The 144179-nt window shown below is 47.4% G+C and overlaps 1 protein-coding gene and 1 long non-coding RNA gene across 2 annotated transcripts; both read left to right on the plus strand.

Annotated features, from left to right (window-relative positions):
- Positions 1 to 43025: 43025 nt before the first annotated feature.
- LOC144109797 (uncharacterized) lies at positions 43026 to 74959 on the plus strand. Its single transcript, XM_077642587.1, has 9 exons — positions 43026 to 43293; positions 49583 to 49683; positions 55061 to 55138; positions 70377 to 70501; positions 70602 to 70808; positions 70873 to 70957; positions 72388 to 72534; positions 74642 to 74863; positions 74945 to 74959. Exons 1-9 carry the CDS (start codon positions 43026 to 43028, stop codon positions 74957 to 74959), a joined length of 1248 nt encoding a protein of 415 aa, XP_077498713.1.
- A 7224-nt stretch (positions 74960 to 82183) lies between these two features.
- Positions 82184 to 84640, plus strand: LOC144110203 (uncharacterized). Its single transcript, XR_013309766.1, has 5 exons — positions 82184 to 82559; positions 83162 to 83323; positions 83548 to 83816; positions 83985 to 84095; positions 84378 to 84640. It is a non-coding gene; the product is annotated as an uncharacterized LOC144110203 (long non-coding RNA).
- The last annotated feature ends 59539 nt before the right edge of the window (positions 84641 to 144179 follow it).

Genomic DNA, 144179 nt, shown 5'->3' on the forward strand with positions numbered 1-144179 from the left:
ATATTGTCTCCGAGGTGCCTAAACATGATACTTGGTGCGAGCTATCATCATGTCATCATTGGGAATGTGTTGTTTTCCACACCACCATCTTTGTGCACTCTTTTATTTTTTCTGCAGGATTTCATGAGGTGAACAATTTACAACTAGGGTAATTCTTTTCCACTCTGATTTGATTTACCATAAGTCCTTTGCAAGGCCAATTACTGCGTATTAATTGCCGTGTTTCGTGTTCCGGCTGACAGTGAATCCATATCGTCGTCGAGGGATAAAAAATGGTAATTGGTGGGCCGTATCATCACGAGTAATCTACAACCATGTCCTCTTATTGGGATTGTGTAAGTTGTGCACTCCACGAGCTTTGTGCACGCTTCTATTTTTTTCTGCCGGGTTTCATGAGATGCACAGTTTATAGCTATTGCATTTCCATTCCACTGTGACTTGATTCACCATCAATCCTTTGCAGACCCCATTACAGCGTATTAAGTGCCGTGTTTGGGTGTCAGGCTGACAGTGAATGCGGATTGTCACCGGGGACCTAAACATGGTACTTGGTCCGCCAAATCACCAGGAAACAACCACTAGGTCATCTCTTTGGGAATATGTCAGTTTTGCACACCAGGAGCTTTGGGCGTTCTTACATTTATTTAGGCAGGATCTCATAAATCGCACAGTTTATTGCTAATGCAATTCCGTTCCACATTGACTTTATTTGCCATCAATCCTTTGCACGGCTTATTACAGCGTATAAATTGTCGTGTTTAGGGTTCTGGGTGACAGTGGATGCATATAGCCTCCGAGGTCCCTAACCATGGTACTTGGTGCGCGCTATCATCATGTCATCACTGGGAATGTGTTGTTTTCCACACCACCATCTTTGTGCACTCTTCTATTTTTTCTGCCGTATTTCATGAGGTGAACCGCTAACAACTAGTGTAATTCTTTTCCACTCTGATTTGATTTACCATAAGTCCTTTGCAGGGCCAATTACTGCGTATTAATTGCCGCGTTTAGGGTTCCGGTTGACACTGAATGCATATTGTCACCGGGGCCCTAAACATTGTTCTTGGTGCGCCCTATCGCCGCCAGGAAAACTAACACTTTGTACTCTGATTGGTAATGTGTAGGTGTTGCACACCACCAGTCTTGTGCGTTCTTCCATTTCTTGTGCAGGGTTTCGTGCAATGCTCAGTTTACAGCTAATGCAATTCCGTTCCACTGTGATTTGATTTACCATCAATCTTTAGCAGGGTCAACTAGAGCGTGTTTAGCATTCTGACTGACAGTAAATGCATTTTGTCTCCGCAGTCCCTAAACACGATCGTATGTGTGCCCTATCATCGCGAGGAACATACCACGTTGCCCTTTCACTGGGAAGGAGTAAGTTTTGCACACCACGAGCTATGGGCGCTCTTACATTTATTTCGGCAGGATTTCATAAAACGCAGTTTACTGGTAATGCAATTCTGATCCACATTGACTTTATTTGCCATCAATCCTTTGCACGGCTGATTACAACGTATTAAGTGTCGTGTTTAGGGTTCTGGGTGACAGTGGATGCATATTGTCTCCGAGGTCCCTAAACATGGTACTTGGTGCGCGCTATCATCATGTCATGATTGGGAATGTGTTGTTTTCCACACCACCATCTTTGTGCACTCTTCTATTTTTTCTGCAGGATTTCATGAGGTGAACAGCTAACAACTAGTGTAATTGTGTTCTACTCTGATTTGATTTACCATAAATCCTTTGCAGGGCCAATTACTGCGTACTAATTGCCGTGTTTAGGGTTCCGGTTGACACTGAATGCATATTGTCACCGGGGCCCTAAACATTGTTCTTGGTGCACCCTATTGCCGCCAGGAAAACTAACACTATGTACTCTGATTGGTAATGTGTAGGTGTTGCACACCACCAGTCTTGTGCGTTCTTCCATTTTTTGTGCAGGGTTTCGTGCAATGCTCAGTTTACAGCTAATGCAATTCCGCTCCACTGTGATTTGATTTACCATCAATCTTTAGCAGGGTCCACTAGAGCGTGTTTAGCATTCTGACTGACAGTGAATGCATTTTGTCTCCGCAGACCCTAAACAGGATCCTATGTGTGCCCTATCATCGCGAGGAACATACCACGTTGCCCTTTCACTGGGAAGGAGTAAGTTTTGCACACCACGAGCTATGGGCGCTCTTACATTTATTTCGGCAGGATTTCATAAAACGCAGTTTACTGGTAATTCAATTCTGATCCACATTGACTTTATTTGCCATCAATCCTTTGCACGGCTGATTATAACGTATTAAGTGTCGTGTTTAGGGTTCTGGGTGACAGTGGATGCATATTGTCTCCGAGGTCCCTAAACATGGTACTTGGTGCGCGCTATCATCATGTCATCATTGGGAATCTGTTGTTTTCCACACCACCATCTTTGTGCACTCTTCCATTTTTTCTGCAGGATTTCATGAGGTGAACAGCTAAAAACTAGTGTAATTGTGTTCTACTCTGATTTGATTTACCATAAGTCCTTTGCAGGGCCAATTACTGCGTACTAATTGCCGTGTTTAGGGTTCCGGTTGACACTGAATGCATATTGTCACCGGGGCCCTAAACATTGTTCTTGGTGCGCCCTATCGCCGCCAGGAAAACTAACACTATGTACTCTGATTGGTAATGTGGAGGTGTTGCACACCACCAGTCTTGTGTGTTCTTCCATTTTTTGTGCAGGGTTTCGTGCAATGCTCAGTTTACAGCTAATGCAATTCCGCTCCACTGTGATTTGATTTACCATCAATCTTTAGCAGGGTCCACTAGAGCGTGTTTAGCATTCTGACTCACAGTGAATGCATTTTGTCTCCGCAGTCCCTAAACACGATCCTATGTGTGCCCTATCATCGCAAGGAACATACCACGTTGCCCTTTCACTGGGAAGGAGTAAGTTTTGCACACCACGAGCTATGGGCGCTCTTACATGTATTTCGGCAGGATTTCATTAAACGCAGTTTACTGGTAATGCAATTCTGATCCACATTGACTTTATTTGCCATCAATCCTTTGCACGGCTGATTATAACGTATTAAGTGTCGTGTTTAGGGTTCTGGGTGACAGTGGATGCATATTGTCTCCGAGGTCCCTAAACATTGTACTTGGTGCGCGCTATCATCATGTCATCATTGGGAATGTGTTGTTTTCCACACCACCATTTTTGTGCACTCTTCCATTTTTTCTGCAGGATTTCATGAGGTGAACAGCTAACAACAAGTGTAATTGTGTTCTACTCTGATTTGATTTACCATAAGTCCTTTGCAGGGCCAATTACTGCGTACTAATTGCCGTGTTTAGGGTTCCGGTTGACACTGAATGCATATTGTCACCGGGGCCCTAAACATTGTTCTTGGTGCGCCCTATCGCCGCCAGGAAAACTAACACTATGTACTCTGATTTGTAATGTGTAGGTGTTGCACACCACCAGTCTTGTGCGTTCTTCCACTTTTTGTGCAGGGTTTCGTGCAATGCTCAGTTTACAGCTAATGCAATTCCGTTCCACTGTGATTTGATTTACCATCAATCTTTAGCAGGGTCCACTAGAGCGTGTTTAGCATTCTGACTGACAGTGAATGCATTTTGTCTCCGCAGTCCCTAAACACGATCCTATGTGTGCCCTATCATCGCGAGGAACATACCACGTTGCCCTTTCACTGGGAGGGAGTAAGTTTTGCACACCAAGAGCTATGGGCGCTCTTACATTTATTTCGGCAGGATTTCATAAAACGCAGTTTACTGCTAAGCTAATGCAATTCTGATCCACATTGACTTTATTTGCCATCAATCCTTTGCACGGCTGATTACAACGTATTAAGTGTCGTGTTTAGGGTTCTGAGTGACAGTGGATGCATATTGTCTCCGAGGTTCCTAACCATGGTACTTGGTGCGCGCTATCATCATGTCATCATTGGGAATGTGTTGTTTTCCACACCACCATCTTTGTGCACTCTTCCATTTTTTCTGCAGGATTTCATGAGGTGAACAGCTAACAACTAGTGTATTATGTTCCACTCTGATTTCATTTACCACAAGTCCTTTGCAGGGCCAATTACTGAGTACTAATTGCCGTGTTTAGGGTTCCGGCTGACAGTGAATGCATTTTGTCGTCGGGGTCCCTAAACACGGTTCTATGTGCGCCCTATCATCGCGAGGAACATACCACGTTGCCTTTTCACTGGGAATGAGTAAGTGTTGCACACCACGAGCTGTGGGCACTCTTACATTTATTTCGGAAGGATTTCATAAAACGCAGTTTACTGCTAATGCAATTCTGTTCCACATTGACTTTATTTGCCATCAATCCTTTGCACGGCTGATTACAACGTATTAAGTGTCGTGTTTAGGGTTCTGGGTGACATTGGATGCATATTGTCTCCGAGGTCCCTAAACATGGTACTTGGTGCGCGCTATCATCATGTCATCATTGGGAATGTGTTGTTTTCCACACCACCATCTTTGTGCACTCTTCCATTTTTTCTGCAGGATTTCATGAGGTGAACAGCTAACAACTAGCGTAATTGTGTTCTGCTCGGATTTTATTTACCATAAGTCCTTTGCAGGGCCAATTACTGAGTACTAATTGCCGTGTTTAGAGTTCCGGCAGACAGTGAATGAATATTGTCGTCGGGGGCCCTAAACATGACAATTGGTGGGCCCTATCATCACGAGGAATCTACCACCATGTCCTCTGATTGGGATTGCGTAAGTTTTGCACTTCACGAGCTTTGTGCATGCTTCTATATTTTCTGCCGGGCTTCATGAGATGCACAGTTTACAGCTATTGCATTCCCATTCCACTGTGACATGATTTACCATCAATCCTTTGCAGGCCCAATTACAGCGTATTAAGTGCCGTGTTTAGGTGTCCGGCTGACAGTGAATGCGGATTGTCACCTGGGTCCTAAACACGGTACTTGGTGCGCCCAATCACCAGGCAACTATCACTATGCCTTCTCGCTGGGAATATGTCAGATCTGTATGTCTTCTCATTGCGAATATGTCACTTTTGCACACCAGGAGCTTTGCGCGCTCTTCGATTTTTTTCTTCAGTTTCGTAAGGTAAGGCAATTATTTTCCACGGTGACTTGGTTTACCATCAATCCTTTGCAGGCCCCATTACAGCGTATTAAGTGCCGTGTTTAGGTGTCCGGCTGACAGTGAATGCGGATTGTCACCGGGGACCTAAACATGGTACTTGGTCCGCCAAATCACCAGGAAACAACCACTAGGTCATCTCTTTGGGAATATGTCAGTTTTGCACACCAGGAGCTTTGGGCGTTCTTACATTTATTTAGGCAGGATCTCATAAATCGCACAGTTTATTGCTAATGCAATTCCGTTCCACATTGACTATTTGCCATCAATCCTTTGCACGGCTTATTACAGCGTATAAATTGTCGTGTTTAGGGTTCTGGGTGACAGTGGATGCATATAGCCTCCGAGGTCCCTAACCATGGTACTTGGTGCGCGCTATTATCATGTCATCACTAGGAATGTGTTGTTTTCCACACCACCATCTTTGTGCACTCTTCTATTTTTTCTGCCGGATTTCATGAAGTGAACCGCTAACAACTAGTGTAATTCTTTTCCACTCTGATTTGATTTACCATAAGTCCTTTGCAGGGCCAATTACTGCGTATTAATTGCCGTGTTTAGGGTTCCGGTTGACACTGAATGCATATTGTCACCGGGGCCCTAAACATTGTTCTTGGTGCGCCCTATCGCCGCCAGGAAACCTAACACTTTGTACTCTGATTGGTAATGTGTAGGTGTTGCACACCACCAGTCTTGTGCGTTCTTCCATTTCTTGTGCAGGGTTTCGTGCAATGCTCAGTTTACAGCTAATGCAATTCCGCTCCACTGTGATTTGATTTACCATCAATCTTTAGCAGTGTCCACTAGAGCGTGTTTAGCATTCTGACTCACAGTGAATGCATTTTGTCTCCGCAGTCCCTAAACACGATCCTATGTGTGCCCTATCATCGCGAGGAACATACCACGTTGCCCTTTCACTGGGAAGGAGTAAGTTTTGCACACCACGAGCTATGGGCGCTCTTACATTTATTTCGGCAGGATTTCATTAAACGCAGTTTACTGGTAATGCAATTCTGATCCACATTGACTTTATTTGCCATCAATCCTTTGCACGGCTGATTATAACGTATTAAGTGTCGTGTTTAGGGTTCTGGGTGACAGTGGATGCATATTGTCTCCGAGGTCCCTAAACATGGTACTTGGTGCGCGCTATCATCATGTCATCATTGGGAATGTGTTGTTTTCCACACCACCATTTTTGTGCACTCTTCCATTTTTTCTGCAGGATTTCATGAGGTGAACAGCTAACAACTAGTGTAATTGTGTTCTACTCTGATTTGATTTACCATAGGTCCTTTGCAGGGCCAATTACTGCGTACTAATTGCCGTGTTTAGGGTTCCGGTTGACACTGAATGCATATTGTCACCGGGGCCCTAAACATTGTTCTTGGTGCGCCCTATCGCCTCCAGGAAAACTAACACCATGTACTCTGATTGGTAATGTGTAGGTGTTGCACACCACCAGTCTTGTGCGTTCTTCCATTTTTTGTGCAGGGTTTCGTGTAATGCTCAGTTTACAGCTAATGCAATTCCGTTCCACTGTGATTTGATTTACCATCAATCTTTAGCAGGGTCCACTAGAGCGTGTTTAGCATTCTGACTGACAGTGAATGCATTTTGTCTCCGCAGTCCCTAAACACGATCCTATGTGTGCCCTATCATCGCGAGGAACATACCACGTTGCCCTTTCACTGGGAAGGAGTATGTTTTGCACACCAAGAGCTATGGGCGCTCTTACATTTATTTCGGCAGGATTTCATAAAACGCAGTTTACTGCTAAGGTAATGCAATTCTGATCCACATTGACTTTATTTGCCATCAATCCTTTGCACGGCTGATTACAACGTATTAAGTGTCGTGTTTAGGGTTCTGGGTGACTGTGGATGCATATTGTCTCCGAGGTCCCTAAACATGGTACTTGGTGCGCGCTATCATCATGTCATCATTGGGAATGTGTTGTTTTCCACACCACCATCTTTGTGCACTCTTCCATTTTTTCTGCAGGATTTCATGAGGTGAACAGCTAACTAGTGTAAATCTGTTCCACTCTGATTTGATTTACCATAAGTCCTTTGCAGGGCCAATTACTGCGTGCTAATTGCCGTGTTTAGGGTTCCGGCTGACAGTGAATGCATATTGTCGTGGGGGCCCTAAACATGACAATTGGTGGGCCCTATCATCACGAGGAATCTACCACCATGTCCTCTGTTTGGGATTGCGTAAGTTTTGCACTTCACGAGCTTTGTGCATGCTTCTATATTTTCTACCAGGCTTCATGAGATGCACAGTTTACAGCTATTGCATTCCCATTCCACTGTGACTTGATTTACCATCAATCCTTTGCAGGCCCCATTACAGCGTATTAAGTGCCGTGTTTAGGTGTCCGGCTAACAGTGAATGCAGATTGTCACCTGGGCCCTAAACACGGTACTTGGTGCGCCCAATCACCAGGAAACTACCACTATGTTTTCTCGCTGGGAATATGTCAGTTTTGCAAGTCTTCTCATTGCGAATATGTCACTTTTGCATACCAGGAGCTTTGCGCGCTCTTCGATTTTTTCTTCAGTTTCGTAAGGTAAGGCAAATATTTTCCACTGTGACTTGATTTACCATCAATGTTTTGCAGGCCCCATTACAGCGTATTAATTGCCGTGTTTAGGTGTCCGGCTGACAGTGATTGCGGATTGTCACCGGGGACATAAACACGGTACTTGGTGCGCGAAATCACCAGGAAACAACCACTATGTCTTCTAATTGGGATAATGTGAGTTTTGCACACCAGGAGTTTTGCGCGCTCTTCGATTTTTTCAGCAGAGTTTCATGAAATGCAAAGTCTACAGGTAATGCAATTCTTTTCCACTGTGACTTGATTTACCACCAATCCTTCGCAGGGCTCATTACAGCGTATTAAGTGTCGTGTTTAGGGTTCTGACTGACAGTGAATGCATTTTGTCTCCGCGGTCCCTAAACACGGTCCTATGTGTGCCCTATCATGGCGAGGAACATACCACGTTGCTCTTTCACTGAGAACGAGTAAGTTTTGCACACCACGAGCCTTGGGCTCTCCTACATTTATTTCGTCAGGATTTCATAAAACGCGCAGTTTACTGCTATAGCAATTCCGTTCCACATTGACTTTATTTGCCATCAATCATTTGCACGGCTGATTACAGCGTATTAAGTGTCGTGTTTAGGGTTCTGGGTGACAGTGGATGCATATTGTCTCCGAGGTTCCTAACCATGGTACTTGGTGCGCGCTATCATCATGTCATCATTGGGAATGTGTTGTTTTCCACACCACCATCTTTGTGCACTCTTCCATTTTTTCTGCAGGATTTCATGAGGTGAACAGCTAACAACTAGTGTAATTATGTTCCACTCTGATTTCATTTACCACAAGTCCTTTGCAGTGCCAATTACTGCGTACTAATTGCCGTGTTTAGGGCTCCGGCTGACAGTGAATGCATATTGTCGTCGGGGGCCCTAAACATGACAATTGTTGGGCCCTATCATCACCAGGAATCTACCACCATGTCCTCTGATTGGGATTGCGTAAGTTTTGCACTTCAAGAGCTTTGTGCACGCTTCTATTTTTCTTCCGGGCTTCATGAGATGTACAGTTTACAGCTATTGCATTTCCGTTCCACTGTGGCTTTATTTACCATCAATCCTTTGCAGGCCCCATTACAGCGTATTAAGTGCCGTGTTTAGGTGTCCGGCTGACAGTGAGTGCCGATTGTCACCTGGGACCTAAACACGGTACTTGGTGCGCCCAATCACCAGGAAACAACCACTATGTATTCTCATTAGGAATATGTCAGCTTTGCGCGCTCTTCGATTTTTTCTGCAGTTTCATAAAACGCAAAGTCTACAGGTAATGCAATTCTTTTCCACAGTGACTTGATTTACCATCAATCCTTCGCAGGGCTCATTACAGCGTATTAAGTGTCGTGTTTAGCGTTCTGACTGAGAGTGAATGCATTTTGTCTCCGCGGTCTCTAAACACGGTCCTATGTGTGCCCTATTATGGCGAGGAACATACCACGTTGCTCTTTCACTGGGAACGAGTAAGTTTTGCACACCACGAGCCTTGGGCTCTCCTACATTTATTTCGTCAGGATTTCATAAAACGCGCAGTTTACTGCTATAGCAATTCCGTTCAACATCGACTTTATTTGCCATCAATCCTTTGCACGGCTTTTTACAGCGTATAAATTGTCGTGTTTAGAGTTCTGGGTGACAGTGGATGCATATTGTCTCCGAGGTCCCTAAACATTATACTTGGTGCGCGCTGTCATCATGTCACCATTGGGAATGTGTTGTTTTCCACACCACCCTCTTTGTGCACTCTTTCATTTTTTCTGCAGGATTTCTTGAGGTGAACAGCTAACAACTAGTGTAATTCTGTTCCACTCTGATTTGATTTATCATAAGTCGTTTGCAGGGCCAATTACTGCTTATTCATTGCCGTGTTTAGCGTTCTGGCTGACAGTGAATGCATATTGTCGTCGGGGCCCCTAAACACGGTTCTATGTGCGCCCTATCATCGCGAGGAACATACCACGTTGCCCTTTCACTGGGAACGAGTAAGTTTTGCACACCACGAGCTGTGGGCACTCTTACATTTATTTCGGCAGGATTTCATAAAACGCAGTTTACTGCTAATGCAATTCTGTTCCACAATGACTTTATTTGCCATCAATCCTTTGCACGGCTGATTACAACGTATTAAGTGTCGTGTTTAGGGTTCTGGGTGACATTGGATGCATATTGTCTCCGAGGTCCCTAAACATGGTACTTGGTGCGCGCTATCATCATGTCATCATTGGGAATGTGTTGTTTTCCACACCGCCATCTTTGTGCACTCTTCCATTTTTTCTGCAGGATTTCATGAGGTGAACAGCTAACAACTAGCGTAATTGTGTTCTACTCTGATTTTATTTACCATAAGTCCTTTGCAGGGCCAATTACTGAGTACTAATTGCCGTGTTTAGGGTTCCGGCTGACAGTGAATGAATATTGTCGTCGGGGGCCCTAAACATGACAATTGGTGGGCCCTATCATCACGAAGAATCTACCACCATGTCCTCTGATTGGGATTGCGTAAGTTTTGCACTTCACGAGCTTTGTGCATGCTTCTATATTTTCTGCCGGGCTTCATGAGATGCACAGTTTACAGCTATTGCATTCCCATTCCACTGTGACATGATTTACCATCAATCCTTTGCAGGCCCCATTACAGCGTATTAAGTGCCGTGTTTAGGTGTCCGGCTGACAGTGAATGCGGATTGTCACCTGGGCCCTAAACACGGAACTTGGTGCGCCCAATCACCAGGCAACTACCACTATGTCTTCTCGCTGGGAATATGTCAGATCTGTATGTCTTCTCATTGCGAATATGTCACTTTTGCACACCAGGAGCTTTGCGCGCTCTTCGATTTTTTTCTTCAGTTTCGTAAGGTAAGGCAATTATTTTCCACGGTGACTTGGTTTACCATCAATCCTTTGCAGGCCCCATTACAGCGTATTAAGTGCCGTGTTTAGGTGTCCGGCTGACAGTGAATGCGGATTGTCACCTGGGCCCTAAACACGGTACTTGGTGCGCCCAATCACCAGGCAACTACCACTATGTCTTCTCGCTGGGAATATGTCAGATCTGTATGTCTTCTTATTGCGAATATGTCACTTTTGCATACCAGGAGCTTTTCGCGCTCTTCGATTTTTTCCTCAGTTTCATAAGGTAAGGCAATTATTTTCCACTGTGACTTGGTTTACCATCAATCCTTTGCAGGCCCCATTACAGCGTATTAAGTGCCGTGTTTAGGTGTCTGGCTGACAGTGAATGCGGATTGTCACCGGGGACCTAAACACGGTATTGGTGCGCCAAATAACCAGGAAACAACCACTGTCTTCTCATTGGAAATACGTCAGTTTTGCACACCAGGAGCTTTCCGCGATCTTCGATTTTTCTGCAGAGTTTCACGAAGCGCAAAATCTACAGGTAAGGCAATTATTTTCCACTTTGACTTGATTTACCATCAATGCTTTGCAGGCCCCATTACAGCGTATTAATTGCCGTGTTTAGGTGTCCGGCTGACAGTGATTGCGGATTGTCACCGGGGACCTAAACGCGGTACTTGGTGCGCCAAATCACCAGGAAACAGCCACTATGTCTTCTCATTGGGACAATGTCAGTTTTGCACGCCAGGAGCTTTGCGCGCTCTTCGATTTTTTCTGCAGCTTCATGAAACGCAAAGTCTACAGGTAATGCAATTCTTTTTTACTGTGACTTGATTTACCACCTACCTTCGCAGGGCTCATTAGAGCGTATTAAGTGTCGTGTTTAGCGTTCTGATTGAGGGTGAATGCATTTTGTCTCCGCGGTCTCTTAACACGGTCGTATGTGTGCCCCATCATGGCGAGGAACATACCGCTTTGCTCTTTCACTGGGAACGAGTAAGTTTTGCACGCCACGAGCTTTGGGCGCTCTTACATTTATTTCGGCAGGATTTCATAAAACGCAGTTTGCTGCTAATGCAATTCCGTTCCACATTGACTTATTTGCCATTAATCCTTTGCAGGGCTGATTACAGCGTATTAAGTGTCGTGTTTAGCGTTCTGACTGAGAGTGAATGCATTTTGTCTCCGCGGTCTCTAAACACGGTCCTATGTGTGCCCTATTATGGCGAGGAACATACCACGTTGCTCTTTCACTGGGAACGAGTAAGTTTTGCACACCACGAGCCTTGGGCTCTCCTACATTTATTTCGTCAGGATTTCATAAAACGCGCAGTTTACTGCTATAGCAATTCCGTTCAACATCGACTTTATTTGCCATCAATCCTTTGCACGGCTTATTACAGCGTATTAATTGTCGTGTTTAGAGTTCTGGGTGACAGTGGATGCATATTGTCTCCGAGGTCCCTAAACATGATACTTGGTGCGAGCTATCATCATCATGTCATCATTGGGAATGTGTTGTTTTCCACACCACCATCTTTGTGCACTCTTTTATTTTTTCTGCAGGATTTCATGAGGTGAACAATTTACAACTAGGGTAATTCTTTTCCACTCTGATTTGATTTACCATAAGTCGTTTGCAAGGCCAATTACTGCGTATTAATTGCCGTGTTTCGTGTTCCGGCTGACAGTGAATCCATATCGTCGTCGAGGGATAAAAAATGGTAATTGGTGGGCCGTATCATCACGAGTAATCTACAACCATGTCCTCTTATTGGGATTGTGTAAGTTGTGCACTCCACGAGCTTTGTGCACGCTTCTATTTTTTTCTGCCGGGTTTCATGAGATGCACAGTTTATAGCTGTTGCATTTCCATTCCACTGTGACTTGATTCACCATCAATCCTTTGCAGACCCCATTACAGCGTATTAAGTGCCGTGTTTGGGTGTCAGGCTGACAGTGAATGCGGATTGTCACCGGGGACCTAAACATGGTACTTGGTCCGCCAAATCACCAGGAAACAACCACTAGGTCATCTCTTTGGGAATATGTCAGTTTTGCACACCAGGAGCTTTGGGCGTTCTTACATTTATTTAGGCAGGATCTCATAAATCGCACAGTTTATTGCTAATGCAATTCCGTTCCACATTGACTTTATTTGCCATCAATCCTTTGCACGGCTTATTACAGCGTATAATTTGTCGTGTTTAGGGTTCTGGGTGACAGTGGATGCATATTGTCTCCGAGGTTCCTAACCATGGTACTTGGTGCGCGCTATCATCATGTCATCATTGGGAATGTGTTGTTTTCCACACCACCATCTTTGTGCACTCTTCCATTTTTTCTGCAGGATTTCATGAGGTGAACAGCTAACAACTAGTGTAATTGTGTTCTACTCTGATTTGATTTACCATAAATCCTTTGCAGGGCCAATTACTGCGTACTAATTGCCGTGTTTAGGGTTCCGGTTGACACTGAATGCATATTGTCACCGGGGCCCTAAACATTGTTCTTGGTGCGCCCTATTGCCGCCAGGAAAACTAACACTAAGTACTCTGATTGGTAATGTGTAGGTGTTGCACACCACCAGTCTTGTGCGTTCTTCCATTTTTGTGCAGGGTTTCGTGCAATGCTCAGTTTACAGCTAACGCAATTCCGCTCCACTGTGATTTGATTTACCATCAATCTTTAGCAGGGTCCACTAGAGCGTGTTTAGCATTCTGACTCACAGTGAATGCATTTTGTCTCCGCAGTCCCTAAACACGATCCTATGTGTGCCCTATCATCGCGAGGAACATACCACGTTGCCCTTTCACTGGGAAGGAGTAAGTTTTGCACACCACGAGCTATGGGCGCTCTTACATTTATTTCGGCAGGATTTCATTAAACGCAGTTTACTGGTAATGCAATTCTGATCCACATTAACTTTATTTGCCATCAATCCTTTGCACGGCTGATTATAACGTATTAAGTGTCGTGTTTAGGGTTCTGGGTGACAGTGGATGCATATTGTCTCCGAGGTCCCTAAACATGGTACTTGGTGCGCGCTATCATCATGTCATCATTGGGAATGTGTTGTTTTCCACACCACCATTTTTGTCCACACTTCCATTTTTTCTGCAGGATTTCATGAGGTGAACCGCTAACAACTAGTGTAATTGTGTTCTACTCTGATTTGATTTACCATAAGTCCTTTGCAGGGCCAATTACTGCGTACTAATTGCCGTGTTTAGGGTTCCGGTTGACACTGAATGCATATTGTCACCGGGGCCCTAAACATTGTTCTTGGTGCGCCCTATCGCCGCCAGGAAAACTAACACTATGTACTCTGATTGGTAATGTGTAGGTGTTGCACACCACCAGTCTTGTGCGTTCTTCCACTTTTTGTGCAGGGTTTCGTGCAATGCTCAGTTTACAGCTAATGCAATTCCGTTCCACTGTGATTTGATTTACCATCAATCTTTAGCAGGGTCCACTAGAGCGTGTTTAGCATTCTGACTGACAGTGAATGCATTTTGTCTCCGCAGTCCCTAAACACGATCCTATGTGTGCCCTATCATCGCGAGGAACATACCACGTTGCCCTTTCACTGGGAAGGAGTAAGTTTTGCACACCAAGAGCTATGGGCGCTCTTACATTTATTTCGGCAGGATTTCATAAAACGCAGTTTACTGCTAAGCTAATGCAATTCTGATCCACATTGACTTTATTTGCCATCAATCCTTTGCACGGCTGATTACAACGTATTAAGTGTCGTGTTTAGGGTTCTGGGTGACAGTGGATGCATATTGTCTCCGAGGTTCCTAACCATGGTACTTGGTGCGCGCTATCATCATGTCATCATTGGGAATGTGTTGTTTTCCACACCACCATCTTTGTGCACTCTTCCATTTTTTCTGCAGGATTTCATGAGGTGAACAGCTAACAACTAGCGTAATTGTGTTCTGCTCTGATTTTATTTACCAAAAGTCCTTTGCAGGGCCAATTACTGCGTACTAATTGCCGTGTTTAGGGTTCCGGCTGACAGTGAATGCATTTTGACGTCGGGGTCCCTAAACACGGTTCTATGTGCGCCCTATCATCGCGAGGAACATACCACGTTGCCCTTTCACTGGGAATGAGTAAGTGTTGCACACCACGAGCTGTGGGCACTCTTACATTTATTTCGGAAGGATTTCATAAAACGCAGTTTACTGCTAATGCAATTCTGTTCCACATTGACTTTATTTGCCATCAATCCTTTGCACGGCTGATTACAACGTATTAAGTGTCGTGTTTAGGGTTCTGGGTGACAGTGGATGCATATTGTCTCCGAGGTTCCTAACCATGGTACTTGGTGCGCGCTATCATCATGTCATCATTGGGAATGTGTTGTTTTCCACACCACCATCTTTGTGCACTCTTCCATTTTTTCTGCAGGATTCCATGAGGTGAACAGCTAACAACTAGTGTAATTATGTTCCACTCTGATTTCATTTACCACAAGTCCTTTGCAGTGCCAATTACTGCGTACTAATTGCCGTGTTTAGGGTTCCGGCTGACAGTGAATGCATTTTGTCGTCGGGGTCCCTAAACACGGTTCTATGTGCGCCCTATCATCGCGAGGAACATACCACGTTGCCCTTTCACTGGGAATGAGTAAGTGTTGCACACCACGAGCTGTGGGCACTCTTACATTTATTTCGGAAGGATTTCATAAAACGCAGTTTACTGCTAATGCAATTCTGTTCCACATTGACTTTATTTGCCATCAATCCTTTGCACGGCTGATTACAACGTATTAAGTGTCGTGTTTAGGGTTCTGGGTGACAGTGGATGCATATTGTCTCCGAGGTTCCTAACCATGGTACTTGGGGCGCGCTATCATCATGTCATCATTGGGAATGTGTTGTTTTCCACACCACCATCTTTGTGCACTCTTCCCTTTTTTCTGCAGGATTTCATGAGGTGAACAGCTAACAAGTAGCGTAATTGTGTTCTGCTCTGATTTTATTTACCATAAGTCCTTTGCAGGGCCAATTACTGAGTACTAAATGCCGTGTTTAGGGTTCCGGCAGACAGTGAATGAATATTGTCGTCGGGGGCCCTAAACATGACAATTGGTGGGCCCTATCATCACGAGGAATCTACCACCATGTCCTCTGATTGGGATTGCGTAAGTTTTGCACTTCACGAGCTTTGTGCATGCTTCTATATTTTCTGCCGGGCTTCATGAGATGCACAGTTTACAGCTATTGCATTCCCATTCCACTGTGACATGATTTACCATCAATCCTTTGCAGGCCCCATTACAGCGTATTAAGTGCCGTGTTTAGGTGTCCGGCTGACAGTGAATGCGGATTGTCACCTGGGCCCTAAACACGGTACTTGGTGCGCCCAATCACCAGGCAACTACCACTATGTCTTCTCGCTGGGAATATGTCAGATCTGTATGTCTTCTCATTGCGAATATGTCACTTTTGCACACCAGGAGCTTTGCGCGCTCTTCGATTTTTTTCTTCAGTTTCGTAAGATAAGGCAATTATTTTCCACGGTGACTTGGTTTACCATCAATCCTTTGCAGGCCCCATTACAGCGTATTAAGTGCCGTGTTTAGGTGTCCGGCTGACAGTGAATGCGGATTGTCACCTGGGCCCTAAACACGGTACTTGGTGCGCCCAATCACCAGGCAACTACCAGTATGTCTTCTCGCTGGGAATATGTCAGATCTGTATGTCTTCTCATTGCGAATATGTCACTTTTGCACACCAGGAGCTTTGCGCGCTTTTCGATTTTTTTCTTCAGTTTCGTAAGGTAAGGCAATTATTTTCCACGGTGACTTGGTTTACCATCAATCCTTTGCAGGCCCCATTACAGCGTATTAAGTGCCGTGTTCAGGTGTCCGGTTGACAGTGAATGCGGATTGTCACCGGGGACCTAAACACAGTACTTGGTGCGCCATATCACCAGGAAACAACCACTGTCTTCTCATTGGAAATATGTCCGTTTTACACACCAGGTGCTTTGCGCGCTCTTCTATTTTTCTGCAGAGTTTCATGAAACGCAAAGTCTACAGGTAATGTAATTCTTTTCCACTGTGACTTGATTTACCATCAATCCTTCGCAGGGCTCATTACAGCGTATTAAGTGTCGTGTTTCGGGTTCTGGGTGACAGTGGATGCATATAGCCTCCGAGGTCCCTAACCATGGTACTTGGTGCGAGCTATCATCATGTCATCATTGGGAATGTGTTGTTTTCCACACCACCATCTTTGTGCACTCTTTTATTTTTTCTGCAGGATTTCATGAGGTGAACAATTTACAACTAGGGTAATTCTTTTCCACTCTGATTTGATTTACCATAAGTCCTTTGCAAGGCCAATTACTGCGTATTAATTGCCGTGTTTCGTGTTCCGGCTGACAGTGAATCCATATCGTCGTCGAGGGATAAAAAATGGTAATTGGTGGGCCGTATCATCACGAGTAATCTACAACCATGTCCTCTTATTGGGATTGTGTAAGTTGTGCACTCCACGAGCTTTGTGCACGCTTCTATTTTTTCTGCCGGGTTTCATGAGATGCACAGTTTATAGCTGTTGCATTTCCATTCCACTGTGACTTGATTCACCATCAATCCTTTGCAGACCCCATTACAGCGTATTAAGTGCCGTGTTTGGGTGTCAGGCTGAGAGTGAATGCGGATTGTCACCGGGGACCTAAACATGGTACTTGGTCCGCCAAATCACCAGGAAACAACCACTAGGTCATCTCTTTGGGAATATGTCAGTTTTGCACACCAGGAGCTTTGGGCGTTCTTACATTTATTTAGGCAGGATCTCATAAATCGCACAGTTTATTGCTAATGCAATTCCGTTCCACATTGACTATTTGCCATCAATCCTTTGCACGGCTTATTACAGCGTATAAATTGTCGTGTTTAGGGTTCTGGGTGACAGTGGATGCATATAGCCTCCGAGGTCCCTAACCATGGTACTTGGTGCGCGCTATTATCATGTCATCACTGGGAATGTGTTGTTTTCCACACCACCATCTTTGTGCACTCTTCTATTTTTTCTGCCGGATTTCATGAGGTGAACCGCTAACAACTAGTGTAATTCTTTTCCACTCTGATTTGATTTACCATAAGTCCTTTGCAGGGCCAATTACTGCGTATTAATTGCCGTGTTTAGGGTTCCGGTTGACACTGAATGCATATTGTCACCGGGGCCCTAAACATTGTTCTTGGTGCGCCCTATCGCCGCCAGGAAACCTAACACTTTGTACTCTGATTGGTAATGTGTAGGTGTTGCACACCACCAGTCTTGTGCGTTCTTCCATTTCTTGTGCAGGGTTTCGTGCAATGCTCAGTTTACAGCTAATGCAATTCCGTTCCACTGTGATTTGATTTACCGTCAATCTTTAGCAGGGTCAACTAGAGCGTGTTTAGCATTCTGACTGACAGTGAATGCATTTTGTCTCTGCAGTCCCTAAACACGATCGTATGTGTGCCCTATCATCGCGAGGAACATACCACGTTGCCCTTTCACTGGGAAGGAGTAAGTTTTGCACACCACGAGCTATGGGCGCTCTTACATTTATTTCGGCAGGATTTCATAAAACGCAGTTTACTGGTAATGCAATTCTGATCCACATTGACTTTATTTGCCATCAATCGTTTGCACGGCTGATTACAACGTATTAAGTGTCGTGTTTAGGGTTCTGGGTGACAGTGGATGCATATTGTCTCCGAGGTCCCTAAACATGGTACTTGGTGCGCGCTATCATCATGTCATCATTGGGAATGTGTTGTTTTCCACACCACCATCTTTGTGCACTCTTCCATTTTTTCTGCAGGATTTCATGAGGTGAACAGCTAACAACTAGTGTAATTGTGTTCTACTCTGATTTGATTTACCATAAGTCCTTTGCGGGCTAATTACTGCGTACTAATTGCCGTGTTTAGGGTTCCGGTTGACACTGAATGCATATTGTCACCGGGACCCTAAACATTGTTCTTGGTGCGCCCTATCGCCGCCAGGAAAACTAACACCATGTACTCTGATTGGTAATGTGTAGGTGTTGCACACCACCAGTCTTGTGCGTTCTTCCATTTTTTGTGCAGGGTTTCGTGCAATGCTCAGTTTACAGCTAATGCAATTCCGTTCCACTGTGATTTGATTTACCATCAATCTTTAGCAGGGTCAACTAGAGCGTGTTTAGCATTCTGACTGACAGTGAATGCATTTTGTCTCTGCAGTCCCTAAACACGATCGTATGTGTGCCCTATCATCGCGAGGAACATACCACGTTGCCCTTTCACTGGGAAGGAGTAAGTTTTGCACACCACGAGCTATGGGCGCTCTTACATTTATTTCGGCAGGATTTCATAAAACGCAGTTTACTGGTAATGCAATTCTGATCCACATTGACTTTATTTGCCATCAATCCTTTGCACGGCTGATTACAACGTATTAAGTGTCGTGTTTAGGGTTCTGGGTGACAGTGGATGCATATTGTCTCCGAGGTCCCTAAACATGGTACTTGGTGCGCGCTATCATCATGTCATCATTGGGAATGTGTTGTTTTCCACACCACCATCTTTGTGCACTCTTCCATTTTTTCTGCAGGATTTCATGAGGTGAACAGCTAACAACTAGTGTAATTGTGTTCTACTCTGATTTGATTTACCATAAGTCCTTTGCGGGCTAATTACTGCGTACTAATTGCCGTGTTTAGGGTTCCGGTTGACACTGAATGCATATTGTCACCGGGACCCTAAACATTGTTCTTGGTGCGCCCTATCGCCGCCAGGAAAACTAACACCATGTACTCTGATTGGTAATGTGTAGGTGTTGCACACCACCAGTCTTGTGCGTTCTTCCATTTTTTGTGCAGGGTTTCGTGCAATGCTCAGTTTACAGCTAATGCAATTCCGTTCCACTGTGATTTGATTTACCATCAATCTTTAGCAGGGTCAACTAGAGCGTGTTTAGCATTCTGACTGACAGTGAATGCATTTTGTCTCTGCAGTCCCTAAACACGATCGTATGTGTGCCCTATCATCGCGAGGAACATACCACGTTGCCCTTTCACTGGGAAGGAGTAAGTTTTGCACACCACGAGCTATGGGCGCTCTTACATTTATTTCGGCAGGATTTCATAAAACGCAGTTTACTGGTAATGCAATTCTGATCCACATTGACTTTATTTGCCATCAATCCTTTGCACGGCTGATTACAACGTATTAAGTGTCGTGTTTAGGGTTCTGGGTGACAGTGGATGCATATTGTCTCCGAGGTCCCTAAACATGGTACTTGGTGCGCGCTATCATCATGTCATCATTGGGAATGTGTTGTTTTCCACACCACCATCTTTGTGCACTCTTCCATTTTTTCTGCAGGATTTCATGAGGTGAACAGCTAACTAGTGTAAATCTGTTCCACTCTGATTTGATTTACCATAAGTCCTTTGCAGGGCCAATTACTGCGTACTAATTGCCGTGTTTAGGGTTCCGGCTGACAGTGAATGCATATTGTCGTGGGGGCCCTAAACATGACAATTGGTGGGCCCTATCATCAAGAGGAATCTACCACCATGTCCTCTGTTTGGGATTGCGTAAGTTTTGCACTTCACGAGCTTTGTGCATGCTTCTATATTTTCTACCAGGCTTCATGAGATGCACAGTTTACAGCTATTGCATTCCCATTCCACTGTGACTTGATTTACCATCAATCCTTTGCAGGCCCCATTACAGCGTATTAAGTGCCGTGTTTAGGTGTCCGGCTGACAGTGAGTGCCGATTGTCACCTGGGACCTAAACACGATACTTGGTGCGCCCAATCACCAGGAAACAACCACTATGTATTCTCATTAGGAATATGTCAGCTTTGCGCGCTCTTCGATTTTTTCTGCAGTTTCATAAAACACAAAGTCTACAGGTAATGCAATTCTTTTCCACTGTGACTTGATTTACCATCAATCCTTTGCAGGGCTCATTACAGCGTATTAAGTGTCGTGTTTAGCGTTCTGACTGAGAGTGAATGCATTTTGTCTCCGCGGTCTCTAAACACGGTCCTATGTGTGCCCTATTATGGCGCGGAACATACCACGTTGCTCTTTCACTGGGAACGAGTAAGTTTTGCACACCACGAGCCTTGGGCTCTCCTACATTTATTTCGTCAGGATTTCATAAAACGCGCAGTTTACTGCTATAGCAATTCCGTTCAACATCGACTTTATTTGCCATCAATCCTTTGCACGGCTTTTTACAGCGTATAAATTGTCGTGTTTAGAGTTCTTGGTGACAGTGGATGCATATTGTCTCCGAGGTCCCTAAACATTATACTTGGTGCGCGCTGTCATCATGTCACCATTGGGAATGTGTTGTTTTCCACACCGCCCTCTTTGTGCACTCTTTCATTTTTTCTGCAGGATTTCTTGAGGTGAACAGCTAACAACTAGTGTAATTCTGTTCCACTCTGATTTGATTTATCATAAGTCGTTTGCAGGGCCAATTACTGCTTATTCATTGCCGTGTTTAGCGTTCTGGCTGACAGTGAATGCATATTGTCGTCGGGGCCCCTAAACACGGTTCTATGTGCGCCCTATCATCGCGAGGAACATACCACGTTGCCCTTTCACTGGGAACGAGTAAGTTTTGCACACCACGAGCTGTGGGCACTCTTACATTTATTTCGGCAGGACTTCATAAAACGCAGTTTACTGCTAATGCAATTCTGTTCCACAATGACTTTATTTGCAATCAATCCTTTGCACGGCTGATTACAACGTATTAAGTGTCGTGTTTAGGGTTCTGGGTGACATTGGATGCATATTGTCTCCGAGGTCCCTAAACATAGTACTTGGTGCGCGCTATCATCATGTCATCATTGGGAATGTGCTGTTATTCACACCGCCATCTTTGTGCACTCTTCCATTTTTTCTGCAGGATTTCATGAGGTGAACAGCTAACAACTAGCGTAATTGTGTTCTACTCTGATTTTATTTACAATAAGTCCTTTGCAGGGCCAATTACTGAGTACTAATTGCCGTGTTTAGGGTTCCGGCTGACAGTGAATGAATATTGTCGTCGGGGGCCCTAAACATGACAATTGGTGGGCCCTATCATCACGAGGAGTCTACCACCATGTCCTCTGATTGGGATTGCGTAAGTTTTGCACTTCACGAGCTTTGTGCATGCTTCTATATTTTCTGCCGGGCTTCATGAGATGCACAGTTTACAGCTATTGCATTCCCATTCCACTGTGACATGATTTACCATCAATCCTTTGCAGGCCCCATTACAGCGTATTAAGTGCCGTGTTTAGGTGTCCGGCTGACAGTGAATGCGGATTGTCACCTGGGCCCTAAACACGGTACTTGGTGCGCCCAATCACCAGGCAACTACCACTATGTCTTCTCGCTGGGGATATGTCAGATCTGTATGTCTTCTCATTGCGAATATGTCACTTTTGCACACCAGGAGCTTTTCACGCTCTTCGATTTTTTCCTCAGTTTCATAAGGTAAGGCAATTATTTTCCACTGTGACTTGGTTTACCATCAATCCTTTGCAGGCCCCATTACAGCGTATTAAGTGCCGTGTTTAGGTGTCTGGCTGACAGTGAATGCGGATTGTCACCGGGGACCTAAACACGGTATTGGTGCGCCAAATAACCAGGAAACAACCACTGTCTTCTCATTGGAAATACGTCAGTTTTGCACACCAGGAGCTTTCCGCGATCTTCGATTTTTCTGCAGAGTTTCACGAAGCGCAAAGTCTACAGGTAAGGCAATTATTTTCCACTTTGACTAGATTTACCATCAATGCTTTGCAGGCCCCATTACAGCGTATTAATTGCCGTGTTTAGGTGTCCGGCTGACAGTGATTGCGGATTGTCACCGGGGACCTAAACGCGGTACTTGGTGCGCCAAATCACCAGGAAACAGCCACTATGTCTTCTCATTGGGACAATGTCAGTTTTGCACGCCAGGAGCTTTGCGCGCTCTTCGATTTTTTCTGCAGCTTCATGAAACGCAATGTCTACAGGTAATGCAATTCTTTTTTACTGTGACTTGATTTGCCACCAATCCTTCGCAGGGCTCATTAGAGCGTATTAAGTGTCGTGTTTAGCGTTCTGATTGAGGGTGAATGCATTTTGTCTCCGCGGTCTCTTAACACGGTCGTATGTGTGCCCCATCATGGCGAGGAACATACCGCTTTGCTCTTTCACTGGGAACGAGTAAGTTTTGCACGCCACGAGCTTTGGGCGCTCTTACATTTATTTCGGCAGGATTTCATAAAACGCAGTTTACTGGTAATGCAATTCTGATCCACATTGACTTTATTTGCCATCAATCCTTTGCACGGCTGATTACAACGTATTAAGTGTCGTGTTTAGGGTTCTGGGTGACAGTGGATGCATATTGTCTCCGAGGTCCCTAAACATGGTACTTGGTGCGCGCTATCATCATGTCATCATTGGGAATGTGTTGTTTTCCACACCACCATCTTTGTGCACTCTTCCATTTTTTCTGCAGGATTTCATGAGGTGAACAGCTAACAACTAGTGTAATTGTGTTCTACTCTGATTTGATTTACCATAAGTCCTTTGCGGGCTAATTACTGCGTACTAATTGCCGTGTTTAGGGTTCCGGTTGACACTGAATGCATATTGTCACCGGGACCCTAAACATTGTTCTTGGTGCGCCCTATCGCCGCCAGGAAAACTAACACCATGTACTCTGATTGGTAATGTGTAGGTGTTGCACACCACCAGTCTTGTGCGTTCTTCCATTTTTTGTGCAGGGTTTCGTGCAATGCTCAGTTTACAGCTAATGCAATTCCGTTCCACTGTGATTTGATTTACCATCAATCTTTAGCAGGGTCAACTAGAGCGTGTTTAGCATTCTGACTGACAGTGAATGCATTTTGTCTCTGCAGTCCCTAAACACGATCGTATGTGTGCCCTATCATCGCGAGGAACATACCACGTTGCCCTTTCACTGGGAAGGAGTAAGTTTTGCACACCACGAGCTATGGGCGCTCTTACATTTATTTCGGCAGGATTTCATAAAACGCAGTTTACTGGTAATGCAATTCTAATCCACATTGACTTTATTTGCCATCAATCCTTTGCACGGCTGATTACAACGTATTAAGTGTCGTGTTTAGGGTTCTGGGTGACAGTGGATGCATATTGTCTCCGAGGTCCCTAAACATGGTACTTGGTGCGCGCTATCATCATGTCATCATTGGGAATGTGTTGTTTTCCACACCACCATCTTTGTGCACTCTTCCATTTTTTCTGCAGGATTTCATGAGGTGAACAGCTAACTAGTGTAAATCTGTTCCACTCTGATTTGATTTACCATAAGTCCTTTGCAGGGCCAATTACTGCGTACTAATTGCCGTGTTTAGGGTTCCGGCTGACAGTGAATGCATATTGTCGTGGGGGCCCTAAACATGACAATTGGTGGGCCCTATCATCAAGAGGAATCTACCACCATGTCCTCTGTTTGGGATTGCGTAAGTTTTGCACTTCACGAGCTTTGTGCATGCTTCTATATTTTCTACCAGGCTTCATGAGATGCACAGTTTACAGCTATTGCATTCCCATTCCACTGTGACTTGATTTACCATCAATCCTTTGCAGGCCCCATTACAGCGTATTAAGTGCCGTGTTTAGGTGTCCGGCTGACAGTGAGTGCCGATTGTCACCTGGGACCTAAACACGATACTTGGTGCGCCCAATCACCAGGAAACAACCACTATGTATTCTCATTAGGAATATGTCAGCTTTGCGCGCTCTTCGATTTTTTCTGCAGTTTCATAAAACGCAAAGTCTACAGGTAATGCAATTCTTTTCCACTGTGACTTGATTTACCATCAATCCTTTGCAGGGCTCATTACAGCGTATTAAGTGTCGTGTTTAGCGTTCTGACTGAGAGTGAATGCATTTTGTCTCCGCGGTCTCTAAACACGGTCCTATGTGTGCCCTATTATGGCGCGGAACATACCACGTTGCTCTTTCACTGGGAACGAGTAAGTTTTGCACACCACGAGCCTTGGGCTCTCCTACATTTATTTCGTCAGGATTTCATAAAACGCGCAGTTTACTGCTATAGCAATTCCGTTCAACATCGACTTTATTTGCCATCAATCCTTTGCACGGCTTTTTACAGCGTATAAATTGTCGTGTTTAGAGTTCTTGGTGACAGTGGATGCATATTGTCTCCGAGGTCCCTAAACATTATACTTGGTGCGCGCTGTCATCATGTCACCATTGGGAATGTGTTGTTTTCCACACCGCCCTCTTTGTGCACTCTTTCATTTTTTCTGCAGGATTTCTTGAGGTGAACAGCTAACAACTAGTGTAATTCTGTTCCACTCTGATTTGATTTATCATAAGTCGTTTGCAGGGCCAATTACTGCTTATTCATTGCCGTGTTTAGCGTTCTGGCTGACAGTGAATGCATATTGTCGTCGGGGCCCCTAAACACGGTTCTATGTGCGCCCTATCATCGCGAGGAACATACCACGTTGCCCTTTCACTGGGAACGAGTAAGTTTTGCACACCACGAGCTGTGGGCACTCTTACATTTATTTCGGCAGGACTTCATAAAACGCAGTTTACTGCTAATGCAATTCTGTTCCACAATGACTTTATTTGCAATCAATCCTTTGCACGGCTGATTACAACGTATTAAGTGTCGTGTTTAGGGTTCTGGGTGACATTGGATGCATATTGTCTCCGAGGTCCCTAAACATAGTACTTGGTGCGCGCTATCATCATGTCATCATTGGGAATGTGCTGTTATCCACACCGCCATCTTTGTGCACTCTTCCATTTTTTCTGCAGGATTTCATGAGGTGAACAGCTAACAACTAGCGTAATTGTGTTCTACTCTGATTTTATTTACAATAAGTCCTTTGCAGGGCCAATTACTGAGTACTAATTGCCGTGTTTAGGGTTCCGGCTGACAGTGAATGAATATTGTCGTCGGGGGCCCTAAACATGACAATTGGTGGGCCCTATCATCACGAGGAGTCTACCACCATGTCCTCTGATTGGGATTGCGTAAGTTTTGCACTTCACGAGCTTTGTGCATGCTTCTATATTTTCTGCCGGGCTTCATGAGATGCACAGTTTACAGCTATTGCATTCCCATTCCACTGTGACATGATTTACCATCAATCCTTTGCAGGCCCCATTACAGCGTATTAAGTGCCGTGTTTAGGTGTCCGGCTGACAGTGAATGCGGATTGTCACCTGGGCCCTAAACACGGTACTTGGTGCGCCCAATCACCAGGCAACTACCACTATGTCTTCTCGCTGGGGATATGTCAGATCTGTATGTCTTCTCATTGCGAATATGTCACTTTTGCACACCAGGAGCTTTTCACGCTCTTCGATTTTTTCCTCAGTTTCATAAGGTAAGGCAATTATTTTCCACTGTGACTTGGTTTACCATCAATCTATTGCAGGCCCCATTACAGCGTATTAAGTGCCGTGTTTAGGTGTCTGGCTGACAGTGAATGCGGATTGTCACCGGGGACCTAAACACGGTATTGGTGCGCCAAATAACCAGGAAACAACCACTGTCTTCTCATTGGAAATACGTCAGTTTTGCACACCAGGAGCTTTCCGCGATCTTCGATTTTTCTGCAGAGTTTCACGAAGCGCAAAGTCTACAGGTAAGGCAATTATTTTCCACTTTGACTAGATTTACCATCAATGCTTTGCAGGCCCCATTACAGCGTATTAATTGCCGTGTTTAGGTGTCCGGCTGACAGTGATTGCGGATTGTCACCGGGGACCTAAACGCGGTACTTGGTGCGCCAAATCACCAGGAAACAGCCACTATGTCTTCTCATTGGGACAATGTCAGTTTTGCACGCCAGGAGCTTTGCGCGCTCTTCGATTTTTTCTGCAGCTTCATGAAACGCAAAGTCTACAGGTAATGCAATTCTTTTTTACTGTGACTTGATTTGCCACCAATCCTTCGCAGGGCTCATTAGAGCGTATTAAGTGTCGTGTTTAGCGTTCTGATTGAGGGTGAATGCATTTTGTCTCCGCGGTCTCTTAACACGGTCGTATGTGTGCCCCATCATGGCGAGGAACATACCGCTTTGCTCTTTCACTGGGAACGAGTAAGTTTTGCACGCCACGAGCTTTGGGCGCTCTTACATTTATTTCGGCAGGATTTCATAAAACGCAGTTTGCTGCTAATGCAATTCCGTTCCACGTTGACTTATTTGCCATTAATCCTTTGCAGGGCTGATTACAGCGTATTAAGTGTCGTGTTTAGGGTTCTGGGTGACAGTGGATGCATATTGTCTCCGAGGTTCCTAACCATGGTACTTGGTGCGCGCATCATCATGTCATCATTGGGAATGTGTTGTTTTCCACACCACCATCTTTGTGCACTTTTCCATTTTTTCTGCAGGATTTCATGAGGCGAACAGCTAACAACAAGTGTAATTATGTTCCACTCTGATTTGCTTTACCATAAGTCCTTTGCAGGGCCAATTACTGCGTACTAATTGCCGTGTTTAGGGTTCCGGCTGACAGTGAACGCATATTGTCGTCGGGGGCCCTAAACATGGCAATTGGTAGGCTCTATCATCACGAGTAATGTACCACCATGTGCTCTCATTGCGATTGTGTAAGTTTTGCACTCAACGAGCTTTGCGCGCAGTTCAATTTTTTTTGCCGGGTTACATGAGACGCACAGTTTACAGCTATTGCTTATCCGTTCCACTGTGGCTTGATTTACCATAAATCCTTTGCAGGCACCATTACAGCGTAATAAGTGCCGTGTTTAGGTGTCCGGCTGTCAGTGAATGCGAATTGTCACTGGGGACCTAAACACGGTAATTGGTGCGCCCAATCACCAGAAAACAACCACTGTCTTCTCATTGGGAATATGTCAGTTTTGCACACCAGCTCTGCGCGCTCTTCGTTTTTTTCTGCAGAGTTTCATGAAACGCAAAGTTTTCAGGTAATGCAATTCTTTTCCACTGGAACTTGATTTACCATCAATCCTTCGCATTGCTCATTACAGCGTATTAAGTGTCGTGTTTAGGGTTCTGGGTGACTGTGGATGCATATTGTCTCCGAGGTACCTAACCATCGTACTTGGTGCGCGCTATCATCATGCCACCATTGGGAATGTGTTGTTTTCCACACCACCATCTTTGTGCACTCTTCCATTTTTTTCTGCAGGATTTCATGAGGCGAACAGCTAACAACAAGTGTAATTCTGTTCCACTCTGATTTGATTTACCATAAGTCCTTTGCAGGGCCAATTACTGCGTATTAATTGCCGTGTTTAGGGTTCCGGTTGACAGTAATGCATATTGTCACCGGGGCCCTAAACATGACAATTGGTGGGCCCTATCATCACGAGGAATCTACCACCATGTATTCTGATTGGGATAGCGTAAGTTTTGCACTTCACGAGCTTTGTGCACGCTTCTATTTTTTCTGCCGGGCTTCACGAGATACACTGTTTACAGCTATTGCATTCCTTTTCCACTGTGACTTGATTTACCATCAATCCTTTGTAGGCCCCGTTACAGCGTATTAATTGCCGTGTTTAGGTGTCCGGCTGTCAGTGAATGCGAATTGTCACTGGGGACCTAAACACGGTAATTGGTGCGCCCAATCACCAGGAAACAACCACTGTCTTCTCATTGGGAATATGTCAGTTTTGCACACCAGCTGTGCGTGCTCTTCGATTTTTCTGCAGTTTCATAAAACGCAAAGTCTACAGGTAATGCAATTCTTTTCCACTGTGACTTGATTTACCATCAATCCTTCGCATGGCTCATTACAGCGTATTATGTGTCGTGTTTAGGGTTCTGGGTGACAGTGGATGCATATTGTTTCCGAGGTTCCTAACCATGGTACTTGGTGCGCGCATCATCATGTCATCATTGGGAATGTGTTGTTTTCCACACCATCATCTTTGTGCACTGTTCTATTTTTTCTATAGGATTTCATTTGGTGAACAGTTTACAAATAGTGTAATTGTAGTCCACTCTGATTTGCTTTACCATAAGTCCTGTGCAGGGCCATTTACTGCATACTAATTGCCGTGTTTATGGTTCCGGCTGACAGTGAATGCATATTGTCGTCGGAGGCCCTAAACATGGCAAATGGTGGGCCCTATCATCACGAGGAATCTACCACCATGTCCTCTCATTAGGATTGCGTAAGTTTTGCACTCCAGTAGCATTGCGCGCTCTTCGATTTTTTCTGCCGGGTTTCATGAGATGCACAGTTTACAGCTATTGCATTTCCGTTCCATTGTGGCTTTATTTACCATCAATCCTATGCAGGCCCCATTACAGCATATTAAGTGCCGTGTTTAGGTGTCCGGATGTCGGTGAACGCGGATGCCACCGGAGACCTAAACTCGAAATTTAGCGCGCCAAATCACCAGGAAACAACCACTATGTATTCTCATTGGGAATATGTCACTTTTGCATAGCAGGAGCTTCGCGCGCTCTTCGATTTTTTCTGCAGAGTTTTATGAAACGCAATGTCTACAGGTAAGGCAAATATTTTCCACTGTGACTTGGTTTACGATCAAATTTTTGCTTGGCTTAATACAGCGTATTAAGCGTCGTGTTTAGGGTTCTGGGTGACAGTGGATGCATATTGTCTCCGAGGTCCCTAAATATGATACTTGGTGCCCCTATCATCGCGAGTAATGTACCACCATGTCCTCTTATTGGTAATATGACAGTTTTGCACACCAGGAGTTTTGTTGCCCGCTGTTCCATTTCTTCCGCAGAGATAAATAAACCGCGAAGTCTACAGGTAATGCAATTGTTTTCCACTGTGACTTGATTTACCATCAATCCTTCGCAGGGCTCATTACAGCGTATTATGTTTCGTGTTAAGGGTTCTTGGTGACAATGGATGCATATTGTCTCCGAGGTCCCCAACCACGGTACTTGGTGCGCGCTATCATCATGTCACCATTGGTGAATGTGTTGTTTTCCACACCACCATCATTCTGCACTCTTCCATTTTTTCTGCAGGATTTCATGAGTTGAACATTTTACAACTAGTGTATTTCTGCTCCACTCTGATTTGATTTAAAATAAGTCCTTTGTAGGGCCTATTACTGTGTACTAATTGCCGTGTTAACGGTTCCGGCTGACAGTGAATGCATATTGTCGTCGGGGGCCCTAAACATGACAATTGTTGGGCCCTATCATCACCAGGAATCTACCACCATGTCCTTTGATTGGGATTGCGTAAGTTTTGCACTTCAAGAGCTTTGTGCACGCTTCTATTTTTCTTCCGGGCTTCATGAGATGTACAGTTTACAGCTATTGCATTTCCGTTCCACTGTGGCTTTATTTACCATCAATCCTTTGCAGGCCCCATTACAGCGTATTAAGTGCCGTGTTTAGGTGTCCGGCTGACAGTGAGTGCCGATTGTCACCTGGGACCTAAACATGGTACTTGGTGCGCCCAATCACCAGGAAACAACCACTATGTCTTCTCATTGGGAATATGTCAGTTTTGCACACCATGAGTTTTGTGGCGCGCTATTTCATTTCTTCTGTAGGCTTTCGTGAAACGCAGTTTACCGCTAAAGGAATTTTGCTCCACTCTTACTTGATTAACCATCAATCCTTTGCAGGCCCCATTACAGCATATTAAGTGCCGTGTTTTGGTGTCCGGATGACAGTGAACGCGGATGCCACCGGGGACCTAAACACGGTATTTGGTGCTCCCAATCACCAGGAATTAACCACTATGTGTTCTCAATGGAAGTATGTCAGTTTTGCACAACAGGAGCTTTGCGCGCTCTTCGATTTTTTCTGCAGAGTTTCATGAAACGCAAAGTCTACAGGTAAGGCAATTATTTTCAACTGTGACTTGATTTACCATCAAACCTTTGCAGGCCCCATTAGAGCTTATTAAGTGCCGTGTTTAGGTGTCCGGCTGACAGTGAATGCCGATTGTCACCGGGGCCCTAAACACGGTACTTGGTGCGCCCATTCACCAGGAAACTACCACTATGTCTTCTTACTGGGAATATGTCAGTTTTGCACACCAGGAGCTTTGCGCGCTCTTCGATTTTTTCTGCAGAGTTTCCTGAAACGCAGTCTACAGGTAAGGCAATTATTTTCCACTGTTTCTTGGTTTACCATCAATTTTTGCTGGGCTTAATAGAGCGTAATAAGCGTCGTGGTTAGCGTTCTGGGTGACAGTGGATGCATATTGTCTCCGAGATCCCGAAATATGGTAATTTGTGCCCCCTATCTTCGCGAGGAACATACCACCATGTCCCCTTATTGGGAATATGTCAGTTTTGCACACCAGGAGTTTTGTTACGTGCTCTTCCATTTCTTCTGCAGGGTTTCATGAAACACAGTTTACAGCTATTGCATTTCCGTTCCACTATGACTTGTTTTACCATCAATCCTTTGCAGGCCCCATTACAGCGTATTAAGTGCCGTGTTTAGGTGTCCGGCTGACAGTGAATGCGGATTGTAACCGGGGACCTAAACACGGTACTTGGTGCGCCAGATCCAGGAAACAACCACTATGTCTTCTCATTGGGAATATGTAAGTTTTGCACACCTGGAGCTTTGCGCGCTCTTCGAGTTTTTCGCAGTTTCATGAAACGCAAAGTCTACAGGTAATGCAATCCTTTTCCACTGTGACTTGATTTACCATCAATCCTTCGCAAGGGCCCATTACAGCGTATTAAGTGTCGTGTTTAGCGTTGTGACTGAGAGTGAATGCATTTTGTCTCCGCGGTCTCTAAACACGGTCCTATGTGTGCCCTATCATGGCGAGAAACATACCACGTTGCTCTTTCACTGGGAACGAGTAAGTTTTCCACACCACAAGCTTTGGGCGCTCTTACATTTATTTCGACAGGTATTCATAAAACGCACAGTTTACTGCTAATGCAATTCCGTTCAAAATCGACTTTATGTGCCATCAATTCCTTGCACGGCTTATTACAGCGTATTAATTGTCGTGTTTAGGGTTCTGTGTGACAGTGGATGCATATTGTCTCAGAGGTCCCTAAACATGGTACTTGGTGCGCGCTATCATGTCACCATTGGGAATGTGTTGTTTTCTACATCACCATCTTTGTGTACTCTTCTAGTTTTTCTGCAGGATTTCAGGAGGTGAACGGCTAACAACTAGTGTAATCCTGTTCCACTCTGATTTGATTTACCATAAGTCGTTTGCAGGGCCAATTACTGCGTATTATTTGCCGTGTTTGGCGTTCCGGCTGACAGTGAATGCATATTGTCGTCGGGGGCCCCAAACATTGTTCTTGGTGCGCCCTATCACCGCCTGAAAACTACCACTATGTATTCTGATTGGGAATGTGTAGGTGTTGAACACCACCAGTCTTGTGCGCTCTTCCATTTTTTGTGCAGGGTTTCTTGAAATGCTCAGCTTACAGCTAATTCAATTCCATTGCACTGTGATTTGATTTACCATCAATCTTTAGCAGGGCCCTTTAGAGCATGTTTAGCGTTCTGACTGACAGTGAATGCATTTTGTCTCCGGGGTCCCTAAACATGGTCCAATGTGCGCCCTATCATTGCGAGGAACATACCACATTCCCCTTCCACTGGGAACGAGTAGGTTTTGCACACCACGAGCTTTGGGCGCTCTTACATTTATTTCGACAGGATTTCATAAAACGCACAGTTTACTGCTAATGCAATTCCGTTCCACATTGAGTTTATTTGCCATCAATCCTTTGCAGGAATCCTTACAGCGAATTAAGTGTCGTGTTTAGGGTTCGGGGTGACAGTGGATGCATATTGTCTCCGAGGTTAGTAACCTGGGTACTTGGTGCGCGCTATCATCAAGTCATCATTGGAAATGTGTTGTTTTCCCCACCATCATCTTTGTGTACTCTTCTAGTTTTTCTGCAGGATTTCAGGAGGTGAACGGCTAACAACTAGTGTAATCCTGTTCCACTCTGATTTGATTTACCATAGGTCGTATGCAGGGCCAATTACTGCGTATTAATTGTCGTGTTTAGGTGTCCGGCTGACAGTGAGTGCGGATTGTCACCGGGGACCTAAACACGTTACTTGTTGCGCCCAATCACCAGGAAGAAATCACTATGTCTTCTCATTGGGAATATGTCTCTTTTGCATACCAGGAGCTTTGCGCGCTCTTCGATTTTTTCTGCAGAGTTTCATGAAACGCAGTCTACAGGTAAAGCACTTCTTTTCCACTGTGACTTGATTTACCATCAATCCTTCGCAGGGCTCATTACAGCGTATTATGTGTCGTGTTTAGGGTTCTGGGTGATAGTGGATGCATATTGTCTCCGAGGTCCCTAACCATCGTACTTGGTGGGCGGTATCATCATGTCATCATTGGGAATGTGTTGTTTTCCAAACCACCATCCTTGTCCACTCTTCTATTTTTTCTGCAGGATTTCATGAGGTGAACAGCTAACAACTAGTGTAATTCTGCTCCACTCTGATTTGATTTACCATAAGTCGTTTGCAGGGCCAATTACTGCCTATTAATTGCCGTGTTTAGCCTTCCAGCTGACAGTGAATGCATATTGTCGTCGGGGGCCCTAAACATTGTTCTTGGTGCGCCCTATCACCGCCAGCAAAACTACCAGTATATACTCTGATAGGGAATGTGTAGGTGTTGCACACCACAAGTCTTGTGCGTTCTTCCATTTTTTGTGCAGGGTTTCGTGAAATGCTCAGTTTACATGTAATGCAATTCCGTTCCACTGCGATTTGGTTAACCATCAATCTTAAGCAGGGCCCATTAGAGCGTGTGTAACGTTGTGAGTGACAGTGAATGCATTTTGTCTCCGGGGCCCCTAAACATGGTCCTATGTGCGCCCTATCATCGCGAGGAACATACCACGTTGTCCTTTCACAGGGAACGAGTAGGTTTTGCACACCACAAGCTTTGTGCGCTCTTGCATTATTTCAGCAGGTTTTCATAAAACGCACAGTTTACTGCTAATGCAATTCCGTTGCACATTGAGTTTATTTGCCATCAATCCATTGCAGGGCTTATTACAGCGTAATAAGTTACGTGTTTAGGGTTCTGGGTGACAGTGGATGAATATTGTCTCCGATGTCCCTAACCATGGCACTTGGTGCGCGCTATCATCATGTCATCATTGGGAATGTGTTGTTTTACACACCATCATTTCTGTGCACTCTTGTATTTTTTCTACAGGATTTCATGAGGTGAACAGTTTACAAACAGTGTAATTCTGTTCCACTCTGATTTGATTTACCATAAGTCCTTTGCAGGGCCAATTACTGCGTACCAATTGCCGTGCTTAGAGTTCCGGCTGACAGTGAATGCATATTGTCGTCCGGGGCCCTAAACATGGCAATTGGTGGGCCCTATCATCACGAGGAATCTACCACCATGTCCTCTCATTGTGATTGCGTAAGTTTTGCACTCCACGAGCTTTGCGCGCTCTTCGATTTTTTTTCTGCCGGGTTTCATGAGACGCAGAGTTCACAGCTATTGCATTTCCGTTCCACTGTGGCTTTATTTACCATCAATCTTTTGCAGGCCCATTACAGCGTATTAAGTGCCGTGTTTAGGTGTCCGGCTGACAGTGAATGTGGATGTCACTCGGGACCTAAACACGGTACTTGGTGCGCCCAATCACCAGGGAACAACCACTATGTCTTCTCATTGGGAATATGTCACTTTTGCATACCAGTAGCTTTGCGCGCTCTTACATTCATTTCGGCAGGATTTCATAAAACGCACAGTTTATTGCTAATGCAATTCCGTTCCACATTGAGTTTATTTGCCATCAATCCTTTGCAGGGCTTTTTACAGCGTATAAATTGTCGTGTTTAGAGTTCTGGGTGACAGTGGATGCATATTGTCTCCGAGGTCCCTAACCATGGTACTTGGTGCGAGCTATCATCATGTCATTATTGGGAATGTGTTGTTTTCCACACCACCATCTTTGTGCACTGTTCTATTTTTTCTGCAGGATTTCATGAGGTGAACAGCTAACAACTAGTGTAATTCTGTTGCACTCTGATTTTATTTGCCATAAGTCGTTTGCAGGGCCAATTACTGCTTATGAATTGCCGTGTTTAGCGTTCCGGCTGACAGTGAATGCATATTGTCGGGGGCCCTAAACATTGTTCTTGGTGCGCCCTATCACCGCCAGGAAAACTACCACTATATACTCTGATAGGGAATGTGTAGGTGTTGCACACCACCAGTCTTGTGCGTTCTTCCATTTTTTGTGCAGGGTTTCGTGAAATGCTCAGTTTACATTTAATGCAATTCCGTTCCACTGTGATTTGATTTACCATCAATCTTTAGCAGGGCCCATTAGAGCGTGTTTAGCGTTCTGATTGGCAGTGAATGCATTTTGTCTCCGGGGCCTCTAAACAGGGCCTATGTGCGCCCTATCATCGCCAGCAACATACCACGTTGCCCTTTCACTGGGAACGAGTATGTTTTGAACACCACGAGCTTTGTGCGCTCTTATATTTATTTCGGCAGGATTTTATAAAACGCACAGTTTACTGCTAATGCAATTCCGTTCAACATTGAGGTTATTTGCCATCAATCCTTTGCAGGGCTTATTACAGCGTATTAAGTGTCGTGTTTAGGGCTCTGGGTGACAGTGGATGATATTGTCTCCGAGGTCCCTAACCATGGTACATGGGGCGCGCTATCATCATGTCATCATTGGGAATGTGTTGTTTTCCACACCATCATTTCTGTGCACTCTTCTATTTTTTCAACAGGATTTCATAAGGTGAACAGTTTACAAATAGTGTAATTCTATTCCACTCTGATTTTATTTACCATAAGTCCTTTGCAGTGCCAATTACTGCATACTAATTGCCGTGTTTAGGGTTCCGGCTGACAGTGAATGCATTTTGTCGTCGAAGGCCCTAAACATGGCAATTGGTGGGCCCTATCATCACGAGGAATCTACCACCATGTCCTCTCATTAGGATTCGGTAAGTTCTGCACTCCACGAGCTTTGCGCGCTCTTCGATTTTTTTTTCTGCCGGGTTTCATGAGACGCACAGTTTACAGCTTTTGCATTTCTGTTCCACTGTGGCTTTATTTACCATCAATCCTTTGCAGGCCCCATGACAAAATATTAAGTGCCGTGTTTAGGTGTCCGGATGACAGTGAACGCGGATGCCACCGGACACCTAAACACGGTATTTGGTGCGCCCAATCACCAGGAAACAACCACTCTGTTTTGTCAATGGGAACATGTCACTTTTGCATACCAGGAGCTCTGCGCGCTCTTCGATTTTTTCTGCAGTTTCATGAAACGCAGTCTACAGGTAAGGCAATTATTTTCAACTGTGACTTGATTTACCATCAAACCTTTGCAGGCCCCATTAGAGCGTATTAAGTGCCGTGTTTAGGTGTCCGGCTGACAGTGAATGCGGATTGTCACCGGGGCCCTAAACACGGTACTTGTTGCGCCCATTCACCAGGAATAGACACCATTCACCAGGAATAGACAGGTTGGTCCATGCATTTTGCCACTACCTGCCCCATATTATGTGGCGTGGACACTAGAATCCTGGCTTCAGGAAGGTACCTTACTGTGCTATCTACAAGAGTGACGGCCGACGCTTACCCTGTAAGATCCTCGTCCTTGACCAGGCTTGTCCGAACCAAAACAGTGTTTGCTCCGCTCTCTCTAAGCACCAATATAGGACGGTCCCCTATTTGCTCAACCACCACCGGCATTGCTGCTTTCGACTTGGGTGTTCCATTCACCGCCTCATTTTCCAGAAGCGTTTGCTCTCCTTTCAGCTGTGGAACATCAGGTGGCGTGACAAGTTCTGCCCTATAGTCGACAACGCATGCAGCTCGGTCCTGCGTTCTGTATCGGCAGTCATCCAGAGTATGACCCCTCCTCTTAAAACCTTGACACACAGCCTGTGTTTTTTTGGGCAGCGCTACTAGTCCGACAGGCAACTGCATGGTGTCCTACCTTGCCGCAGTGAACACACCTGACTGGTGCCTTAGATGCACCGCCATATGCTCTTGGTATTCTCGCATCTGTCTCCTAGATATTTTGGGTTTCCTCCTTTGCCTTACTCAAATTTCTTAGCCATTGAGCCTCGAGGAATTGGTCTGCAGTGTCGGCGAACTCTTCTAATGAACACAACTTTCTTTCTTTCAGGAATAGCATTAGCTTTGAGCTATAACTCGCTAAAAATTGCTCTGTGACGAGCTTGTCACGCACTCCTTCGAAACTCTTTTCTGTCTTTGACCTATCAAGCCACCTATCAAACAGTTGGTCAGCCTGCAGGAAAACTGCTTAGCGGTTTCCTAATCCCCAGGTTTCACGGTGCGAAATATCTCACTAAAGCCCTCTGCCCTAAGCCTGAATCTTTGGAGGAGCGCCTTTTTGACTTTCTCGTAGTCAATGAATTCAGCAGCAGGCATCCTTCCAAACACAATCAGCGCCTCTCCGGCTAAACACATGCTGAATGCCGTGGCCCATTCACTGCGCTCCCAGCCTTGTCCCAAAGTTATCCGCTCGAATCGTTGCAGATAAGTGTCTAGATCATCTCTTCTGTCATCTAAGGGAGCCATCAGCTTCCTTGGACAAATTCTGGCCGGTCTAGGAGATTCTCTACCCGATAAGGAACGCTGATCACTGTATGTGATCCCCTCAGATCCTCCCGCTACATGCGCCTGTTTCCACAAAAGAAACTATACCTCCCGTTCTATCCTTCTTTTTCCTGTTCTTCTGCCTCCCGAGCTCTTCTAGCTTATCGCTCTTCTGAATCGCGAGCTCTTCTAGATTCTCGCTCTTCTGCCTCGCGAGCTCTCTCATCTGCTTCGCGACCTCTTTTATCTACTTCGCGAGCTCTCTCATCTGCTTCGCGAGATTCTGTGCGTGCTTGCGCCCTTTCCTCTCTCTGCCTATCTGTCTCCTCTTTCTGCTGGTCGCAGAGGTGCATCGCCTCCTCCTTGCTTAACCGAAGCTTGAGCGCCAATTCGAACCTTCTTGCCGAATTCATACTTTCTGCTGGCGAGAGATCGAAAAAATCTGAGACAAAGCAAAAAAGAAAAAGGAAATGAATCCTGGCACAGGCTCGCCACTAATCTTTGTCACGGATCTCCCTGAAAAACACGCAGACCGAAAGAATGGACTAGGCGACAGGTGTACTCACACAAACGCACATTTATTGCCCCCTACGTGACACACACACTAGAACACAAAACTAACAAAAGTAACACAAAACACAAATACTATGAATACACAAAACCCGGGCACATTGCTGCCAGCGTCTACTACTAGCGTTCTACTATTCGTGGTCGGCGTTCGTGCTCGCGGTTGGTTGGGTGCGGCTGCGGCGTTCAATGAAAGCCGTAGCCGGCGTCGAGGCGGCGTCACTGGCTGCGTCGTATAAGCTTCCTGTCCAAGCGCCCGTGGAGGTGATGCCGGTGTTGTTGGCGTTGGGGGCACCACCCGTATGGGTGGAAACAGCTCTGGAGACTCCCTTGGCCGTAGCAGGTGGTAGCGTCCTCCGTTGACTCTCAGGGACGGGCTCAGGCACGGCAGGTAGTCAACGATGCGAAGGCGTAGAACGCGAGCTCACCGGAGCAGTAGCCGGTGTCGCTCTCTTCCAGCCGATGCGTCCCTGACCCGCCGGAGCCTGCGGTTCTCTGTTCTTCCCCTAACCCCCAGTGCCTCGCCCTTTTATAGCCTTGGCGTTGCTCCACGTAAGCCGTGTCGTCGTCTTCTCTTCACCAATAATCTCTCTCCACCTCACCGAATGCTTCTTCATCTTCTTTATTATTCGGTTAATCCACGTCGTCTTCTTCACCATCTTTCCTTCCTAAGTTTATTTTGGCCTCCTTATTATATGTTACAGATTTTACCCCTTTAAAGATCAGACGGGCAACTAAACTTGTGGGTGAATGTTTCTTCGGTCGCATTGGTCTCGTTCCGTTTGTTGGTAAACATAAATAGCGAAGCTCGACGTTTCACTGCGGCAACCGCATCGCAGACACATCCATGCCGCCGCTCACAGTGGCAACCTTTCCGACATCCGCTTCTGCCGTTTCGACCAATCAGGTGCGGCCGCTGCGGCAGATTAGGACGCTTTTTAAACACAAACTCAGAATACTGTCCAGGCCGGCGACGACGTCGAGGTTGTCCCCGTCGGTGACGCCCTGACAATTGCGTCGAGGGTTGTCATCATGGCCTCCCTGGTGTGTACGAGGGGAAATGGTTTCACAGGGTTGCCTCCTTAACTGTGGTTTGTAGGCGAAGGCAAAGTCGGGCAAGATCGCTTCCGATGGTCTTTGTTCGGTGACAACGTAGATGGAGTGTACTTACGTGGAGTTCTTTGTTACTTTAAACTCATCAGGGTGCCATTGCAATGTCTACGGTAAGTGCGAGCCGCAGCCGTCTAATTGTGTTTTATAGAGCCAGCGTGAGTTATCTCACAAGTGTGGATTGCAAACGGTGCTACTTGTTACTACTAGTAAGGAGCAATAAGAAAATATATGAAATACAATTACACCTTTCAACTGCCATCAAATATGACCGATGTCAATCCTCGATATGAGAAGACATCAAGGCGGTGACTAACGTTGCATTACCTATTCCTCACATCATGACATCACCTTGCATCACCGCGACTTCTATTTATCCCTCCCTCCCCCTCACAAGTCCCTCTCTAAGCTCCAACAGAGCATGAGGCGCCGTTAACAGGTGCCAACACTTTCCTCTCTCCTGCCCGCCTTGCCCTTATTCACCCCGGTGCCAATTCACACCGGAATGCACGCTCTGCAGCCACACGCGAGCAGGCAACGCTCACATTCTTTATTGATGTCCGGCACTCTCGGCCACCGCATCCTGGCACTTGAACAGTCCGCAGCCATGGGAGGCATCTTTGGCCAGCTCGGAGCCGTGCATTCAGCTACGGTGACGACCTGAGCAGCGGAAGTAGCCGCCAAGCATGACATGGAGGCCACACGACCGGCAGCCAGAAGGCCACCCACGGCGTCCCTGCATAATTTTCTTTGCTTTTTTGCCTTCGCTAAATAAAGTTTTTCGCCAAACCTATTAAAGCAAAAGCACTTATGGTCCTCTTCTCTGGAAAACCCCGCCTCCGCGCGGCTGGGAAATCTAGATTCGTGGAATGGGTGTAGAGACGTAGAAAAGTAGGTTCGCTGCAAAGAAAAAAATGGCTGGGGCTTAGCTCTGCTAACCCTAGTAGTGCACGCGAAAGCAAGGATTATACGTGGAGTCCCTAAGGTTTTCGTGGCCGAAGCACAGTCTGACAGACAGATGGAGCACGTGGTTCGTTGTGCATTCCGCAGTGCGAGAACTCACTACCAGCGGCTCCCCACTCTCCTCCTCGGCTGCTAACGAAGCTCGTCGCTGTCTTCATTCGGCATCTTTTATCTCGCCGTCGAGCCAGGCGAAGCTCCCGCGGACCCTTGCCTTCGGATAGCCATTCATCGCATTCACGCTCGCTATCGATTGCTAAATCCCTCGCACGGTTGGAAATGTGGACAGGGTGATCAGAATCGGCCCGACGTCAGCGAGCACGCAATCTCGAGGACTTCGGCTCCGGCTGACTTGCTTCGTCCATAGCGAGACACTGGATAGGCAGCGCGCAGCCGCCGCGACGACGGCGGAGCGCGCGTCTGCAGCTGGTGCGAGTCACGCCGTTACTTACGCAGTTACTATCGTCCTGTTCAAGGTCATTCGTGCAGACGCAGCGAAATCGGCGCCGCTAGGCTAGTACAGACTTTGCTTCAGGTGGTTTTCAGGCGGAAGCGAACCGGAGTCCCTTCGGTCGGGAGCCGGGGCCTCTACTTCACAAATGAGGATGTTTGTTCAGGTGGATAAACAGAGGGTTTGCACAGGCAGGCTGCACAGCAGTGTGGGCAAAAGGCATTAAAGGAAAACTTTGTTTTAAGGGCCACTAATCAGCGTCACGGATGATTATGTGCGATGACTGGTAATACAGCAGGATGTGATGGCACGTGAAAGCATGCCGATATCTGCGTAATGGTTCGCCACGGAATCCCTAACCGACCGCACGGATACTTTAAAACTATCGCGCCATAATTGCAAGGTTAATTTAAGTAATCCCAAGTTTCGAAAAAGTCCATAAAAATGAAGTTTACGAAGACAGGCTGGCTAGCTATAGCTACATATCCTTAAATACAAAAAGGGGTTTATTTCGCCGAGAGGCCAGCAATCAATGCATTCAAAAAGGGTACGCGAGCACATAATATATATATGGCCGAGGCAATTAGTTACAAAACCGACCGGTGGCGAACATCAACGCGGGAATTTTAGCCCGTGTTTATGCACAAATATCAAAATCCGGCTCCGAAGTCGACAGCATTGCAATTAGAGCCGCTGCTTACTTGATTAGGTACCGCTAGCTTATTCATTCAGCGCACAAAAAGTTAGTGATTCAATAGGAGGCTTTTGCTCAAAAATTTCAAAGTATAAGTGGAACCCTTGCTTGCTATCAATGGTAACGGTGTACTGTCGACGTTGCATTGAAGTTTTAATCAATGCCATATTAGGATCTGAGATTTAGTCAAAGGGGAAATATTTTTACTCTTCATTTTTACTCTGTTGAAGACGAACCGCAAAAAAACTGTCGTGTGCTTACAATGAAAACTGGCCTACCCTCCGCGGTGGCTCAGTGGTTAGGGCGCTCGACTACTGATCCGGAGTTCCCGGGTTCGAACCCGACCGCGGCGGCTGCGTTTTTATGGAGGAAAAACGCTAAGGCGCCCGTGTGCTGTGCGATGTCAGTGCACGTTAAAGATCCCCAGGTGGTCGAAATTATTCCGGAGTCCTCCACTGCGGCACCTCTTCTTCCTTTCTTCTTTCACTCCCTCCTTTATCCCTGCCCTTACGGCGCGGTTCAGGTGTCCAACGAATATATGAGACAGATATTGCGCCATTTCCTTTCCCCCAAAAACCAATTACTATTATGAAATTGGCCCTTGAAAAGTAGGCTTTTTGAGGAAAGTAAACGGTGCAGTAATTGTCTCATCTCGGTGGACACCCAAACCGCACCGAAGGGGAAGAGGAAAGTGGTAGTGAAAGAATAATAAAATAATTGGTTTTTGGGGAAAGGATGCATGGCGTAGTATGTGTTATATATTGTTGGACATCTGAACCGCGCCGTTAGGGAAGAGATAAACGAGGGAGTTAGAGAAGAAAGGAAGGAAGAGGTGCCGTACTGGAGGGCTCCGGAATAATTTGGACCACATGGGGATCTTTAACGTGCACTGACATCGCACAGCACACGGGCGCCTTAGCGTTTTACCTCCATAAAAATGCATCCGCCGCGGTCGGGTTCGAACCGGGGAACTCCGGATCAGTAGCCGAGCGCCTAACCACTGAGCCACCACGGGTTGTAAAAGAAGCAGTAAATGGTTGCCGTAGTGGAGGGCTCCGGAATAATTTAGACCACCTGTGAATCTTTAACATGCACTGACATCGCACAGCACACGAGCGCCTTTCGCGTTTCCGATACTATACCTCATACCTGATTTAATATCTGCAGTGGGTCCTTGGACCTAAGATGTTAAGCTTATTTTTGGAATACGGCGGTGTGCTTGCCTTGAAGCACTCTGGCACGGGTCGGCCCGGTGTTTCACTGCCTCCGCCATCGGTCTGGGGCATATTAGCGCGGCGCGTCTTTTTTTTTCACTCTTTGCTCTCCTTTCATTTGCCCCTCCTACTTCCAGCACGCTGCAGCGAGCGTGGCTCGGCTTGAAACAGTAGGCAGCGCCTTTCGAGTTTCGGACACTGCACCTGATACCTGATTTAATATCTGCAGCGTTTGACCCGCCGCGGTGGCTCAGTGGTTAGGACGCTCGGCTACTGATTGGTTTGGATTTAGGACTTATCCCTTTATAACGGACGGTGGCGCTGATCATGTACTGCTACAGAGCATCTCACAGACCTGAACCATAACCTCGAAGCAATCATCGTTATTAAAAAGATGTAGTAATTCGCTCATACGGTGGTTTTTATCTACATAATCGCAGTATTTACTTTTCGTATTGTTGTGTTCACTCTTCGTATTATAAGTCTGTCGCTTTGTAAATCAATCCTTCGTTCATTTCGATTAATGCAAATCTGTAGAATGAATGCTGTCTCGTGCCGCTGCGTACGCAGTGTCGAAGAAGACAAAGGTTTCGCTGAAGAAGAAGCTGCTACGGCTGTGGTTCTGTCTGATGTGCGCATCGCTTCTTTGTTGGCCAATTTAAGGACAGTGAACGGACAGTGTTAGCGACAACCCAAGGCACAAATCCTCTGCTTAGTTTGCTGAATGCCTCTAGCGACAGCGTGTCTATAGCAACGAAAACACCATCTGAGCAAACAGTGTTTCATGAACGCCTGACTCTCGACGTCATCGCAGGGCCCTGTTCGTGCGCGCAGTATGGTGACGGGTGAAGGCAGCTTAGCGTATGAGTTCAGAAGTCAGGACAGCGACTGCCCCGACGACTCGGACGAGCAGCTCTCATGGTCGCCAAAGGGAAAAGGTCTGACTCAGAGTCCACCGCAGAAGTTACAGCCCGAGGAAAACTTCAGGTCTCCTTCAGCCAGTGACGGCAAAGACCACTCGATGGTTGACTGCAAAGGAGGCGCTAAATCTGGCGTAGGCCAGCTGACGAAGAAGTCAGCTCGGAAGAACCACTGCTCAGACGGTGATTCTGAAAAAAAGAGAAGCGCAACTGGTCCTCATCCGAGCCTGAGAAAGGCAACGTCTCAGACTCTGGTGGCGCTTCCTTGGTGAAAGCCGGCAGCGACTCAATAGAAGTGTTTGGCGGTGACCTCAACGAAAAGTTGGCCGGTAAAGCTGATGACCAGGCGCACCTGGCGCGTATGACGATGACCGAACGCAAAGAGAGCTGTTCAGCAGCATTCGGAAGAGAGAGGGCCTGAAGACACGCTTCGGATCAAAAAACAAAGCTGAGTCCAGAATAAGGCACTGAGACTCGTAGCAGAGTTGGGACAGCTCACGTAACATCGTCAAGCATTATCCGCATAGCATTATTCTGGCAAAGTTATCCCGCTGGCATACGCTGTCTTTCCTCTTATTCCTTTGAATGACGAAGTAAATTAAGAACTGTCAGAAGAACTTATCATTTTGTTGTTTAGTTTATTATTTGCACGCAATGCGTGCATTTCGCATTCACTTTTGCGCCGCCACTGTATTCCGGCCTTGCGTGTTACCTCAATTTTTCGTAATGTAATTTACAGTTAGTCTTGACAAGAACTCGTCCAGTTTAGAGCGTTGTGTGCTCAATTGTTAGTGTTAGTTATTTCACAGTCCAAATCTTTTTTCAAAAACAAAAAAAAACGCCCTACAGTGTTTGGGTTATGGGGGTTTGATCTCCCAAAGCGACTAAGGCTATGAGGGACGCCGTTGTGAAGAGGTCCGGAAATTTCAACCACCTGGGGTTCCTTAACGTGCACTGATATCGTACAGTACACGGGCTTCAAGCATTTTTCCTCCATTGAAATTTCCACCGCCGAGGCCGTGATCTAACGCGCACCTTTCGGATCAGCAGCCGAGCCCCATAACCACTGAGCCACCGCGGCGGCTCTAGCTTTCCTTGCAATACACTTAATGATGTCCTAGATGGCGGGCATTGAAGGATTTCAGAGCTTTTTACCCTGCGCCGCTTCTCAGGGATCATCTCAGCAAACCACCAAGATGGAAGCATTACGACCCATCTCCCTCACCTCTTGCCTGATGAAACTATACAAGCGCGTTATCCAGACCTGCCTCCAAAACTACATAGAGGACAACAACCTCTTTACACCCTCTATGATCGGCTTCAGGAAAGGTCTTTCTACGCAAGACGCTTTCCTCCTTCTCAAGGAAGAAGTACTCAGTAACATCCCGAGAGGCGGCGAGCACCTAATTATGGCACTTGATCTGAAAGACGCTTTTGACAACGTTTCTCACGACGCCATCTTGAAAGAGCTCAACGCCCTCGATTTCGGACCCAAGACCTTCAACTACATCAAAACCTTTCTCAGCAACCGCACGGCCACGATTGGCATGGGAGATGTCAGCTCCAGCACAGAGCAGACACCCAACAAAGGCACTCCTCAAGGCTCTATCATCTCCCCTCTCCTCTTCAATATAGCTATGATTGGCATGGCAAAAGCACTAAGGCTATTGAAGGCATCGGCTATACTATCTACGCTGATGATATTACCATCTGGTCTACCTGGGGTTCCCTTGCCGACAAAGAAAACACCCTACAAGAGGCAGCCATTTGCGTAGAAAGACAAGCAGCAAATTGCGGCCTCCGCTGCGCACCCGACAAATCCGAAATTATCCGCATTCAGGGCTATGCCTACAAATCTCCCGGCGACATAGAGGTTTACCTCGAAGGCACGAGAATAAAGGAAGTCCCTCTTATCCGCATCCTGGGCCTTTGGCTTCAGAGCGACAGGAAAGCCAACCACACGTTACAGCGTCTCTAGACAACTGCCCTCCAGATCTCCCGCATGATTCGGCGCATCACTCGCAACCGAAAAGGCATGAGAGAGGAAGATACAATTCGACTGATGCAGGCTCTAGTTATGAGCCGCCTGTCATAGGGTCTCCCATTCCCACCACTTCTGGGGAATGAGCGAGACAAAGCAGACGCCACCATCCGTACCGCCTACAAACATGCGTTAGGCCTCCCGATGTACACGGCCAGCTGCCACCTCGAGGACCTGGGACTGACCAACACAATAGAAGAAATTCGAGAAGCCGTCCTAGCATCGCAAAAGGAACGCCTCCTCATCACCAAAGCTGGATGCGCAATCTTGGAAAGAGTGGGTTCCCCGGCTAACATACGCGCCGTCTAGGACAACCGAGACCTATACCCTCAACTCTGCGAACTAGCGTGTATGTAGCTCCACTCCCGAAGAACATGCAGTCGAACTCACAAAAGGGACGACAAAAGGCGCGAGTGGACTATCTGCGCCGTACACATCGACAGGCACAAAATGCTGTATACGTCGACGCGGCCATGTACCCCGATTCAACAAACGCGGTGGCGGTCGTCTTGGACGCCAATTTCAAGGAAATCGCCAGCGCCTCCCTACGAAACTGCTCTCCCACAGAAGCAGAAACTGCTGCAATTGCCTTAGCAATCCAGCACGACGAAGCTACGGGAAATGAGTTAAAAATTATTACCGACTTCCAGTCCGCGTGTCGCCTCTTCCTCTCTGACAGATTTCCACACTCCGTCGCTCCCATTCTGACTACCCCGCAAGTTCAAAATTCCACATGCAAGCACCAAATCACTTGGACTCCTGGGCACAAGGGGCTCGATGGAAACGAGGCCGCGGACAGTCTAGCTCGAGGATATACTAACCGAGCGACTAACCTCCCGACCTCACCCATCTCCCTTCTACGTACGGCGAGCGCCTCCTCCTCTGAACACAAACAAGTCTATCCCCCATCACACCGTAAGCTAACGGCGGCAGAGGCGAGGGAATGGCGACAACTACAGACGAACACCTTTCCTAACTTACACAAGTACCACATCATCTTCCCCGACAGATATGACAGAATCTGCCCCTGATGTGGCGGAATTCCAACAACACATCATGTAACATGGGGCTGCTCCAATCCCAAGCCCCCCGAACTAGACAAACATCACTCCGAGGAACAGTGGGAGTCTGCCCTGCTCAGCTCTGACTTGGCAACCCAGCGAAAGCTGATATCACAAGCAAGAGCAACTGCGGTGGACATTGGGGTCCTGAAATAAGGACTCCACCCAAAATCTGTATTTTCGCCTCTCTATCCTACCTTTTTGGAATAAATGTTTTCTACCACTAGTACACTCAGGGATCGGATACAACATGCGTCCAGGAGCAAACGGAAGCATCTTCCCCTTCCTGTGGCACGTGTCATTAACTGAGAATATTTTTGTACTAATGAGAAACTTGAGAGAATTGAGCATAGAATTTAGAGAGAAATCCGTGCACAAATGCATTTTTAGCGATGCGATTTTTCATCAACAGCCGATTTGGTGCTTAGTGCTGAAGCCCGTCAGATTTTCAAACGATGTACAGGGGCGTGGAATGAACGTCGCTTTTGTGCCGCTACATTTGCGTTTACTCCATGGTTAGACATAGGAGAAACCCTGCAGAAGAAAGTGTTGAAGCAGCAGGCCACAAAAATTACGTAGACACTTAAGACTACTTACGTACGTTGAATGCAAATTATTTCTTTTATTTAACTCCCTTTATAGTTTTATTTATTAATAATTAATAAAAGCTTAAATTCTTTGCGAAGTAGCAGCGGAAGCAACTGCTATGCTGCGAGCAAGCGTATAGGCCGTAAGGTAAGCTGCTCCGCCCTGGAATCCATTGCGCCAGTCTCTCCATCTTTTTTCTGAGTTTCTAGTTGGGATTGTGCTCTGCCCTGGTCGTGATGTTTATCTCCATCCGAAAGCATTTTAGGCCAAAAAATTTCCGCTAGTTTCTTTTCTAATAATATAAATTCTCTGCAAACTCATCAAGTTCCCACTTTTCTTTCAGGCAAAGTTTTCCTGAAAAGAGGAAAATTTCTCAAATGCAACATCACATGGTTTGTATGCTCTTGGAATGTTTCATAGCTGTTGGCAGTATGGCTTGCGTAGCAGCTTAGCAGCTGTACGGCGCTTAGTGTAAAAGAGAGACTCTTTAAGGGCGAGAAGTTCGTCTTTCGCCGAGATGTTTCTACGGAATCCAGATTGAACGTTGGAGAGAAAGCCTATTGCTCCTAGGAACGGTTGCTGGCGATTGAGCATGACATGCTCGAATTGCTTGCCGACACAGCTCGTTAAGGAGAGAGGGCGCAATTTTTTACGCGTGAGGGGTTTTCCCGGTTTGGGTATAAATCGCATGCTGGCATGGGTCCAGGCTGACGGCAGCGTCCCAGCGTGCCAGTGGTTATTAAAGAGCTCTGTGAGTTCCTGAAGGGAGACTTCGTCCAGATTGAGTAGTGCCTTGCATGTTGTGCCATCCGGCCCCGGCGCCGTAGAGCGGTGAATACTAAAGAGCGCTCGGCGGACTTCGCGTAAGCTAATGTTATCATCAAGTTCCGGGTTAGGTGGAGGTAGATTGGGTGGATCTGCTGACTGAAGGGATATGGGTATATAAGTGTGCCGTAGTTGGACAATTACGTGTGTGCCCTTTTGGAGCTCTAGTTGTATTAGACTTTGTGTGCTTACTTGTGTCTGACATTTAATGGGTTTTTGTATCTAAGAGAGCGCGTAGGATGGACCACGTGTGTTTAGTGCTTAATGTATCCTTTAGGTTTTACAAAAGGTTGTCCAGTTTGCGCGGGCTAGCGTGTTCGTGTTGTCTTCTGCCTCACGAGTGAGAGCGGCTGTGCGGAGTCTCAACTTACGATTGGGCCGCTGGTGACGCCAGTGCTTGAGAAGACCCTGTCGGGCCTCCCATAGATGAGCCATAAGCGGATCAACTTGCGGTGCCGTAGGGGTGTATTTAATGTGTTTGCTGTTCGCCTGTATAGCCTCCACGGGATAGTCTGTCCAGGCGGTGAATGTACGCGGTTCGGTAGAATTATCTGCCAAGTATGAGCGCAATTTATCCCAGTCAGTGAGCAGCAATGAAAGAGGGCTGAAAATCTTGAATTGATAAGCAATAGTAGTGGAGACTGGAAAGTGGTCACTCCCAAGGCTGTCGTGGAGCACCGTGTGATATTTAACGATTATTTTGTGTGTGGCCCATGTGAGATCGGGTTTGGGGTCGTGGGTGACAATTGTGCCAATGCGAGTAGGTACGGTGGGGTTTGTGATGAGGCTAAAGTTGTAATCAGCCATTGCGGTGGAAATTAGGTTGCCTTTGGGGGTATCCAAGGTGTATCCTCAGTGCTTGTGGCGTGCATTCAAATCCCCTACGAAAAGGAACTTCGAGGAAATAAAGAACCCCAGGAGGGCCGGAATAACTCTGCCTTTATGTTTGTGATTGCTGTATGGTTAAGAATAGTGAGGCCATATGTGTGCCCTGGAGAGCTGAGCTCTATCACGCTATACTGAGTGCCCTTGCTGTCGGGCGTGTTTGACGGTGTGTGTTCTAGCACCGGCATGGACGAGAGTGTCATGATTGCCGCCCGTGGCATAAGGGCTTCCGTTGGATAACTGTGGATATGAATGCTATTTGTTTCCGTCTATTGCAGAGCGAAGACATGGGGGGATTTGGGGAGTTTTCTATATATGCTGCTAGTTGCGCTTGTTTTCGGCCTATGCTGATACAGCTCTATTGCCATATAATTGTTTCTATTGGTGTAGTGGACTGGCGTCGCCGCCGACCTTTTCGCGTACTATTGTTCTGTGCCATGTTGTTGGTCTGGAGATACTGGATGAGGACAGGCAGCGGGTTGAACATCGCGCAGCTTGCGAGAGGCAATTCCTCATGAGGTACAAGTTCTAAAAGCTTATTGTTGCCTGCTTCAAGTTTTTCGAAATGGGTGTTGATCAAAGCTTCTATCCTGTCAGCCACTGACTGTATTAGCTGGGCCTAGGCTTGTCTGAGCTGTTGCTGCATCGCTCCGAGTTGTTCAGCGGCTATTGTGTTGATTATGCTAGTTATTTCTGACCGAAATTCAGCGGAACGTATGTATTGCTTTCTCGCCTCGTGAGGTGTGATAGGGGGGTCAGGGGTTGGATAAGGGGTTTTAGTGATGGGTGCTTGGACAGAAGAGTCACCCTGTTTAGCAGGGTCAGCTCCTTTCTCGGGTGTAGCGTTCCGTAGCGACAGCGTCCCCTGAGGCTCCTGGATGCGGGCTGCGGATTCACTGGCTTTCGAGGTAGAGGCCCGCGGCTGGGTGGCGTACGTCTTAGTGCCAGTGGGCTCCAAAGCTTTATGAGCGGCGTCCACGGTGTCCACGTACAGTGCGTTTTTCCGCGTGGTTTTTGCTATCTTGTTTGTGCGACGGTTCCTGGTTCTCGGTCTCCATGGCCTGCTCCAAAGGTGTCCGGGCGGCCGTGGTGACCACTGGGATCTCCTTAGTCAGCAGTGGGAGGGGTGGCCATTCATCTGTGCTTCGGTTCCAAGGTTTCTTTGGCGTGCCGGTGAGTGCCTTGCTTCGAGCGTCGGTCTAATTCACTTTCACGAACAGTGACGTGCTATTGCTATATCGCTGCGGTTCTTTCGGCCGGTCGACTTGGGTTTGGTTCAATCTGAACCGATGCTCATTCCCGGGTCGATGATACTTGTGCTCATGCTCGGTCTTGTGCTTCAGCGCGGTCTGTTGCTTCTGCACATCTAGAAGAGTGCTCTGCACAGCAATTTCCCCTTAAGGATGGCGTCGGATTGCGGTTCATCAATTTTTCCCGTCTTTTTTCCTGTTTTGGTGTAATTTTTCTGTCCTGTGGACAGTTTGTGTCAATGGTGGAGTGGTTTAATGTGTCGCAGACGGTGCAGTGGTTTTTGCAATCTACATGTCCTGGTAGAGGATTGCGTATTCCGCAATTGTAGCACCTTTTCGCCTGCGGAGTGGGGCAAGTCTCAGCACGGTTTCCTATTTTCAGGCAGCATCCGCACGCCTGCATCACCGGTCGGAATTGCTTGCACCTGTATTCTGTGCCACTGAGGTAGACAAACCGTGGTACTGCTTTGCCTTCAAAGGTATATAGACATGCCCCCTTTGTGCCGAAAGGCCTTGCGTGAAGGACGTTTCTTCGTGGGATATATTTCCGTGCATTTAAGCAATTCCTCTTTTGTTGGTCTCGGTAAGGCGCCGGTAAAGATGCCTTTACATGAGGTGTCTGGTAATGCTCAATGAGCATTGAATGAATATTCCTTTCCTCCTGGATTGGTTGCCTGGATTTTGCATACCTGATCAGCGAGGTCCTGATCCGGGGTGCTCAGAATAGCGATGTTTAGACCCGCCGCGGTGGTTCAGTGGTTAGGGCGCTCGGCTACTGATCCGGAGTTCCCGGGTTCGAACCCGACTTCGGCGGCTGCGTTTATATGGAGGCAAAACGATAAGGCGCCCGTGTTCTGCGCGATGTCAGTGCACGTTAAAGATCCCCAGGTGGTCGAAGTGTTTCCGGAGCCCTCCACTACGGCACCTCTTCCTACCTTTATTCTTTCACTCCCTCCTTTATTCCTTCCCTTACTGCGCGGTTCAGGTGTTCAACGATATATGAGACAGGTACTGCGCTGTTTCCTTTCCCCCGAAACCAATTATTATTATTATTGCTCCAGCTTGAATCTGACCCTGGCATCGTGGGTTAATTTGCGGCTAGGTTTGAATTGTAAAGCAGCAAGTAGTGACCTACCGGAGTTATGCAGCGTCACCTCTCCGTGTACAGGTATTACGATCTTGTAATCTTCATGCTGTGGCCTCGGTAATTTCACGGGGCGTGCGGGTCGGGATATTTCCGCAGGTTTGTGTGCTTCTGCCTCCGTTACAGGTTCGAATCGTTTTTTTTCGTCCGTCGATCATCCTGAACCATGGCGTGGCCTTCGGGCCGGCATCAGTCATGTCTCGTGTCGTCCAGTTGGAATACGAGTTGGAGAACGGGTCCTCTTGCGGCGTCCCGAGCGGTATAGGCCCTCCTCAGGTGTGTGAGTTTTAGAAATTCTGGGTGTGGAGTCCCGAGTTTCTATGTCGTCAAGTTCGTGGACTCTCTCCGGTGCCATCGGCAGCGAGCTCGACCCGGCGCGGCTGGATGTTAAGGCTGCGGCATAGGCCTTATGATGGGTTGACGTTGAACAGCGCTTTGCCGTGCGCCGCCAAGGGGAACTACGCTTAGTGCGGCGACTCCGCCTCTGAGGTCTTCGTAAGCTGCTGGTGTAAAATACAGCGTACTCACGGGCAAATAAGCCCTCGTCATGGTCACTTGGGTGTTCACGAAAGCCTGATGTAGGAATTTTGGCATTATTAATGGTATTTGGCAGAATAAAACAGGGAATTCGCAGAGCCCACGTGAAGCGCGTCCGCTCTGCTCGGCGTTCTCCGCGTTCAGCGGAATATTAGGTATGATTCATGCGACGCCTGCCGTGGTTATATGCTTTTTTGGTTAAATGTTAAATGGGTTTTTGGGGAAAGGAAATGGTGCAGTATCTGTCTCACATATCAGCGGACACCTGAACCGCGCCATAAGGGAAGGGATAAAGGGCGGGACTCCGGAAAAAGAGGTGCCGTAGTGGAGGGCTCCTAGCGCATGCGCAGCACGGCTCTCCAAGAATTGCGCTAAACTGCTCAACCTCGGCCTCGGTAGCTCATGCGACAAAATAAAGGGCGATTACACCAGTGGCACTGCCGATGGACATAGCCAGCCGGAACATCTCGAGCTTTCCCTTTGCAGCATTTGTTTTAAAACTGCCGCCGCGCTCCACTCACTCTGGTGCTTTAGTTTCGGGAGAGGTGCCAAAAGATGTAATGTGGTGTAATTTGTTTCTATGCATTTTGGCATCTTACTAAAAGATGTGATGTGGTGTTATTTGTTTCCATGAATGTTGGCATCTTCCCGTGTTGCACTTTTACGGCTGTGGTGTCCAACTCATTTTGCCTTTGTTGGACCCGCTAGGCATGTATGGCTGTTGCGTTCCCCAAACGTGCCGTGTTCAGAGAAGAACGCTCGGCCATACAGAGTAATGCTGATAACCCTTATTAAATGTTCACGTTTTTTAACTCCGTGCATCATGATTATTCAGGGATGCACACTACCTTATAGTTTCAGACTTGGTGTTGTTCAAGCTATTTGGTGAACTAACGCGTTATGCATATCGGGATACGAAGTGATACGCGTAACGCTACTGATGTTGAAGTGTCCACCGTGAAGCGAAGAATTACTTCGCCACTCCTTTCTTTGAAAATAACCGGCAGCTCACTACCGTTGTGCACATGCTCCCACCCAGCAAAGTGCGAAAGAACGCGCATTTCACCTGCATCTATACGCGGCCGCAACTGTCAGGTTCGAACCAGGGTATTCCAGCTCAGTAGCCGTGCGGCTAAGTACTGAGCTTTCGCGGCAGTCGAATCCCAAAGCTACAATATTAATTCACAGGCGCCTTCCGTGAGCGGCGGGCTTCCAAAGCCTCGCGGATTTCGTCCAGGAAACGCTATATCCGGGAGCTGTTGCTTGATAGAATTTCAAAGAATGTTTGCGTGTGTGCCTCTACGTTATCTCTGAAGTTCTGTTTCCAAACAACGCATAAGCGCAACCACACTTATAACGTCAGTCAGAGTGAATCATCAATCATTCACGAGACGACTTTTCAGAGGATCCGAATGCAGTGGACTCGCTCCACATGTGCCCCTTGAATATGAACATCAGGCCAGGCTAAATACTTTTTGGACCTCTTGGAGGACTTTGCTGGCCGTCAGGGTTCCATATTTTTTGCACCATCTCCCTTTGAAGACCTCATAGGCGGCGCCAGCGCGCAATGCCCAGAGCCGCTCCGGCGGCGCACGGCGTGGCAGGGCGTCATCTCAGCGAAGCATATGGATAACAGCGCCTCTTCCGAGCCAGGTCCCAGCATGCTGCGCGCGATGCCTAAAAGCTACCGGAAGAAGTGAGGATTGACTCAGTCGAAATGAAAATCCTGGAACTTAACTCCATTTTGCGAGCAACGCTAGACAGAAGAGGGACCAACAGAGGGGAGGCCGCCAGAGGATACGCACTCCAATTGGCCGGTAAACATCTACAAGCGCACGAAACGCCACGTAACTAAAGGCGATAAAATCGGAGGGGGGGTTCCCTTCTGGCGGCTTCGCTCATCAAGCAGTAGCCGAACCCAATCTCTATAAAGACGCAAGGCTCCGCTGCATCCGAATAGTGACTTCAAGATCGTTACACGGCCGAAGAACGGCAATTTGTCAACGTTTTTCACAAACCTATAAATGTTCAAGCTGTATTTCAAGCCTGTGGAATTCAAACTGAAGATTCTTAATTTCTTGTTCTTCCATGGCTGGGCTCTAGCGTCATGATAATCAGTCTCCTTCACGAGGAGGTAGCCGAACTAAAGTAAATCACTGAAATTATGCTCGAGGGCATGGAATGCCTCCGTACGTGGCTAGAGGAGACGTCTCAAGACAAGACTTGCACTAATTCGACGCCAGCAGCCCGACAGACATGCTCATGGCCAACGTGAGAGTTGGAACCCAAGGAAGTGAAATCCTAGCAGCCCGCGTGCTCGTTACATCAAAGAGAGCGGTCAGCACACTCCGCTCGCCATCGCCTCCCCGTTACTACTAAGAGAAACGTCCTGTTACCGATACCCGAACACGATGAGATTAGAGTCCTTGGTCTCCTTATCCACAAACATCAACGGGGTGATACCACACTAGCAAAACTGCGCAAGTTAGGGGACCAGGTGGTCCGGATGGTCCGCCGGGTTTCCAACAAACGCGGGGGGTTACGATGCAGAGACGCTTTGCGGCTGGCGCATACATTCGTGACCAGTCGAGTCCTCTACTCGACTCCTTACCTCCACCTGCGCAAGTTTGATGAGAACGCCTTTGAAGTGATTCTCAGAAAGATGTACAAGCGTGCCCTCGATCTCCCGATCACCACATCCAACCAGCGTCTCATGGGCCTGGGGATGGTTAACACATTCGCGGAGCTCCGGGATGCGCACTTGACAAATCAATAGACAAGGCTTTCAAAAACGCCGTCGGGTCGCCGCCTATTAGCCCCACTACACATCCACCACCCAACACTTACGGAAGAGCGCGTACGCATTCCTAAAATCTGGAGATACGCCCTGCACGTACGCCCTCTTCCGGCCAACATGACACGTGACGACCACAGTGGCAGGCGCCTTGCGCGAGCGGAGGCACTGGCCCGTCACTATGGGAACAAACATGGCATCTTCTACGTGGACGCCTCAGGCCCTTACCATGGGGGGTGGTACACGGCCGCTGTCGTCCATCAAAAAATCGTGGTGAATGGCCTAACGTTCCGAGCTCAAGACATAACACATGCGGAAGAAGTTGCCATTGCGTTAGCTGCCGCAGACCAGGAGTCGCGAGTGATCATCAACGACTCGAGAGGGGCCTGCAGAAATAATAAACTGGGGTACATTCCTCTCTTTGCGCATCGCATCCTTCAAAACAGTAACTACCTCCGGGCCCCCGCGTCTCGAACGATTGTATGGGCTCCAGCTCATATGGGCCTCGAAGGCAATGAAACCGCAGACGCTCCGCCCGCGCGCTCACTCTCCGGGCAACGCCTTCAGACCCTTTGGATACGGATCCCGAACCCAATCCGGCCCTCACTTTTCGAGAAATTACTGAATTATTCCAATTCGGCCATGCAATTTATCACAAGCCTTGTAAGGGCCTCACAAAGGTGGAGGAACGCACACTCCTCCGCCTTTACACCAAAACGCTGCTGTGCCCGGCAGTTTTAAAACACTGATCCTGCCTGTACAGGAGAATGCTCACACTGTGCGGAGAAGTCTTCGGACATCTTTCACATGGTGTGGGCATGCCAGTCAACCCCGAACCTCGCCCTCAAACCCAACCCCAACCGGGAGGACTGGGAGGCAGCTCTGCCCGGCTGCTCGGACCTGGCAAGCCAGAAGGCCCTGGTCCACCGAGCCCGAGTCGCGGCGGTCGCCAATGGGCTCCTGTAATGAGGAGCCCACCTAGAGATTGCGAGAGGTTGCTCCGGCTACCTCAAGCTTCCTCCCTGAAATAAAGTTTTTCACACACACACACCCCCATAAACAGACACGAACACTATGCTAGGTATGCCAAAGCACCTTACAATGATCAGAGGTGTGCTCAGCTCTAGGTGCACAGGCGCACACTATACCTGCTCTCCACGCTGCGCAGCATGCGGAGAGGCTAAAACGCGTTAAGCCCGACGCTCGCCATCGCCGAAACAGCCCCCTTCTTCTAAATGAAACAAGGAACTGCGAAAAAAAACATCGAATCTTCTGGGCCGAGTAAGCCTAAGCCATATCAACAGCTTTAAATAGCCGCCAAACCATCCAACCTACGAATCCGGTAGTACAACTCGGATCAAGAAACCTCACCGTGCTAATAATAATAATATTGATTGGTTTTGGTGAAAGGAATTGGCGCAGTATCCGTATCATATATCAAACCTCATCGTGCTCTGTGCGGAAATTTCGTTTGCATTCGTGATGCAGGGCGGAACTACACAATCCAACTGAGCGATGCTCCATCCCGACAGTTTTCATAGGGAAGCTGAAGTAGAAGAACCAACGAAGAAGACACCGCCTTGTGGGTATGTAGCATGTCGGCAGGCCAAACAACAACACCCAAAAGCGGCATGTGTCTTGGCCACTGCCCATAAATGGGTATGCGCCATCGTTATTTCATTCCAACCTACCAACAAACCAGACAACTGCGAAGATCAGGTGAGGTGTCCAGCTTTTAGCTTCTCTCACCCAATAATAATAATAATACCTGGCTTTTGGGGAAATGAAATGGCGCAGTATAAGTCATATATCGGCGGACACCTGAACCGCGCCGTAAGGGAAGGGATACAGGAGGGTGTTGGTTGGTTGGTTTTTGGGGAAAGGAAATGGCGCAGTATCTGTCTCAAATATCGTTGGACACCTGAACTGCGCCGTAAGGGAAGGGATAAAAGAGGGAGTGAAAGAAGAAAGGGAGAAAGAGGTGCCGTAGTGAAGGACTCCCGGAGGGAGTGAAAGAAAATGGTTTTTGGAGAAAGTAAATGGCACAGTATACACATATCGGCCGACACCTGAACCGCACCGTAAGGGAAGGGATAAAGGAGGAACATAAAGAAGAAATGATGAAGGAGCTGCTGTAGGGGGGGTACGGAATAATTTCGACCACTTGGGCCAGCTGCTTAACAGGACAGAGGTGTGTACTCCGCATCGCGGAAAGCGGAGTACACCGCTCTGTGCTGCGAAGAAGCTGGCCAGAGCCGTCATACACGAGGAGCTCCAGGACCATCTTCTCGTGTACACCGATGGCTCAGTGGCCCGCGACAGCTACGCTCTTATAGAGGCGACTACAGAGCCAGCAACACGCAGCCTTCCTGGGCTCCTCCACCATGGCGGAGTTGATGGGGATCCTTCTCGGGCTGGACCTGCGGCTCACCCTCTGCCCTCCGCCGCCCAGGAGTGCTCTGCTGTGCGACTAGCGCGCCGCCCTAAGCCGCCTGCAATCCAATTATCCGCTGTACCCCTCTAGGGCTGGAAATTCGCTCGCGCATCGAGCGCCTCGCGCAGAGAGGATGCGCCGTGCGTGCACAGTGGGTGCCCGGTCACTGCGGCATCGCTTGCAACGAAGAAGCTGACCTCGCGACGCCGCACATCAACTACCTGCCAGCGATCTGCTCCTCGCGCTGGAGGACATGCGTGCGGTCATCCACGACCATCTCAAAAAGCAGCACCCCGACTCACGCATCGCAGGACGTGAGCGCATCGAAGGCATCAACGGCTGTCGCGCACTTGCGCGGTCGCAACGTGTAATGATCCTCCGCGCGAGCACTGGCTGCGTGTGGCCCGGGGAACGACGGAAGCGTCATGGAATCGCGACGAATGATGTGTGTGCCGGATGCGGTGCAGTGGAAACACTAGAGCACCTGCTCCTTCACTGTGCCGTGTTCGCCGATGCTCCTTGCGGTATGTATGCGGCCTATAGGGCGCTGGGCATACTACTAGACCGCAGGGCAGTGCGCGCACTCGTGAGCGAGACTTGATGAGCCTCTGTGAATTCCGCGAACAGACGGGCTTGATGTCCCATGTGTTCCCCGCTAGGTAGTTACATGCACTGACCGAACGCTCCGTGAGTTATATCTTGGACGATTAACTGGACGCACCACTCCAGTTTTAGTGAACAAACTGTTGTGCACGGGTATTTTTATTGCTGCATCATGAACCAAGCACGCGCACAGCCTGAACACATTTCGTATTGTGTAAATAGTTTGTGTATATTACACTACACCTCCCCCTATCCTCTCTTCCTGTCCTCTCACCTCTTTGATTTCATTACCGTGCAGTATGGTTTTAGAAAAAAATCGATGCACTGAACTAGCCCTCCTTGCTCAGAAAGAACTCATCCTTGAAAATTTTGAAAAAAAAGACATGGTCCTTGGTATCTTCCCTGATTTTACAAAAGCTTTCGATTACACTAGCCACCGTATACTTCTACAAAAGTTGGAGCATTATAGTATTTGCGGTATAGCCCACAAGTTAATATTGTGTTACCTTCAATACCGATCCTAATGCGTTGTTTTTAAAGGACGCTCTTCTGTCGTTAAACCGGTTGAACTAGGTCTTCCGCAATTGAACATCCTTGGTGCTTATCTATTTATTTTATATATAAATGACATAGTTAACGTTGGCCCAAGTGCTAAGTGCATAATTTACGCTGATGACACGAGCTTATTTTTCCAGGTAGTTCTGTTCCGGATTTGGCTTTCCATGCTAATCGAAAACTTGTCCTCGTTAGTACCTGGGCAGCAAGAAATGATTTAAAATTAAATATTCCAAAAACCAAGGCTGTTATGTTCCATCCAAGAAATAAATTTTATGTATTACCGCCAATTGTCACTGACCGCGTAGAGCTACATGTTGTTAAGGGTTTGAAGCCGCTCAGTGTTTAATTTCTGAAAATTTGTCCTGGGACGCACACATAAATAACCTCCTCAAAAGACCTTCTAAAACTGTAGGTCTCATGCGCAGACATTGTTTCATGTTTCCAAGAGCAGATAATATCATGCTTTACAACTCCTTGTTTTCATCATCACTCAATTACGGCGCACTTGTCTGGGGAGCTACTACGAAGGATAATATTCATGAGCTCCTTTTGCTACAAAAACGTGCCATCCGCACAATATGCAAATCACGCTATTTAAGTCACACGCAGGAGATGTACAAGCAGCTAAATATTGTCAGCGTAGAATCTCTGTATGACTACAGACTTTCTAAGCAATACAGATTAGAAACAGCTAAAGGGAATGACACCTTGAAGTTACTGGCAAATCTTGAAAAATACACGCCTATATACCCAATGCGCAACCCAGATGAATGGCAATTGAGCAAATGCCGTACAGGATATGGAAGGCAAATGTTAAAATTACGACTACCAACACTGCTGAATGATATCGCGAGGGGCAGAAATACAGATTTTGACTCTTTTCATTGAAGAGCCTGAGGAATAAATATATATAGGACTGACATGTCACCGCGTTTTAAATTTTGAGACCGTTTGCGCATTTACTTTTTTCTTTTTATCTTTTTTGCTGCGTTCTTTATTGCTGATGTCTCTGGATCATGTTGTATGTGTGGGGTAATATATATATATATATATATATATATATATATATATATATATATATATATATATATATATATATATATATATATATATATATATATATATATATACATATATATGCTTCTCCATTTAGACTAATAATTTCACTACTATGCACTTTATTTTCATATATGCTCACGGTTTACTTGCGTTTGTATTCTCCAATCGCACCCAATTTTTTTATTCTTTATTTTTAACCACTGCAGCATGTAGCTGCACACTGCTTGCCATGTATTGGGGTCAAGCCTTCTGCTCTTTTGCCCGTGCTCCAAACATCCCTGAGCTGCTAAATAAACATTGATAAACATTGTATTGTATTTCTCCGTTCTGCCAGCTATCCTTTATTTCCGCTGCCGCAGCTCAGATGCTTCAGTATCGATGGCAGATGCCGGGGCTAGAAAAAATCTTTTCCTTCTGTTTTGTTATTATTTCAATAAAAATTACTTACTCCGATATTTAACGTGCACCGACATCGCACAGCACACGGGCGCCTTGGGGAAAGAAAATTGCTCAGTATCTGTCTCAAATATCGGCCGACACCTGAACCGCGCCATAAGGGAAGGGATAATGGAGGGAGTGAAGTAGTTTAGGGTTCCAGAATAATTTCGAACACTTGGGTATCTTTAACGTGCACTGACATCGCACAACACACGGGCGCCTTTGCGTTTCGGTAGCCACCCGCCGCGGTGGCTCAGTGGTTAGGGCGCTCGACTACTGATCCGGAGTTCCCGGGTTCGAACCCGACCGCGGCGGCTGCGTTTTTATGGAGGAAAAACGCTAAGGCGCCCGTGTGCTGTGCGATGTCAGTGCACGTTAAAGATCCCCAGGTGGTCTAAATTATTCCGGAGCCCTCCACTACGGCACCTCTTCCTTCCTTTCTTCTTTCACTCCCTCCTTTATCCGTTCCCTTACGGCGCGGTTCAGGTGTCCAACGATATATGAGACAGATACTGCGCCATTTCCTTTCCCGCCCAAAAACCAATTATAATTATAATTTCGGTAGCCACCGCGGTCGGATTCGAACACGGGTGCACTAACCACTATCCGCCGCTGAAGGTAAAGAATTACCGCAGTGTTTTCTTGGGGGGGGGGGCGCATGAAAAAACGCAATATAACTGGCCTACTTCTACTGTATACTCCTTTAGACAATTAGTGCGCTGTTGGTTTTTTTTTCAGGACATGAAAGGGCGCAATGTATCCCCCTTATATCTACAGCATACTCGGTTTCCCTTCCTGGAAACTTTTCATGCCGGCACCTTTCTTCGTTTCTTCTTTCCCTCCCCGCTTCATTCGTTCCCTTATGGCGCGGTTCGGGTGTCACCGACATATGTGAGACAATTACTGCACTATTTCTTTTCCTTAAAAGCAATTTTTATGCCGAACACGTTATCCTTGACAGTGGCTTAGTGATTAAGGCGCTCGTCTACTGAGCCGAGTAACCAGGCTCGAACCCAACCGCGGCGGACGCATTTCGATAGAGGCGAAATGAAATAGGCGCCCATGAGCTTCGCGATGTTTGTGCGCGTTAAAAAACTCCAGGGGCCGCCAGGTATTACCGGAGCACAGGGACGCGTCTCACGTCGGCTCCGTAGTTTTCTACTGTTTTGTGCGGTTTTTCGACTGTTAATGAACTGAGAGTGCTGCAAACGGTTCGTGAAGGTATTGTGCATCATTCTCGTCCAGTTTTCCGTACTTCCGAGTCCGAAATTTGTTCTTGACACAAAGTGGCAGACGCTTCGCTAGGCCTCGCAGTAGGCCTAGCTTGAACATGCCGCGCCTGGCTAGGCCTCACAGTGCGCACATAGCTTCACCAAACGCCGAGCCTGCATCCAGCAGCAGTGTATACCAAGTCGGCGGAGAAGCAATCTCGCCTGAAGAATTCGCCACGGATCCTAGATGGACCAGGGCCCTCACAGCCCGTAAACTGGCGCACTCAGCACCGCTCCACGAGCCCGCCATCTCGAGCTCGCCTCTCAAGCCACCGGATGGACCCGCCACACCGGCCAAGCCCAAGCAAGCCAAGTCTCCTCCACCAACTATAAATCATCAGGCTCCGCTACCCAAGCTACCAACCTCAGACCTTAAAATCATCTACCGCCGAAGTGGGGGCTATGATCTCCGTAAAAACAATGGGGGAAACATTCTATCCCTCGTATGCGCCGCCCTGAAACTCCCCATAGAGGCAGTTCGTCATCAAGAAGCAATACGCATAAATCCTCGAAACCACTCCGTCACCAACAGTACCTCATCAGAGAACAGAGAGGAACGCTACATTAGGCTACAGTCTCTTCGAATCTCCAACATGACCTACCCCTTAAAGGCCTACATCGCCCAACCAGACAGCGCTTTCCCAGGCGTTCTCTACAACGCTATATTCGACCAGGCGCCTGAAGAGATAGTTCAGGAACTTCAGACTTTCAACAAAAGTAGTTCGTATGACATTACGCACGCCAGAGGTTTGGGCAAGACTAAGTCCATACTCGTCACTTTTGTACACACAGCCGGTTCCAAGGCAACTACGTTTTTACGGAGCCGCATATAACTTCTATTGCTTCCTGGCAAAACCCGAGGCATGCTTCAACTGCCGGAAAGCTGGTCAGAGAAGCGACGTCTGTATCCAACCCAAACAAAATCTCTGCCAGCGCTGTAGAGAGCCTCATTCACCAGTCGAGCCGCCCACGTGCGCAGCCAAATGCATTATCTGCAATGGATCCCACTTCACTGGCTCCAAGTACTGCAAGCAGTGTTTCAACTGACCAGTTAACAAGAGGCCGACACCCAAGGAAGATACGACAAAGAACGCAACCCTCCGGGAATCCCGCCGGAGGCAGCGATCAAGCTCAAGAAGCCGGGCCAACTCCCGTAACCAGTCCCGGTCCGAGTCCTTCCCACCCCTGACCAGACAGCCCACGTCTGAGAAACAAGGAAAGACTTGAGAGTGAGCATCTGACCAACAGGTGAGCTGGGGTCCGCGATCTCCTTCCCTTGTCCGTGAGAATAATCAACTTAAAACACAGCTCGAACAGCAAAGGAAGCAAATCCAACATGAGAGCCAACAAATCGATAGTCTTAGCAAGCAACTTCAATTACTACTGCAAACAATCCCACCAACAGAGAAAATGGAATTCTCTTAAGATATCCCATCTCTCACCCCTGTAGCTGGCCCGCCGAACTCACCCACCCAAAGCACACCTGCCAAGCGCAGAGCAAAAGAAAACACTGCCACTGAGGACTTCACAACGTTTGGAACCCTCATCAATGCGATCACTATTCTTGAACAGAAAATGAAAAAGAAATTCGAAGCCATGACCAAAGACATGAGCACATGGCCGAGCAATCTCAACAACAGAATGACGATGCTCGAGCATAGATCTAGCTCCCACGACGCCATCGCCGCTCAGGTGCAGAGCAAAATAGGCCAAGTGTTTCCCCCCACATAAATCAAACTCAACCCAATCGCTTTGAGAACAGTGCATGATGGCAGCAAAGCACAATGAACTTCTAGTGTGGCAGTGGAATTGCAGAGGATATCGCTCCAAGCAAAGCAATCTACAACTCCACATTCAATCTCTTTCCGACACAGAAGTCTCCGCAGTCGTCACACTACAGGAAACTCAAGCTCCTGTCAGACTAGTCAACTACACTCCCCACACGCCAATGAACAAACCCATTCAAAGGGTAGCAACCCTAGTTCACAGAGCATACAGCGCTAAAGATCACCCCATAGATGTTGAAGACAGATTGTCACCTAATAGAGCTCCTGCCCAAAACTAGAAATAGCACTAGCCTATACATCCTGAACACATACAGCAGCCCGAAAGGCAAAGCCGCCCCCCTCCTTGCAGCCATACGCAAAGTGCTCCATATCAGAGCGCTAAACGCCCGCTTATAGTGCTTGGTGACTTTAATGCCAGACACGTCAGCTGGGGGTACAAATTCAACTGCAGGAAAAGAGCACAGCTCTGGACACTAATTCAGAACGAGGGACTCACCCTCGTCAATAATCCGCAACAACATACGCGCATCGGTAACAGTGTGCAACACAACACCACTTCCGATCTCACACTCACAAAGAACATCACAAAATGTCAGTGGTAGAACACGCAGACCTCCCTAGGCAGCGACCACTACATAATTGAAACCTCTTTCTCGCTAAACTCACTCGTCCCCTTCATGAAAAAGAAGCTGCAGATCAGACTGGCACAAGTTTCGGAACCTCCGGAACGACGCCCCCACCCAAATCAAACACCTCAGCGCCCGTCCTTGTCGCCTCGTCTCTGTCCTCGTCTGTTCAGCGCTGCTTTTCCAGAAAACCTTGCCAGGTGGGTGGCACAACTCACAAAGGACGTCGCTACAGCGACATCTGAGATCCGGAGCAATAGCGAATCGGAAGCTGTCGACAGTAGACTATTTCACATGTGGGAGGCTCACTCCAGCCTGCAGAAACGATGGCTTCGTAACAAACACAACAGATCACTCAAGTTACGGACATCAGCCTTGATCGAGGAAATAGAGGCAGGAGTAAAACCAGTCAAAAGACGGAACATAGCGAATAGATGAGGCGCACACACGACGACTGGTTGTCGTGTGTGTGCCTCGCCTCTTGGCTGCGTTCCGTCTTTTGACTGGGTTTGCTCCTGAACATGTACCAACTAACCCGGATTTTAACACTACTGAAATAAAGGCACACGCGGCACAACTAACCTGTCAGCAATGGGGTCAGCTCTGCAACCGCATGGAGGGCAACCTGGGCCTAAGAGACACATGGAAATTTCTGCGCTGCCTGTTAAGAACCCCAGAACACGAAGAGTACGCAACAACGTAATGTAACGCGCCTCATTCACAGAATAGGTATGGATGATAATGCCCTGATCCAGAATCTCAAAGACAGGAACCTCACAACTCCCAAATTACCCCTCCCTTCCTTCTTGGGCGTAGAAAACCCCGAGCTCGACGCGGACATAACAACGTGGGAGATTAGAGCAGCAATGTTCAAACTTTGCACCACGTTTACACCAGGAGCAGACAGGGTCACAAACAAAACAAAACGAAATTTGGACGAGAACTCCATCCAAGCCCTAACAGAGCTTTTCAGCAAGCAGTGGAAGGAAGGTAATCTTCCCTCCGAGTGGACCCACGTGAGGGTCACTTTCATTCCCAAGACCGGAACACCGCTGGACCTGTAAAATCTCAGGCCAATCTCCCTCACCTCATGCTTGGAAAAGCTATTTCGGCACGTAATCCTAAACAGACTGCAAAATTACACGCAAACAAAAGAACTCTTTCCCCACACAATGCTAGAATTCCGAAGCCATGTATCAACACAAGATTTAATGCTTCAAATCTCAGAACAAATCCTACATCCCACACTCTTAGAAAAAAAGGTAGTAAAAAGGTAGTAACTGCTGCAGTTACTACCCTTTTTTCACTGTTACTACGTTTGTACTACCTTTTCACTACCTAGTTACTACCTCAAAGAAGAAAGAGGTAGTAAATAGGTAGTAACTGCTGCCGTTACTACCTTTTTCGTTTGTTACTACCTTTCTACTACTTCAGAAGAAGCGTAGGTAGTAAATGCGGGTGCAACTAACATGGCTTAGGTAGTAAACGTTACTACTTTGAACAGAAAATGCCCAATATCATGCACGACCACGGAATGATAGTATATATAACACTCCTGATGGCTTTGCTGCCGATTCCATATGTTGAATGATACACAGGCCTCTCTAAAGTACATAGATGCAGCAAGATAAAAAAAAACACTATATAGTGCTTGTGGGGCATTCCATTCCAAATGTCCCAGGTTTTACGCTCGGCAATTTCTAATTTGTTCAAAAAAATTAATGGAAACTAATCCCAATGTGCGTAATCAAAGCCTAAAATATTATGCTGAAAAAAAAATTATTCTTGAGGTGAGCGCAGTTTGAACATTTTGAGTAGGTGAGAAACAAGGCTCTGCTCGGTAATTATTAAAAATTCAGAATTTTTAGAAATCATTCCAGAAAATTTTAAATGACATTTGTACAGATTATGGCTTTATATATTATATATTACATCTAAGGCACTCTCCGTACCTTGCACCCTTTGATGCAGCCTTAGCTTTGTTTCCCCACTGATTAAACTGCTCGCATATATGACACTTTCTGTCCTAGAGCATGTTGTCATCATATGGTTCCCATATGAAAAGAAAACTCAAGCTATTAAAAGCGTGCAACGAAAGGTGTTGACATTTATTTACAATAAGTACAGTCGCAATGACTTACTGAAAGAGCTCTTAATAAAGTCGGTCTCCCAATAATGAGCAAAAGAGCACAATTCTAGCACACTAAGTTTCTTTTCCTTTTGCTGAGTTGTAGTTTTCCAATTGACACCAGTAAGTATCTATTCCCTTTTAAAATGCACCCACAAAAATGAAATCCACTAGACACTTAACAGAATATCAGTTTAAGAAAAACACATTTAGGTTCCCTTTCTTTCCCTAACCTATTAGAGGTGAATGCGCTGCCTGATGATTTTGTAAAATGCCATGCTCTTAGAGAATATTTGTCTGACTTGGTAGCTTTTCTTTAGGACTGTATTTTGCATTGGCACTGATATTGCTTCTTGAATAACCTGAATGGAATTTATTTGTGTATACCGCATGTTCAAGAAATGTGCTTGTTATTATATTTATTGCACTTTTTTACCGACTTCAAGCTATTGCGCCTGACTTCTACTCATCTTGTGCTTCTGGCGTTACTGAAGATGCATCTGTGCACAATTTTTTCCTTATGTGGTATTTTTTTGCACATACTATTGTAGTTTTTTGCAAATCCATCTTGTGGTTATTATGGTTTACAGACTTTAACATCCCAAAGCGACTCGGGCTATGACAGGAGCCGTAGTGGAGGGCTCCGGATAATCTGTGAGTGGTCGTTTTGACTGCTGTGCATTGTGTCCCAATGCCTGCCACAGCCTCTTCAGAGGCTACCGCAGTATGCTTGAATAAAAAAAAATGTGGTTAAGAAAATGCAATATGCAGGCAACATTAATCTTTATTTCAGAAGTCAGAAAGACTACACATTTCCAACCAAAAAATACAGCCAGCCTGCAAATGATGCTGCAAGTTCAATCTGTGATCATTATTTCTGGCCTCAGTACTAGCTCACTTCCAAAATACATGTCTAGAACTTGGGATGACTGCAGTTCTGCAGGCTGTACAACTCTCTCTTGTGCCGTCCTGGAAACAGCATAAGACCAGCGGTGTCGCTGAAATGACACAGTCCTAAGAACATTCGCATAAATGAAGAGAGATCCACAGTACACATACAGACCCACAATCTGTCCAAAAACGGGCAGCAGGGCTTTCTCCAAGACCACTACATCTAACACTTTGTATTTACACTTTCCAACAATAGCAGAAGAAACTCCCCAGACAGGAACACCTTCACAGAAGGCTTCATGAGTGCATGGGGCTAAGTCCTCCTGTCTGAGAGGCTTGGCCTTTGTTGTCTGTATGCCCACGTCTAATTCATCTCCAAACAGCTGGAAGCTCTGAAGCAATTGGTGCCGTTCTGCAATTGACTTCGAAATATTTCTGAAATTTCTGTTGCGAGACGCTATCATTTTCACATACTGATGTTTTGCTTCGTAACGCATGCACCAGTATTGCTTCAGTGGGCCTAGCTGGTTGATCAGTCTTGGGTAATGCAACAAGAAATGAAGCTTTGGGGTCATTTTTCCAGGATAAAGGGCCACAAAATTAGTCAAGAAAAACCGAATTTCATCTTGAAGGAATGCAAGGTGGTCATGTGGTATTTCGTCGGCAAATATTATGTCAACGACCCTCTTTAGCTGAAGGTACACTTCCCAGTGCTCATTGGAGTCCGGAACAATGTCCCCAAATATAAGTGAAAAGAAACGGAACAAGCACCACTTCTGTGACGCAGTGCCCTTATAAGCCGCTTCCCCCTTCACAATGCATTTTTCGAGTGCTTCAGGTTTGTTTTTCCTGTCTTGTGGCCCAAACTCAAACAAAGTAACTCTATCAAGATCTGAGTAGCTAATTACGTTAGAACTGATGAGGCCTTGCAAGACCTGTCTTAGAACATGAGTCATGGATCCTTCAAGCAAATCATGCATGATGTCTGGCGGCAGTTGCTGTGCCACATCAAAGTAACTGATACCTGACAATGTTGACATACTTTTCACCCCATGAAGTGCCGTACTTAGTGGTTGATTTACAGCTGCAAGTTCAACATGCCTTTTGTGCAAACTGGCATCTCGTATCTGTACATCTTTTTCGTGGAAAACTGTATCCATCTCCGAGAATGCCACGGTGCAAAAACGGCATGGGTGCCCTCTATTGAAACAACAAGTAAAACCACCTAACCTGTTCATGGACAGGTTATCGCCACAGAAGGCCACAAGGAAAGCTCTGACTCTCACAGTGGTAGTAGACAGCTGCACAGTAAAACCAGATGTGCTTAAAGCTGACAACTCAGTGAGAAGTGGGCCCAAAATCGCATCAATTCCATGCTTACCAACAAGTTTGTACTGTGCAATAATTGCTACATATATAGCACTAAGCTGGGACCTGTATCGCGCATGAATATTCAACACACTGAAGTACACAACAAGCATCTTGTGCACACCGCGCTTTGGCCCTATCGGGTTCACAACCTCAACCTCATCTGAATAAAAAACAAGGAAAAGTGTGAACTGAGATCCATCTTGTATGAGGGCCGACAACTTTTCCTTGTACATCAGGCCATCACAAAAGCTGCGCAATATTTTAGATGATTGTGCAGTTAATGAGTCTGGATTTAAATGACTGCGAAAGGATTCGGAAAGCATAAGGTTACGCAAAACACCAGTGACAGGTACGTACTGGAACGTGTCTCCAGCAGTCAAGACATGCTCTTCAGGTTTTGTATACGGAAGGCATTCTTTGGCGAACTGCTCTCGCTTGTGCTTGCTCAGCACATGTTCAAAAATCTCGTCTAGGAAGTCACAGGTAAGCAACGAGTGCATGTCCTTTCCGAACTGCAGAGGATGGATGTCTTCCTGAATCTTAGCAGCAAACAGGTGAAACATATCGCGGAAACCCACTTTGATATGACCAATGATGCTTTCCATTGTGGAGTGTGGCAACTTGTGCACTTCTGTCATACGGAAGAAAAGTAAGCACAGGTGCTTCTTCATTTGCGCCTTGAAGTCGAGAGCTGCACTACCAACTGGAAAAGCACTACTGGAAACGACCTCTTGTTCGCCATCGGTATCGTCCATGAGAAGGCTAGAGCTCAGCAGTTCACTTTCACTCAAAACATCGACTTCCGCCATGTCAACACTCGCCGAAGCGTCCGGCCGCAACTCACTTGCCGAAGCATCCGACCGCAGCACAACAGGACTGTTTTGTTGAGTGACAGCGGCATCGCCAGATGTGTCGAGGTCCATATAACTTCGGTGCTGACGATAGAGGTGCCTCCGGTAAGACTCAAACTGCCGGTACGTATTCGCGCAGCCTTCCACACCGCACATCACAGAAAAATTGTTATCGTAGCGGTGGTCCCTGATGTGCCATACCACTTTGCAAAACCTCTTTGATGAAAAGGGACAACGCGGACACCTATGAATCATCTTGAAGCATGTACTTGCGGATGGCCTACGTCGCCGTCACACTAAGAGGCCAGCCATTTGAGTCTCGGACCATTCGCAAACGCTCGTCTCGCGAGAGCTTGCAAGAGGCGGCCTTGTTTTCACACAAGAATTACATGGGGTCGGAGTGCGCGGCGCCGGCGCGACCCGCCGTCCACCGCGCCGCGCGCGCCGACAGATCGCGGCTGGTGTCGAGAATAAGAGCGCGCCCGCAGCCTGCGTGCGATGATAAAAAGGCTTCGCTGTGTGCTTTGACTCGTTTTTGCTGTTGAGTACCACTGTTTACCTCAGCCGTCATTTCGAACTGCCTACTGTCCTTTACCCTGCGATACGCAATGTCATCGGCGCCCATTGAATGCCTTGTGACCTGGGAAGGCAGAAAACAGGTTCTCTTCGTCGGTGGAGACCGCAAGAAGTCAGATGTAATCAATGCTGCCATGCTAGCAGATTCATGGGCTTCGTTGCAGTGCGACCGAATAGAGGTACGTGCATTTTATTTTCATACGATATAATGCTGCTTACAAGGCAGCAATGTGGGCTAGTTGGTTGTACATTTTATTGGGATAACGCGCTACACACAGAAGCGGACACGTTTCAGTTGTCTTTTTTCTTGTGTAGCGCGTTATTCCCATCAAATATTGCTGCTATTTTAATCGCTCGGTGCTTTCGGGGCTCTTCCTCGCGCGCACGCGGTCGCGGCCGTAGTTGGTTATGCGCGCAAGGGCAACATAATATCGTGACTGGTTCACATGCAGGCGACTGAGCGGCGCGTCGCAGCGAAAATTTACAACTTGTTGGAACCTCGCCGCTCTTCGCCTCGACGACTCGCAACAGGTTTTTCCGCCGCGGCGGCAGGATTGGCTAGCATTTTCGCTCGCATGTGAAACAGGCTTTAGGCTGTGTCGAAAATTTGCTTTCTAACCTTGAGACACAGGCGCCAAATGTATTTGGGTCATTCCACGCCAAACGTCCCAGATGTTGCGCTCGACCATCTCCTATTTGTTCGGAAAAATCCATAGAAACTAATTCCAGTGTGCGCAAGCAAAGCTTACATTATTTTTGTCAAAAAAAATTTATTGAGCGCAGTTTCAACATTCGAAAAGGTGAGAAGCCAGGCCCTGCTCAATAATTATTAAAAAATCCAGATTTTTAGAAACCACTGCAGTAATTTTTAAATGACATTTGCACAGATTCTGGCTTTCAATAAGATTCGGAACATACAGTTTTGTATGGCATAAATGCTCCGAATCTGATAAAAGCCGGAATCTGCAAATGTCGCTTAAAAATTTCTGGAGTGACGACTAAAATTTGGACTGTTTGTTAACTATTGAGCAGTGTCTGGTTTCTTATCTTTCTGCGCTCACCTACAAATAAATTTTTTTGGCAAAAATAATTTCGTCTTCAATTATGCACATTCGGATGAGTTTCCATGAATTCTTTTGAACAAATCAGATATTGTAGAGCACAGCATCTGAGACGTTTTGCCTAGAATTACCCAATTATTAGAGCATGTATCTTAGTTGTGAGGAAAAGATGAGCCTGCAACAACGATGTCTGTCATGCTGTTAACTGCAGTGTATATGATGCTCATCTGGGGTCAGGCATTGTTCAACCTTCAGAATTTGGGCATCTGCAGCCTTTCACTCGTTAGTGTTACTTCTGGAAAAGTTCTGTTAACATGGGTTTTGCCTGTGTTACAAAAGATAATTCATTTTATGCCCAGGACAGTCTTCCAAACAGATGGTAAACTAAAAGTTTTCAGCGTGCCTGCAGTGAAATAATTTGTGTAATTAGTTGTCTTCACTTTCATGTGTTTGTGGCTTCTGATTCACAAGGTAATTTTTGTTGTAGGTCTACAAGTCACGTTTCGACACATATGTCGATGTTCCAGAGGGGCACACATTTTCTGATGGAGATAAAATAAACCTCGTTGGCAGTAGCAGCAGTGATGAACAAAACTTGCCACTCGAAACTGGGTGAGTAGGCCAGCTTTAAATGCTAGAACTATTACGTGGTACATTGTAGTAATGCACTTATGTTGCACCAAATTCTGTCCCCTGTCTTCTTTTTTTTTAGTACTGATGATGGACCATTGGTCTTGGCTCCCAGTTGTAGTGAGCCAGACAAGCGCCTGTTCACTGTTCAGCAACCGCTGTATGAACTGCCTCCTATTCCACTGGATATCAAGGCAGACATTGAGGGTACAGCATTAGGAGAAGTGTCGAGTCGTACGAAAAACCGTATAGTGTCTTGGATCACGGCACATTTGCTGACAATTGACTGGTAAGTATTGCCTAGTATTGTTGCGTGCGCAATTTCTGATGCTACGCCTGCAATGTGCTCACAGGTACCCTGGAAAATTCTACGAGCCTGCGGCCAAGGCTCTTGTTCTGAAGTATCCTGTCCTCAGGGATACGATTGGGACAGGTTATGTAAGTACATGAATCGCCATGCTTGCTTGCTAGTCACTCTAAATGAGGAATTGGTAATATTGGCACACAAAAACACTTTGGAAAATGATGCCTACTATAAATTTATAAAGTGAACCATCTTCTCAAACAAAAAAAAATTAGTAAATGCTTTGTGGTTCGTAGATTACAATTTTTTTTTCTGAAAAGCAGAGAGAAATATTCATTTGCGATAAAATGACCGGCGGAGCACAATGCATGCAATGCACAGGTTTGCGTTCATTTCTTCGTCATGTCAGCATTTGTTTTTTCTGCTTTTGCTACATATTTTTCATGCATTTCATGGATTATCTAGCAAGATATATTTCCCTTGCTGCTTTCTTTCTTGTCAGGTGGCTCATTTTCTTGAGGTAACCTTTTCTTGGATGGTTTTGTTCTCGTGTGCAACGTCACTGCTGTGCATGCTCATGGACAAATTGGCATACCAAAGTGTTCTCTGTAAGTGTATTGTGAGGTGTCAGGTTGCTGCACTTATTCATGAACAAAATTTTCTTGGCCATTGATGGGAAATGCACTACCATAGTTAAAGGGGCTCTGAAACACCTCCCGAGGACAGCACACAAACTCACCCAACCACTGCATTGTGTTTTTATTAGCAATAAAACCTGACCAAAATAATTCACTTCTACATGCAGCAGAGAATCCACAATCACGCACGAAAGCTGGTAAGCCCTTTCCAGCGAATTTTCCATGCCCGCACCGTACTCTGTCACTTGCACCTGCGTATAGCAGTTGGGAGATGGTTATTGGTTAGATTATTTCAGACGTTGGGCAGCTATGGCCACGGCCAATAAGCCGCGTTGCTCTGGGTAAGGAATCGGAGGAGCGCCTTCCTTCCAGCGTGCAAAAAGGGCTGAGAGGAGAGGGAAATGCGCGAAGATGCTGAAATTAAAATTTTGACTACAGGTAACTCAGCTTTCGTGAAATGCATTAAAAAAATTCTTGCTGGGCATTATTCGTGGTGTGGGGTGCTTTAACATTCCAGGCATATCTCAACTTTATTAGAGCCCCTTTCAGAGCCTCTTAAAAGTGCGGAAGTAAACTTTCTTGTGCCCGTACAGGCGTGCTTGAGGGCCCCTCATGCACAAGCATCAATCAAGAGCACTGCGTATTGTTCACAAACATCCTTGAGTCAGGCATTAAGTACAGTGCTAATAATGCACTGGGCAGCAGGTGCGTTCGGATTGCTCATGCATATCTGCTTTGGCTAGAACAAGGCAGTGCTGCTTTTAACTTTTCCTACAGTAAGCACAAGTGGCCACTGCACAGGCATATGTGAAACCTATGCCCTCTTGCATCCCTTTCTCCAAGGCAAATCTGTATTTGTGACTGATGGCTGCTAGGTGGCCATTTCGGTCAGTTTGAATTTATAATGCAGTGGCACTGTTTTACAGGATTCATGGAGGGTTGCATTTAAGTACAAAATGGGCAATATCCGAAAATCCGTGGACAATGATCCTAATGTTGAAGAGGCGAGGAAGAAGTTTGGAAGGAAGGGGAACTTCCAAGACAAAAGTGGTCTGAAGAAGCAATGCCGCGTGGTAAGTGAAACTACAGCTAAACATTAGTATTTAAAACACTCTGAAAAGTAAAGTATTCTGTTGCGCTGAGTTTGCGAAGGGGAGTTGCATGTTAAAATTTACTGTGATCATTGCACACAAGTGAGCAAGAAAATTATAATAATTGGGCTTTGTAATGAAGTAACAATATTGGCCCCCGTAAAGATCTTTTATAACAAGAAAAAATTTCTACCACCTTATTTTACTAACGAAACAAAAAAAACAGCCATGAAAGTAATTGGAGGGCTTCAAATCAGTGCAGACCACTAGTTGGGCATGCATCTCTAAATGAAATGAGTAAAGAAAATATAACGAGCAGACCTGACTTAGACTTAAAGTACAATAACGTCAAAGCTGTAAAACAGCTGCAGTTGATGCAAGTTGGTGTTTCATGCCTAATTTGAAACCTTGCACAGAAGATAGCAAAAAATAAGAGCCAAACGATGACTGTTATTACAACTACTGAGGTTATACACTCGTGGCCATGTGAACCATGTCATGGAGTACCTTTGCTAGGCTTGAAACACCACCACAATCCTGGCAATGTGTACCTAGGTGGTCACTTGACGTGCTAGTAGGTGTTTCGCCTGTTCCACATATATTTTGCCACCGGTTTGTGGGGCCTGGTATGCCACCTTCCTTACATAGCCTGTATAGGAGGGATTCATTAGCAGTGCAACTGTCCCATTGGCTGTGCTGAGTCTGTTTTAGCAAAAATGTACATGAAATAGAGTTAACAGAACCATTCAGTTTTTAAATGAGCTTTGTGGATTAGAGGTATGCTGGAACATCAGATAAAACAAACGCATTCTTCCATCATAGTTAATTGCATTTTTGATCAGTTTTGGGCATGCGCATATTGGTTTTTTTGTCAAGATTCACCACGTTGCAGCTGTATATAATGCGCTACCTTAAGTGGGAAACCGCTTCACTGGCCACCTAGCACCCAGCAAATCGAACAGAGCGTGAATGCTGTTGCGAGCTTGCAACACTTACATGCAGCCTGAGTGCACAGAATGCAAGGTGAACAATTCAGTGCTCGTGTTCGCATCTAGCCAAGTACAGGACTCTTCATATTCTTGCCTATGCCCGCTATGCTGCTTTCCTCTTATTTTGATGGTGATCGCACTTCAAGAGAGCGATATAGCATTCCTTAAGAAAGCTTGTACTGACATCACCCATGGCAGCTGGTCTTGCTTAGTAGTGGCACCAAGGGTGCTTTGCTTTTGCACAATATTGTGGGTTATAAAATATTTTTGTGTGTGTGGTAAAAATAACACTTTCTATAAGGTAACGCTAGCTTATCTGTATAGCTTAACTTAGTATTCCCCGTTAGCGTTCTTTGAAGGAGGACCCTTCATTTATATAAGGGCCCCATTAGCCTTTGCACTGGAGTCTATTTAAGAAGTACTTGCTGTTGGGCTAGCTTGTTCATACTATATTTAAATGGCACAAAGGAACAAAGACAGGAAAACAAGGGGATGCTCTTCCTGTTCCATTGTCTTCCTGTGTGTGTTCCTTTGCACCATTCAAATGTAGCAAATAGTTTCTCAAAATTAGTTCTATCGAGCCCAGTGGTTGCTCAGTGATCTGTAGGTAATCACTTTTTTGGCACAAATCATACTGCAGCAATGTAACTGCTGATATTCAACAGTCATCGATCTATTTCTGGATTTCTTGAAGGGACCTGCATATGCATGGTTCTGTACTTTGCACACATCAAGCAAAATAAGACAGAAACAAAAACACAAGGTCTTGCAGCACCTTTCAAAAACTCTGGGCGGTTCCCCAAAGCTATCAAGGTCGCAAACTGTGGACTAGGCAGTTAATTACAATAGCTACAAAGGCATGCATTGGAGGTACTCTAGGGAATTAGGCTTTGACTAAAGAAAGAGCACTTCATAAAGCTCAATACAAAAGCTGCTCAGTGCTGACAAGACAGACTGATATCCAGTTGTCAAGTTTTGCCGAGGTCATAGATCATAATCAGGATTTTAGAAGAGCAGGTCTGTGTTAACTAAATTATGCTAGGCCTTACTCCTGATATTGTGCTCAACCGTAATGATGTTTTCAATATTTTCGTTGCAAGCCAAGAGACACCTTGGAAACTACAGTAGAAGAAGTTGATGGAGTCGTAGCTGCTCATGTAGACTTCATGGCAAAGGAAATGAAGCGGTGCAATCCAGATATACAAAAATTGAAAGTTTCCATGCAGACAACTCTCCCCTCAAGGAGAAAATGGATAAAAATAAACAGTCCCTCAACGGAAGAATTGCTGGACAAGTATCCAGCCCTGACACTTCGGGAAATGGTAAGCTTCAAAAAAGTTGAGCATCAGGCTGGTTTACTGAAAAGGTTTTCAACAAGCAGTAATACTCATTCCATCCTTCAGGTTTCAGAGACGTGAAAAATACAACCAGCTGCTGTAAGAGGCTAAATAAATTGAGAAAGCATTAGATTCAGTTGAAACATAAGCAGTGCTTGCACTAACCAGGATGTGGAGATAAATTGTAGAAGGTTGCATTTTTGAAAACAAAACAAAATGAGCAGGGAGGGGGAGTGTACAGTGCACTGTACACAGGTGTCTTGCATATCAGGGGAGGCGAAACAAGACGCATGTGTACTGCGTGTTGTCTGTGCATGTTAACGAATCCCAGTTGGTTGAAATTATCCAGAGCCTTCCACTATGGCGCGCCCCTTATACCCGAGTTGCTTCTGGACATTAAACTCTCATAAACCAGTCACCATATTTAGCACTTCTGCTGAATGGTGGAGCAGTGGAAATGCATTGTCATATGAACTTTAATGGTCATCTTGCTACGACACTTCCCCCACGCCTGTTTTCACACACTTAAAGAGCACGTATCGTACACACTGGGGGCAGAAGCAAAAAATCACAGGCACTGCATGGTTATTTCACTGAAATTTGTCACACAAAGCAATCGGTGTTTATAGAGTTTTTCATTACATAAAAGCATGTTGATGGAGACACTGCATTACAATTTTCATTGATTATCCCTGCCATTAATTCTGACACATAATTATGATGGGCATTTCCTCCAATCTCGTGAAATCTAAATTAACGAGGTGTTACTGTGTTTGGTTATGGGGTGTCCACTGTTGGCAAAGGACAATGGTCACACAGTCAGTGGGAGACTCCTTTGTTCTGCAGTGGGCATAGTTTGATGATTATAACGCTGTGTTAGTGTTGTGATGGTGATGTATTATTACAGTGACTAAATATCCCAGTGTTGAATTTTGTAGCACCGGGGTTTTATTTGATTAGGTTCTCTCTCTGCTTGCATTGAATTGTCAATCCGTTGAGACTGTACTGTTAACTTGTGGCTACGTTTTCATTCATAATTTTCAGATTCACCAGGAGTTCATGGAAATCTGCAAGGTTGACTTTGAACGAAAGTTACTTGGCTTCATAAATGGTCATGGACAAAGATTGTTCAGCATCCTTAAAACATCACGCACAGCACAAAAAATTTTCAGCGAGGTACAAAAGGCAATTGCTGACAGTGAAGGTGACGCAAAGAAATGTACGTTTTGAGAAATTGTTTATTCATTCTAATTTCATGCATTTTATTTTCTTGTTTCTGTAATTGTCCGCTTCTACGAATTTCCTTTTCCTTGCGCACAGATTGCTTTGCTGTTGGCGTACTTCAACTGCTACCACACTTGGTGAAAGAGGAGGCATTCTACCTAAGAGGACCGGTAAGATTTTACTTGATTTCCTGTTTGGTTTTTGGCTTGCTTGAAAGTGCCTTGTTTTCTATAAATTCCATTTGATTACAGGACAGCTACCCTTGCATTGTCATGAATGACAAGCCGCATACTGCAACAAATGTGTGTGCAACATTCGAAAACATGAAAGTGGAAGCAATAGATGTGATAAGTGGATTCGCCACAGTCATGGAAATATATTGGGTCATGAACATCGAATACTCCAAAAAAAACAAGAACACCTTTGCTGTTTTAGAGCATTTCTGTGGCCTAAAATCAAAGCCCCTGAAGCCAGTCACGCTGCGGGCGATTGCTTTGCTGGAAAAAACCAATTAAGCCATTCCAGCAAGAAATAAACATTGCATCGTTTCAAGACAATTTGTTTGTCTGGTTCTTTTTGGAGCAGCCATATAAGCCCACTGCTTCATATTGCTTGTAACTTTTGTTAGCCAACATTCAGGCTGGTGGTTGCCTCATCAACAACAAAGCAGAGCTGCTTGCAAAAAGTGGTTGCGATCACTACTATCCAGGGTATAGTAAGTATTCCTAAAATTAGTTCCCGATACTACCTCCAGAGGTAGTAAATGCCACTATAGGTAGTTGCCGTTACTACATTAAAGGTAGCTCTACTTACTACCTCCAGAGGTAGTAAATGCCACTATGGGTAGTTGCCGTTACTACATTAAAGGTAGCTCTACTTACTACCCCAAGGGTAGTACCTGTTACTTAAGGTAGTACCTGTTACTACCTCCAGAGGTAGTAAATGCCACTATAGGTAGTTGTGGTTACTACATTAAAGGTAGCTATACTTGCTACCCCAAGGGTAGTAACTGTTACATAGGGTAGTTCCTGTTACTACCTCTCTGGAGGTAGTAACAACCACTACCTTGCAGTTACTACCTACAGTTACTACCTAGGTAGTAACATATGTGACAAGCAGTTACTACCCTAAAAGTTAGTAACTGCAACTACCTTTTTTTTAGAGTGCAGGCATTGCAAACGCACACGAACACTGCTAGCCTTGGACCTCACTAAGGCATTTGACAATGTCAAACACAAAACCATACTGGACGGCTTATCCAATCTAGGAGTCGGGACTCGAACAGAGGCCTACATAGCAGCTTTCCTACGAGACCGCACAGCGTATATCAAACTAGGCCCTATTGAGTTACCCTCATTTCCTCTGGGCAGCAGGGAGACACCCCAGGGGTCAGTCTTATTTCCCCTACTTTTCAACATCACTCTCATTCCCATGGCTCGCAAGCTAGAGCGCATCCCAAACATCTCCCACTCCCTCTATGCAGACGGCATTGACTTATTGACCACCATGGGCAATGCTGGGACCATGGAAGAAACCCTTCAAGCAGGTGCGGACGCGGTAGTGGAGTGCGCAGCCTCTATAGACCTCGCATGCTCCTCAGCTGAGTCTGAACTCTTGCTACTCCACCCGACCCCAAACAGCAAAGTAAGGAAAACCCCTCCATACACGTCGAGGTCAATGGTCTACCAGTGCCAGAGGTTGATAAGGTACGCATCCTAGGCATGTTCTTACAAAACAATGGACGCAACACGGAGACCATCTCCAAACTAACAATCACGACATATAAAATCATCTTGGCAACCATCGTTCTTTTGTGTTCTTCTGCCGACGAGTTTGAGGAGACTGAGGAGTTTACTTCCGTTGTTGTCGGTCGACCTCCACCTTCTAAAGCAAGTTTCAAACGCTTCGCTTCAGTATTCCGTTTCTGATGCTCCTTCGCACGCTTTCGCTTCACATGTGGTCTGGACGTTGAAGCTGCACTATGCGATGACACAGACGGCTTAAACATGATCTCACACGCCCACACAAGGCGAAGTTAATCACCACGGCATCATCGAGCGAACACGACCTGCACGCAGCAACGGCGGGAGAGCGACTGGCGTAGGCGTACAAGCGGCGCGCCGAAGCGGAATAGGCCGTATACTCATTTCATGTTGCTCTTTTGGTGCGCAGTCGTCCGCGTGTGTCACGTGATCGTGACGTCACTTCAGCAAACCGCCAATGGTGTAGGAGCGAAGCGTCGTAGCGGATGGGGCTGTATACTCATTTCACGTTTGGAGTGGCATCGCTCCGCGCCGCACCGCTACACCATTAATTCACCTTAATTTCCCTTTATTCGCGCTTAACACTATTGATTAATCGTTAATTAATTGATTGGATTTCGACTAACTGCGCATTTTCTCTCGTTTCACCTCAGTATCCATTTCGGGTGTGCAGATTTGGCGCCACGCATTTGGCGCCACGCACGTAATCCCACAATTACGGCGTCATCAAGTTTGGCGCCACTTTTGCTCTGGACACGCCGACTTTTCGGACATTTCTGGCTCTAATTAATTAACCATTCATCTGATTTCGAAAACTTTTCCTTGCACCGCATCCTCACATGAACCTCTTTCGATTAAAACCACTCGTTTGACGTTACCTCTTCTCAGATCCCCACAAATGCTGCGGAGATGTTTTCGCGGACACTACCTTGTCAACATAGCCTAGTAAAGCTTTCGCCTTGATACTCACGACACGGAAACGATCCGCCGGCAACGAGTCACGGCGCACCAGGTAGGCGTGGTCGTGAGGCCCATCAGCCACCCGCCGCAGGGGCATGACAAGAACCACCCAATAGCATCATTAGAACAGCATACGAGGCTGCCCTTGGCCTGCCGGCATACGCTAACTCAGATCGACTGCTGCAGTTGGGAATTTTTAACACGCTCGATGAGCTAATCGATGCCCATAAGACGGCAGAAGTGACCCGCTTGTCGCGCACTGTTGCGGGACGACTATTTTTTAATAAACTCCCCATCCACCCCGTTGAAGAGTTGTGTGCAACATCACATTTATCAGTCGACATTTCCAGTAGACTAGTCGTAGAACCAGTAGCCAAGAACATGTTGCCGGGCAGACACGACGCCCGCAGGAAAGAAAGGGTGCAGGCCCCTGAGAAACATTACGAGAACGAACCACATGTGTACGTGGATGCCATTTAACTCATCAAGCGCCGAACATACGTGGCATGTATGGCCACTTCAAAATCAGCCCTCGTTAACTTCACAGCCTTTCACGCTATCTCTATACGCGAGGCAGAGGAAGTAGCTGCCGCTCTGGCCGTCGCGGATCCTGGCTCCAAAACTATTCTAAGCGAATCTAGCAGCGCCATTCAATATTTCGCCCAAAACTCGGTAAACGCGCTCGCAATGTGAATTCTGCGCAGCCAGACTCTCGGCCACAAAATCAATCACGTATGGGTTCCGGCTCACGCGGGTAACTCCGGGAACGAGGGGGTCGACCGTTCATCCCGAGGTTTAACCAACCTCGACCTCTGGAGACGTCTCGGAAATGGACGCCTCCGCCGAGGCGCCTCGCTCGCAAGGGGAGATTACAAAATTTTATTGCGAGCTAAGATGAACGTATACCACCCCTCAGCCCGATTTGTACAGGACGCATGCACAACACTCTGACGCCTACAAACAAAGGCAATTCTTAGTCTCTGCGATTATGTAAGATCAGAAATGGTGAATATGACCCTGCATGCCCGAACTGCGGTGACTGGGCGTATGCCACGCAAGACCATATATTATGCGCATGCACTAGCACACCCCATGCGACGACTCTTGCCAGCTCCCCAGGCGGAAGAATTGGACAAGCTCTTCGACAGTTCAAGAAAAACAACCCAGTTGGCCTTCACCCCGTGAGCTTAACAGGTCGCCCCCGACTGGGGCGCCCCTAAGCTCGCTTCAGCCCCAACTAATACCTTTCATTTTGTGACAACAAAGTTGTAACCACCACCCTACCCCATCCCCGCCGCGGCCTCTAGGCTGTTGTTGGGACTGCGGGAAGAAAGAAAAGTAAAGTGCATGGGCCTGCCCAGTGCCTCAATCTGAGCCACAATCGCTGCCACGTGCAGACAGTGGCAGAGGTAAAAGAAATGTGAGAGCTCAGAAGAACCAGTGCAAAATAGTATAACGGACAAGAAAGAAAGAGGACGACTAGTTTGCGCTGGTTCTGAGATCATGGCTAATCAACCAGCCCGACAACAAGTTTTTCTGATATGTGAGAGAAAAGATTGAAAGAAACGACGGGCGTCGCAACAACCGCGTCATCTGAAGCGACGACGACGGTTTAGCAACAGATACCCCCGGTGAAAAGGAGACGTTGCCACATGGGAGTAGCTTCCTGGTCTTAAGGGGCTGGGAGCTAGGAGCTCTCTCGGTGCATAGCTGTCGTTGTATTGCGACTGAAGGAAGAATGGAAAGGAATGTGCACGGGACTCACCATTGGCTCAAGCTGAGCCACAATCGCTTCCACGTGCAGACAGTAGGAGAGTTGAAAGATATAGGAGAGGAAAGATTGAAAGACGAGACGCGCGATAACTTAGCTGCGGTTCAATACGGCTGAACCCAGTAGGACGAGCGAAAGCTCTGCTAAAGACATAAATTTTGGGTGCGTGTTTTCTTGTTTGTAATAATGCGTAAGGCATTATTATAAATGGATTAGCACCTGGCACTCTCCTAGTGCCGATAAATAATTTTTTACCACTTTTATTTCTCGTGCTGTTTCGGTTTCAACAGCCGCCTAAGGACTGGGACGTTAACGTGTAGTTAAGGTCAATTGGAGAGGAAAAAACTGCAATATAAACGCCGCTTCCTCAATCATTGGTATTTCAGCTCTTGAGGAAGGCTTGCTTGAGCATTGCAGTAAATTAAATAGACGAAGCAGCGATTATGTGGACATTTTCGCTTGCCTCAGGTGACACAGAAGTACTATTTGACGTCACAGCCATCGTTCGGTTGTTGAAACCGACACCGAAACCGCACTAGAGAAAAAATCGATTATAAATTATTTAGCGGTCGTAGGCAAATATCACATGGCGATTCATGTGTCTTCCGCATCATTTTAGGGAAGAAAATCTGCCACCAAAATAAGGTGTCTATGCTCCTTTAAATTAATCACACGAAGGAAAGCACACGCCACACGTTTTTATATCGCGAATGGTGTGTCGCGCGATTTGTCACGTGATTCGATAGTTTAGAGGCGAGCGGGTGCCGTCGTCTTAATGCCCACATCTGCGGCGAGGCGTTGATAGTCGCGTGGCATAACCTCCGAGGGAACGTTTTAAGGTGAAAGAAAGCCTTTCTTGGCTCATGAGGGGCGTGGATGAAGTTGTAGACGGAAGCTGCATACGGATGTTCTCCGCACGAACTATCCACCAGAAGTTGTGAGCTAAAAAAAGCAAAAATGTAAAAGTTGATTAAGCAGCAGTTCTTAAGCAACGTATACGTAATGAAATAAACCAGAATTTAAAAATAAAAACAAAAGTAAAACTATATCAAAATGAAAACAAAAATAAAATAGAAATCAGCTATACTAAAAACAAAAAGAGGAAAACAAGAAAAGATTACAGAAATAACAGAAAATGAAAAATTAAGGCAGAATGAGAACAGCAAAAGGCTTTCTCATTTGCGCTCTTAGGCAGACTTATTTTTTCTTGCGGGTAGTCGCGGAGCCTGAACCTACCAGCGGCTGCGTCCTCGTTCCGCATCTCACGGGAAAATAAGCATTGCTCCATTTTGTTTGGGGCAGCATCCTAGAGAGCAATGGCGTCCTATCTTGCGCATGTCAGGGTGAAACAAGCGGTTTATGTTATTTAGCCATCCGACACACGATAACCATCCGCGCAGATATTTGACACCTTGAGGAGCCCGCGGCTCAAGTTTGCTGGCCATCTGGCGGCGGAACGTGAACTACTGGGAAGAGAAGCAGCCGGTGCGCGCCGTTGCGCGGCGGCAGACAAAAAAGCGTACAGGCGCTAAAAGACGAAGACAAGCACACTCCAGACAGGACAGGCCTGTCCTGTCTTGAGTGTGCTTGTCTTCGTCTTTTAGCGCCTGTACGCTTTTTTGCGTAAACCATGTCAAGCTGCAACCAACTAGCTCAAATGAAAGTCTTGCGGCAGACAAGTGCGTGTGCACGCGTTCCGAGGCCGTCCTGGACGCAGCAGGGCGCCGCGGCGCCGCCAGTTTTGTGCAGTTGTTCGGCGAGCGTGTTGTGGAATTTGCACAATGGCAGAAGCGGCCCTACCTAAGCGGAAGCGGTGCCCGAAGTATTGCTGTGTTGTCGGCTGCCACAACAGTGCGGAAAACACCAAGGGACTTGATCCACCTGTAAAACTGTACCGATTTCCGGGGAAATGGTATGAAAAAGAAAGACTTCAAGCGTGGATCAACGCAGTGAGGAGGGTTAGGTAAGTTTCTACAGACATGCCGTGCTTTCGGCTGTGGCGGTTTGTATTTTGTGTTCGTTCGTTTTGGTTACAAGCCGGTACTCAACGCTGAGCATGCACGCGACGACTGCACTGATGATTACGGGTACTTGTTGTGTTCTCGAAAGCACAAATGTAAAAGTTGGATTGTGATTGCGTAGTGGCTTTTGATTTCCTGTATTGTTTTTTTTAGGTGTGGCCGTTGTTGTTACAAGTTCGCACATGAATATGCTAGCGCGTTTAAATAAACACTGCGCTGTTAAGTGATTACAGTTAGGCGCTGCCAGAGCAGCTTTATCACATCGGAATGAACTGCTGCAATAAAGGATTGGTTTGTGAATTTTACGCCCGAAGCCATCTCAGACAATATGATAGACGCCGTAGTTTGCTTTGTTTTGTTGTGAATTTATATGCTGTTTTAACCTGTGAATCACACTTGCACTTATTATTATGCTATATTCGAGGAGCTCGTGAATTATTTGAGTTGCTCCCTTCGGAACTTGTGCGATTTCGTTTGTGTCTGTGCGTGTGTTTATGTTTGCCTTGGCGATTGATAATAGACAATACTATTACTTTTTATGTAGCCCTGATGGAACTGTTTGGTTGCCTAAGGAGCACACAAGAATTTGCAGCAGACATTTTGTAGGCAACTGCAAGAGTGACATTAGCCAACATCCAGCCGACATCCCTACCATTTTCCCTCCGATCTACAGAAAAAAAGCACCTGACAGGGAAAGAGCACAAAGGTATGAAAGCAAAAAATGTGAAACTGCCAGTGTAAAATGCAGCCTTTTGTTTTTTAATGAGTTCTGCTTTTTTATTTCATACTTTAAATCCTGTCACTGATTGTAACAGGGAGGGCATTCAAAAGGGCAATGAGATAAAAATATAGCAGTTAATTGCACGATGAGCTTGGCTGCACCATTTTTAAGGTTGGCAGTAATATGTTACTTTTACTGGTTCAATGCAGGTGGCAAAGGCGTCTCAGCAATATCTTCTAGACAGCTCGGTGCCGGAAGTGAAAATCCATCACGAGGTACAGACGATGAAGCGACAATGCATAAACCTGGAACCTCCATTACAGACTGTCGACATCAGGACATTCACATGATGGATCTCAGTGATGCACCTCTGGAGATGAGCGCAGCTGTGGCTTCGACAATCAGCACAAGTGATTCGCATCCTTCAATGAGTGTGTGTGGCACAGGAGAAAGTCATTTCATTGCAAAGAGAGATGCTGTAAGAAAACCTTTTAATTATGGGATCATAATTCTGTCTATAGAAAAAGCTTGACACAAATCCAACATTAATTTGCTATTAATACTGCCCTTTCAAAACTGTTCTCCTCTAGCACTGAGAACATACCTGTGCAATACAACATAGTCATTTATACATATTTTTTTTCAGGCATCCCAAACCAAAGAGAAGGTGGCTCAAGGAAAGCTAACTATACTTCTTTCTGCGACAAATGGAACTGATGCATCTACTCAAGTTGTGCACTAAGAAATGAGTGACAAGGTTGGACTATGCTGTGGTTTCCCCTTATCAGTTGTGCTTAACTCTAGCTAACATTTTATTAAGGCTATCAGAGGATTTCTTTTTTTAGTGCAATTACATTTGTTGTGAATTTGTCTTCCTGTGCAACATTTTGTTATTTTATAGTAGTGGTGCTTATTTTCTTTTGCGAATGAATGAGCATAGTTGCAGGGGGATGCAAATAGCATTTTTCATTGGTTATTCCTCTTGCTAAAGTATATTTGCCTGTAAATTGCACCATGTTCTCTGTTTATTCTGCTGCAGGTTGCAAGTACGGATGGCAACTGGAAGAAAAACTGTGGATTTCAAGGCTTTCAGTCTCTATAAAAAGCGCTGCAAGATTTATGTGGAGTGACACTGCAAGTCTTCTGCCTCTTTTTGAACCTGCTGCCTCCTCCGAAGTACAGGCGCAATACTATGTCAAATGAAGATAGGCTGTGCTTGTTTCTCGCCAAGCTACGTTTTGGGATAACATATAGTGCACTAGGAGTAATTTTCAGTGTCGCACCCTCAACAGCATCTACAGTCTTTATGAAAACACTTGGTGTAGGGGTGTGTTTATTCGGTGAACCCAGATGATTCCAGCCGCTCAGGGGAGACTCGCAGCGAAGCGTCAGGCGTGGCGAAAGAGCAAGGCAGCGAACAACTTCTTCGTCCTTGAGAGCGGCAGCACGCGACGCATGTCAGTGGTTATATCGATGAAGATTACCACATGTAGGGGTGTGTTTATTCGGTGAACCCAGATGATTCCAGCCGCTCAGGGGAGACTCGCAGCGAAGCGTCAGGCGTGGCGAAAGAGCAAGGCAGCGAACAACTTCTTCGTCCTTGAGAGCGGCAGCACGCGACGCATGTCAGTGGTTATATCGATGAAGATTACCACACTACATTGGTATTTTAAGCATTGCTCTCAAGGATTGGGTCTTCATGCCTTCCCGGAGAGCAATCAAACTTTCTTTGCCTGCCCCATTTAAAGAAAACTACCCGAAATGCACCTTAATAATAGATTGTACCGAGATCCGCACTGAAGCGCCCTCAAACCCTGACTGTCAACATATTTTGTATTCACATTACAAGAGAGGATACACGCTGAAATTCTTAATTGGTATAATTCCTAATGGTATGATAAGCTTTGTATCAAAGGTTTATGGAGGGCGACATACTGACTCATTCCTTACCCAAGACTCTGGCTTTCTGGAGCTTGTTAGACCAGGCGATTTAATTTTATGTGATAAAAGATTTCCAAGCATCCGCACAACGGTAGAAGGGAAAGGTGCGGTGCTACTCATGCCGCCTTTTAATTCAACAGGTCGTCAAATGTCTGATGATGACATGGACATGACTTACAAGATTGCCTCTGTACGTATCCATGTTGAGAGAGTAATCCAAAGATTGAAAATTTTTCATATTCTAAGGAACAGAGTACCACTTAGCCTGATACCACACATGAAGAAAATATTTTCAGTGTGTCCTGCCTTAGTAAATTTGCAACCTCCCATAATTAAGCAGTAGGCCTGCTTTGCTTGATGTAGTCCATACCTTAGTTTGCATGAATTACATTCATAAGAGTTCATGTTAGCACTCAAGTGAGTTCACAACTCTTAATTGTATGCATCCCAGCCAATAAATGGGTATTGTAATCACAGCACTGAGGACTTTTGTTTTACTTACTTTTGTTGTGAAAGGTTCTGTGTTGGTCACCATGTGTTTCGCACAGCAGATCTGTGCTTTTAACTTTTTATTCTCCCATAGATGGCAGCGAAATAGTGAAAGCAATGGATGCAAGCCAGTACGTGGCACTGAAATGGTATCACAGAAATATGGTTTATTGAACATCACTTGATATCACCTCATCATAGGTGTAATCTTAAGAGATAGGAAGCGTGCACAGTGGGTCACAGGACAAACTTCCGTTAATGACATTCTTGTCGAAATCAAGAATAGGCATGGGCAGAACATGTAATGCGTAGAAAGGATAACCGGTGGTCACTGAGGGTAACAACATGAATTCCAAGAGAACTAATGTGTAGCGGGGGGCGGCAGATAATTAGATGAGATAAAGAAGCAAATTAGGAGTCAAGTTGGTGCAAGCTAGCACAGGACCAGGTTAATTGGAGGAATATAGAAGAGGCCTTTGCCCTGCTTTGGGTATAGCCAGGCTAATGACGATGACTTCATATCACAGAACTCTGATTTATTGCACATGAGCTACACCCGACTACACTTAAATGAGATCACTTAGACATCTGACTAGCATAAACAATGCTACACATCTTGGTTGTCAGCCCAGATGTGTGTACAATAAAAATGCAGTACAATGCACCAAAATTTAATGTAGTAAAAGCTTGAGACTGTTGTCCTTGGGACATAAAACTCTTGCAAACCAACGCTTGACGCTTCCCCTAATTAGTCTTGTGGTCTTTGCATGCTACTTTTAGCGCTATATTATTGATAACTTACATTTTTCAGTTTTACTTGTGCTTTACTAAAAAAATTTAATGCATTTCACTGTATTTTACTGAAATGTAATTTTATTATGGATGAAATATGTTAATGCTTTATCTGGCAAATTTTCCTACGTCATGACTAGGGGACACTTGGACTAAAAAATGAAAAAGCTACCATTAGAACAAAAATTCATGCTCAAACACCTAAAATCTCCAGGTGTATTAAATTAACATGGCACGTCCTTTCAAAAGGCACCTGTTATAGCCATAGTTGGTTCATGGCAGTAAATATCACATAACATAACACATTTTCATTACATAACTTCTGAATACAAAATTCTTAAGTATGTTTAATAATTGGATATTCCTGGAATTTAAAAAAAATGGATAGGGGTTCGAAATTAATAAGGAATTCAGTGCGTACATGATAAAAAAGGTGGTTATGCAATGTAAAGTAACTTGAGCAAAGCATCTTGAATCAGCTGAGGAAATAAAGTATTGAGACCTAGAACAACAACTGAATTAAAGACTTAAAATAAAAATACTCCATCTTTGAAATCAGATTCCACAGAAAGGCCTCATCCCAGTTTACTTTTACTATCACTGTGTGTTTAGGACTGTAAATATAGAGAATGGCCCTGTAAAGGTTCATTATATGCATTTGCACTAGGATTTGAGTGTAGTAGCTATGTGTTGTTTTCAATACAATTTCATCCCCACTGAAAACTAAGTAAGGCAACAGGCTGCAGCTTTCTTCATACAAGATGAAAGGTTCATCTCTGAACTTAAATGTGCACTTAATCTCAATGAGCACAGTTTCATTGTCAATTTTTGCGATACCGTCTGGGCTGCAGCAAAGCCACGGTTGCTCTGGAAGCACGAGTCCTGTCTGAAAATAACGAATGGGATTAATTAGTACTTTATTTGAAAGATCTAAGGGATAAAAGACTTGACGTTTAAGGAGGAACTCATGCAAGGTAATACAACAAGCAAACTTACTTGTACAAGGCAAATACCAAGCTTTTGTTGCAGCTCATCTCGTGCAATTGCTTCTGTTTTGATACCTGAAAAAACAATTTGACGTCCTAGATTTTATTATTATAAACATTGGACAGAATTCAATCCTGCTGTGGCACAGGGAGCACAGTGATGTGATTTGATGACAAAGCACAACATGTTTTCCTTTTAAATGAAGTTATATGCTGCTGGAAAGCATACCGTATTGCATTGCAGCACTTGTGTAGGATGATCTCTTGCATAATTGTTCAGCTGCTCTCTGCAATCCGTCCTCATTCTTTTTTGTCCTGATGGCATGTGCTTTTGTACTGCTTATTCGCACGTGACGCTCTTCGCGCCATCTGCAAATTATAAGCATTATAAACATGATTTCATTCATTATGTGTGTTGTGCTTGCTATCATTTGCCGAATTTCCATTACATACCGTGAGCAGTTTGCCTGGCCCCTTGTGTGAAGGCATAGGTCACATGGATTCTCTTTAAGCACTACTTTTTCATCGTAGCTCGCAGCGCTTTTCTCATTCAATTCGCTGGCAAAATTTCTGATTTGGGTTTTTTCAGTTTCAAGAACCTCAAGGTATCTGTAGACTGGTCAGTGCTTCATTGGCTGCAGCAATTCCACTAGAGTTTCTTTCTCCAATTTTGCCGTCACTTGTTCAACAATTTCATTGACTATTTCCTCACAAATCATATCCACAGCACTTGTCTTTTCTATTTCCAATATTTGTCGTTGGGAACATGCTATGCCCGCATAGCTAAATATGATGTTTGGGTCATGAGGCTTTCCTTCTGGAGTGCTAGTGTCCTGGCCTGTTAAGAAGGACGAAAAAAAACTAAACAAGTTAATGGCATACTTAACAAATGGAAGCAGCAGCTATGAATGGCGGCATGCTGAATGCACAGAAATAAAAAAAGATCAGCTAAACTAGTTGGCCAGCATATTTTCAGGCTGCAGTGTTGAAGCATTTAATAAAGCAGCGAATTCTACTCACAGGAGAAGAGGTCCGAAACATCTTGTTCTAAGCGCCTCTTTGGTTTGTCACTCGGCTTTCCCCATTCCTGGGGCTGGCTGGTGCATGATTCCTCCTCGTAGCTGTTTACATAGAGGCACATTGCAGCTGCATGCTTGCAATGAGCTGTGATGCCAGCTTTGCATGGGCATCTCCCTCCTTGAACGAGGAGGTTCCGCCTCTCCTGGCTTGACCACGCCAACTATGAGAGAAAGAAATTGTCTGGGTATTTCTCAAACCAGCCAGACATGCTAGACCATCGAACTAATTGTAAATGTAAGGCAACGTCAGATTTTGGGTGGCCTGGCTTATAGTTGGATGCGCCAAGACATTGCTTTTGGCTACAACCACGTCTCCATCTCGTCATGCATGTTTCGCTGCATTACTGTTCGCAATTGCTCTGTTACCGCATTCACTGTCTCATTATCTTAGATCACTTTCAATCACCATCTGATCGGCCGTCCTATCACACGCATTGGCTTTCCGTGAAAAATCTTTCGGTTATAATCGAGCCCGATTCTTCACACGCGCGCGCGCACTCACGCACACAGATTGAGCTTTGTTTTTTGCTTAACGGCTTCCTCGTGGATAAATCTAACGGCACTGTACATTTACGCGCTTGCGTCGCACGCACGACACTCGTGGCTGGGTATCACTCGCAGCTAACTAAGCGTTCACGCCGCAGGTTTAACGCCTGTAATGCAGATTAGCCCACAAAACTCGTAGGCAGACGTGAGAACCGAATAAAAAAAAATTAGGCGGCAGTAAGCCGAGTTTCGCAGTGCTTTAATTCAGCCAAACTCGCAAGCGTCAGTGAATTTTCCAACCCGCAACTAAAGCATCTGCCTCGTATTCGCCAGCAGAGATGGATCGAGTGCCCCTAATCATTGCGAGTCATTTATCGGTAGTTCGAGCATATAACAAAATGACCGACTTACCTCGACGTACACGTCGTACACGATGTGGTCGCTCACTTGCGATGTGCATTTGCCACATAGCCGGGCTCCATCGTGGTCAATGCTCTGCTCCACAGAGTATACATGTGAAATTAGCTTTTGACCTTTATTCAAGTTTGTTTTTCGGAAGCAGCAGTCAAGCTGAGTGACCTTTTTGTAGCTGCACTTCAGACGATACATATTGACGTGGCGTGAGCTCGGCGCGTGCACGGAAGCGAGCGGGAGCGACGCGGCTCAAAGGGCGCGCGCCACCGCGGATGCCCCCAGTTTCTCTTTTTCTGTCGGAGATGGCGCTTTCTCTCAGGAGCAGTAGCGCCACTCTGCGACGCTGCGGTTCCCTTATCATTACCGGAGTACCGCGAGTACGCGCCTCCTTACTGCGACAGCGCAGATCGCTTGGAGGGCGCCAGATGGCGCCGCGTACCCGGCAGCCGCGTGCATCTGCCGCTGCATCGGGACCAATCAGCGCGGCCGCACTGGCGATGGGCGTGCTTCCGAACACGGTATGCTAATGACGTCTAATAGTTTGTGAGTTCGACTCTCGCTCGAACCGCTGCATAGAAGCCGGGTACGAAAGACACGATTCCCGCGTCTCACGGCCGCGGGGAATTTAAAGTTGGCAGAGAAACTTCGATTGAACCCGGAAGGTAACTGCGCAATCTCGAGCAATGTAGATGTTTCTGAACGTGGCTGGGATCATTCTGGATAAAATTAGCCACCTCTCATGTCAAAAGTTACCAAAAACCGCTTACCGGCTGCATTGAGCAAGAACTAGGAAACAATAGGAAGCGTCGCAGTATTGCATCGTTTTCAAGAAAGGATCACAGGGTTATCTAGAGAGGTTGGCAGAAAAGTTTCTCAGAGCCACCTCATTCTTCTCACGTGTATGAACTAGAATGCTCTGAAATCCCGCGGTTTAAATGGTGTACCTGGACCTCCTGTTCGTGCCTCTGCAGCATTGCTTCCGCTTCACGCTGTAGCAACTGCGGATCGTTTTCACGACGTTGCCTGATTGAATCCTTTTCACGTTCCCGCAACTCGACTGCCGCACGCTTCTGTTGCTTCATGTCCGCTTCTCGCTTGCGTAGTTATACGACTCAACCGTTCGAAACCAGCTTTCCGCGGTCGTACCATGGCGGGGATCGTCTGTGTTGCCGCACGCCTCTGCAGCTGTCGCGCAGCACTTCTCGGCTACTGTGCCTCTGAACCGGTGACGTACAGACCTTCGTGGGCGCCCTCGTCTTCCTGTTGCCGTATAGACGCGGTCGCCTCGCAGGTCGCATACGTTGATGCCGTCGCCGTTCCATTGCACCGCACATACACCATCAACAAGGCAGTCTGAAGAGACAGTGACGCACGCGCAGCCACGAAACCCTTCTAAAATACACTTATTACTTCAATCGCGTGAGCGCTGGCGCGGCTAAGAAATGCAGCAAGTAGTCTGATGCTGGCATCTGCTGCCTGCGACGTTCCGCCCCCTTCCGGTACTTTACCACTCGACGGATGCTGTGCGATAAGTATTTCTCTTACGACGCCTCCTGCAGTCCTATTTCCTTGTATTGCTCAAGAGCCTTTCTACTGCGACGCCCTCTCCGATAATATTTCCTCGCTGCGAAGCTGCTCGAGTCGCCTCACACTCCACATCTGGCCAGGTGCACTACATAGCCGCCTCGTTGTCAAACCGCTACCCAAGAACGTTCGCGCTCCCTGGCCAACACGAAGCGCGCTGTCAACACAAAGCCCGATCACTCAGTGATTTCTACCATGCCTACGAAAACGCAACACACGGCGACGCAACAAGGCAAAATGTCACAACCTACGTGGTGCCAGCAAACATGCTACAATCTACCCTTATCTCCGCCGCCACGGTGCGCTACCCTCCCCCAGCGCAGCCGAAGAGAGAGAATAGCGCTGGCCATCGCTTACCACCATACGCGCAGAGCCCTCAGTGACACAGTACCAGCAATCCTAAATTACACGGCAGGTTGCATCTGCATTTCAGCCGCACGCATCCTGCGCGGCTGCTCTCCCGACCGTAAACTTAACCTCATCCGTGTACCCACCCGCACTGGATACTCTCGAAAAGAAAGGGCTGAGCGACTTGCCCAGGGATTAACAATCCGGGCAGCTAGCTCCACGGATCCAGGCGCCCTTATTGAAGACCCCTGACTTGCCGGCATCACCAATTTTCGTAAAGAGACGAGACGCCGTTTTCCAACTCGACCGAGCACATACCACCCTGCTCCGCATATTGCAGACGCTCTCAATTCTTATACACTCAAGACTATCACTACTCACTGATGGGGAATATAAGCCCACATCCCCAAATTGCAACCGCGGATAGCCCGCCGCTCAGGTGCACATCTTTTGGGGATGGGAAAATATCCTGCCCCCACGGCACGGGCCCTCCTGGCAGCATCCTGTCCGGAAAGCTGGGACCAACTCCTCACCCAGCCCGGCAAGATCAATCAACTTGCACTCATTTCGTGGGCACAGGACATCGCCTCCACCTGGGGGCCACACAGGACCCACGTGTCCCAATTCCCGACACCTGTGGCAACTAAAGTTGTTTCTCTTTCTCTCTTTCTCCCCTTCTTGCCAACTCCATGGCTTTCCGATTATTTGTGCATCGATGCACACTACTGGCTTTTGATTAATGGGATTCATAAAGCTTTCGCCTTGGAATAAAATAGATGAATACAAACGCATGGTTATATTAGCGCTCATAAAATGACTTTCGGCTGACGACATGCACTACCTCTCTTCGGGGCTGATGTCGCTCGTACCTTATCACTCCTTCACGAAAAACTTCAGAGTCCTGTTGACATAGTAGGCGAGTGATATTGTACGATGCGAAGTTGCGGCGACAACGTTTTCACTTAGTCCACAGTGCCGAATGGGTGTCCAAACACAGACGCGGTGTAGCTGGCTCGTATTCTGCGTGGCGTCGATGTCGATTGTGGTGTCAATCGTCGGTGAGCTACTCGTCTGGAATGCGCAGGCGGGCATGACACCGAGTTTCTTCTGCGCACTGCACTCTAAACCAACGTTTTTAGTTATGGACAGTGTGAAAACTGGCCTCCGGGAATAGGCCCCGATTCCGTTGTCCCTTTCATCTCACAGAGACGCGATCGCCATCTCTAGGGTTTTGACAGTACCATAATATTTTTCATGGTTTTATCTGCGCCGCCGCCAGGCAGATTGGCTGCGCTTGGGCATTGGAGAATTTGGGGCAACTGATCTACCCTGGTTGGCGCATTGCGTCGTCTGCGCCCAGATCGGCTGCTTCAAGGCGCGCACGTACACGTAATACAAAGCTCGCGTGCGCTCCACGCCTGCGGTACGAGAGGCCAGGATACTTGAGCTTTCGGCTATAGATCTCGGCCAAAACTCAAAGCCCTTCTTTCCGCGGTTCCACGCGGCTAAATCAGACACAACGATGTACCGCTTACCCCCTCGTAGTTTGGGTTCCTCGCGTGTGTAATATGCGGTATATAAAGTAGACCGTAAACTTTTCTTTATTGATTAGGTCACTTAAAGTTCAGTGTCTATGAAGAAAACCTGGCAAAAAGCTTAAAGACACTAAATGTTTTTTTATATTTTTTCTTGCGGCATAAGCACTTTTTAGTTTTTGTTTTCAGCCACTTTCCCTATTTTGATGAGTCGAGATCAAAATATGATCATCCCGGTTGTTGGGTCACATTGTATAAGTTAAGTGATCAATAAGGGAACACCGTAGCTTTACTTCTTGAATGCGTATCTAATACGCATGTGATAAGCTGCTTGGAAACGCTTCTTCCAAGTGCCCGGCTAACGTTATCGTTGTAAATGCCACTAAGCCGTCTTGTTTGAATAATACAAAAGAGACGAAGGCTCAACTTACGTTTGTATTCATTATGAATACTTTTCTGTAGCACGCGAGTCACCCAACGTCTGCTGACGCTCCTCGAGCTGGAAGTAGCAGGCGACGCGCCCATCCCAAAGCAACCGCAGCGCCACCGCCAAGGAGGCAACCACACTGATCTCCACTAGGGGGCTGGATGCAACATCGGGCGCTCGAAAGTGAAGCCACCGGAAGTTGGGCTGCATGTCCCTGAAGTCAGCCTTTGGCAGTGCACGAAATTCGGACCTCAGCACGGTTTTTCCGTTTTAGTTTTCGTTTTCCGCTTAGCATTTTGTCGTTTCGACGTCTTCGTCTTTTTTCGTGACAATGCCTACCTGTTGCGCCGTCAACTGCCTGAGGAGAGCAGCAAAGTCCCCGGGAAAGACTTTTCAAAAACAACTGTCCATTGCATCGCTATGTGACGACACTAGCAGACGACAGAACGTCGTTGCACGCAGTACGTACGGAGTCTCGTCTGCTCAACTGTGTCGTCCTGTTGCGCTAGCGTCTCCAGCTCTGCTGTTTGTTGTGATGAATGTTTTCGCGCTTTAAGCCCAAGTTATACCACCAATTGGGGATAAATTTAAGAAAGAATAGGTAGAAACCTTCACCAGGCAGCTGACTTTGCAGTGAAGGTACATTTTACCGAATTATGTTTAGACCGAACCGGAGCGAGCTAGGGCGAGGCCACAATCTGGCGAGGCGCCGTCGGTGTACTGCTGGTTCACATTAGTGCGTCCAAAATATATATGGTACTGGTTTTTCAACGGAGCGTATCAAGTACTGTTTCGTACTTTCGCAAATTATGCCTAAATGGGCTTTTATTTGTGATCCTTGGTGCAGTTAACTTCTAACAGCGCTTGTCACATGCATTCGTATTTCTCGTCAGTCGTTTCACTCGTGCTGTGTAGATGAAACGTGGCTGTGCTATAGAGTTAGATTAAAAGTACGTCTGGAAGGTAACCCGAAATTGAAACAGCGGCAGCAGTATAACGAGTGGCTCTTCGAGTGTCAGGATTTCCGCGCCATAGCATGTTCTTTGGTACGCGAAAGTTTGTTTTCAAGATGACCTAGGCTCATCGTCATTCCACTACTTCTTCTAATTACGCTCGCAAGACAAGAACCAGGTCAGAAAACAGTGTTTATAGCAACAACCCCTTTGCCGCGGCATGGTGAGACATGCCTGCCTGTTTACTTCGGTTTCTCTGAAATTACAGTGTTCCCCGAACAATGCTCACATTTATCACGTTCAGCTTGCTTATTCCTTTGATATTACAGCAATCGTTACACAAAAACAACGCGAAAAACTGACAACGGAAGGACGAAAGAGGCGACTTTTTGCATTGAAATACACAGCAGACACCGAACTTCCGGGACATGCAATCCAACTTCTCGTGGCTTCACTTGCGCCCACTTCAGAAAGCGGGAATGCGGCATCCAGTCACCTAGTGGAGATCAGTGGGCAACCATTTTGGGTTCGCCGTTTTGCAACTGCCCTTATATAAAAACGTTCAGCAACGTTTCTAGATACGTTGGATAAAACAAAGAAAAATAGCGTGGCACTGCAAAACACTAGGGATGGCGCTTTACTGTACAGAAAAGCGTATCTGAACTGTTCAAATCAAGTCCAATTGTCAAAAAAGGCACCTTTCATATTATCCTTTTACAATGGAATCCGATGGGCAACTAAACTTATGGGTGAATGTTTCATCTATCGCATTGGTTTCGTTCCATTTCTCTGTAAAGAGCTACACTGAAGCTCGACGTTTCGCTGCGGCAACCGCAACGCACTGGCATACTGCCGCCGCTCACAGTCGCAACCGAACCGACATCCACTTCCGGCGTTTCGATCAATCAGGTGCGGCCGCTGTGGCAGATTATGACGCTTTTTATTATGACACAAACTCAGAATACGGCCCCAGGTAGGCGACGACGTCGAGCTTTTCCCCGTCGGTGAGGTCCTGCAACATTGCGTCGAGCGTTGTCATCATGGCCTCCCTGCAGTGTACGAGGGGAAAGGGTTTCACAGGGTTGCTTCTCCTTAACTGTGGTTTGTAGGCGAAGGCAAAGTAGGGCAAGATCGCTTCCGATGCTCTGTGTTCGGTGTCAACGTAGATGGAGTCTACTTACATGCAGTTCTTTTTATTTTACCCTCGTCAGGGTGCCATTGCAATGTATACGGCCAATGCGAGGCGCAGCCGTCTAAATGTGTTTTATAGACCCAGCGTAAGTTATCTCACAAAAGTGGATTGCAAACGGTGCTACTTGTTACTAGTAGCAAGCAGCATTAAGAAAATAAATTAAATACATTCGCGCCTGCCAACTTCCATGAAATATGAACGATGTCAATCCTTGAATTGAGAAGACATCAAGGCGCTGACTAGCATCGCATTACCTATTCCTCACGTTCCATGACATCACCCTTCATCACCACAACTCCCGTCTATCCCTCCACGCCCCCCCCCCCCCCCAAGTCCCTCTCTAAGCTCTAACAGAGCACGTGGTGCCATTTACAGGCGCTTACACTTTCCTCTCCCCTGCCCGCCTTGCCCTTATTCGCCCCGGCGCCAATTCTCCCACCATCCCCGCGCTGCGACTGCACAGCCAGCAACACGCAGCCTTCTTGGGCTCCTCCACCACTGCGGAGTTGATGGGGATCCGGCTCGGGCTGGACCTGCTGCTCACCCTCGGCCCTCGCCCGCCCAGGAGTGCTCTGCTGTGCGACTCCCGCGCCGCCCTCAGCCGCCTGCAATCTAACGGCCGCGGTACCCCACTGGTGCGGGAAATTCGCTCGCGCAGAGAGGTTGTGCCGTGCGTGCACAGTGGGTGCCCGGTCACTGCGGCATCGCCGGCAACGAAGAAGCTGACGACCTCGCGACCGCTGCACACCAACTACCTGCCAGCGATCTGCGCCTTGCGCTGGAGGACGTGTGTGCGGCCATCCACGACCATCTCCGAAAGCAGCAACCCGACCCACGCATCGCGGGAGGTGAGCGCATCGACAGTATCACTGGCTGTCGCGTACTTACACGGTTACAACGTGCAATGATTCTCCGCGCGCGCATTGGCTGCGTGTGGCCCGGGGAACGACGGGTGCGTCACGGAATCGCGACGAGTGATGTGTGTGACGGATGCGGTGCAGTGGAAACACTAGAACACCTGCTCCTTCACTGTGCCGCGCTCGCCGATTCTCGTCGCGATATTCTCGCGGCCTATAGGGCGCAGGGCATACTACCAGACTCCATCAAGACGCTATTGTGGCCGCAGGGCAGTCCGCGCACTTGTGAGCGAACTTTGGTTAGCCTCTGTGCATTCCTCGAACACCCGGGCTTGACGTCCCGTCTTTACTCCGTCAGGTAGTTACACGCAGTGACAGAACGCTCCGCGAGTTCTACCTTGAACGATCAATAACTAGACGCCCCACTCCAGTTGTAACCGACACAGTGCTGTGCGCGTGTGTGATTTAATTCCTCTGAAACGAACTAATCACGCGCACAACCTGAACACATTTCTTATTGTGTAAATAGTTTGTACATATTACTTCTCCCCCTATCCTCTCTTCCTGTCCGCTCACCTTTTTCATTTCATTTCTCCATTCTGCCTGCTATCCTTTATTTCCGCTGCCCAGCTCAGGTGCTTCAATATCGATGGCAGATGCCGGGGCTAGCAAAAATCTTTTCCCTCCTTTTTACTATTATTTTTAATAAAACCACCAACACCACCACCCCGGAATGCCCGCTCTGCCGCCACCCCCTAGCAGGCTATGCTCACATTCTTTATTCATGTCCGGCACTCTCGGCCCCCGCATACTAGCACCTAAACAGTCCGCTGCTGTGGCAGGCGTTTTTGGCAAGTTCGGCGCCGAATATTCAACTACGGCTGACGACCTGAGCAGCGGAAGTCGCCGCCAGGCAAGACGTGGAGGCCACGACCGGCAGCCGGAAGGCCACCCACGGAGCTTCATCATAATATTCTTTTCTTTTTTTTGCCTTCGCTAAATAAAGTTTTTCACAACCACCTATTCAAGCAAAAGTGGTTCGGAGGAAAACCCCGCATCGTCGCAACTCGGAAATAAACATTCGTGGAATGGGTGTCCTGACGTAGCAAAAGCAGGTTCGCTGCAAAGAAAAAGAATTTGCTGAGCCTTAGCTCAGCTAACCCTAGTTATGCAAGCGAAAGCAAGGATTACACGTGAAGTCCCTTCCTAAGGTTTTCGTGGCCGAAGCACAGTCTGACAGACAGACGTACCACGTGGGTAGTTGTGTATTCCGCACTATGAGAACTGCAGCGGCTCGCCAGTCTCCGCCGCCATAGAGTTTCTTACTATTAACTAGAGGGAAAGCTGGCGGCACTCCACTTGACCCTCCATGGGCGCGCAGAGCATCATGGGGCGATGAGCTACTTGGTGCGGAACAGTAGGGTTTTTACAGAAACACAGAGTGGCTTTACTAAGATGTCCCATTCAGTATCCACGGAGCTTTCCGCGCGCAGACGACTTCGGCGTGAAAGTAGTGTGCAAAAGCTCTAGTAGCGAAAACGCTACAGCACACGACGCCAATAAAAAGGTTTTGTTTTCCGAAATACTGTGAAAAAATCTTTTAAGTTGCTGAAGCGACAAATTTTTTTTCAAAAAACTATTTCTTTTTAAAAGTGGGGCTGTTAACACAAAATGTTGGCTTTTGTGGTCTGAAATGCTTGGCCAAAGGGAGAGCAAGCCATCGCTTATTTTGAGCAAGCTTTGCATTTACATGCTTTTCTGCTTGTTTGTTACAATTTATAGACAGGATATTGAATGATAGGACATTCTTGATTATCGAACAACGTTTGTTTTTTATTATTTTTGGCCAAAATTGTAGTTCTGCAGTCTGTCTGTCTGTCTGTCTGTCTGTCTGTCGGTCTGTCTGTCTGTCGGTCTGTCTGTCTGTCTGTCTGTCTGTCTGTCTGTCTGTCTGTCTGTCTGTCTGTCTGTCTGTCTGTCTGTCTGTCTGTCTGTCTGTCTGTCTGTCATTCAGTCAGTCAGTCAGTCAGTCAGTCAGTCAGTCAGTCAGTCAGTCAGTCAGTCAGTCAGTCAGTCAGTCAGTCAGTCAGTCAGTCAGTCAGTCAGTCAGTCAGTCTGTCTGTCTGTCTGTCTGTCTGTCTGTCTGTCTGTCTGTCTGTCTGTCTGTCTGTCTGTCTGTTGCTGTCAGGAAGAAAGAAAAGGAAAGTGCACAGGCTTGCCCACTGGCTCAAGCCGAGCCACAATCGCTACCACGTGCTGATAGTAGGAGGGTTCAAAGATGGGATAGAAGGACAGGATAGAAAAGACGCGCGGTATAATGACCCAGGCCGATCCCGGAGGCAGTGCAATACCGGGCCTACCGGTGGCGGAAGTAAAGCAACCTTCAAGCACTCCGCCATATTTCCAAAAATGTCCAATATGTTGTGTTCAAATGGGACCCGTATCAGATATTCTTGCGTTTAGTGCGTTTAGTTCTGCAGTCGGTAGCTCTCGGCCCCATGATGCTTAGAGCGCCCATGGTGGTAAATGTGGACTCGAGGAAGCTCCATGCAAACTCCAGTAGGTGGGGCGCCAGCTTTCCCTCTAGTTAATAGTAAGAAACTCTATGTCCGCTGCGGCTGCTAACAAGGCTCGTCGCTGTATTCCTTCGGCATCTTTCGCTCGACGTCAAGCCTGCCGAAGCTCACGCTCTTCGTCGCCTTCGGCTGGCCGTTTAGCGCGTTTACGCTCGCTATCGATTGCAAAATTCATCGCACGGTTAGCAACGGCTACCGGGTGATCCGACTCGGCCCGACGTCTGCGAGCACGCACTCTCGATGACGTCGGCTCCGGCTGACTTGGTGTGCGTCACGTGGTTACTTACGCAACTCCGCTCTTCGTGTTGAAAGTCATTTGTGCAGACGCAGAGAAATCTGCGCCGCTACGCTAGTAAAGCTTTTGCTTCGAAAGGTTGTCAAGCGTAAGTGAACCAGAGTCCCTTCGGTCGGGAGCCGGGCCCTCTACTTCTTCACAAATGAGGATGTTCGTCCAGGAGGATGACCAAAGGATTTGTACAAACATGTCGCAGACCAGTTTGCGCAAAAGTCATTACAGGAAAACTTAGTTTAAGGGCCACCAATCGGCGTCACGGATTATTATGTGCGATGAAATGACGTCACGTGAAAAGCGCGCCGATATCTGCGTAATGGTGCGCCAATCAATCCCTAACCTACAGCACGGACACTTTAAAACGCGCTCCATATTTGCAAGCTGAACTGAAGTGATCCCATGCTTCGGAAGAGTTCATAAAGATAAAGAAGTTTATGAAGACAGGCTGGCTAGCCATAGCTACATGCGTTTATTGAATAAAAAATGTAAGTTTAACCGCTGGACCAGCAATCATTTTATACAAAAAGGGTAAATGGAAGCCGATAATATACCTGGCCGAGAAAATTAATTACAAAACCAACTGGCGCCGAGCATATACGAGCTTTTAAGCCACGTTGGAAAAATGGCCGGAGTACTGAACTCAACAGCATCGACTGCAGTTGAAACAGGTGCTTTCTTGATTAGGTACCACTAGCCAATGCATTCAACGCATAAAATATTAGTGGTTCAGTAGGAGGCTTCTGCTCAACCAATTAAACGCATAAGTGGAACACTTGCTTGCTTTCAACGCTGAATGTGTACTGGCGGCTCTGCATCGAAGTTTTAATCAATGTCAAATTATAACCTGAGATTTAGGTGAAGCGGAGATATTATTGTTACTCTTCATTTTGCTTTGCCCTCTTGACGACCCACAGCAAAAAAAAAAAAAAAAATCAGCCATGCGCTGTACAATGCACATTGGCCTTTGAAAAATAGGCTGTTTGGGTAATGGAAACGGTGGGGAGCCCTCCACTACGGCACCTCTTTATTTTTTTCTTTCACTCCCTCGTTCAACCTTTACCTTACACGCGCGGTTCAGGTGTCCGCCGAGATGTGACAGATACTGCGCCATTTCCCTTCCGCAAAACATAATAATAATAAAAATAATTGTTTTTTTGGGGAAAGGAAATGGCGCAGTATCTGTCTCATATATCGTTGGACACCTGAACCGCGCCGTTAAGGGAAGGAATAAAGGAGGGAGTGAAAGAAGAAAGGAATAGGTGCCGTAGTGGAGGGCTCCGGAGTAATTTAGACCACCTGGGGATCTTTAACGTGCACTGGCACCCGCCGCGGTGGCTCAGTGGTTAGGGCGCTCGACTACTGATCCGGAGTTCCCGGGTTCGAACCCGACCGCGGCGGCTGCGTTTTTATGGAGGGAAACGCGAAGGCGCCCGTGTGCTGTGCGATGTCAGTGCACATTAAAGATCCCCAGGTGGTCGAAATTATTCCGGAGCCCTCCACTACGGCACCTCTTCCTTCTTTCACTCCCTCCTTTACCCCTTCCCTTACGGCGCGGTTCAGGTGTCCAACAATATATGAGACGGATACTGCGCCATTTCCTTTCCACCAAAAACCAATTATTATTAAACGTGCACTGACATCGCACAGCACACGGGCGCCTTAGCGTTTTTCTTTCATAAAAACGCAGGAGCCAAGGTCGGGTTCCGCAAAAAAAAAACAATTCCAATTCCAGTAAAGAAAACAGTGCAGTAATTGTCTCATATCGGTGGACACCTCTACCGCACCGTAAGGTAAAGGAGGAAATTGGTATTGAAACAAGAAATAAACAGTTGCCGTAGTGGAGGACTCTACAATAATTTATAGCACCTGTGGATCTTTAACGTGCACTGACATCGCACAGCACATGAGCGCCCTTCGAGTTCCGGCTCCATCGAAACGCTCCCTCAGCCGACTGGCTTGATTCCGGGTATAATTCGGCGCCGCAGTCGAGTGCCCTTGTCACTAAGGGGCCATTCCTTCGTGGACTTGATGGACTGCGAATTTCTTCGCCACCCTCACCTCAAATTCACATTTTAAAACATTGTGTCTGCCGCTAACATCCTCACATTAACTTTAAGTTTTTGAGACATGTGGATTCCTGCTTAATACCATTTGAATTAAGGATCAAGAGACTTATAGCGAAAATCCTAAGCCGCTACGTGAGTGAAATAATCCTCAGCTTATCATGCGAAGGTTGCATTCATTTACTAAAACCTGTATTCTTGCAGATCGGTGAACCTGAACGTCTACAATGCATGTAGCGAAGCTGGGTGGTTCACCACGAGTGAACAAAAAATTTCTTTAATGGAAAATTTTGCGGCCGAGTACAAGACGCGAGATGCCATCTGCTCTTGCGTGACTTGTGCTCGTCCAACAAAATCAGCTCGAAACCTAATTTCTTTAGGCATGGCATATTCAATAGTTTAGTGTCTGTATTCAGCTGTTTGGAGTGTTACTCCGCTGAGGCTGGCAGTTAGGCGATTCTAGAAATTGGTGTATAGTTTGGTTTATGAGGATTTAACGTCCCAAAGCGACGCAGGCTATGAGGGACGCAGTAGTAAGGGGTTCCAGAAATTTCGACCACCTGGGGTTCTTTAACGTGCACTGACGGGCCTCTAGAATTTGGCCTCCATTGAAATTCGACCGCTGTGGCCGGGATCGAAACCGCGTCTTTCGGGTCAGCAGCCAAGCACCATAACCACTGAGCCACCGCGGCTGCCGATTCTGGAAATTACACTGAAAACAATGCACCTCTTTCACTCTTCGTGCTTCAGAAATCAGCCTGATCACGATACAAATTCGATAAGAAAAAAATGCGCTTTTCTGCCGGATTTTTAGCCGAGCAAAAACACTGAACAAAGGGCAGACAAAGGAAATAGAGATGCACACGGCACACGAAATGAAATTTTGCGTTTACGTATGGCCAAATGATCAAATTATCCCACACGTGAAACAAATTATTTTTAACCGGGTTCTGGTTCTAATAAACTGAAGCATTTCAACACGCTGAATATTTAAACAATTCCGACTGCATCGAGGTTGCAAACTCTATTCCGTCCGTAATAATGCTCTTTGTTTTGGCGCTTGTAGTCATCATCAGTTTTTTTTTTGTTCAAATATTGACTGCAACGCCTTCCAATGGGCGCGAAATTAGCGCTGAGCGCTGAAAATACTCTACAGATAATAAAACAGTTCAAGATAGATTTCTTTTACCACAGACAGCGGGATAAGCTGAAAAAAAAATTTCTCGATACAAGAGCAGCACAGCTTGCATCAGCACATCAGCAAACATACCATGCTAGACATTCACTAAGGTAATCGTTGAAAAGTTTGAAGAATCTTAGACTTTCATTGACCAAAGAAGGTTGCTGGCCTTCCTAACGACGACTGGCTGTGACCCATGTTCCCACCTTGAACCAGGTGATGAAGATGTACGCGAATATATGCAACCGCGATTTTGTCCGGCGTGTAGTAGAAGAAAACGTTTAACTTATTTGAATACACAGCATTCCCGTGGGCATTGGCTTTCCAGTGTTTAAGAGATAAGTATGCAAAGCTGCTGAAAGCTACAACTATAGCGGCCTTATAGGTACAATATACATCCGTAAAAAAGTGATAAATTAAAGTCAGAAAGGATGTCAGTCCCTGCAGGGCGACAGTGCCTATTTAGTACTATTCAGCGCGCGTTAAAATTATGTCTTCAGCACCGTGGACTTAGAAAAGTTAGCGGTAGAAGCTGATCGGTAATAGCCGGGCAATTCCCGATTGGTTGATCACACTGTCTTGATAAGTATTGCATAGGGGACTGATAGCAAAGCAATATCGAGTCACCAGTCAGGCGAAGTATAATAGTGACCCTTGAAAATACTGCAAAGATGTGCAAAGTTTTTGCACTAGTCTCGGGGACGCGCTACTTATTCGCGAGAGCGTCCTCGCGATCATTATTCAGCGCGTCAGACAACCTTATAGTTTCAGAGCGAAAGCTGTGTGAGCGTCGTGCAAGCTATTTAGGGCAGCCGTAACGCGTTATGCATATCGGGCTACGAAGTGATACGCGCAATGCTATTGATGTTGAAGTGTCCACCGTGAAGCGAAAAAGTTACTGCGCCACACCTTTCCTCGAAATTAAGCGGCAACTCACTTCCGTCGTTCAGACCTTTGGCCGTCGATTAGACGGGTAGCCCTCTGGCTACTTTCTTTCTGTTTGACAATAAAATTTTCTATCCTATGCGTCGTTAACTCTCTCCCTCCAAGTAAAGCGTGTGAAAACACACGGCTTTCCCGATTATCTAAACGCAGGCACTACGATGAAGTTCGAACCCGGACAGTCCAGCTGAGTAGACATGCGCTAACTACTGAGACCTGGCGGCGGTCGCAGCAGAAAATAAGAGACTGCTGCGGGCTATGAAGGGTAGAGCAAAACAAAAAGGTTATCAGTACGCTTGGCAAAGAGGCGGCAAGCAGCTTGTGCGCAAGGCGTTAGGCGCACGGGTCACACGCATTCAGTGCGACTGGGACCTTGATCTGATAGTATGAGCTGCTGGCGTTTTGAAACGTGCCATCTGTTTATCTTCAGTTTACACTCTGATGACCAGCTTTTGCAATGACGTGTACCACGATAGCGTGTCCTTCAACTCTGTCCCGCGCAGTCCTCCTTTTAACTCTATTTATATTGTGTCCATATTTCATGTCAACATTAGAAGTTTGAAGAAAACGCAATTTGACATTGTTACAGCTCTTGGTTCACTGGATCATAGTTTTTATATGCTTGCTTTTACGGAGACGTGGTTCTGGAGTGTACATGAAACAATAAACATCAAAGGTTAGCAGTCTGAATGTGTTTACCAAAAGGACCGGAGCAATCTGCAGTAGGATGTTATACCAGAATTCTCACAAATAACCCCCATCATGAGTCGCTGACTGTCAAATGTTCGGGTAGTGACATGGGTTGGGGCATTTTATTTTTCAAGATTTTTTCCTGCCCCACCATAATTTTTGTCAAATGTTCGGGGTCCATAATTGCCACAGCTTATCACTCACATTCGGGCAATCTTGATGAATTGGTTCAATTCATTAGCAGTCTTTTTGCATACGCGTCTGTATTATGTATGCAAATTGACCTGGCTTGAGACTAACATCAATCTGGCAGTAGGAAGTTCGCAAACAGAACGATTCCTTGATGTGCTTGAATCATTTAAGTGTACTAATATCCATTTATGAACGAGAATAACACCACGAAGTGAAACGCTGAATGACTTGCGTGTCACCAGCCATGTCCCGGCATATGCTTTTTCGGGAATTCTTACCTTTGAATTGAGCGATCATTTGCCAATATTTTGCTTTTTTCTATGTGTAGGAAAGAGAAATAAACGCAGTCATGCGCCTCCTATGGCTTTCAAGAAATTTTATCGAGGCACCATTTCTGATTTTCTGGCCTTGATTGAAGCAGTGCAATGGAATTGCGTGTATAATGAAAAAAATCAAAGCTTGCCTTACGACATTTTTTTATGGAGAATAAAAGACTGCTACGATAAAGCATTTCCGCCAGTACAGCTCAGAGAACACAAAAAATCTAGAAAGCCATGGGTCACTCACGAGTTATACATAAGTATTAGAGATAGAGATAAATTGTATAACACGTTTATTCGCTCGAGACCTAGACAATATATCGAAGTACAATAAATGTTGAAACAAGTTGAACTGCGACCTTAAGAAAGCCAAGACTAATTAATACAAAAAGAAAATTCACTTCAATATCTGATAATCCTAAAAAATATGGGAAGAAGTCAGAATCCTTATGGGAAGGCCCAATAATACGATCCCGGCACACAATTAATGGTACTGAATATTGTCATACTTCGCTAGCGCAAAAATTTAATGACCATTTTGTGAACGCTCTAGTGGCACTGAAGAGGAAATAGAAAGGTATATGTGTGCTGAAATAATAATAATAATAATATTAATAATAATATTAATAATAATTGGATTTTGGGGAAACGAAATGGCGCAGTATCTGCCTCATATATCTTTGGACACCTGAACCGCGCCGTAAGGGAAGGGATATAGGAAGAAGTGAAAGAAGAAAGGAAGAATAGGTGCCGTAGTGGAGGGCTCCGGAATTATTTTGACCACCTGGGGATCTTAACGTGCACTGACATCGCACAGCACACGGGCGCCTTAGCGTTTTTCCTCCATAAAAACGCAGCCGCCGCGGTCGGGTTCGAACTCGGGAACTCCGGATCAGTAGTCGAGCGCCCTAACCACTGAGCCACCGCGGCGGGGCTGTGCCGAAAGCCCAAATTGTATTTTTGTGAACCCCTGCACGGAAACTGAAATTTTCTCCTTCCTTGCGTCCTTAAAAAGAAGCACCGCAGTTGGGATTGGTGACATCAAAGTTGAGTCAGTCATAGCTGTTGCTGATATTTTGCAGCGAGAGCTACACTGGGCTACGAGTCGAGCATTTTGCGGTACAGGTGAGAGGCCAGTTGTGGGCATGCGCCGTTACCATGGCAACTGAAGAGGAGCAAAGTGCGGGGTGCGTTTCGCGGTCGCCGCGCACCCGCTCCACTGTCAAAGCCGAGCGTGACGTCACGCGGATGAGCAGTTGTGCGCATGTGCCGATACCATGGTAATCAGAGAAAAACCACAGCTGCGCCGCGTTTTTCGTCGCCGCCTAGCCGCACACCGCTCTATCACCCTAACCCCGCGTCGCATGCGCAGGGTTGCGTATAACAGGTGGAGATGTAGTGGGCGTCTGTATCACAACGTTTGACATGCACGCAGAGGAGAGTCCAGCCGCTGCTAAACGGCGGTATAGACAAGAGAAGATTATCTATTACGATCCTGAGGTTGTCGTCTGGCAGTTGGCTTGAACCAAATAAGAACGCTGGAGTCTGTGTGTACGTGAAACACGGTATCACCGCTGTCCGACATCTCCCTTTGATCGCGGTGAATAATGGTGAAGTCTGCTGTGTTCGGCTTCTGGAAAGCGGCATTATCATCCAAGGTGTCTACGTGGCACCGGGAACACCTGTCAAGCAGACGATTGATGTGGTTGCCACGTGTATACTAGCCTACGGCACGGTTTCATAGTTGTGTGTGGCTTTTTGTGATTTCAACAGGAAACAGGACTGTCTTAGTCATTCTATGAAAGAAAAGCTTGACATTAATTTAGCTTCGGGCCCTCATGTCCAGTCTACACAATGGGAAACTTCTATAGAGCTTGTATACTAAATGGGCTCTACCAAATCGAAATACTGTGTTGGCAAAATTGAGACCGCTGCATGCTACTTCCCAGATCATCGGGCAGTCTTCGTCTCTGTCAAGCAAAATGAATAAAAGATGTGTATACCCAATGCCTCTCATTGTTAAACATACAGCGACCACAAGCTCAGCCTGGGAAACGTACCTATCGGTACGTATATCCTGGCGTAGCCGAGCTAAGCCACTGACAATTTTTTGTGCGCTCCTTTACGTCATGTTTTTTAATAAAACTTTAACTGGCGGTTAATTCCCTGTTAGCATGAAAATAGCCAAAGTGATTGTCATACATAAACGAGGTCGGCGTGATGATATAAACAATTACCGACCCATCTCAGTCCTGCCTGGGTTCTCATAAACTATAGAGCCGCTCTTGAAAAAGCGATTAACTAGCTCCCTTGAAGGGAAGACAGTCTTCAGTGAACAGCATTACGGTTTTCGTGAAAACGTGTCTACAGAAATGGCATTACTGAATGCTAAAGAAAAACTGTTGAGTAATTTCGAGATTAAACTATTTACCATGTTATTGTTCTCAGATTTCAGGAAGGCTTTAGACTCAAGCATAATATTCTTTACCGAAAACTCCCGTTCTATTGCATTCGAGGCGAAGCGCCCGGATTGATTCGCACGTATTTATCTGGCAGATTACAATACTCCCACCTTAATGCCTTTCGTTCCGAGTTAAAAGAGATAACATATGGTTTTCCGCAGTGCTCTACACTGAGACTCTTGTTGTTTATTATCTAGGTGAGTGACTTTACACGCATTCCATATACCCTCGCACAATTATCAGCGATGATGACACAAGCTTGTTCTCCTTTAGCATTAAGTTGGGCCATCTTGCATGCTGAACTAACACATGGTTAAACGAATTATACAATTGGCTGAGGGTAAATCAGCTGCAATATATGTTAGTAAAACAAAATACGTCATATTCAAACCACGAAATAAACCTGATGGCAAAAGCATCATTGTTAAATATAATGACTCTGTAATAGACAGGGTTTCTAGTTTTAAATTTTTGGGCATTTACTTTGAAGAGCACTTGAGCTGGACGCCTGTACTTCACAAGATACATGCGAGTGCATGGTGCTCTGTTGTTATGCTGTACAAAATTATGCACCTGCTTCCTGCCTGGCTAAAGTGCCGGTTACACTGCGCCATTGTTCAATCACATTCAATCACTGATTACTAATGCGGGGCTCCACTAAAAATCCAACCTTGAAAAATTAATCATTTTTCAAAAACGAGCTATGCGATGCATCGAAAACCTTGAGCGGCTGGAACACACGGCCCCGGTGTTTTTACGAAATAATGTGTTAAATATAAAGAAGTTGTTTTAGCTGAAACTTGCTACTCATATTAGAAACGAAATTATGCGAAATCCTTCTGTGTTAAGCAACTTGCGCCAGCCCAGTACTACACGGTATAGCTTTCGAAAGAACTTTAGACTACCCGCCATGAGAAGGAGCTATGGTATACAAATACTGTCGTATTTAATCCCTAATTTTCTATATACACACCCACCATTTCTTGACATATCGCAGTAATGTAGATCATTAAGAAAGTTCAGAAATTCCTTCAGAATGTAAATACTGTCCAATTCAAAGCATTAAGCATACATGTTTTGAAAACCGACTAAACTTTTCATTGAACGTTATTTTTTTGTTATTGCATTCGCACTTGTATAATGTTTTAATACTTTGTACATTTCTGAGCACTGTATGGGTGACAGGGTCCTCGTCAAGCACAGCACATCTGCATTTTGCTCTGTTATCCTAGACCGTCTGTGTCTGAAAGAATGTTACAAATAAAAAGCAACCATTTTAATTTCCACGCACTTTCTAAGAGCGGCAGGCTTCCAAAGCCTCGGGGCTTTCCTCTGGAACTGCCTTATCCGGGGGCTGTTGCCTGAACAAGTTTTAAAAAATGTTTCTGCGTGTGAGTTGACGTTATCACAGAAGTTTTGTTTCTGAGAGCGTATAATCTCAGTCTCACTTATAACGTCAGTCAGAGTCATCCATGAAGCTTGCAAAAGACGCTTCTTCGAATGATCCGAGCTGAGTGGACAAGCTCCACATGGGCTCCATGAATCTGAACTTCAGACATGGCTAAACGGCTCCTGGGCCTCTTGGAGAACTTCGCTGGCCGTGAGCATTCCTAATTTTAGCAGAAGCTGCCTTTGAGGACCTCCGAGGTGGCGCCAACGCGCAATCCGCTCCGGCGGCGCACGGAGAGGCAGGGAGTCACGTCAGCGTATCAGACGGATAAGAGCGCCACTTCCCAGCCTGGCGCCAGCAAGCTGAACTCGACGTCCAAAGCTCCCGGAAGAAATGAAGACTCAAGCGAAATGGAAATGCAGGACATTCCACCCAGCCTCTCCCAGCAATTCTCGATGGAGGAGGGACCAAAGCAGGTGACGCCGCCAGAGGATAATTACTAAATGATCGTTAAACCTCGACAAGCTCACGAAACGCCACGTCACTAATGGTGACCATGTTCCAGCTGCGGCTAACCCTCTGGCGGCTACCAACACACTATCATCAACATCTTTTATTAAATAGAAGCCCAACCCACCCCCTATAAAATGACGCAAGCTTCCGAAGCTTCCGAAGAATGACTTTAAAATCGTAGTACGGTCGAAGGAAGGCCTCCTTGTCGAAACTTTTACCTACCATCAAGCACCCCAAGCTGCATATCAAGCCTGTGGAATTAAAACTGATGATTCTAAATTCCTTCTTCGTCTGTGACCTGGCCCTAGCATCTTCATAATCAGATTCCCTCACTAGAAAGTAGCTGAACTATTAAGGAAAATCACTCAAATTATGCCCGACGGCGTGAAATGACTCCGTACCTGGCGAGACGAGACGGAGTCTCCCGAAGAGTCATACACCATTACATCGCAACAGCCCGACAGACAAGCTCATGGCCCACCTCAAATTTTGAACCCAAGGAGGTGCAAACCTGCAAGGACGCATGCTCAGTAAATCAATGACAGTGTTTATCACGCTCAGCTAGGTGACACCTACCCGTTGTGTATATTACTGCTGGGTAGAAACGGCTTGCTACACCTACAAACTCATACGACCAGTCTGCTAGGTATCCCACACCATCGGACACTGGTAAGCAAGCTTCAAGCCTCCGCCACATTTCCAAAAATAAGTTAGTTATCTTGGGTTCAAATGGGACCCGTAGCAGGTAATAAATCAGGAGCCCGTACGCTGTGCGCGGTCAGTTCACAATAAAGATACCCAAGTGGTCGAAATTATTCCGCAGGGCTCCACTACGGCGCCTGTTCCTTCCCTCTTTCTTTCACGCTCTCCTTTATCCCTTCCCTTACGGCGCAGTTCGGGTGTTGGCCAACATGTGAGACAGATACTGCGCCATTTCCTTTCCCCGAAAACCAATTATTATTATTATTATTCAAGATGCAAAGGAAGCCGGCCAGTACAGAACTAGGCCTGTCCGTAGGCAAGCTCCAACGCTGCGTGCGCGTCTTGGAACACTGTCCATTTCAAGAGAGGGGACTAGACAAAGAAACCAAGAACCAAGGTATTCATGCTCATCAGCAACATATATGACCTCACTGACGCATAAAGATGCTCGATATCAATCGGAGATACGTCCGTAAAGCTGTCAGTCGTTCCATCAAAACCCCGCCTATCCCACTCCCAACAAATCCTCTGGAGGCGACCCGAGACCCGAACTCTTCCCACCCCTCAGGTCCTATCTGACTTCCGCCCTGTATCCGAAGATTGGACTCTCTGCGGAGAATCCCATGCTATCCTGGACCACATCCCCTTCGGCTGCCCTGCCGATCCTCCCCCGCAGGGACAGCCCGCCATCGAAGCATGGGAAGAATCGGAGGCCGTCCTTGCGTCGCAGGACCCGGACAACGAACTTCTCTGCGTGAACCGGAGGGCCAGTGCCCTAACCCTACGTGTCCTGGACACATGCGCGTAATGTGAGGGCTGTGCGGGTTCCCTGAGTCCTTAAAGAGTCCAAACTCTCTTGCTAATAAGTTTTTCATTCCAATCATCCATAGCCTTGTCGTTGCAACTTTTTTTTTTATTCTGAGCTCGCCTGCTACACCCCACAAGAAACAGGAGCGCTATCGGCCACCCTAACAGGCTACTACGAAATTTTTACTCCGGATATATCACGAGTCGCGGTGTATGTATCAAAATACATAGCCTGAGTGGCCCACGCCGCCCTAGCTATTGGGATTAAAAACATATTATTGGAAGTCCTCCTTTAATATTGGGCGAAACACAGCACCTTTATATGAAACTCATATAGACGCCTCTTGCGCAACAGAGACATCAGACACACCACATCTGACCCATTGTTTAAGTAGAAGGCTGTTAACGTCACATGGCCGCACCTCCAGCAGACCGTAAAGAGTGGCCTTTACATTCTGAGTACACCGGTCACCACTCCTAAGCTCAGAGCTATCGTTGGGGATACGAAAATTACTAGTTGGGAAGCATTCCATAAATGCTTCCCCCCCCCCCCCCCGAAGGAGGGATCGCGAACATAGAGTGGACAACACATACGAGCTACTCATTCTTCCGCTGCTATAACCACACAACGCACGGCCACCACTCCGAAAGTCGATCGACATCTACTGTTCCGGGAGGCGCGAGAAAAACTCATAAAGCGTTGCAAACAGCACAGACACCATAAACAATTCCGCCTGCACATTGCCTTCATCACAGAAGCAGCTCAGAAATATTCCACCCAACTCGCCCAACAGAATTGGGTACAGTTCTAAGCCTCTTTGAACGGAACCCTCGCTACTGCTCATAAGTAGTGCATCTTCCGCAGTCTCGTTGAACCCGACAAAGTCAAATCGACCTCATATCGTGCACTCAAATTAATAGCTCAACAATTCTATGAGTCCCACAAGGAACACGCAGGTGCCTTGTGGAAGCGTTACGTTGGCGACATTCCATTACCACATTGTCCAAATACCCACAACAATTTTCCAACTCCACACTTGACGGCCCAAAACCAACAGCAGCGGTGCGAGCTCCAGGGTATGCATCGGAACACAACACCGCTTCTGGAGCGGATTAAATCACAAAGTTAATCGCAACTTCTGCCATGCGCATATAAAATACATTATTGACTACTTCAATAATCAACTCTGGGAAAAGGGTATTCCTCCTAATGAATGACGACTTAATAAAATTATCATCCTTCGCAAGACCGGTAAAGGTTCGTCACTTGATTCCCTGCGACCCATCTTCCTAAAAAAATATTTGGGAAAACTCTCTGAACGGTCATACACACCCGCGTCAAAAACTATATTGAAGGTAATGACCTCTTCCATCCTACTATGGTTTGCTTCGGGCCAAGCCTATAGCCCAAGACACCCTCCTGCATTAGGGAAAAGTTCTCCCTAAGGTCAAGAACAGACCTTAGGAAGAGATGGTAACATCCAGGCCTTAGATTTAACTGCGCCTTCCACAGCTTGCACGAGGTGATCCCTCAAACATAAATGGCCTTAAGGATGTCGAAAAGATCTTTGCTTATGTGCGTGCGTTCCTGGCTATTTGCACTGCCACGATAGGCATCGATAAAATCGCTCCCACAACAAAGACAGGGCACAGAAAGGCGCATCGCACACAGAAAATTCGATGGAGGCAAAACACAAAGGCGCACGTGTGCTGTGCGATGTCAGGTGGCCGAAATTATCCCGCAGCCTTCCACTACAGCAGGCCGTTCTTCCTTTCTTCTCTCAGTTCTTGCCTTATCCATTCTTATGGTCTGGTTTAGGTGCCCACTGAGATATGATACAGATACTGTGCCATTTATTTCCTCAAAAACCAATTTTCATTGTTCACAGATAATTATTGTGCTGCTTTTTTTCAGGACATGAAAGGGCACAATTGTAACTGCCTTACTTCTACTGGATACTCCTTTTCCCTTCCAGAAAACAAGTTTTCATGCCGAACACGTTACCCGCTACGGTCGCTCAGTGGTTAAGGCGCTCGTATACTGAGCCAGAGTACCCGGGATCGATTCCGACTGCGGCGGCCACATTTCGATGGAGGCGAAACGCAAAAGGTTCCCATGTGCTGAGTGATATGTGTGCAATTTGAAGATCTCTATGTGGTAATTTTTCCGGGGACCTCCACTACATCACCGCTTTATTTTAATGCCACAGCGCCCGTGTTGCGTTGGCCTTTGGCATGGCGTTGGCACGGCCAAAATCCCAGAAGCAATAATAAATAAATCCGAGAAGGAAATATGCAGAGTTGTTGAATCGAACCAGGCCGTACGGAGTGCGATGTGAGATCGCTAACCACTCCGCCACGACAGCTTTTTTATTGCATGGAAATAGTGCCGAAAACAAAAGTGTAAGCATACATCCACAACAAAATCCTGGTCACCTTACGCCTGTATGAACCCTCCTTTAAAAACGTCGAGTCGGGGAGGCACGCACGTGCATCCAGATAGGGGAGCCAGCTAGGCAGCACTTGCAGGGCAGCATATACTCCCTGCACCAAAGAGTATTCTTCACGAAACAAACATTTCGACGACCGTGGTGATTCAATGTAGCAGTCTATCATGCAGCTCTTCCAGAGACTAAATAGTCCTAGCAACATAAATAATCATATGGCAGAGCACTGTTTTTCTCCGCGGGAAAAAAAACGAATACTGCAGGGTGTGATGTGAATGTCCTTCTTAAATCTTCGTTGTAAATGATCCTAGAAGACGATAGCGTCAATGCACACAACAAAACAATGGTCAATGCTCTCTGGTGTATTGCACAGGCGACAATTCACCGTCCATGGCGCAAGTATCTCCTTAGCGTAAAGCCGTGTCTTCACAGGCAACATTGACGTGTGCAGCTTAAAAAAGAATGTTTTCGCGGCAGAATAAATGCACATTCGCCTAACGCGTTTAAAGCAGTGGTGCCAAGGAATAATAATAATAATAATTGGTATTTGGGGGAAAGGAAATGGCGCAGTATCTGTCTCATATATCGTTGGACAAATGAACCGCGCCGTAAGAGAAGGGGTAAAGGAGGGAGTGAAAGAAGAAAGGAAGAAGGGGTGCTGTAGTGGAGGGCTCCGGAATAATTTCGACCACCTGGGGATCTTTAACGTGCACTGACATCGCACAGCACACGGGCGCCTTAGCGTTTTTCCTCCATAAAAACGCAGACGCCGCGGTCGGGTTCGAACCCGGGAACTCCGGATCAGTAGTCGAGCGTCCTAACCACTGAGCCACCGCGGCGTGGTGCCAAGGAACTCCAGAACAGGTTTCCGATAGAACGGTGCAGGGAACAAATACAATGTAAGTGTCTGAGTCATCTGCCTTCTGGAGGGCTATACAGGTAGTCTAAAGGAAAGTGCACAGTGAGGAAATTGAAGCTGTTAGCAACTACCTTAAAGAAACCCCGTAAAGGCCCCTCCCGAGTGTGTAACGTCGGTGCGAATAGGAAAGGCAAATGAGTACTGAGATGACTTATAAGCACCGCTAAAAGGGTGGTTTGAAGATTTGAGAAAGAAAAAACGCGAGACAAGCTGACGCACGAATAAGTGAACAAGGCCGATTCCGCCAGACTCTAGCGAAAGAAATAGGTTATCGCGACGCATGGGTTCACATTAGGAACGCCGTACGAATGTAACAAATACTATGTGCATCGCCTGCACTTCTTTGCACAGTGAAGAACCTGCAACACATAGGCAAGTTTTGCAAACAAAAAAATGTTGCAGACTTGAGCCCGAGCAAACCTTGATAGTTGCCTACCCGTCCAAGCCTGGGTTGTCACCTCAAGGAGACTCTCAGAGAATCCCAGTAGGCGCCACTGGTGCGAATTTGCTGAAGGGTAACCCCAAGGTTGCGAAGGGGCCCGCAGTCCCAGCTTATGCCACCATAATGACTTGGCGTTGTACCCCTATGGCCCAGCCAAAACCCCTTGAATTTATCTAGAATAAGAGCCCCACCTTATACCTTTCAAAATCGTTCAGTCAAATGCGACGCCTCAAACATGCTCTTTTTGTCACAAAAAAAGTGGGCGACACCATCTGCATAGGCCCAGATCTTAATTTCACACTGCGGCAAGGCGAAACGGCGGATAGATGTGCAGTTAATAATACTGTCGCAAAGGGGTTCAAGATATAGGACAAACAACAACGGCGATAAGGGACAGCCTTGGCGAACAGATAATTTTAATGGAATAGGTTTGGTTAGTCCTTGGTTAACAAGTGGCCTTGTATAGGACTCCTTATAGCACAGTCTTATGCCCCTAAGCAATACATCTCCAATATTTGCATGCTCTATGGCCGCAAACAAAGTCGTGACGAACTTTATCAAAGGCCTTAGTAAGGTCAAGCTGAATTACAGTTACTTGTCTGATCTCATCCTGTACTGTCTGCACTGCTGAACGTGCAATATGAATATGGGTTTGGATGCTGCGGCCTCTGATACCGCAGACCTGATGCGTGCGTATTAAGTTAGCGACAACTAGCTGCAGACGATTGCAAAGAACCTTTGCAACAAAGTTGTAATCTACATTACAGAGGGTACCCTCAGCTGTTTTCAACTGATTTGAATCTGTACTTTTTGGAATTAATATAGAATGCCTTGAATTAATAAAGTATGACATCGTAAGAAGCCCCGATAACCTCTATCAAGACAGGTGCTAGGCGAGTGGGAAAAGTTTTATAGAACTCGCTAGTAATGTCATGTGACCCAGGAAATTTATGAGCCATAAGGTCAGAAATGGCAGATTTAATTTCGTCCTAAGTGATAGGCCCCTCCACGTTGCTCATCGACACAAGCTGCTCATCGAAAAGTCGGGGTAAGGCTTTGAATAAGTGACTGCAATCTGATGTCACGTTGGTGCCCCCCCCAACCACCAAACAGCTTCCAATAATAGTCAAATAAAGCCTCAATATCAGGACCATCGCTGTGTGCAGCCACCGTACTGAATTTTCAATGTTTCTTCAGCTAGAGCAGTCAGCCTTTCATCACTCAGGGCTCGACGGAAGGTTGCTCATCCTGAAATCTACGAGTCCTAGTTCTTACCAAGGCCCCTTTGTATCTTTCGGTTTCAGGCTGCTGAAGCTCTGCTTTTACGCCAGCGACATCTTCTACACAGGCACCTGGACCAATCATCTCTAACTCATGTAGCTCAACTAAAGTCCAGCCGAGCTCTCGAAGGTAATGTCTCTTCAAAAACGCGATTCTTGCTGAGGCTTTGTTTTTGGTTCTTGTTTGAATAAGTGCCATTTTTGCAAAACTGAGAGGTCACCGCTTGACCACGTGTTCTTCAAACAATTAGATACAGCACGTTCGAAGATTTCATCTGAGAGCAGGCAGCTATTCAGCTTCCACAGCTCCTATGGAGGCTGGAGTATGCGCCGACTGTACCTCCCTATCTGAAGAGGCTCAATGCAGTGATCACTGAAGAATATGGGCCGCACCGAGTAACCAAATACGCTAAATAACAGGTCTGCTGAAACGCAAATCTTGTCAGGCCGACCACTAGAGGACCACTGAAAATGAGTGAAGTGTATGTTATATTCCTTATCTTTCCTAACATCCACGAAGTTGTATTCGCATGCCAAATTAGTGAGTAAACCAGCACTAAGGTCATATCGCTTACTTTACACTGCTCGGTCTTCATCCCTACAAAACAATTGAAATCATCCAACAGCATAAATTTACGATCCTTGGACAAATGTTTTACTAAATGACAGGAAAAATAGCCTTCTATCACTCTGCTTTACAGGGGCATAAACACAAACAATTCGCCACTGTGAACCCGGAAATGTGAGGTCACAGCAGATAAGTCGCCCGTCATCATCTGTGCTATACGACATGGCAGTAATTCCCAGTGTGTTGGCCAGAAATAGCATGCTCCCACCTGATGAGCCCCTCAAGTGGCTAACGATTACATTGAATTCTGACAAAAAAGGCTCGACAGCAGTTTCAGTTTCCTCATCAGAGGACAGCTTGGTTTCCTAGATGGCTGCCACCCTCATACCCCATTTGTTTGAAAGATGCCATAACTGATGTTGTCTTGGACGATTACGCAAATCTTTAATGTTAAGGGTAGCGACCTGAAATGCTGTGACACCCGCCATTTTTGGTGCTAGTCTTATTGAAGGCCATCCCCTGTACTGGAGCGCCGGCCTGCAAATCGGCCTGCGTTTTGACGTGAAACTTCCCAATGCCACCACACCAGGTGCCTTCTGCACATCGCCATCGACACACACCTCATCATCTGCAGGACACTTCAAACGTGCGCTGTTGTCGATCGCCTCTTGTGAGACAGCCAAGGCATCCGCCCATGCAGCCGAGTGGGCCACGTCACTCGCAACCACGCTGACAGCCAACGGGGCGCCGAATACATTGGAAGCTGACACTTCAGGCGACACAGTGCTGCACTCCGGCGACAAAGGGGCATCGCCGGAACAGAAGGCATGTGGCACATTCACTGGCTGAAGCGCCACCACTGACTCTACAGCAGGGGCGTTCAGCTCTCATGATCGTTGGGTGACAGGTGGCTCCTGAGCAGCAAGCACAGGACTCAAAGTAGCATACCCGGGCAGACCCGGGACCGGTGGCTTTGGGTCTGGAGACGGGGATTCCTGCTTGTGCGTACTTGTAGGCGAACCCCTGCCGTTATTCGCTGCAGGCGCCTTTGGGCCACCTTCTGTTTGGAGCTCATGACTCAGTTCGCCCGAAGCTTCCATATCTGACACATCCATAATTTGCTCTGACACCACTTGATCCTCATGTCCCCTGTTGCCTTGGCGTAACCTGTCAGCATAACTCATAACACAATTGCCTTACGTGTGCCCAAAGCGTTGGCACTGGGTGCATCGAGGCGTACGACACTAACACCGTATATGGCCAAAACGGTTACAACGAAGACATAGCGGAGGCCTGCCTGGCATCACAACTAAAGCTTGTACCCCGAAAACGTTGAGCGTGTGAGGTGCTGTACTTGATGACACTCCGTCCTTCAGCGTGAGTGAGATTTCACGGTTTGCTGTTTCCATGTTCTACAATCCTGGGCCCCGCCACTTCTCACGCTCGTTAGTTTGTACAGCTCCAAAAGGCTCCAAAGCTTCCACAATCCTCCGGTGCTCCATTTAGCGCGGCAGCCAAAGAAGCTTTTGGTGTCCGGGTAAAACACGATACATTTTAGACCTTTGACATGGAAGTCTGCTTTGTCAATATGCTTGTGTTTCGAGGAACTGCTCTTGCAGGTAACCATCCAAACGTGGCTCATTTGGTACTGGCCAATGCACAGAATCTTACGGAGGTCCACAATCTGCGCAAGCGCGTCTCGGAAGTCGGGAGCACGGCACGGGCGACCCTTGAGATCAGCATGCAGAAAGACGGCGTTGAGTACAACATAACCGGTATATAGTCGAGAAAGGACAACTTTGTACGAGACCGTCGTGTACGAGTCCGCTCTCAGTCGTGAGGCAGAAGAAAACGCGAATAAGCTAGGCCGCGCAAACTGTCAACCTTTTGTAACGACCTCAAGTGCAAGTTAAGTACTAAACGCACGTGGTCCATACTACACGCTCTTTTAGATCCAAAAACCACTAAATCTCAGACACAAGCAGGCACACAACGACTAATACTACTAGAGCGCCAAAAGGACACAGACGTAATTGGCCAACTACGGGACACATACCCGTCTCCCTTCAGTCAGCAGAACCACCCACTCTACCTCCACCTAACCCGGAACTGGATGCCGACATTACCTTAAGCGATGTCCGCCAAGCGCACTTCAGTATTCACCGCTCTACGGCGCCGGGGGCGGATGGCACAACATACAAGCCACTACTCAATCTGCAGGAAGTCCCCCTTCAGGAACTCCCGGAACTCTTTAATAACTACTGGCACGCTGGGACGCTTCCGTCAGCCCGGACAGATGCCTGCATGCGATTTATTACCAAAATCGGGAAACCCCTCACCCTTCAAAATTTTTGCCCCCTCTCTTTAACGAGCTGTGTCGGTGAGCTCTTCGAGCTTGTCATTCTCAATCGCCTGCAACCATTCCTAGAAACAATAGGGTTTCTCTCCAACGTTCAATTTGGCTTCCGTTCGAACATCTCGGCGCAAGACGAACTTCTCGTGCCCGAGTTTCTCTTTTACGCTAAATGCCGGACCCTCTGGACAACGGGAGTATCCCTTGGAACAGCCCAGGATATTCTGCAATCTGCCATAGACATCAGCACCACATAATTAGCAAACACAGGGCTCAATTGCGCTCCAAATTAATCGTAACTCTTAAAGCTGAAACTGCTGCCCAGTGACCCCCCGCTCCCCCCCCCCTCCCTCAAACGCACATGTACGGGAATCCAGTGCCCAGTGTCTCTCTGGTGACGATTATCGGCCTTCTCAATAACAACCACCTCGATGCAACCGCCGCCCTTCAGCTCTTGTAAAGACATACCAAACAGGTGGCTGCACTAATCAAGCGGGTGGCAGCACGCAATCATAGACCCTCTGAACGCGAGACCGTCAATATGACAAATACATTAATTATTAGCCCCATTACATACCACCTCCCATATCACATACTAATTCAGCACCAAACATAACAGGCAGACATCCTAATATGCATGGCTGTCACCTCCGCTTTACGTCTTCCGCGGACGATTAGCACGAAAAGCCTCCTGGCCACTGGTACCCACCATACCGTGATCTAATTAATAGAGGCGCAATGCACCAACAAATTAGTCCGCCTGAGTCACACGGGAACAGGACAATGCTTACTGCGGCAGTTCCGTCTCAATCCACCCATTCCCACCCCAACAAGTCCTGCACCTTATATGATTTCTCTGCGCACGTAGGAACACATACATCGGAAGCCCGTACCGCCATTGCACTTGCGCTGGCCCACTCCACCATCGAGAGAAACAACCGAAATTTGCACAGATTCCCAGGCCGCATACCTCCAATACATAAAGGGCGGGGCGACGCCGGCCACACACCGTATTCTTGCCGCTGACACCTCTGTCGCAGGAACGGTTACTCTGTCGTGGATCCTTGGGTATGCGTCGATCTCCGGTAATGAGCGCGTTCATGCAATGGCCCGAGAACTCTCCTCCCAGACCCCGGACGATCAGGCACCCAACCCTGCGCAAGAGGCTCCATCGGTCCTTTATACATATCAAATGACCACATTCTACAAATTCAGCCGCATGACGTTAGCACAACACAGTATCTTGTCGCCCTTATCTATCCAGCGCCACATAGGGGCAATTACAGACGGGCTGTTTTATTTCACCCTACCGTCTCTCATGCTTTCACCCCACCTTTCCTCCTCATGTAACACCAGTGGCGTGCCCAGATCCACACTTTTCCACTACCTTTGGGAAGGTTGTTCCCCACAGGCAGTACCCCCATCCCCAATCGCACTCATTCTTCCTGGGAGGCTGCTTTACGGACCGCACAGTCCGCCAGCCAGAAATGGCTGGTGGATCGGGCTCTAAGTGAAGCACAACCCAGTAGACTCCTGGACCAGTAGGCGACAACCCTGGAAGGTTGTTTTTGTCTAATAAAAGTTGTTTCCATCCATCCATCCGCTGAACGCATCAAAGTGCAACGGCGTTTCATGAAAATTTGGTTTTGGGGGAAAGGAAAAGGCGCAGTATCACTGGCTGTATCGGCGTACACCTGAACCGCGCCGTAAAAGAAGGGATAAAGGATGGACTGAAAGAAGAAAGAGAGAAAGAAAGGTGCCGTATTGGAGGGCTCCGGAATAATTTCATATCTTGCGACCACTGCACATCAACTACCTGCCAGCGATCTGCCCCTTGCGCTGGAGGACGTTCGTGCGGTCATCCACGACCATCTCCGAAAGCACAACCCCGACCCACGCATCGCAGGAGGCGAGCGCATCCACAGTATCACCGGCTGTCGCGCACTTACACGGTTACAACGTGCAATGATTCTCCGCGCGCGCATTGGCTGCGTGTGGCCCGGGGAACGACGGGTGCGTCACGGAATCGCGACGAGTGATGTGTGTGACGGATGCGGTGCAGTGGAAACACTAGAACACCTGCTCCTTCACTGTGCCGCGTTCGCCGACGTTCGTCGCGATATGCTTGCCGCCTATAGGGCGCTGGGCATGCTACCAGACTCCCTCAATACGCTATTGTTGCCGGAGGGCGGTGCGCGCACTCGTGAGCGAAGAGGAGGAAAAACATTTATTCAGATCATAAAAACTGAGTGGGTTCAGTAAGAATACCTATTGGTCACAATCATAATCTGGCACCTCTCAACCAGCGATTTCTGGTCAGTTGTGGCTCTTCAGCCAGCGATTGTGCCACATGCCTTCTGTGCAGGCGATGCCCCTTTGTCGCCGGGGTGCAGCAGTGTGTCGCCTGAAGTGTCAGCTTCTAATGTGTTCGGTGCCCCGTCGGTTGTCAGCGTGGTTGCAAGTGACGTGGCCCACTCGGCTTCAAGGGCCGAAGCCTTGGCTGTCTCACAAGAGGCGATGGACAACTGCGCATCTTTGAAGATTCCTCCAGATGATGAGGTGTGTGTCGATGGCGATGTGCGTAAGGCACCTGGTGTGGTGGCATTGGGAAGGGTCACCTCAAAACGCAGGGCGATGTCTACCCTACAGGCCGCCGATTTGCAGGCCAGCCTTCAATAAGACAAGCATCAAAAATGGCGGGTGTCACAACATTTCAGGTCGCTGCCCTTAACGTTACGAATTTGCGTAATCGTCGAAGACAACATCAGTTACGGCATCTTTTAAACAAATGAGGTGTGAGGGTGGCAGCCATCCAGGAAACCAAGCTGTCCTCTGATGAGGAAACTGAAACTGCTGTCGAGCCTTTTTTGTGAGAATTCAATGTTATCGTTAGTCACTCGAAGGGCTCATCAGGTGGGAGCATGCTATTCCTGGCCAACACACTGGCGATTACTGCCATGTCGTATAGTATAGATGATGACGGGCGACTTATCTGCTGTGACCTCACAATTTCGGGTGTACAGTGGCGAACTGTTTGTGTTTATGCCCCTGTAAAGCAGAGTGATAGAAGGCTATTTTTCCTGTCATTAGTAAACCATTTGTCCAAGGATCGTAAAATTATGCTGTTGGGTGATTTCAATTGTGTTTGTAGGGATGAAGACCAAGCAGTGTTAATAAGCGGTATGACCGTAGTGCTGCTTTACTCACTGATTTGGCATGCGAATACAACCTGGTGGTTGTTGGGCAAGATAAGGAATATAACATATATTTCACTAATTTTCAGTGCTCCTCTAGTGCTCGGCTTGAAAGGATTTACGTTTCAGCAGACATGTTATTCAGCGTTTTTGGTTACTGGGTGCGGCCCATATTCGTCAGCGAACACTACATGGAGTCTTTTCAGATAGGGAGGTACAGTCGGCGCATACTCCGTCTTCGATGGGAGCTGTGAAAGCTGAATTTCTGCCGGCTCAGATGATATCTTCAAACGTGTTGTATTTACTTGCTTGAAGGACACGTGGTCATGCGGTGACCTCTCAGTCTTGCAAAAATGGGACTTACTGAAAGAAAAAACTTGTGCATTGAAGCCTCAGCAAGAATCGCGTTTTTGAAGAGACGTCACCTTCGAGAGCTCGGCTGCACTTTAGTTGAGCTACATAAGTTAGAGAGGTGCCTATGTAGAAGATATCACTGCAGTAAAAGCAGAGCTTCAGCAGCCTGAAACCGAAAGATGCAAAAGGGCCTTGGTAAGATCTAGGACCCGTGGATTTCTGGATGAGCAACCATCTCGTCGAGCCCTGAGTGATGAAAGGCAGACTGTTCTAGCTAAAAAAATATTGAAAATTCGGTATGGTGGTTGCACATACAGCGATGGTCCTGGTATTATTGAGGCTTTCTTTGACTATTATCGGAAGCTGGCGGTTGTGCGGACTCAAACGTGACATGAGATTACAGTCACTAATTCGAAGCGTTGAACCAACTTTTCGATGAACAGCGTGCTGTAGAGAATGGGCGTATCACTTTGGTCGAAATTAAATCTGCCATGTCTGACCTGAGGGCTCAGCAAACTCCTGGACCAGATGGCATTACTAGAGAGTTCTATAAAACATTTTCCACTTGCCTATAACCTGTCTTGATGGAAATTTTCCAGGCTTCTTACGATGTTGGCTTTTTCCCCACTTTCTGTTCTAGGCGTACTATATCAATTCCAAAAAGCACAGACTCAAATCGGTTGAAAACAGCTGAGGGATATCGTCCCATTTCTTTCTGTAATGTAGATTACAAACTTTTGGCAAAAGTTCTTTGCAATCGTCTGCAGCTAGTTGTCGCTCACTTAGCAAGCACGCATCAGGTCTGCGGTATCAGAGGCCGCAGCATCTGAACCCATTATCATATTGCACGTTCAGTAGTAAAGACAGTATCGGTTGTTAAAGGACAAGTACCTTTAATTAAATTGACATTGCCAACGCCTTTGATAAAAATTGTCCCGATTTCTTGTTTGCGGCCTTAGAGCATGCAAATATTGGAGATGTTTTGCTTAGTGGCATAAGACTCTGCTATAAAAGGCTAATTGTTAACCAAGAGCTAACCAAACCTATTCCATTGCAATTATCTGTTCGCCAAGGCAGTCCATTATCGCCTTTGTTGTTTGCCCTAGGGATAATCCGGGCCAACAACATTTCCCGGCCACGAGTGAAGGACAACACGCCAGTCGAAGGCATGCCACGCACTGACTAGCCCAGTCATGCGTGCCTTTTTATTTACCGACACGGTGGCGCCCTCCGGTGATCAATAACGTCACATCCCTCAGATTCTAAGTTAATAAGACAGTGCTATAACGAGTCCTATAGAAGTCTAATTGTTAACCAAGGCCTAACCAAACCTATTCCATTGAAATTATCTGTTCGCCAAGGCTGCTTCTTATTGTTTTTGTTGTTTGCTCTTTATATTTAACCCCTTTACCTCAGTATTATTAACTGCACATATATCCGTGGTTTTTCCTTGGCGCTGTGTGAAATTAAGATTTGAGCGCTTGCAGTTGATGTCACCCTGTTTTGTTCTGACAAAAAGAGTGTGCTTGAGACATTGCATTTGACTGGACAATTTTGCAAGGTATCAGGTGCGGCTCTTAATCTAGATAAATCCAACGGGTTTGCTGGGCCATTGGGTGCGACGCCAAGTCATTATGGTGGCATAAGCTGAGAGTGCGGGCCCCTTGACTACCTAGGGGTTACTCTTCACCAAATTCGAAACAGTGGCGCCTACTGGGATTCTCTGATAGTCTCCATGAGGCGACAACCCCAGGCTTGGATGGGTAGGGAACTGCCAGTGTTTGCTCGGCTCAAGGCTGCAACATTTTTTATTTGCAAAACTTGCCTATGTGCTGCAGGTTCTGCACTGTGCGAGGAAGAAATTGCAGGCGATGCACAGATTATTCGCTACATTCTTTTGGCGTTCCCAATGGAATGCGTCGCGTTAACCTATTTTTTTCTCTAGAGTCTGGTGGAATCGGCCTTGTTCACTTATTCGTGCATAAGCTTGTCTCGCGCTTTTTTCTTTTTCAGATCTTCAAACCGCCCTTTTTATTAGCCGTGCTTATAAGGCGTCTCAGTGCTCATTTGCCGTTCCTATTCGCACCGACGGGACACACGCGTCAGGGGCCTTTATGGGGATTCCTAAAGGAAGTTGCTAACACCTTCAATTTCCTCACTGTGCGCTTCTCTTTAGACTACCTGTATATCCTCTCCAGAAGGCAGATTACTTTGGCAGTTAGAGTATTTATTCCCTGTACCTTTGTATCGGCAATCTTTTCTGGAGTTCCTTGACACCACTGTTTCAAAACGTGTTAGGCGAATGTGCATTTCTTCTGCCACGAAAACATTCTTTTTTAGACTCCACACGTCAATGCTGCCTGTGAAGGCACGGCTTCACGCTAAGAATATGCTTGCACCATGGACGGTGAATTGTAGCCTGTGGAATACACCAGAGACAATACACAATTTTTTTTATCTTTGCATTGATGCTATCTTCTTCTGGGACCTTTCTGTTACAACAAACAATTAAGAAGGACATTGACATCACACCCTGCAGTATTCGTTTTTTGCCCACGGAGAAAAACAGTGCTGTGCCATAAAATTATTTATGTTGCTAGGACTAATTAGTCTCTGGAAGAGCCGCATGATGGAGCGCCACGCCGAATCACCACGGTCGTCGAAATCTTTGCGTCGTGAACAGTGCGTTTGGGTGCAGGGAGTTTATGCTGCCCTGCCAGGCGGTGGTGGTGAAAACATTTATTCAGAACGGACAGGAGGTGTTTGGATCAGCCCATAAGGGACCGATCCTTACAAACACTAGGTGGAGGTCCCTAGTTTGGGGCCCCAGTTTCGGTGGCCGCCGCCCGGGCGCGCCCGACTAAGGCTTGTTCGGCCTGTAAGTCGTGGCAGCCGAGCAGGGTTGCCTCCCAGTCCTCCCGGGTTGGGTTGGGGATGGGGGGAATGGCCGGGTTGGAGGGGCAGGCCCACACCATGTGATAGGTATCCGAAGACACCGCGCTACAGTGCGGGCAGTTGCCGCTAAAGGAGTGGTCGAAATGTTTTAGGGCTGCCGGGCACAGCAATGTATTGGTGAAGAGGCGGAGAAGGAGCCGCTCATCCGCCTTCTTGAGACCTTTACATGGGCTAGGGTAAAGGCGATGGCAATTTTGATAGTAGGTTGCGATATTTTTGAACGTATAGACCGGATTAACATCGGGTTCCTGATCAGGTGGGGAGGAGAAAACAGCCCGGTGAGAGAGCGCGCGGGAGGCTGCGTCTGCTGTCTCTTTTCCTGCCAATCCCTGATGAGCAGGGGCCCATATGAGGTGACGGTGTGCGGGGTCCGTATCCCGTATGCAACTTTGGTATATTAGATAGGCTAGGAAGGGAGTGCAGCCTTGTTCGACGTTCCGACAGGCCCCCCGCCAGTCGGTGATTATGTATTTTGAATTGGAATGTGAGGCCGCAAGAGCAATCGCGACCTCTTCTGCTTGTGTTGCTCTGCGGGCTCTGAAAGTGAGGCCGTTAACTGTGTTGCTGTTGTGAACTACCGCGGCCGTGTACCATCCCCCGTGGTGAGGGCCGGAGGCGTCCACGTAGTATACACCTGTTTTGTTGCCATAATATCGGGCTAGTGCTTCCGCTCGTGCCAGGCGCCGACCATTATGGTCTTCATGTGACATGTTTGCTGGAAGAGGCCGCACGTGGAGGGCACGTCTCCACAGTTCCGGGTTGTGAAACCTGTCTTCCATTGGAGGGGTGTGTTGGATATGGAGTCGAGCAAGAAGGCAGTGACCCGACTCTGTTTGCGACAAGCGCGTGTACTGGTTTGTAAGGTGCGCCTCCCGGAGCTCCCGGAAAGTATTCACCACCCCAAGGGCCATAAGCCGGCTGTTTGAAGTAGTGATGGGGAGGTCAAGCGCACGTTTAATAATTTTGCGAAGGATGACCTCAAGGGCGTCCTCCTCTTGTTTCCGTAGGTGGAGATAAGGAGTCGAATAGAGAATTCGACTAGTTACGAAGGCGTTTGCCAGCCGCAAGGCATCCTTACTTCGTAACCCTCCGCGTTTGTTGGAAACCCGGCGGACCATGCGGCCCACCTGGTCTCCCACCTTACGGAGTTTGGCCAATGTAGAGTCTGGCCGCCTGTGTTTGTGGATGTAGAGTCCAAGTACCCGTTTCTCATCACTTTCGCGTAGGGGACCACTCTCGAGAGAAAGAGATATTTTAGTTGTGCACTTCTGTGAGGGGCGGAGGTGCACAAATTCCGATTTTTGAGGGGAACATTGAAGACCGCAGCGGCGGGCGTAGCGGTCTACTATCGTCGCCGTTGTTTGCAGGCTGGTTTCAATGTCCCCTGTGCGACCCTGTGTGGCCCACAGAGTGATGTCAGCAGCACGCCGGCAACACCACCAAGCTGGGCCGACAGGTGCATCATGGCCAGATTGAAGAGCAGCGGGGAAAGTACCGCGCCTTGAGGGGTTCCCCGCGTACCGAGTAGGTAAGGACCATGCTCTCTATCTTGAATTCGAATGTGGGAATGACGATCCATTAAAAATTGGCTTATGTATCGGAATGTGTTGAGGCCACAGTCGGTGTGACTTAGGTTAGTGAGTATGATCTCATGTGTTACATTGTCAAATGCCCCTTTGAGATCCAAGGCGAGTACAACCCGGTCATTATGGGGGCATTCGAGGGTGTCAAGGACTTCCCGATTGAGTTGCAGGAGGATATCCTGTGCGGATCTGTGTGGGCGGAATCCGTTTTTCATCCGATTGGCAGGGGGGTGTCCTCGCGCAAAATTGCATTGACGTATTCCAGGAGGGACTGGTATGCCAAGTCGGGCAGTTTCCTCAAAAGCTTGACGGTGACCTTACCCCGTCCTGGCGCAGTGCCCCGTTTCATTTTGGCGAGAGCCGCCCGCAGATCATGGAGCTGGATAGGTTGATCCAGCTCCGTGTTTTCTCTGCCTGCATAAGAGTACGCAGATCCACGGGGGTCTTGGGCTGTACACAGATACTGGTCCCGAAGTTTCTGTGCCAGTTGAGTCGTGTTGCCGGGAAAAGCATGCATGGCTTGCTGCAAATGTTTTTGTGTTTCGGTTCGTGTTTGGGTTGGGTCGATTAGGGCTCGAAAGAGACGCCACGTGTTTCGGCTGGACATTTGTCGCGCGGCCGTGTTGCATCTATCTACCCAGTTGGAGTCGGCGAGTTGGGCCGCGTACTCTGCCGCTTTCTGGGTAAGCTCGGCAATTCGAGCTTTAAGCTTGCTATTGTGTTTTTGGCGTCGCCAATGGCGGAAGAGGCTGCGACGGGCTTCCCAGAGGTGTAGAAGGTGGTTATCCACGTCCGTGACCGCCTCTGAGAGCTGGATGTGTGTTTCATGCGAGGAAAGGTGTGCCAGCAGCTGTTGGGACCATGCTGTGTAGCCTTGCGCGGAAATGGGTGTATTATGAAGTGAGTTAAAGTTTTTCCTGAATTTCGTCCAATCTGGGATACGGGCTTGTGTTCTGGGTTGCTTGAGGGGGCGTGTGCGTAGTGTAGTGTTAACGATTCAGTGGTCGCTACCGAGGGTCTCCTCGGTGTTGAGCCAGTCTGCGTGTCGTATGTTGCGAGTGAAGGTTAAGTCCGGGCACGTATCCCGTGTCACGGAGTTTCCTAGCCGTGTTGAGTGCCCTGCCAGAGCCGCCTAGCTGGCTTTCCTATATGGATGCATGTGTGTGCCTCCCAGAATTTTGATGTTTTGGAAGGAGGGTTCATGCAGGGGTAAGGTGGTCTGGTTTTGTGGTGTAAGCGTCCTTACACTTTTATTTTCGGCACTATTTCTGTGCAATAAAAAAGAGCTGTCGTGGCGGAGTGGTTAGCGTACTCACCTCATACTCCGGACGCCCTGGTTCTATTCAACAACTCTGCCTATTTTCTACTCAGAATAATTTATTATTGCTTCTGGCATTTTTCGCTCGCGGCCAACGCCGCCGTGCCAACGCAATGCCAGAGGCCAACGCGACACGGGCGCTGTCGCGTTAAAAGAAAGCGGCGCCGTAGTGGAGGTCTCTGGAATAATATCGACCACATGGAGATCTTTAACGTGCACACGCATCGCTCAGTACATGGGTGCCTTTTGCGTTTCGCCTCCATCGAAACGTGGCCGCCACCGTCGAGTTCGAACCGGGGTACTCTGGCTGAGTAGACGAGCGCCTTAACCACTGAGTCACTAAGGCGGGTAACGTGTTCGGCATGAAAACTTGTTTTTAGGAAGAGAAAGTGAGTATCCACTAGAAGTAAGCAAGTTATATTGAGCCCTTTCATGTCCTGAAAAAAAAAAACAGCGCAGTAATTGTCTGTGAACAAAGAAAGTTGGTTTTTGTTACCCGCCGCGGTGGCTCAGTAGTTAGAGCGCTCGACTACTGATCCGGAGTTCCCGGGTTCGAACCCGACCGCGGGGGCTGCGTTTTTTTGGAGGAAAAAACGCTAAGGCGCCCGTGTTCTGTGCGATGTCAGTGCACGTTAAAGATCCCCAGGTGGTCGAAATTATTCCGGAGCCCTCCACTACGGGTACCTCTTTCTTTCTTCTTTCACTCCTTCCTTTATCAATTCCCTTACGGCGCGGTTCAGGTGTCCAACGATATATGAGACAGATACTGCGCCATTTACTTTCCCCCAAAAAAACAATTATTACCAACTATTGGGGAAAGGAAATGGCGCAGTATCTGTATCACATCTCCGTGGGCACCTGAACCCCGCCGTGAGAAGGGATAATGAACCGAGAGAATAAAGGAAGAAAGGGGTGCCGTAGTGGAAGGCTCCGGGATAATTTCGGCCATCTGACAACGCACAGCACACGTGCGCCCTTGCGTTCTGCCTCCATCGAATTGTCTGTGTGCGATGCGCCTTTATGTGCCCTGTGTTTGATGTCGGAGCTGTTTGATCGATGCCTATCGTGGAAGTCGGATAGCCAGGAACGCACGCACGTAAGCAAAGATCTTTTCGCCATCCTTAAGGTCATTTATGCCTTGAGAGATCATCTCGTGTACGCTGTCCAAGGCGCCCTTCAAATCTAAGGCCAGGATCTTGACCTCTGTCCCCGAGGTCTGTTCTTGACCTTAGGGAGAACTTTTCCCTAATGCAGAACGGTGTCTTGGGCTGATAGGCTTGGCCTGAAGCAAACCATAGTGAGATGGACGAGGTCATTACCTTAAATATAATTTCTGACGTGGGTGTGGATGACCCGTTCAAAGTTAGTAATAATAATAATAATTGGTTTTTGGGGAAAGGAAATGGCGCAGTATCTGTCTCATATATCGTTGGACACCTGAACCGCGCCGTAAGGGAAGGGTAAAGGAGGGTGTGAAAGAAGAAAGGAAGAACGAGGTGCCGTAGTGGAGGGCTCCGGAATAATTTCGACCACCTGGGGATCTTTGACGTGCACTGACATCGCACAGCACACGGGCGCGTTAGCGTTTTTGCTCCATAAAAACGCAGCCGCCGCGGTCGGGTTCGAACCCGGGAACTCCGGATCAGTAGTCGAGCGTCAGACTTTTCCCAAATACGTTTTGGGGAGATGGGTCGCAGGGCATCACTTGACGATCCTTTCCGGTCTTGAGAATGATGATCGTTTGATTATGTCGTCAATCCTTAGGTGGAATACCCTTTTCACCGAGTTCAATATTGAAGTTGTCAATAGTGGATTTTATATCTGCATGGCAGAGGTTGCGAATAACAGGGTTTGTGATTTCATCCTCTCCAGAAGCGGTGTAGTGTTGCGATGCATGCCCTTGAGCTCGCACCGCTGCTGTTGGTAGGGGGCCATCAAGTGTGGAGTTAGAAGGTTGTGGGTATTTGGACAAGGTGGTATTGGAGTGTCGTCAATGTAACGCGTCCACAAGACGTCTGCGTGTTCCTTCGTGTTCCTTGTGGGACCCATGGAATTGTTGGGCTATTATTTTGACTGCACGATATGTGGTCGATATGGCTTTGTCGGGTTCAACAAGACTGCGGATGATGGACCAGGTTAAAGTAGTACCGAGGGTTCCTTTCAAGGAGGCTTAGAACTGTACTCAATTCTGTTTGACGAGTTGGGTGGATTAGTGCTGGGCTGCTTCTGTGATGGAGGAAATATGCAGGCGAAGTTTTTAATGGTGTCTGTGCTGTTTGCAACGCTTTATGAGTTTTTCTTGCGCCTCCAAGAACTGTACAAGATGTCGACCGACCTCCGGTGTGGTGGCCGTGCGTTGTATGGTTTGAGTAGCGGAAGCATGAGTATCTCGTAGGTGTTCACACTGTTATGTTCGCGATCCCTTCTTCGGATGTCGGGGGTGGGGGGGGGGGGGGGTGGCATTTACGGAATTCTTCCCAATTAGTGATTTTCGTATCCCCAACGATAGCTCTGAGCTTAGGATTGGAGACCGGTGCACTAGGAATGTAATGGCCACTCTCTAGGGTCTGCCGGAAGTGCGGTCGTGTGACGTTAACAGCTTTCTGCTTTAAATATGAACTAGGTGTGGTGTGTCTGGTGTCTCTGTTGCGCAAGAGGTGGCTATATGAGTTTAAATAAAGGTGCTGTGTTTCGCCCAATATTGAAGGAGGACTTCCAGTAACATGTTAATCCCAGAAGCTGGGGCGGCGTGGGCCACTGATACTATGGATTTCGATACATACACCGCGACTCGTAATAAATCCGGTGTGAAAATTTCGTAGTAGCCTGTTAGGGTCGTCCATTACGCTCCTGCTTCTTAGAGACAGATCACGTCGGGTGTAGCAGGCGAGGTCTGAATAAAAAAAGTTGCAACAACAAGGCTATGGATCGTAGGATTGAAAACTTTATTAGCAAGCGAGTTTGGACCCTTTAAGGTCTCAGGGACACCACACAGCCACCACATTACGCGCGTGTGTCCAGGCCACGTAGGGTCATGGCACTGGCCCTCCGGTTCACACAGAGAAGTTGGGTGTCCGGGTCCTGCGACGCAAGGAGGTCCTCGCATTCCTCCCATTTTTCCAAGACGAGCTGTGCCAGCGGAGGAGGGTCGGCGGGGCAGCCGATGAGGATGTGGTTCAGGGTGGCGAGTGATTCTCCGCAGAGTACACTCGGGAAACAGGGCGGAAGTGGGATAGGAGCCGAGGGGTGGGAAAAGTAACAATAATAATAATTTTCGGGGGAAACAAAATGGCGCAGTATCTGTCTCATATATCGTTGGACAGCTGAACCGCGCCGTAAGGGAAGGGATAAAGGAGGGAGGGAAAGAAGAAAGGAAGAAAGAGGTGCCGTAGTGGAGGGCTCCGGAATAATTTCGACCAACTGGGCATCTTTAACTTGCACTGAAATCACACAGCTCATGGGCGCCGCACCGTTTTTCCTCCATAAAAACGCAGCCGCCACGGTCGAGTCTCTAGTCGCCTCCAGAGGATTTTTTGGGAGTGGGATAGGTAGGGTTTTGATGGAACGACTGACAATCCTACGGACGTTTCTCCGATTGATATCGAGCGTCTTTCTGCGTCAGTGACGTTATATAAGTTGCTGATGCGTATGAATACCATGGCTCTTGGTTTTTTGGCTAGTCCCCTTACACGGGACTGTCTTGTTCCCCAGAGAAGTCCGAACTGCTCCTCATCTGGCCTAGGAACCAACGCTCCCCCGCTCCCCCATTGCCATCGAACTGAATGGGGACCCGGTACCGGAGGTTGACACCCTCCGCCTATAGGGCCTGCATATCCAGAACGATGGCAAAAACACCACCACCCTCAAGAAACTCAATCAGGTTGCAGGCGCGATATCGCATCTCATCCGAAGAGTTTCGGGCCATTATAGAGGCATGAAGGAGCGCGACCTCTGTCGCCTCATTCATGCCTTTGTCCTCAGCCGTGCGCTCTACACTACCCTATACCTATAACTACCCAAACACGACATAAATACTTTGGATGCCTTGATCCACAAGGCATTCAAAGTCGCACTTCATCTTCCCCTCAACACCCCCACAGACAGATTACTAGGCCTGGGCCTCCACAACACGATCGGGGAACTCGTGGAGACCCATCGACAGGCCCAATACATAGGGCTTACACAAACCTCCACAGGCCGGTATATCCTGGACTCCCTCGGAATCAGAATACCGGCCAACGACCCAACCCTCCTCCCCATTCCTCGATCCCTTCACCGAGAGCTGGTCATCAAGCCACTGCCAGAAAATATGCACCCCTCCCACCATGAGCAGCGCCGCAGAGCCCGTGCCAAGGCACTCCACTGAGTGTACGGCTCCGATCCGGCCGCCGTATGGGTGGACGCCGCCTGCACGGGTGACGAAGCAACCGCAGCCGTGGTGGACTGCTCTTCATCCGCCCTTCTCACACAACCTCTCCCCCCTGACACCACCCCAGAGGCTGCAGAGGAAGCCGCCATCGTATTTGCCATCACCCGCACGGAAGCCCAGTACATTTTAACAGACTATAAAACTGCAATTATTAATTTTGCGCGAGGCCGAGTCCACGTCCCTGCTTTCGGCATACTGGGCTCGCCCGATGCACCCCTCCCCCCCCCCCGCCATGTAGAGCTTATATGGGTGCCTGCGCACTCCGGGAATCCCGGAAACGAGGCCGCCAACCTTTTAGCCCGAGGTTCTTTAAACCGGGTTCAGGTGGCCTCGGATCGGGGATTCGCGAGGGAGCGAATGCACTCGTTCAGCGACATGACACAGGCCTACAGAGCCTCGCGCCAGCTCAAGCCCCCGCCCCACCCCTCCCTAGATAACAAACAAGCAACACTCTGGCGCAAACTACAGACACACACACTCCAATCACCCCTGACCCTAGCCCACTATCGCCCCTCCTTCCCCACTCCTGCCTGCACCTTGTGTCCGGAACCATTCGCCTCTTCCCTCCACATCCTCTCCCTCCGCCCGGCGGACCCTCCCCCGCGCGGCCTAGAGGACCTCAAGACATGAGAGGACTGGGAGACCGTGCTGCGCTCTGAGGACCCGGCCTTGCAGACAATCCCCACCGGCCGGGCAGCCAGTGTTATGGACCTTAGGGACATAAACACTTAAGTGCGGTGGGGTCGTGCGGAGACCCAGGGGCATGCCCAGACTTCCTCTCCGACAATAAAGTTTTTCTCTCTCTCTCCCTCTCTCTCCCCTTTCTTGCATAGACACTGTTCCAAGACGTGCACGTAGCGTTGGAGGTTGGCTACTGCCTTACCTAGTTCCGTACCGGTCTACTTCTTTGCATCTTGATGTCAGTGCACGTTAAAGATCCCCAGGTGGTCGAAATTATTCCGGAGCCCTCCACTACGGCACCTCTCTCTTTCTTTCTTCTTTTTCTCCCTCCTTTATCCCTTCACTTACGGCGCGGTTCAGGTGTCCGACAATATATGAGACAGATACTGCGCCATTTCCTTCCCCAAAAAATCAAATAATATTTAAAAAATAAAAATTCGTTTTTGGGGAAAAGAAATGGAGCAGTATCTCTTTCACATATCGGCCGGCTCGCGAACCGCACCGTAAGGGAAGGGATAAAGGAGGGAGTGAACAAGGAGGGAAGAAACAGGCGCTGTATTGGAGGGCTCCGGAATAATTTCGACCACTTGGGTATCTTTAACGTGAACTGACAGCGCACAGCACACGGGCACCTTAGCGTATACTCCTGATTTATTATCTGGTACGGGTCGCATTTGGACCCAAGATAATAAACTTATATCTGGAAATGTGGCGGTGTGCTTGAAGCTTGCTTACCAGTTTCCGATGCTGTGGGATACATAGCAGACGAGTCATATGGGTTTGAAGGGGTAGCAGGCCGTTTCTACCCACTAGTAATAGACGCAACTGGGAGGTGTCGTCGAGCTGAGCGTTATAATCACTGTCATTGATTTATTGAGCATGCGGGCTTGCAGGTTTTCACCTCCTTGGGTTCAAGATTTGAGGTGGGGCATGAGTTCTTCTGTCGGGTCCTTGTGGTGCAGTCCGTGTATTTTTCCTCGGGAGACTCCGTCTCGTCTCGCCAGGTACGGAGTCATTTCACGCCTTCGGGCATGATTTGAGTGATTTTCCTTACTAGTTCGGCTACCTCCTAGTGGTGGATTCTGATTATGAAGATGCTAGAGCCCGGCCGCAGACGAAGCAGGTATTTAGAATCTTCAGTTTGAATTCCACATGCTTGAGCTACAGCTTGGGGTACTTGCTGGCTTGTAAAAGCCTTGACAAGGAGGCCTTTTCCGGCCGAATCACGATTTTGATGTCGCTATTTGGAAGCGGTGGAAGCTTGGATCGTTTTAAAGACGTTGCGTTGGGCTTCTATTTAATGAACGATGTTGATAGTATTTTGTTGGTAGCCGCCAGAGGGATGCCCGCACCTGGAAATTGGTCACCATTAGCGATGTGCCGTTTCGTGCGCGTGTCGAGGTTTGACGACCAATTGAAGCAATGATCCTCTGGCGGCATCCCCTGTGTTGGTCCCTCCTCCGTCGAGCATCGCTGGGAGAGACCGGGTGGAATATCCTGCATTTCCATTCCGTTTGAGTGTTCACTTCTTCCGGCAGCTTTGCGCGTCGAGTGCTGCGGGCTGGTACCAGACTGAGAAGTGGCGCTCTTATCCATCTGCTAGCTGACGTGACGCCCTGCCTCTCCGTCCGCCGCCGGATAGGCTTGCGCGTTGGCACCGCCTCGGATGTCGTCAAAGGCAGCGTGTGTTAAAAAGGAACCTTGACGACCAGCGAAGCTGTCCAAGAGGTTCAGGAACCGTTTAGTCATGTTTGAAGTCAAGATTCACGGAGCCCATGTGGAGCTGGTCGACTCAGTTCGGATCCTTCGAACAGGCGTCTTTTGAAAGCGTCATGGATCACTCTCACTGACTTTATAAGTGAGACTGAGATTATACGTTCTGGGAAGCATAACCTCTGTGATAACGTCAACTCACAAGCAGAAAGTCTCTCGAAGACATCGTCCGGTCGCCACCTCCTAGCCTTACTACACATCCAACACACCACTATCATGGAAGAGCGCGTATGTATTCTATCCCAATGAAGATGCGCCCTCCATGTGTGCACTCTTCCCGCAAACATGAACTGTGAAGACCATAATGGCCGGCGTCTGGTGCGGGAGGAAACCCTGTCCCGCCACTATGGATCGAAACCCGGCGTATTCTACGTGGATGCCTGGAGAGCGGGTGGGGCCAGTGCGAAAAAGATTCGTCGTCTGAAGAAGGCATTCGTAAACGTGCTTGAATATAGCCAAGCTTTTATGCGTTGCATATTGCAATCACTCACTTCAGCCCTTGGGCGCGGCCGGGCAGCCACCAAACCACGTGACGTGACGTCACGACAGCAGGAGGAAAAGCTGGGCCCCAACTCGCGCGGTCGCGCGCAGCCGCAGCCACCACCTGACTCCCGCTCCTCCCGCTAGGGGCGCTGCGCCGGCGCGTGACGTCACGGAGGAAAAGCTGGGCCCCAACTCGCGCGGTCGCGCGCGGCCGCTGCCACCACCTGACTCCCGCTCCTCCCGCTAGGGGCGCTGCGCCGGCGCGTGACTTCACGGAGGAAAAGCTGGGCCCCAACTGGCGCGGTCGCGCGTGGCCGCAGCCACCACCTGACTCCCGCTCCTCCCGCTAGGGGCGCTGCGCTATGATTGACGTCACGGCATATGTATAAAAGAGCTGCGCTCCTTTGCCGGGACAGTCTTATACCCCTGTCACACGGACATTTCAAGGGCCCTCGAACCGATAGTCTATCGACTCAAAGGCGATCGAGCGCTGCTACACGGGCAGTTTCAATGGCGATCGAGTCAATAGCCTATCGAGTCAACGGAGCAGCACGGAAATCCATCGAGATATGCAACGCATTCTTGGCTTAACCAAGCTAAGCCTGGCCATTTTTTTACCATTGCTCAAAGTTTTGTCCCCGTGCGATTTCTCCGCTATTATAGCTAACGTTAAGTTGTAGTAAACTCGTTCAATTCGAAATCTACTACAAGGTAATTTGTATAGAAAGGGAAAAATGTTGCAGCTTTCATCGCCTTCCATCATTCTCACTTCTTCGGCCTCTGCTTCTTTAAAACAGAATGAAAATGCTGTTTGCTTTCTTTTACGCAGCCTTAGACACTTGGCTGCTTCGGCAACGCTCAGCCAGCAGCATGCATTTTCTGCGTCTTGCGATAAGAGCCGCATGCCCAGATACCTACATCAGGCATAACGCCCTGTCGCGGGCAACAGTCTTGCTGCAGCCGACGTTATTCATCCATTTGGTGAACCACATAGCTTCGCTACATGCATTGTAGACGTTCAGGTTCACCGATCGGCAAGAATACATGTTTCAGTGAATGAATGCAACCTTCGCATGATAAGCTCATGATTATTTCACTCACGTAGCGGTTGAGGATTTTCGTTAAAAGTCTTTTGCTCCTTAATTCAAATGGTATTAAGCAGCAATCCACATGTCTCAAAAACTGAATGTTAATGTGAGGATGGTAGCGGCAGACACAATATTTTACAATGTGAATATGAGGCGAGGGTGGCGAAGAATTTTGCAGTCCATCAAGTTCACGAAGCTTCGGCCCCTCAGTGATAAAGGCACTCGACTGCTGCGCCAGATTACGCGGGATTCATGCAGTCGGCTGAAGCAGGGTTTTTATGGAGCCGAAACTCGAAAGGCGCTCATGTGTTGTGCGATGTCATTGCACGCTATAGATACACAGGTGTTATAAATTATTTCAGAGCCCTCCACTACGGCAACTATTTATTTCTTTTTTCACTACCACTTTCCTCCTTTTTCTTACGGTGCGGTTGCGGTGTCCACCGATATGAGACACAGCACCGTTTCGTTTCCTCAAACAGCCTATTTTGCAAAGGCCAATTTTCAGTGCACAGTGCACGGCTGTTTTCTTTCTTGCTGTTCGTCGGCAACAGGGTAAAGCACAATGAAGGGTAAAAATAAGATCTCCACTTCGCCTAAACCTCAGGTTTTAATTTGGCATTGTTTAAAACTTCGATGCAACGCCGCCAGTACACAATCAGCGTTGAAAGCAAGCAAGGGTTTCACTTATACGTTGAATTTGTTGAGCAGAAGCCTCCTACTGAACCAGTACTTTTTTGTGCGCTGATTGCATTGGCTGGCGGTACCTAATGAACTAAGCTCCGGCTCTATTTGCGGTGAGAGTCTGGTGTGCTTAATTCGGCTATTCTTCAACGCGGCTTAAAAGCACGTGTTGATGTTCGCCACTAGTTGGTTTTGTAATTGTCTCGGCCGGATATGTTATGGGGTTCTATTTACCCTTTTTTGTACACATTCATTGCTTGTCCGCCGGTCAAATAAACTTCCATTTTTGTTTTCAATAAGCGTATGTAGCTATGGCTAGTCAGCCTGTCTTCATAAACTACTTTATTTTTTATGAACTCTTCCGAAACTTGGGATCACTTACGTTCACCTTGCAAATATGGAGCGATAGTTTAAGGTGTCCGTGCGGTCGGTTGGGGATTCCTTGGAGCACTATTACGCCGATATCGGCGCGCTTTTCACGAGACATCACTTCATCGCACATTATAATCCGTGACGCTGTTTAGTGGCCCTTAAAAGTACGTTTTCCTTTAATGTCTTTTGCGAAGACAGCTGTGCGACATGCTTGCACAAATCCTCTGTTAGTCCTCCTGAACAAACATCGTCATTTGTGAAGAAGTAGAGGGCCCGGCTGCCGACCGAAAGGTCTCCGGTCCACTTCCGCTTAACAAATTTTGAAGCAAGAGCTTCACTAGCCTAGCGGCACCGATTTCGTTGCGCCTGCACGAATGACTTTCAACACGAAGAGGAGTTCCGTAAGTAACCACGTGACGCACCACGTGACCCGCAGCTGCTGCTGTCGTGCGCTCCGCCGTCGTCGCGGCGGCTGCGCGCTGCCTATCCAGTGTCTCGCTATGGACGAAGCAGGTCAGCCGGAGCCGACGTCCTCGAGATTGCGTACTCGCAGACGTCGGGCCGAGTCTGATCACCCGGTCGACATGGCCAACCGTGCGAGGGAAATAGAAATTGATAGCGAGCGTAAACGCGCTAAACGGCCTGACATAAGCAAGGCAGGGCGGGAGCGTCGCCTGGCTCGACGTCGAGATAAAAGATGCCGAATGAAGACAGCGACGAGCCTTGTTAGCAGCCGAAGCGGAGGCTGGCGAGCCGCTGAAAGTGAGTTCTCGTAGTGCGGAATCCACAACGACCCACGTGGTCCATCTGTAAGACTCTGCTTGCGCCACGAAAGCCTTAAGAGGGGACTTTTCGTGTAATCCTTGCTTTTCCTTGCATTACTAGGGTTAGCTGAGCTAAGCTGCAGCAATTTTTTTTTCTTTTCAGCGAACCTAGTTTTCTATTCCAATACACCCATTCCACGATTTTAGATTTCCCAGTCGCGTGGGTGCGTGGTTTTCCTCCGAATGGGACCATAAGCGCTTTTGTTTGGTGAAAAACGTAATTTAGCGAAGACCAAAGACGAAAAGAAAACTATGATGCTGCCCGCTCCGTGGGTGGCCTTCCGGCTGCCGGCCGTGGCCTCCATGTCATGCCTGGCGGCGACTTCCGCTCCCCAGGTCGTAAGCCGTAGTTGAATATACGGCTCCGAGCTGGCCAAAGCAGCCTGCCACAGCAGCGGACTGTTTAAGTGCCAGGAGGCGGGGGCCGAGAGTGCCGGACATGCATAAAGAATATGAGCATAGTCTGCTCGGGGGTGGCTGCAGAGCGTGCATTCCGGAAATAAGCACCGGGGTGAATAAGGGCAAGGCGCGCAGGAGAGAGGAAAGTGTGGCCCTGTAAATGGCGCCACCTGCTCTGTTGGAGCTTAGAGAGGGACTTGTGAGAGAGGGAGGGATAGGCGGGAGTACCGGTGATGAAGGGTGATGTCATGGAATGTCAGGAATAGGTAATGCAATGTTATTCACCGCCATGATGTCTTTTCAAATCGAGGATTTACATCGGTCATATTTCATGGAAGTTGACAGAGATAAATGTATTTCTTTTATTTTCTTAATGCTGCTTACTAGTAGTAACAAGTAACACCGTTTGCAATCCACTCTTGTGAAATAACTTACGCTGGCTCTATAAAACACAATTAGGCGGCTGCACCTCGAACTTGCCGTATGCATTGCAATGACAACCTGACGAGGGTAAAATAAAAAAGAACTCCATGTAAGTAGACTCCATCTACGTTGACACCTAACACAAATCATAAAAAGCAATCTTGCACTACTTTGCTTTCGCCTAGAAACATCAATTAAAGACGCAACCTTGTGAAACCCTTTCTCCTCGTACACTGCCGGGAGGCCATGATAACAACGCTTTTCGCAATGCTGCAGGACGTCACTCTCGGGGACAACCTCGACGGCGTCGCCTACCTGGGGCCATTTTCCGATTTTGTGTCATAATAAAAAGCGTCATAATTTGCGAGAGCGGCCGCACCTGATTGGTCCAAACGCCGGGAGCGGAGGTCGGTTTGGTTGCGACTGTGGGCGGCGGCAGTATGTCAGTGCGTTGCGGTTGCCGCAGTGAAACAAATGCCGACAAATGGAACGAGACCAATACGAGAGAAGAAAAATTCACCCGCAAGTTTAGTTGCCCATCGGATTCTATTGTAAAAGGGTAATATGAAAGGTGCCATTTTTGCCTATTGGACTTGATTTGTATAGTTCAGATACCTTTTTCTGTTTTGTAAAGCTGCATCCCTAGGGTCTTGGCAGTGCCACGTCAGTTTTCTTTGTTTTATCCAACGTTTTTTAGAAACGTTGCTGATCGTTTTTAGATAAGGGCAGTTGAATAACTGCGAACCCAAAACGGCTGCCGCCTTGGCGGTGGAGCTGCGGTCGCTTTGGGATGGGCGCGTCGTCTGCTACTTCCAGCTTGAGGACCGTCAGGAGACGTTGGGTGACTGGCGTGCTACAGAAACGTATTGGTAATGAATATCAACGTAAGTTGCGCCTTCGTCCCTTTCGTATCATGAAAACAGGACGGCTTAGTGACATTTATAACGATAACGTTAGCTGGGCACTTGGAAGGCGCGTTGGCAGACAGCTTATCACATGCGTATTAGATACGCATTCAAGAAGTAAAGCTGCCGTGCTCCCAGTATAGGTCACTAAACTTATAGAAAATTCCTCAACAACCGGGATGGCCATATTTTCATCTCGACTCATTAAAATAGGGAAAAAGGCTGAAGAAAAAAGTTAAAAGTGCGTCTCCCGCAAGAAAGAATAGAAAAAGCATTTAGTATCTTTTTAAGCTTTTTTCCAGGTTTTGTTTATAGACACTCAACTTTTAGTGATCTAATCAATAGAGAAATGTTTGCCCTCTACTTTAATGACAATAATAATATTTGGTTTTTTGGGGAAAGGAAATGGCGCAGTATCTGTCTCATATATCGTTGGACAAATGAACCGCGCCGTAAGGGAAGGGGTAAAGGAGGGAGTGAAAGAAGAAAGGAAGAAGGGGTGCCGTAGTGGAGAACTCCGGAGTAATTTCGACCCCCCGGGGATCTTTAACGTGCACTGACATCGCACAGCACACGGGCGCCTTAGCGTTTTTCCTCCATAAAGACGCAGCCGCCGGGGTCGGGATCGAACCCGGGTACTCCCGATCAGTAGTCGAGCGCCCTAACCACTGAGCCAACGCTGCGGGGCCCGTCTACTTTGCACAACCGAATATTACACAAGCGAGGAACCCAAACTACGAGGGGGTAAGTGGTATATCGTTGTGTCGCTGATTTTGCCGCGTGGAACCGCAGAAAGAAAGGCTTTCAGTGTCGGCCGAGATCTATAGCCAAAATCTAAAGCCCGAGCATCCTGGCCTCTCGTACTGCAGGCGTGGAGCGCACGCGATGTTCGCAATCCGTGTACGTACGCGGTTTGAAGCAGCCACGCTGGGCGCAGCCGACGCGATGGCCGAGCCACAGTAGACCAGTTGCAGCAAAACTCTCCAATAACCAAGCGTAGCCAATCTGCCTAGCAGCGGCGAAGATAAAACCAAAACTAACGTGGTACTGTAAAAACACTACAGATGGCGCTCGCGTCTCTCTGAGATGAAAGTGGCCACGGAAGTGGGGCCGATTCCCAGGGGCAAGTTTTCCACCTGTCCTTAACTAAAAAAGTTGGTTTAGAGTGCAGTGCGGAGAAGAAACTCGATGTCATGCCCGGCTGCGCATTCGAGACGAGTAGCTCACCGACGATTGACACCTCAATCGACGTCGACGCCACGCAGAATACGAGGCAGCTACACCGAGTCTGTGTTTGGACACCCATTCGCCACTGTGGAGTGAGTGAAAACGTTGTCGCTGCAACTTCGCGTACGGACAACATCATTCGCCTACTATGTCAACAGGACTGTGACGTTTTTCGTGAAGGAATGACAAGATAGCAGCGACGTCAGCCCCGAAGAGAAGAAGTGCATGTCGTCAGTCGAAAGCCATTTTATGAGCGCTAATATAACCATGCGTTTGTATTTATGCATTGTATTCCAAGCCGAAAGCTTTATATATATCCTGTTGATTAAAAGCCAGTAGTGTGCATCGCAGCACAAACAATCCGAAAGCCATGGGGATGGCAAGAAGTGGAGAAAGAGAGACAGCTTTAGTTGCCACAGGTGTTGGGAATTAGGGCAGGTGGGTCCTTTGCGGCCGCCATGTGGAGGCGACGTCCTGGGCCCACGAAATGAGTCAAAGCTGATTGATCTTGTCGGGCTGGGTGAGGTGTTGGTCCCAGCTTTCCGCAGATGATGCTGGCAGGAGGGCCCGAGGGGGCAGGATATTTTCCCATCCCCAAAAATGTGCACCTGAGCGGCGGGCTATACGTGGTTGCAATTTGGGGAAGTGGGCTTGTATTCCCAATCGGTGAGTAGTGATAACCTTGAGTGTATAAGAATTGAGAGCTTCTGCAATCTGCGGAGTGGGGTGGTCTGTGCTCGGTCGAGTTGGAAAACGGCGTCTCGTCTCTTTCCGAAAATTGGTGATGCCGGCAAAAGTCAGGGGGATTCAGTGAGGGCGACTGGGTCCGTGGGGCTAGCTGCCTGGATTGTTAATCCCTGGACAAGTCTCTCGGCCCCTTCGTTTCCAGAGTTTCCCGCGTGGGTGGGTAGATAGATTGGGTTAATTTGCCTGTCGGGAGTTCAGCCGTGCAGGATGCGTGCGGGAGGAATGCAGATGCAACCTCCCGTGTAATTTAGGATTGCTCGTACTCACTCACTGAGGGCTGGGCGCGTATGGCGTTCAGCGATGGCCAGCGCTATCGCTCTCCCTTCTGCTGCGATGGAGGAGGGGCGCGCACCGTGGCAGCGGAGATAAGGGTAGACTGCGCATGGTTGCACGGACCACGTAGGTTGTGTCATCTTGCCTTGCCGCGTCGACGTATGTTAGGTGTTCGTCGGCACGATAGAGATCACTGAGTGATCGGGCTTTGTTTCGACTGCGCGGGTCGTGTCAGCCACAGAGCGCGAACGTTCTTAGGTAGCGCTTTGGCAGCGAGGCGTCTATGTAGTGCACCTGGGAAGAAATGGAGAGGGAAGGGACTGGAGCAGCTTAGCAACAAGGAAAATTACCGGAGAAGGCGTCGCAGTCGAAACTCTCTTGAGCACTACTGGGAAAAGGGACTGCAGGTGGCGTCGGAAGAGAAATACTTAGCGCACAGCATGCTTCGAGTGGAAAAGTACCGGAAGGGGGCGGAGCGTCGGAGGCAGCAGGTGCCAGTATCAGACCACTCGCCACATGATTTAGTCTCGCCTGCGCTCACGCGATCGCAGTCATAAGTGTCGTTGCGAAGGGTTTCGTGACTGCGCGTGCGTCATTTTCTCTTCAGGCTCCCTTGTCGATGGTGTGTGTGTGCGGTGCAGTGTAATGGAACGGAGACGACATCATCGTCTGCGACCTGCGAGGGGACCGCGTCTATGGGAACAGGAAGACTAGGGCGCCCACGAAGGTCTTACGTCACCGGCTCCAAGGCACGGGCGACGAGAAGTGCTGCGCAACTGCTGCAGAGGCGGGCTGCACCACAGACGATTCCGGCCACGGTACGAGCGCGGAAAGCTAGTTTCGAACGATTGAGGCTTTGAAATACGCAAGCGAGAATCGGACGTGAAGAAACAGAAGCGTGCGGCCAACGTCGAGTTGTGAGAACGTAAAGCGGCGGCCATCCTGCAACGTCGTGAAAACGACCGGCAGTCGCTACAACAGCGTGAACCGGAACCAATGCTGCAGAGGCACGAACAGGAGGCCCCGGTAAAACATATAATCTGCGGGACAATAAAGCTTTCTAACTCATACACGTAACAAGAATTAAGTGGCTCTGGCGAATTTTCTTGCCCCCCTCTTTTTCCGTTGATAAGCATGTGATGTATACATGAATAGGATGCAATACCGCGTCTGTTCTTATTATTTGCTCGTTCTTGTTCAAAACCGCCTGTAAGCGGTTTTTGGTATTTTCGGACCCAAGAGGTGGCTAGTTCTATCTATATTGACCGCAGCCACGTTGAAAGAATTTTGCATAGCTCGAGATTGCGCAGTTAAATTCCAGGGTCAATCGGAGTTCCTTTGCCAACTTTAAGTTCCCCGCGGCCGAGACACGCGGGAATGCGGTCTATCGTACTCTGCGTCTCCGCAGCGGCAAGAGCGACAGTCGAACTCGCAAACTATTGGACACCTTTAGCACACCGTGTTGTTGTTCGGGAGCCCGCCCATCACGAGTGTGGCCACGCTGATTGGTCCCGATGTGGCGGCAGGCACACACGCGGCTGTCTAGGGTGCTTCGATGCCAGCGCCGGGTGCAAACTTAAACGACGCCGCCATATTGAATCACAACTGCCCTCCGCCATGTACCGCGAATTGCTCGACTGGTAGACCAGTGCAGCTCTCGCTGCAAAAGGCCGCTCAAGTTAAAGCAAATTGAAGCACGCCGAGAGCATGAATGGCACCTTTACAAACGCTAGCGCCGCTGATTCCGTGTGATTCAATATGGCGCCACCGCTGAAGTTGTTTCCACCCCGGCGGCGCTGGCATCGAGGCATCCTACGGCTTCCGGGTACGTGGCGCCATCTGGCGCCCTCCAAGCTATCTGCGCATTCGCACTCAGGACACGCGGACTCAAGGACCTCCGGTAATGGT

Source organism: Amblyomma americanum, chromosome 11 (assembly GCF_052857255.1).
Source record: "Amblyomma americanum isolate KBUSLIRL-KWMA chromosome 11, ASM5285725v1, whole genome shotgun sequence".
NCBI classification, from domain to species: Eukaryota; Metazoa; Arthropoda; class Arachnida; order Ixodida; family Ixodidae; genus Amblyomma; species Amblyomma americanum.

Coding starts and splice junctions, on each gene's coding strand:
- LOC144109797 (XM_077642587.1), top strand. CDS start 43,026: ATGGTGACGGGTGAAGGCAGCTTAGCGTATGAGTTCAGAAGTCAGGAC. Junction 55,139..70,376: donor TGCCCGGCTGCTCGGACCTG/GCAAGCCAGAAG, acceptor TTTTTGTTGTAG/GTCTACAAGTCACGTTTCGA. Junction 70,958..72,387: donor ATACGATTGGGACAGGTTAT/GTAAGTACATGA, acceptor ACTGTTTTACAG/GATTCATGGAGGGTTGCATT.